This window comes from Dermacentor silvarum, chromosome 6 (assembly GCF_013339745.2).
Source record: "Dermacentor silvarum isolate Dsil-2018 chromosome 6, BIME_Dsil_1.4, whole genome shotgun sequence".
Lineage (NCBI taxonomy): Eukaryota > Metazoa > Arthropoda > Arachnida > Ixodida > Ixodidae > Dermacentor > Dermacentor silvarum.
The window spans coordinates 32,912,713-33,056,891 of NC_051159.1; the positions used below are offsets into that span (position 1 = coordinate 32,912,713).

Below are 144,179 nucleotides of genomic sequence, written 5' to 3' on the forward strand. Positions count from 1 at the left end.
TCATGCGATACCGACATTTAAAAAAATATCCGAGGACACCTATGCACTTCTTATGAGTTGTGAGTGCGAAAGCATTAGTGTCCAATTGAACGGCGCTGAGGGGTCCTTCGAGTTTTGCACCACGAGTAATGTACGAACCATAGCCGAGCCAACAAGCAGCAGCAGCCTGCGGTACCACCAACGCGGCGATGCCCCCATCGGGCGAACCGTCGCGGTGATGCCCTCTCTCCTCACGCAAAACCTGGCCCCGCTATCGCCGCAGCAGGTTTTCCCTTTCGCCCGCTCTACCAACGCTTCCTAGCTAGCGCAAGGCCTGCGCAGCTTCGATCCATGACGTCATGCTAACTTTCCCGGCAGCCGTATAATCTAATGGGGATGCTCCCGAGTAAGAAAATACTCGGCTATGATTTTGACGTAACTGCTTTCGTCACGCCGGGCTTGACAGTGGAAATTTCGGTCCAAATAGCATGACGTCATTAATCAGAGTGCAGAGGCCCGGTATCTAGAAAGCGTCGACTCTGCTGCGTCGAGGAGCGCTCGTGCCGAGAGCGATAGCAAGGGTGACGTGGCGTCGCGGAGGTGCCCTCTCCCCTCACTCAACATTTGGCGCGCTAGCACGGCGGGGCAGGTGTTCCCTTTCGCCCGCTTTGCTCCTTCGAGGCCCAGCTCGTGACGTGGCGTCGCGGCCAGTTAGAACTGCGTCGAGGCGCGCTCATGACGGGGTGTCGCAGCTTCGCTGCCACAGACGACAGACGCCAGTTTTTTCACTCAATGGTCGATTTGACGCTTTTACATGAAAAATACTTGGGTGTTTTTAAAGCAACTCCAGCTGATGTAAGCCAGGGTCAAAGTTCGAGGAGTGAACTTTCCAGAGGGGGGGGGGGGAGGGGGGGGTAGGGTTGTCAAGTTTGCGAAGAGTGGCGTAGAGAGCTGTCCTTTTTGCACTGAAACGAGAACATTCGCGAGGGCGAGCGATTGCCTCTTTGCACCAACAGGCTTCACATTCGGGACTTCCGGCCATTCCGGTTCGGACGGCATTTTCTATGATTGCTCAAAGCCATAGACGACCTATGTGAGTTGAGCCATGCCGTAGTAAGCCATGCGGAAGGCGTATTGTTAGGCGAGGAACCAGGAAACAAAGGCGTTGGACAGCCTAAATAATTTCTTGCAATCAGCAGTAAATTGTCCCAACATCTGGCCTGCGAGACTCGTAACCACTGCGAGCGGGCTCTCTCAACTGACTAGTGCACGAAATTATTTTATCGGCAAGTGTTCTGGGAATGAACGTGCCACCGGTTCCCAGAGAGGGCAAAACGTCAGTCGACCGCAGGAAGAATTCATCTTCGTCAAAACTTCGACGACACGTGCGACGACGTGTTAACGAACCCTCAATATTCATCCAAACAACGAACAAATTTGTGTCAGCTGGCGAAGCTCTAAAATAACAGAAGAATTGAGAAATAAACAGAGAGAGAAAAAAAAAAGAAGGCGTCTCGTCGGCGTGAAGGCACGCTGTGACAAGCGCGGCCCGTAACACCGGAGAAGGAACTCGACAGGGGAGCTGGCTCGGGAACCGAAGAGTCGCAAGGTGTCAAGGCCGTTTCGGAACGCGGGGACAGTCTGCCGGACGTCGCTCGCTTCGAGCGTTGACATCTGGTGTTCGGCAGCTCCGTATGGCGCTGAAAGGAGCTGGAGCGGTGTGCTGTGTGCCGGATACGTCTCACATGCAGGCGAATTTGCTCTCTTTCGAAGGATTGCGCGTCGACCGTAGTTCTTTAACGCTATTGTTCGGAAACCTTTATTTGAATAATATTCCATTGATCGAATTTCTGCACTTCCGTAAGCGTGCTCATTAGTAAGCAATTAAGTCCAATGATTTCAAATCAGAAAACAGGAAACGTTCTATTTTAATTTACGGTTGCCTTGTCCGCGACGCCAAGATATCAAGTTCTGTCGGACACAATCTAAGGTCCAATGCCTCGGTAAAGAGACTTGTTGATTGTATGATTGATTGACTGATTGACTGATTGATTGATTCATTGACCAATCGATTAATGAATTTTCTTGACGCAAGGGCCAGTTCTGGCCAAAGAGCACCAAACACATAGCGCACTAAGTTGGCTATGGTTGATCGTAAGGATGTTACACTCGGTAAAGAGGCCTAAAATAAGACACTGTTTAAATGTGGACAATATTTATGTACTAAAAATATGACGATGACAATTGTGGTGCGCTTTGATCATACAATATATGTCGCGAAGTGGTCATAAGAGAATAAACGTAAGAATAAGCAAGTAGCACGTTATGCCTCACCCGGGCCCCTGAGCACAAGGGCCAGGAAGTGCGTGCTCTAAGTGCTGCTATCGCAGCAGCAACCTCTGTTAACTTCAGGCCGTGCTACGGATCACTTGGGTGTATAACATGCAGTACACGAACATCATTTAAGAAAGCTAAGAAAAATTTACTTTCAAAGAGAAAGTTCTTGACGTCCTCTTGAAGTATTGTGTTCCTTTGCTTATTAATAGTCATGCTTGCTAGCTGCGCTTAAAACGCCCGTTTGCACGAGGCTTAATTATCCCTCCATCGGCTCGAAGTGTAGCGCGCACGGGAAGGCGCAGCCTAATTTTGCTCGCGATCTCAACCGATTATTCACGAGTAAATCATTAATCGATTAATGCGAAGGATAATCTATCACTTGTTCAGTAAACTCTCGGTTAGTCCTACACTGACTAAAGGCTTACGCTAAGCATGCGGTTACTGAAGGTTGCTGGGAAGATACCTTCGTCCAGCAAGTGGCCGTAACAGTTGGTTATGATTATGAGGATCGATATTCTTACGCGATCTGACCATGTCCACAGTGAGAGCTGTGATGTGTGATTCGAGCACATTTGGGAGTATCTGTCGCGGGTACCCTTACGTTTCACATACACAAAAAAAAAAAGAATCTGCAGATAACTCCTGCTGTCACCGTCCCTGATTCCATTCCGGGTCTTCGACTCGTACGAGTCAACACGCCGTCGTCGTTGACCTTGTTGACGACGGGCCACGCCATGCCCACCATCACTGTACTGTAAAGTGCGGTCATTGTCGCTGCAGGCATTATCGTCGTTTCGGTTAACCCCGTCGTCACTGCTTTCGTCCTTCGACCAGCTGTTGCTTTTTTGTTGCGACCTAAACCTACGCTTTGAGCGGCTTGCTGCAAGTACTTGCTTTGCTGTATTTTTTCATAGAGCTCTACAAGATTTCCACTCCGAAACACGGTGCTCAAATATTGAGTTCTCAAGAGTGCGCCATGCCACTTGTTTTTTTTTGTTTTTTTTCCTGTGTGACCAGCCAGGTTTATTTCCATGGGAACAAAGCTGCGGGTAATAAAAAGATATAGATCTACGTAGCAATTGCCTCTACACAAGAATTGAGTCGGCCCGACCTGCAAAAGGAAGCATGTTTTTTCGTTAACAAAACGCAAAAAATATACACAACATACTGGGGGAGGGGGAGGGCTAGAAAATGTTTTCTTGTAGGAACATATTTACATTTCAAGTATGCTCGGGGGACCAGTGTATGTTGCATTTGCGCCTGCGTATTTATAGAAAAACGACGCGATTTTTTTTTTACCCTGAATATAAATTATCAACCTTGCTTGCTTCATCTCAGGCTTAACAGGCAGCAAGGCAAGGCTTTCAGCAAGCTTCCCAGAGAAAACTCATGTCAGGCAGTATAACTCATAAGGAGCAAAAAAAAAAAAAAAGAAACAGAAATAGTAACGACAGGAACACGCAGTCATCAGTATAAAACAGGAATCGAGGCCAACGGTTTCCTTCTCCATGTCAGTGAAGAGGCCGGACGGGAAGAAAAAAAGAAAAATCAGAGAAAAAAGAGGAGAGCTCGGTTAGAAAGCCGGCCCATTCGTGTATTACATACTACGCATATCGTGCGACACTGCACCACATTGACTCGCTACCAGTATGCACTCCAGAAACGTTCTTGCTTCCCCGACTGTGCCGCTTCGGGTGGCGGGGCCGGGACACACAGTTACAGGCACTGCTGTCCTGCAAACACAAAAGCAAGCAAAAGAAAATGAAGGGGCAATAAGAAAAAAAAAAAGAAAGAACGTGAAGGGGGAGCCTGGTTTCTTCTATTCGCGTCGTCCCCGCCGACAGACACTTTGACCCAGTTCTCCCTTTATGACCCGCAAAAGGCGCGCTGAGGTGTTCTTTTCGCCACGTGCCGGACAGGCACACGCAGTCTCGGCGACGCGGGGTTATCAATCAGCGCGGTACGCCCCCAGACATTGACAGAGAGACGCGTTTGATTTCCCAAGATGATGATGGTCGGACGGGCACATGGGCCACTGCCGCATCTAATCAGCCGTTCCCGGGCCCTAGGCTAAATTGCTCGGAAGGAGCAGAAGAAGCCTTTCTGCGATGACGGATGGCCCGGCCGGATTGCATTCGTCATAGTATGTCACGCGAACAGCCGTTTATTTCCCACTGTATCCCCTCTGATTCGTCTTCATTACTCGGGCTAGGAAAGAAACAAGGCCTAAGAATAACTTGAACGCCGCATCACGCGAAAAACAGCTTCCTTCGCCGGGGAGGTGATGGTATAGGCGCGGTATGCGACGAGTCCAATAGCGGTCGTTTTTCTAAGCTGGATGGCACAGGGTCAACGCCGTAGTCAGAATCGTATTTCCTGCCTGAGCCTTCAACTTGGCCGACGGGAAAGAGGAACTGGGCCTATTACGTAGGGTGGACAAGTTAATGGTTTGGTCACGTGCCCAATTCAATTGGCCACCTCACAGCCGTGGCGCCTGCGGAACGAGTGATGCAAACACTTTGAGGTTACGACGAGTGATGTCCGTGTCACCTTGATAGAAATGTGTCTTCATTCTGTTGGTGTTAACTTTTGCCGAACGCTCCGATACGAAGCCGTTGGAAGGAAGAATACTTGGATATGTAATGCTACAGAAGGCTTCTGAAATAGCAGGTCATCGATCGGATAATTGCTCGGCATTGACTCCGTATAAAATCGCCTTGGTTCTGTTGTACATCCGTCGAATATATTATATTTTGTGCTTCTCTCAAATGGAACACCTTTAGTAGTCGCGATGTACACTGCGATATCAAAGTTTGAGCAAGCGCGAAAAGATGTTGTCAAATAATTCAGTTACCATGAGCTGCGGCTTGTAGTGGACAAATGAAACGCGAACATTAAATTACAAAGTAGAACACATTTCGCAAGTAATAATTCGAGAGCCCGACCTCGAACAGATACTTTTGTCGTTGACAAGCATGGTAGTGCAGGCCTAAAACTAGGAGCGCAAGCCGAAATCAGAACACGGAAACAACAGAATGAGTTCTATAGTTAGCCCTAACGTGTTCACGCTTCAATTGTCTATGGTATAACCCATGCCATAGTCGTGCTGTGACATTCCTCAAACGGCCTTAATTTCTCGGGAATGGACCAGTAGGTGTGCGCGCAAGCCTGTTGTCATCAAGAGGAATTGAAAAAGAGCAAAAACAATGCAGATTGCGAAGCATTCTGCAAGATGAAATGACGCCTTCCTGGCGCGAGGGTCCATCAATCCAACCAGGCTCTTTGCAGATATACTCCAAAAAGCAAGAGGACAGAGACCAAGCGAATACTCAATAGCAAATAAATGACTGCACAGGCAGCATACACAAAAGGAGAGAACATTAACGCGATGCAGGGAAGGGGGGAGGGGAAGGAGAGGGGAGGCCATCTGAGGGGGGGGGGGGGGGGATGTCATTCGCGAGGCGCCAAGTACGGCGTAGCGAAACACCCCCGACGCTCTCTCGCATCCGCATGCGAAGAGCACGTGCAATTTGCCGGTGAGTGAGTCCCCGTGGCGTTGCCGCTGACAGCCGAGCAGGAATGCGCACGTATCCGACGAAAGCCCGACGGAGTTGAGGAGTGAGGGGGTAGTGGGAAAGAAAGAGAGAATGGCAACAAATACACAGAGCAATGGTGAGCGGTGAACACGCGCGTCAGTTCGCATTAAAAAAAAAAAAGCGTCGAAAAGGACGAAGACGAAAGAACGAAATAGTTGGCATTGCCGAGAAGCTGCAGGCGCGGTGTCGAAGAAGAGACAGCGGCGACGACTTCGCAGTGAAGCACCAGTGCGGGAGGCGGTTGCTGCTGCAGAGAGAGAACGGGTCTCCCCGGCTTCGGGATGATAGTATTCACTGCGTTGTTCACGAGCTTGTTGGCTCTGTTTCTCCTCGCAGCCGCAACAGCAGTGCCCGTGAGCGCGCGCGCGTGTGGTTGTTTTTTTCAATGTGGCCAAAGCAGCAGTCCACAACACGTAGAGAGGGGCGGGGGGGGGGGGGGGGCGAGGGAATGGAAAGAGTGGAGAGGCCAAGAGAGGCGCGACGGACCGGCGAACGAAGCACGAAAAAAAAAATAACGCATATATAATAAAGACCCACGGGAGAGAGACTGAGAGGAGAGAGGAGGCAGGTGAGGAGAGGATCTCCCGGAGAACTCACCGAGCCGGCCGCATCTCGACAGAGTCAAAATGCTCGCCGCACACCTCTGGCGCTGTGCCGTGCCGTGCCGGCGGTCGTAGTAGTCTCGTAACGGGACCCACGCACGCACTGAGACGATCTTTCGGCCAGCACGGTGTGTCTGTGTGTGTTTGCGCGCGCGCTCCGGTGTCTACGCCGGTCGTAACACGCGCGACCCGTCGGCCACTTACGGGGTAGACTCACTTTCGGTTTCGTCCTGTGCTAACATATAACAGGGGACCGACCGACCAAGTGTGGACAGCGTCTGTGTCGCTAGTCTTCCCATCCAGTTCAAAGCCATCCCGAGCTCCCGATCTTCCCCGAGAAACCTCTTGCGATGCAACTGCGGCCGGCATCGCGCGACCTGACCTGCAGACACGAAGTGCCGCAGTTCGTGGTTGTCACCGTTGCCGTCGTCTGAATTCGTCGAGGGTCCTCGTTTTCCTGTTTTTTTTTTTCTTTTTCGGTGCGTCCGCGCGCTCACCGGGCGTGTGTGTGCGCGCCAGCGCCGGTTATTTGGATTGTCACGACGACGACGCGGTCGCCGATCGTCAGATGACGCCTGAAGGACAGCGCTGCCGCGATGCTACGAGCCCGGGCCCCGAGCGCAGTGGATACGAGCCCCCGCGTCGACCGACGGCCAGGAAACCCAAGGTGAGTGAGTTGCGATACAGGGACTAACTTGGGGAGGACGATGTAGGCATTCCAGCAAAATGCGGAATCACCGTCTGTAGATTTGATTCGCAGCCCAATTATATGCTTGGAAAGAGCGCTAAAGAAGTTCGTGACTCTGTTTAGACTTTTGTGTGCCGGTGAATGATATTTGCCTCTTTTTTTTTACAAAAGTTCGTCAATTTTATTAGAGTCAAAGGGTATGAGCTGAGAAAGTGCGCCTAAGCTTCACAACTTTACGTGAACTGATTTTTGTTTTGCTGCCGGCAGACTGTGTCAGCCCTTCTTTAACAAGCGTATATTTGTTGCAATGGTCAATTTGTATGGAACAGTTTGCGCCAGTGAAAGATGACATCGTGCCGTCAGGTTCGACAGTTCACTGTCGATACAATAAGAATAAAGCAGCGAAATATTTGCAAGCATGAAGAGGCGCTTTTGCGTGCATGTCAGAATGCCCCTTTCTTGTCATGTTTGTGCTTTATTAGCGAGTACAGTAGGTATAATTTGCCTTCAATAATGACCGAAACTATAACTTGAGATTAGAGTCCTCTTTCGAGCTCTCTTATTGAGCGCTGCTTTTCACACTCAGTTGTATTCACGTTGGAAACATTATTCTGAAACTTCCTAATTTGTGGCAATCAGCTAGTTAGCTAAGACAGTGAGAGCTCGCCATCAGAGCACCATGTTTACATTCCGGATATTTCGACCAATACTAAATAAAGACTTATTTAATCAGAAGAGGCTAATAAAGATTTTGCAACTCTTGATACTGAACATACGGTGGCGCAAGGAATGCACAGCCGCGGAAGATTATATCGTTTGATCACAGCTGTCTCTCCAATGCCACTTACTTTCCATTTTACGGAGAAATAGACATAAAAAGTTTAGCAAATAAAGGTACTTATAGTAACATGAGATCACGTGCAAGGAGGTACGGTAAGGCCCTCTCCCTTTCCTGCAGTAATACGTGTCATCACCAGCGCCGTATTAGTTAATCAGAAATAGCATTGTATTAGGGCTCGATGATCAAGGCTTTATGATACTGTCGTCAACTGACTCAGTAGTTCATGTGATATCTATCACTCATAAATACAAATGTTATCTGCTGCCAACGCTTACTTAAAGGCGCGGATGATCTTGTATACGTGGCTGGATTAGAACGCCTCAGGTGTCCACCGTCATCCAATAATAATATTTCACCCCGTCCAAGTTACCTTCTAACCGTAGCAGTATAGTAGTAGCAGTAGTAGTAGTTAGCCTCTCGTGCCAGTGACACATGCTTAATGCGTGGGGATTGTAAACTTGCTTTGCCCGCGCGATTATTGACGCCATTCTTCTTTCTGTTCTCTCACGTTACCGACTGAAATATATAAAGCGCGCAACCCACGAAATTCCGAAAGTTGAGTTTGTTCAAAAAGGGCTGAAACGTTCCACCAGGTAATGCGTCCGCGGCACGCTACTTTCTTTTTTTCCGGCCCGCGTATTTGAAAGGCCGAACAGCGCGCGTCGAACAGTAGGAACGACCTCAGTGACGGCACGTGAGAATCGCTCCTGCGAAGAAGAAAAAAGAAGAACAGAAACAGCAATGAGGTGTGCCTTGCTGTCAAGTGGCGATGAAGCGCGGCAAAACAAATAAGCAGTCCACCGACCGACGCCGTCCGCGCATCGCGCGGGGCCCGAAACCAGTGGAAACACGGAGGAGGAGGAGAGGACGACCAGGGAAGAAGAAACGACAAGGTGAGCGCGCGCGAGAAGTGGTCCCCTCGGTCCGGAAGAACGACGACGCCGGATTCATTTGCGTTCTCGCCCGCAAGCCCTTCTCGCCCGAGGCGTGTGTGACGCGACACCGCGAAGGGTCGCACGCACACGACCTGCGGAAACGCCCTGCGGCGGCGTTCGGGCGCGCTTCACCCGAGACTTGGTGGCTTCTTCTTCTTCCTGCGAGCAGCGTCGTCGCCGCCGCCCGCGGGCTTCTCTGGCTGGCGGGTGACACGTCCGTGGCCCCCACTTCGTCGTAGACGGCGTGTCGGCTACGGCTGCCCTCTCGCTCGCTCGGGCTCTCTCTAATGACAGGTCCCGCTGCGCGGCCACCGCTTGGCCGTCCCCGCCTCGCGTTGATCGGTGCTCGCGTGGGCTTCGGTTAGAGTGTAACCAAACTCGGCTGTAAAGTGAAGGAAGAAACGCACAGAAGGAGGGCGTGAAGGGGACAATGAGCGAGCTCTTTGTTGGCTGAATGACAACTTCTACGCCCACAACCCAGCGTCTCTTTGGCAAGGGACCAAGCAGTTAGTGTGTGACCGCCACGTAAACTGAAAGGGTGGGGTTAGGTGTGGTGGGCGCAAACTAATGACAGGCTGCATATATACAGCAGGTCCATTCTCATACGCTTTACACGTGACCTCAGGAATTGAATGTTATGGCTGCGCAAAACTGATAAAGCGACGTTTCTGAACATGCTGTCCGCGTATAGGGAGCAACACTCTATCTACGGCCCGAACTTAACGAGTGTTTGGCCATGGAGCATCCAGTGGTATGTTACTTCAAGTAAGTGGATGAAGCGTTACGTTTGTGCTAAGATGTAACAGGCAGCGTACACTAAAAACCACTGATGCGTTTTTAGCACGTCTTCAGAAATGAAACGTTGAAACCGGAAGACTAGCTACACGAGCATGCTGAACCTGTCGTTAGCGAAGCGTGTATCGGATTTCAGAGACTTTGTAACCGGATGATATTGATAGCAATGAGCTTATTGCGATGTTTTACTACATGCGGGAAACAAATTAACTCTTTAAGCTCGGTTTTCAGTTCGCAGTAGCTTATGAAAAATTTTGAAGAACATTCTCATTTCTCAATAGGCTTAAATTTGAACCCCGGTTCTCTTGGTTCCAAAACGAGCTCTCATACACTGCCACACGGGCAAGGTTATTGGAATAAGTTCTTTAAGGCCATCAAGCCTTTTGTTGTCATTACTTTTGAAGATGGTGGCGCAGGTCAAGATTTCATGTCGCTATTAGCCCTGAATATAGTAGGTGCCATCGTCTAGGACGGGAAAGCCGAGAAATCTATATGTGACAGGTAAACTCCCATATTATATAGTTACGAGGAGAAAGCATAAGGCACAAGCGTATCTACAACTATATACATGAGAAGGTTGGGGGTGGATGCGCAGGTCACAGCTGTAGTAGGCAGTCTTGCCACTTTTGCTTCGTCTCTCTCTTGCGTGCATGGTACTGTCCCAATGCTCAGAACCAAAACGCCCGGGGACTAGAGCGCCTTCCCGGTGCTTGTTACAATGATTAGCGAACTAGCTGCACAGTGCAGTTTTAAACGAGACACATCAACGACGTCAGCTGGTAAGCGTGATGAGGATGGAATAACTATAACACGAGCGATTTGGTAATTTACGTCGCTGAATTGTCAGAAGACCTGGTAGGACCCGATTTAAGGTGACAGCAGTTTTTCCGACAGGCCGACGTAGTGACTCGGAGACCACACAAGAACGAAAGCTCCTGGTGAGAACTGAAGGTTCCAATGACGACTGTCGTAGTGATTCTTTTGTGACGCCTGAGACGCTGTAGTTGATCATAGGCGATCTGGCGAGCCGTACGAGTCCGAACAACGGCGTCATGGGCGTACTCCGTCGTGTTTTGCGACACCCGAGGTATTTGTGTGTCAAAAGGCAGAGAGGGATGGCGACCAAACAATATCTAGAAGAAGGAAAAAACCGGTGGTATCATGACGCGAAGAATTGTACGCAAATGTCACGTAGGGCAAAGTGCTGTCCCAGTCGCGATGGCCTGGGGAAACGTATAATGACAACATCTAGCTCTGTAAGAGTGCGATTCAGTCGTTCAGTCAGCCCGTTAGCTTGTGGGTGATGGGTTGCTATGAGTTTGTGTTTCGGTGGAGCAGGAAAAAAGTAGCTCTTCGACAACTTGCGACATGAAGTAGGGACCACGATGTGTCAGCAGCTGCCGTGGTGGAGAGTCACATCCTGAAATACAAAGTCAGCTATATCTGCAGCGCAGCTGGTGGGCAGGACACGTGCATAGCACGTCGCATAGTCCGTCGCAACGGCTTTTCTCTTGTTCCCTTTTGTAGATGTGGGGAAGGGACCAAGAAAGTCCACGATGACACGGAATAAAGGCTCTGTAGGTGGCCAGCACGTAGCGCACATGGTCCCCTTCGCTGCTGGCAGATGTCACAAGCCTCAACGTAACGTCACACAGAGCAGTACAGGCCTGGCCAGAAGGAGCGACGTTGCACTCGGTGTGCAAGAGGGGCCATATAGTGTCCAGCAGTGGGTGCACCATGAAGCTCGGCAAGAACAGCAGATCGAAGGTGACGAGGGACGACTAACAGTAAATGCGGTCCCTCAGGGGGCAAGTTGCGTCGATAAAGAATGTCGTCATGGAGCACAAACTTACTGACAACGGTCGGCGTGGCCAGATTCCAAGCGCTGGATGATGGACCGTAGAGAGTCGTCTGTCAATTCGAAAAAGAGAAGGAGCGCACTTTCCCGCTCATTGCATTGCATGCAAACGATGTGAGCCTATGTTTTATAGCATTAAGATTTTAAGCAGGAGTAATGACAAAACAGCCCGTGAGCTTTTAGAAGCTTTCTATATCAAGAAAAAAGGCGATGCTTGCGTAAGTGACACTTCGGTTACCTTGTATCACGCGGAAAATAATTTTCTGCGCAGCTTCTGTTGATTTGATGTGGGCTTGATTTGCAAACCCCCCTCCCCCCATTTCCTCCCTTCCTTTTTGTGGCACGTGTTAAAGCTGCCTATATATTGCAGCTTCTACACAAATAAAGCCAGTTGATAGTTTGCGCTCTATCCGTTTAGGTCTCTTTTTTTCCTGTGTTTGTCTGGGTCAATGCGCAACGCTTCCCGATCCAGCTATGCACCAACTCGCCCAGCAAGAAGTTCTTTTAAACAGTCGCCTTTTCCCTGCTCGGTAATAATGTCACGAAAGTAACCAGAAGGGATGTAGCGCCATCCTGTTCATTGGTGTCAGGAGGAGCGACGGGCTGACGAGTCGGCGTCCAGATGTAAGCGGCCGGACTTGCACTACGTGTCTCCCTTGCGCTTGCGCGCACGGTTCTGCCCAAGCGCTCTGTAACAATAGTCGTTAACACCATTTACACAACGTTCGACGAAGTGGTGAGAGCGCCTCACAACGAACGACATTTTCTTTCTAACTTTCGCTTTGTGACTACCAGATAAATCATAAGCAAGCTCGGAGCCACTATATATGCCCCGTATGATATCTGTCATGAAGCGATACATGTTTCATGAAGATTAATGGACATTAGAACTAACGCTTCTAACCGCGTAAAACTAAATGGTGCGCGTCTTGTCTCTTTACTTTTTAGCAGGCACTGTTATACTTACTACTGTTACAGCACACGTATGGAGTGTGTATTCATTTCAGTTTTGAGAGTTGTTTATTTGGCTTAACGCCCTAAAGCGTTCGAACACCACGTTTGGTTTCGCGCGGCATGTTTCAGCTCGGAAGCATTTATTCCTGCTTCCTATCGACTTCATATCATAGCACGGACGAAAATTGATGTTACGCAATGAATCAGAGTGCCAGATCGAAAGGAAGCGTATCGGAAAAAGGCTGTTTCTCCAATCACGTATCATCTTCGCCGTCACCGTGGTGCAGTTAAGCGAGATTCTTCAACGTGCTTTTAATTTAGCACCTTCGTTGTGCGCGCCTTGTATAGGTGTTGTCCTCTCGGTGTTTTCTTTGTTCTCTCACCCTCCCATTTCTCCCTCACTAAGGGTAGGGTAGTAGCAAACCCGGTAGTCACATCAGGTTAACCTTCACGACTTTCACTTCATTCATCTCCCTCCCCCCATTGTTAGCGCCTCTTGTAACTGCCTTCGCGGTCCCCTCTTTTGTTTCTTTTCGTTATTTCTGGTCTTCTCGACATGGAGGCGTCTGGTTATAGGTCAAGTTGGACACATTTCTGTAAGTATATAGAAGGCGACCTAAATAATGGCTTACGCGGATTTCAACTACCATGCTGCTTTTTCTTGATACATGTGTGGTGCACCCCAAATACTCACGACCTGCTTCCGTAAACACTCACTATATGAACGTAGCCTCAGCGCTCCCCTACTTTCATTACGAAACGGAACGGCCGTACTCTTTTCGCATTTAATGCTCCGCTCATTGGTGGCATTGGCTCAGTGTAAATGCATTGGTATGCAATTGTACGAATGCATACTTTTGAAAAAGACGCGTCGTGTGAAAAATTAACGCTTATCAAAGGCATTATCTGAAGTTAATCTAGCAAGGCTATCATAAGCTGCGGCATCATCTCAAATACTGAATAAGGTAGGTTCTCCTTAACACGATACTGCTAGAGGGCGAACATAATATCCTAGATGTGTTGTAGTATTTATCGTTTTCCGGAACAAAAACGCACGCAGGCGTACGAAAGCCTCTGTTCGGCGATATTTTTTTTCTGGCACTTATGGCCAGTTCGCCTTTGCAATTGTAATTATCCATCAGTTTATTCCACTGTTTCACAACCATTAACCCTCTTTTTTCTCAGCTTTCGCTTGCAGAGGTCTTCATCCAATATTGTCGTGTGATCTCTGCTCACTCTTATCTCATTTTCTCTCGTCATCACAATCAATCGTCGTTTACTTCTTACCGGCATACCCTTCGCCCCTTACTAGATTTTTTTTCTCGTTCCTTAATATTTGTTGCAACGCCGGTGATTTCGACCATTTCGCCATGTAGCCTTTCCATTATCTGGCTTCCTTCTTACTCGGCGCATTCATATCAACATCCTCATGTCGGTGACAGTCTGTATAATGTGAATGCTAACCATGTTATTTGGTAACGCTTCGGTTTCACGAAGACTTGTCGGTAAAAATACAGTCTCATAATTCTCAGCCTTTCTAGCACGACTGGCATCTTCTCGCTGTCGCAGAGATGATGATGATGAAATAAACTTTAATTTTCGAGACGGTGTTCCCGAGCGTTTGAGCTGTGGATCACTCTAGGTGGGAGAGTCCCTCATTCCAGGAATCCTCTGGCCGCGATAGCATCCCGGGCTCTGGCGACAAGACGTCGTTGTTCGTCCAGGGCCAGGGTGGAGATCTTGGCCTCCCACGTCTCGGCGAGGAGATTCACGTCTTCGGACGTTGTATGTTTGGTAACGGCATCTTCGGGGCGCCACGGGCACTCGAGTAGTAAATGAGCCAGAGTGTCTGGCACGGCGCAGATCGGGCAGTTGTAGGTGTGTAGTGTCGGGTGGATGCGATGCATCCACAGTGTCGCAGAGAACTTCTGTCGCAGAGAACTTAAAAAATTATCTCATTGTTCCATCCTTCCTGCATACCTCTGTTCGCTGGTGCTTCTTTGATGCCCATGTCATATAATGTATGCATGTAAAGCAGAACAAGCACGTGCCTAAATATGTAAAATTGAACACACATGTGAGTAAACAAAGACAAACGAAAGAGAACACCGCAAAGCAGACGTCGTTTTGAAAACGAGGGCAAACGCGTTGATGGAGATAAAAGGTCCGCAGCTATGCACATCGCAAGGTCAAACAATCGCTCAGGAGAGACGTTTAAAACTGCCTCTGTATTATTACATATAGAGTTTCAGGAATAGGGATCATATATAGGGCCCTTCGTAATCGGGTTTTGTATTTTCTGGAATTCGGAGGGTGAAAATCGGGTGGTATTTTTAAAGAATAAAAGCAGGGGTAAATCAGGTTTCTTTCTTTTATAGCAGGAAAACCGGGGAGAAATTGGTGGATTTGTTGTTTAGCAGTCCAAAGTTAGTGATTTTTCTCGTAACCTTAACAAAGGAAGAGAAGGAGGTGGTGAGAAAGGTAGGGAAGTTAAACAGATGTTAGAAACCTTTACAAACAAATAACACCGATAAAAATAGTCATAAGAACAGCGATAAGAGCAGCGTATCAGGCGCGTAATTGTGTAAGCATCATTTTGGTGTCAAAGCTACCATGGAGAGGACAGTCATCGCTACGTTAATTGGCTCCTCAGTGCATTACTGCCGTTTACACGTATGCGACGGGCGGGAAATGTGATGCAATGCGACATTGTCGTATTCTTCTAAACGTACCTACTGAAAAGAGCAACAAGCTTTTGTTCACTTTGGGCTGGCAGGCGCTGAATATATATTTGTCAAATAAGCAAGTTTTCGCTTGTTAGGTAAAAACAAGGCATATACCATGTTCACATAATAATGATATCCAAAATACGATATATTCATGACCACTTTCTCGCAAAGGTGGGCAGCGTTTATTAGTTTTGTAACCCCTGCGTCTATTATTACTCTTCACGAAAGAATAAGTGTTGTATAAAAGCAGAGATGGTTAGCACTCCCCTTAATACGAAATGATAAACTTGAGGGAGAAATCGTGTTTAACACAATTTTTCTATGTTTTGTTCGGGGTGTAAAAATAGGGAAATAGTGAATTTTACCCCAAAACGAAGAACCCTAATCATACATCAAACCAAGAAACAACCGGAATGAAAAGCCCAAGAGCAAAGAGAACACATGAACCTAACTGAATAATGCTGTGAGCACATAAGAACAGTATTTATCTATTCACAGTGTCATCGTAAAAAATGCACACAATTAACGCACATTTACATCTACCTTCTAGTCTAGGTTTTCTGCGTGCGTAGGAATGCGTCACCCTGCCGCCAGAATCAGGAAAGCGACGAATTCGCGTACCCTGTGCATCGAAAGCGTCAGTGCGTGTTAACCTCGCCCGCTTCACCGTAGGTGGTCATCATGGTCGATCGAAGAAAGCTGCTAACAAAGTCAGATTCTTGCACGTGACAGGCATCCCGTCATGCATGTAACCTGAGAGTATAGGCCACAGTGTCGTGCAGGGCTCAACAATGGTGGCATTGTTTAACGGCGCTTATCGTACACACGCATTGACACTTCTGGGAAGTCCGGCGCTCCGCTTACCATACAGCCTATAATGAGCCAACGCTTGCGATACAAAGTAATTGCTGGCGGCGAAGACGCAGCCGGAACGCTAATAGTTTGACACCTTTCCGGGGTCGCTGTTCTGAACAGTGTCATATTCCGCCATGTCGGTGTTTCGGGCCAATCGGAGAGGGAGCAGCCGGCCTTTGAGCCAATGAGGTGTGAGAAGATGGCGAATTAGACAGCATGGAGAGTTAGAGCAGCTTCCAGGATAGCAAGGCCGGGCCGGCTGGAGTCGGACGACAGTCCGATCAGAGAACTGGAATATATCGTGAATAACGTAGACCCCGTAATTATGCCCACGACATTCGAATCGCTAAACGTTATACAATCTGCCTCTACAATAAATATATTTCGGGCACAGAGAGAGAGAACCACTTAGTCGAGAGGTCGGCTTCAGCGTTAGTTTGCTCTGGCCTGCTACTCAACACTGGGGAAGGGGGGGGGGGGGGGATAAAAAGAGCGATGAATGATGATGATAAGATTAGGAGGTGCGTATATACATGTCCATCACGTTGAGACACAGTGTTTACATCAAAGTGCTTGGAACTTTCTACAGGGGGCGCAGAATAACTTTGGTGCACTAAAATGGCAGGCCTTCTGTTTTCATTGGAGATCGCAGCATTTGAACTTTACGCCTGACGGCTAAACCACATTTTTATATTGTAATAATGCCTGTCTGGTTTTCCCTAATAAAGTTCAAAAGTAATGATGAATTTTGCCTGCGCCGCCTGAATCATAGTAAATGCTCCCTAGTAGTTATCTGTCATACCCCTATGATGATCATCATCATTGTGGAGATAAAATAATAAATAAAATATTTGTGCGAATTTCCTTTCCCGGCACCCTTTTTGTCGAGGTCTAGTGCTTACCATTGAACTTCCACTTCGGTACATCTTTCTACTTTACCAACCGCAAGAAAACACGCATTTTGCTATTTTCTCTTCATTAGGCTCTGAATTTGATGTTACGTTTTTTGCTCATTTTGCCTCCAAATATTTTGAAGCTTCGTCAGGTTCTCTTTGAAAATGGAAACCAAACTTAAATATATATATTTTAAATAAAATTCCGCGCACTATATTCTTCTTCTCTTGGCTGTTCAAGGGTTTGGCATTCAAAATATTGAACGCCAACAACTAACTCATCTCACGCTTCAGATATAAGGCGGCGGAAGTATTCCTGTTCTATAGTGTTACACCTCAACAGCAAAGTCCAACCCTGTGCCACAAAGGTGAGAATCGCGACGCTTTCTCGGGGAATCACCGAATCGTGAAACTATACGTGCCCGCGGTGGGTGCGCGCACACACGCACACACTACACACGGCGATGCTATACATGCAGCAGCTATACATGCAGCCGCGCCGACCGGCAGCGTTCACTTTAGCGCGCGCGCAGCCGCTCAGTCACGACCCAGCAGGCAAATGATGGGGAAACCGTGGTCGGATGCAGGAAACGGCCCTCCCGGGGCTCCGTAACGGACCAGAGGGTTTCCCTGACCGCCCAGAGTGAGCACCCCCACACCCCCTCGTCTGTGGAGTGTCTGCCGCTGCCGCATTGCGCGGCTCCCACGACTGCGCACGGATACGGCGAATGAATACACGTGCGACCCCCGCCGGGCTTTACCGCTTGAGTTGCTGGAAAGATTCCACGGGCCGCCGCACGGCGCTGCCGGCAAAACGGTGTCCGATTTCGGGGCCGCTGTACTCGCGGCTCTGAGGTCCTCGTGCCACTCTTTAAAATTTTGTTGAGTTCGTTATAAAGAAAATAAGTGACGAAAGAAAAACAATACTTGTGGTAGAAACCAGCGGCAAGCGTTAGCTTCCCGGTAGGTCTAGCTGGTGGTGTGTGCAATCTGAGGACACTTATCACTTTAGGTCTACTGGTTAAAATGCTATGAGGCGCGAGGGTGCTATGACGCTGCACAGCCTCTGGCCAATCGGCCATTGTTACAAATCAGACTATTGCTCATCACACCAGGAATCTTGCTACCCACGCAAAGAAATCTGCCTTCTCACTTTCTCGCTCAAAGTTCGGGTGATTCGAGCCCCAGTCCTCAGCAAAGTATGCGCAAAGCTGTGAGTCTCATTGAATCTGTTTTTTCGCTGCACTGCATATAGTGGTCTAATGCATGAAATTCTAAGGTTGAAGTCTCCCGAGAAGAACGCGCGAAGTGGCACGCCCCATTGCCTCACAGCACGTGTGTCCAGCTTCATAACCCGCCCCTATACCCTCCCGCAGCTTCAAAGGAACTGTCGTGAATGATTAGACACCGTTACTCGCAAATTACCGTACATTGGCTGAAACCCACTCGCGAGCCAAGATTTTCCTGCAGGCTTGTTTCTAATGACAAACGCGGCAACCTGTGTGCTCTTGAGCGATCTGCATATTAGTTATCACCGTCAGAATCCCAGTGGCATTATTCACAAAGGTCTTCAATCGGAAGAGATTTTTTTTTGGCATCGGGAGGCCCCTTTCGCGCTAATATGTCCGACGACGTTATTGGATAGCACTTTCGCTTACGAACCGCTTTCGTGTAATTACCATTTCGGGAATGCGGGCCAAGATTTGCACATACCAGAGTCCCGCAGCACTCACTTCTCTTGTAAATTACGACAAGTCACTTCCAAGGATTATCGAAGCCGTGGATGAAAGGTTTCAAAGAAAAAGCCGCGCATACTGCGTCTATGTAGATGACATTTGTCCGTGGAGACGCGATAATTTAAGCACAACACGAGGGCATGCATAGCAACAACAACAATAAAGCTGCAGCCACTGTTTTTCTCTCAATTTTCACTACCCGTCAGCTTATAAGTGCCCAGCCGAGCAAAGATTTGAGAGGCGATAAATTTACCGACCTTGTTTCTATTTGAAAGGAGCAAGAGGACCGGGCTGTCGCACTAACGACCGAAGCGGGCGAGCCCTAATCTAGCGTGATTACAGTGATATCGGCAGATTTGGCCATCCAAGAGACCGAGCGCTTGGTTTAACTGTGCAAGTCGTTTCCGTTCTTCCCCGCGGCCGATGGGCTTCCATCTCGATGGCGTTCTTCTCTCGTCGCGGCACCGTTACATCTCAGAAAGAGCGAGAAAGCGGCGCGATGCACGCATGTTGCAAAATAGATGCGACATGAAGTTGTTAAGGGCGGGCTGTCCTGAGCAGCGCGTTGCTTAGTGTAATTGCCTCCACAGCGTTTTTGTTGTTTTTCTTCCACGCCACTGTGATTCGGGGCGCCTTTCAACCATGCAGCCAACCAACCTTCGCGGAATCCACCGCCGACCGCGCGGTTGCAGCGTTCGGGCACCAGCGCAGTCCACCGCCAAGAAAGGCCACGGAGATTGAGTTTGGAAGGGGTAAAAAAAAAGAAAAAAAAGAACACCGAGCAAACAAACGCTCCGCAAAACAGCGCGGAGGGTTGGAATCACTAATGCATGCACGAGCTGCTGGGGCGGAGGGCCATCCGCCAAACCCCTTCCGTACGTTGCAACGCTGGCTCTGATTGCGAGGCGTTATAGCCGGCTCGCGCGTGCACACGGGGCAATTACAAAGCTCGCCCGCTGCGCGGCGCCACCTTTTGAAAGGATGTAGAAGAAGGGTATAAGCGCATAATGAAGAAGCTGCTTTGCAAAGCGTAGAGGTTGGGTTGGCCGTGCCGTGGCCGCACCGTGCGAGCAACGGAACTGCAGAGCAGCGCGCGGAGTCTTTCGGAGGCCTAAGTACAGGATCGAGTTGCGCGCTGGGCAATATATTAGAGACGGCGGGAAGCGCAGTGGAAAGAACCCGTGTCCGGCTGGCGGACAGGAGCGTGGACGCACCGTGTTCATTGCTGGTATGACCCAGAAAGGAACGCACTTGGGGGAGGCCATATTAAAGTGGATAGCCTTGTATAACTTAACTCGGGTGGAGGTATTCAATTTGGATCATGGCTTGTAGTGCACTCCCTGTCTTTCGTCTCTTCTTTCTTTTCTTTTCTTTCTATTTTTTTTTCATTCTTCTTTTTTCGTGGTCACCGCGCAATTTCGCATGCACGGTCACAAACCAAGCTTCATTTGGAACTTTCATGCACTCGCCAAGCTTTTCGCTCAGGCCTGTACAAAAGCGGGTATGTCGTTTGGGAAATTAAATAGAGACATCCGGTATATAATCGGCTCCTTCAAGTATTCTGCGTATAATTTTTTCTGCATACCAATACATAAATAAAATTCTGAGAGGAGGTGCGTAATCACACTTGGGAATAGTTCCGCTTTGCCTGACCTGGACGAGTTTATGTGGAAACGGTTCCTTCTGACACATTCACTTAGATACGGATGAAACTGAAGAGCCTATATACGATCAACAACGGAAAGGGTGGATGTTGAATCAAGGTAGCGCAGAGGTTGAACAGGCAATCGGATGTTTTCACTTTGAAAAGTGACGTTTTCTGTGCGAACCCTTCTGGGCCTTTCCTGACCTTGGTTGCTAGGCGCTGCTGCCTGTCGTCTTGCTGAATAGAATATACTTTTAAAAAATATGAATTACGTGCCCAATGGTGGGATTGAACCTCGGTTACCCAGCACAGCATCCCGATAGTCTAGCCATTAGGCCCCAAGGGTGCGTGCACTTTCTGTGCCAACACACGTGCCAACACCAACGCACGCCAATGGCACGCGCACTATTGTACCAACGTCGCGTGTGTCACACGCGGCGACACGCTGTCACATTGAGTAGCACGGGTGTGTGAGGGCGCAGGCCGCCCGCGCCAGTCATGAATGAGATGTCATCACTGGATGTCATCAACTTGGATGTCAGGCATGCAAGACGCAGGCATGAAATTAGCAACTTTGATATAGCATTTGATTAACCGCTTCACGAAAGCATCGCTACACGTAGATTCCAAGGTGCGCCTTAGATCTGCATAATCTTGTAGAATGTTTTCGAAAACATCCTGCCGTTCGGAACAGATACATCCTTCCTATCTCACTGCCACTCTGCATCTTTCCGTTTGTCGCAACAAGTCCTCGTCTCTCTTTATTTCTCCTTCCATAGCCCTGCCCATCCGCGAAATTACACATCATCACTTTTTTAAACTAAAATTATGCCTGCTGCACATTAAATACACCTTCTCGCTTAACCAGTGTGAGGAATCCCTTGGCCACATTCGTAGAGGCTCAACACAAAAAGCTGCAGACCGTCTCTCGACAAGCGCAATAAAACGGCGTCATGCCGAAGGCACGGCGCTGCCAAACAGGGCATACATGTACCTCGTTTTGGTAATACACATTTCACGCTATCTGATCTTATCGTGATGTCTTCTACACACGGTGCTTCGTCCGACTTATAGGAGTTCGCCCACAAGGGCTAAGCCCATATAAGTAGTTAAATAATTATAGTGTCGGCGCACCTCGTAACGTTAAAAACCACAGCGAAGAAGTAAGCTGACCGATATTTCCTTCGATGGAGGTCAGGTGTATCGCGTCATGCACAAAAATCAACAGTGGCTGACCGGCACACTTTCATGGCGGCCAGCCGCGATGCACTCGTTTTCCGACTACACGGCGAAAACAGCTCACTCCAAACGCGAGAGGGGCCATTACCGCCGCTGTAACGGCTTCTACCACCCAAGGAGAGTGTTTCCGCCGGAGGCGATCGTTCGTGGACTTGACCTGTTTACACTCGCAAAAACCTGTAAACAGGCGTTAAGAAAAAGAAATACACAAACAAGCGCGAATAAGCACACGCACGTAAGCTCGTTTATGGATAGCGAGGAATAAAATGTAAACACAAGCCAGAACATAAAAAAGAAAATAGTGGAAGCCAATTGGTGTGGTTCAACGGCCTTGGAAAAAAAGGTGTGGCGCCACAGCTTTGGCACAACATCGGCGAGCCGCGCTCTTACTCGACGACACTGTGGACAACGAAACAAACCTAAAAGAAACAGTAAGAGGCACCTGTCTAACAAACAGCCAAGCTCCCAAAAAAGACTGGAAAGAAAAAAGGAACGGGTTTAGATGAGGCTCGCCATAGCCGGCGACACAAACAGCAGCGGTGTTTCGGTCCTCTCAACCCATTGACCTCCATTTAAAGGACACTCCCATAATTTCAACGCCCCGGATTTGTATTTTGTTTGATGCAATCCCGCGGATTCGTCGTCGGCGATGATAAAAAAGAAAGAACGGCGCGAGTGTGTGCACTGCAGACGATACAATGTGTCCGGTGCGAGGCGCATAAAATTCTCGAACGAGTTACGGTCATTCATTAAAAAAACTAATATAATAATAAAAAAGCGAGACTGGGAGCAACGAGCCGTATAAGCCAGTAATTGTAGTTCTGCTCTCTGGAAGTCGTTTCGATGCCTTCTGATTTACGGCAGCAAGCACTCGCTGCCCGAATCCGTGTCAGCAATTTTGAGAAGCCCCGCCACTGGAGGAACATTCCGATGAACGACTTTTGAGCTGTGGCGTTGAAGTAGCCGGAATGTTTTTTTTTTTTTTTTTTCAAGCTGGTTCCAACAAGTGCAACAAGTACCTACATGGGTTTCAAGTCTGTAGAGGAGTGGGAATGGCCTCAAAGTGGCGCTTATAGCTTGAAGGAACGTGGTTGTATCGTTGTACTCGCGTGGAACTTTAGGGCTGCGAAGGACGGGGGGAAACGAGAGCATATCAGCAAAGTTTATACATTGTTGTTTGTAACTTGTGGTTCGTAAAATACTACTGCGTTTGGGCCACGTCGACCCTTACCCTAGAATTAAAGAGGGCTGCAATTTATGAGGTCCAAAACACACAGGCAGCACCGTTAATGATAGGATACCGATGACACTGACCTTCCTGTCGATGTATACGGAGTCGGTAGGTTGGCACGTTTGTAGCAATTCAACGAGAAGAAAAACAAGAAAAGTGTTCACACCACTTCATTTTTGTCTCTTTCTAGTTTCGACACAGTGAGCGCAACTACTTTGGAAATTGTGAACAAGAGCCATTGATTGAAATGTATGCCCAAGCGGCGTAATTCTTAAGGTTTTTTGTTCCTAAATGTTCTTGGCACTTACTCACGTACTCAACCTGAAACTGTTTATTGTTACTAAGGCAGCTTCTTAGCTACTGTACCTTGGTGCAATGACATATCGCAGAATGGGCCTAGAAGGCGGCATTCATAGCTCGCATTGTTGCTTGTCGAATGGGATCTATCACTATTCAAGCTATGTGGTGTCATTACTCTCGCCAATCCTTCGCAACAACTGAGAAATTTTCTGATTGGGTCATAACAACTTTAGGGACCCTGCTGTGCGCCCTGCTCACGTAAATGGTTTGCAAGGTCTCTGAGGCAGGCCTCACTCATGGCGGCGGTGTTTGGTCGAGAACACGTGAGATCGCGACTCGCGAGTTGTGAGGGGGGGGGGGGGATGAAACGTGGAAGCGCGCACTGCCTTCTTTATGTTTCGCGTGTTCCCATCAACCGTTGCCGTCAAGGATGCGTAGGAACCGTTCAAGTTCGCGGTAACAGACGGGCGTCATCACCGCAACGCCAAGCCGCCGCCAGTGAAGCCGCTTCCGCCTCACCCTTCGCCGAGATGTGGCTCGCCTCGGGAGCATCGGCAGAGAACGGAGCAGCAGTCTGTGGCATCGCGTGCAGGGATATCTGGCTCGCCGTGAGGCCCAATTCAACGGATAGATTTGAGGTTCGCTTGGTCAATCTTACAACACTGCGGCAAAGGCTACAATAGTTGCATCCATTTTAGTAGTTGCAAGCATTTCAAAGGTGAAAGATTTGTTTGTCCGGTGAAGGTATGGCACGGCGGCTACCAGATTTTCTCGATTTCATGAGCGACCCAACGAATGAAAAAGAAAAAAAGAAAAACTCCAGCCTTTCTAAAGGTGTCATGTATAGCGTGATCTCGACGCACCTGTACGAACTAAAGAATATTGGTTGTTCACTCAAGGTTTCCTTGGGTAACTGCATTTAAGCCAATACCCGTCACTATTGCATCGAGGGAAACTGTGGCTTCCCCTCAAAGTCGTCCTCTGCGCAGACACCGTCCAATCTTGATGTCGGATATATTATTGGTGAATTCAGAGGGCCAATAAGCAGACACCAAAGGGGCCAAACTTCGCAAGCCCCTTCGTCTGGAAGTGCTACTGGGCAATGGATGGCCGCCTTTTATAATATGTCCAGTATCAGCACTGGCTGGAATTCGCACTTGCGAACAATTTACAAGGTTTTTTTTTTTGTGTGTGTCAATACACATTTGTAAATACACTCTCGCGTATGTGTCTGCTCAGCGTGTTGCCCAAGACAAGGATGAGAGAAATAGAAGAGAGGAAAGGAGGGGAAGTTAAGCAGACGCAAGCCCGGTTTGCTGCCCTGCACTGGCGGACGGGGTACAGGGATGAAGAGAGAGAGAGAGAGGAGATAGAGAGAGAGCACAGTTTGGCGCACATTTGGAGGATCACACCGACGCTACAAGCGGTCGCCAAGACCTGTCGGATGCAAGTACTGCAACAACGCTTTCGTGGCTTTCTGTTCCGTCGACGCGTGCGACCATGGTCCAAGGATCATCATTTCCGAAAATGGTGTAGAATTCAGCCGATTCAATGCTGTCAGAAGAGCTTCAAGCTCGACGTCGTACTGGGGACGGAGACATAAGTTGTGTTCAGCCGTTTCTATAGTTCCACAAGCGTCGCACATGGGCGTATCCCCCATTACCAAAGCGGAAAGAGTAGGCTTTGTAAATGCTACCGCGAGCCAGAAAGGCTTTTAATTATCATAAAGTTGTTTGTATTGAAATTTGCTTCCCTGCCACCAGGTGATGGCAGACCAATAAGTATTTAAATTGTCTGTATTCTTGAGCTAATGTCCGGGTTGCTGTCTTTTACAACCTCTTAAATTAAAAGATGAAGATGATGCAAAGGAGCTTATAAAGTGAATGACGGCGTCCTAGCTTCAGGTGATTCAGAGGAAACTGCGTGAGGCTAGCGTGGAATCAAGCAGTCAAGTCGTATACAGAAAGCAGCATCTTTTCTTTTTTTTTTAATGTCTACATAGACATAAGACAATAACAAGAAAGCCCACACTCCGGTTTTGTAATCAAACACTATGAGGCTACGTTCCAAAGCAGACTGCACCAGTTAGTGCGAGCAAAGAAGCGTCTAAAGACCAGTAAAGGCAAAGCGGGGGTTGCTGTCAGAGACCTGGGGCCGAGCTTACAACGCTGTTCAATCGCGAGTACCCTTTGTCATTACTGGCCGCCTTCGATCGCTAGTAATATATCCAGGAACACGACTGGCTGTCCTCAGCTCTCAGGAGTATTTCAAGCATACCAAAATTTATTTTTGTGGATGCGGACCCAGCTTTTCTGACACTGACTCATTCGCCCTCTTCGGCGAGTTAGTCATCTTCGAAGGTTCTTTGGGGCAGTCAGCCGCTCCAGTTGCTCGAGCACTCCTTTCCCACCGGTTTTCGAGCGGAGCGATATATGCGATTCGATTATGCATTCCTTTCGCGCATGGAAAGGCACCGCGCATGTAAAATGGGGGAAAAAAATAAATAACGACCTGCGGACGTGCCCGCGTGCGGCGACTCGTCCAGGTGACTTGTGACTGGTGCTGACGGGACGGCGCGCCGCTATACTACATGACGCGATCTTCCGCCGAAACAGGCCCGTTCGGTGCTGAGGAAGTGGCCTCTCGAGTTGATGCATGGAGGCGCTTTATTATAATCGAGCAAAAAGGGTTACGGCCACGGTCGTCAAACAAATCAGAGGCCGAATTCACAAAGCTTTCCGTTCGCAAGTTCGCTTTGCGATTGGATGGCCGCCTTCTATAGTGGGCGTATCCCTCAATTCAATGCGGAAAGAGTAGGGGCGCTATAACGTAAAATGATTCCAAACTGTTTTGATTCCAATTTCTGCAATCAGCCTCCACGATTGGTCAAAACATTTTTGGGCCGCTCCCAACTTCGCCTGTCGGTCACGCGACGTCACGAAAACCGCAATAGCTCCCCATCTGATATAACGTGTACACACTGATTATGCATGATTAAACAGCACAAAAGAAAAATAATCATTCCTGATTCGATGTCTTTTCACCAGTAGCTCTCTGCTATTGTTCCAATCTTTTCTGGCTACGCCCACTTCGCCTGTCTGTCACGCGACGTCACAAAACCGCGAAAACTCACCACGTCAAAGTGACGTGTACGCGAAAAAAAATGCATTAATATGCCGAACAAAACTGAAAATTTTTCTGAATAGCCACACACTGCGCCGTTCCGAAAGGAATAAAAAATGGCTGCCCGCCGATCGCTCAGGCCCTCGCTGCTCGCACCTGCCGGTGATCATGTATTTATTTGCGCATGATAAACCTTTCTGCGTGGCAGTAAAGCGTTATCGAACCCCTTCGGCATGCATACTGACATCGCTCTGTCAACTCTTCCTTGTTGAGGATCCGTTTTAGCGGCATTCTTATCCTTCCGTTTCACGCCGCCGCGATTTTCGATCAGCGACCGCTAGCTAAGTAAGGCAAAGCGGACCAATCGGAGAAGCCGGCACCACCCTCTTCATGCGGTTATCTATTTTCACTGTGCTGGCTCGGCTCCATCGAAACCCTCTCCACTAGAGCGTGCTCCTCGCCTGCTGTCAGCCAATTAGATAAGAAAAACCGCTGAGTGTAGACAATGTTATTGGTTTTGAAAGCGAACAAAGGTGACATCCTATAAACGAGGAGAGTGTTTGATTGGGTTGTTCAGACAACGCTGCGGGTCACCGCCCGATGCTTGCGTTGGTGGTTACGTAAATTTGACGTAAAGAGTTTGGAATCAAAACGGTTTGGAATCATTTTACGTTATAGCGCCCTAGGCCTTTGTAAGCATGCTTTGCGAAAATTTTCTTTTAGAAGCACATCTAGCATAAGAGTTTTTTTTTTTTAATACGGGCCCAGTTGCGTCGCAAAGAAGTATTCGCGCGTAAATTTCAAGCTGATGCAAGTATTGATATAGTTTCAGCTCTTACGAGACACAGAGTATAGGACTGACAGATTCCTGATTGACTTCAGACCAGCTCGTCGTGCATCATGACATAATCTTGGCGCGGCCGCTCGTTGAAAACGCATCGTTGAAAAGCCGGGATCTTGGAAGGCCCACTGCCTCTGTATACATTTGAAAGCGGTGCGCCGGCGACACTTGGCGTGTTTATATTTTTGCTTAATGATCGATACGAAAGTGCAGATTTTTCGAGATGACGTCGTGTCGCATAATGCCCGAACGTGGCGGTTGTCCAGGAGGTGTTAATAAGATTCGGAAGAGCGTGAGATGGACATAATTAGAACCGGCACTGAGAAAGAACGACTCAACATAGCAAATATCAACAATAAAGGGAAGTCTGGCAGGGCTATAGGTATTATGAGATTTCGTGTAGGGTAGCAAACCTAGACTTGCGTTTGGTTGACCTGGGGACATTTCCTTCCTTATTTTCCTCTTTCAAGTGCATCCTGTCTATATCTTCTAGTTTACTGCATACGTTTAACAACCAAGTGCTTTTTGTGTGTGTGTGTGCATTAGACTTCAGCAGACAATCAGATGCTTCACGGCAGGTGATGTTTCCCTTACGTGAAAGCAAATACCACACACCACAACATCATACAAGTTACATGTTACACCTTGTGCACTGGCACAGGACAGATGTTATGCATAGAAAAAAAACCACACAGCATAATTAAGCTGCGTACAGTGAACCTATATAGCGAAAATGACAGGAAATCACTTGTGGATACCAGAGATGGCAAGGAACTGAACGTCGTCTATGCCACCCGCTACCCGTGGTTCTGGATTTTCAAGATCAGAGGCTGCAAATTGTTTAAGATAACAGCGATCTTTGCGTCATTACTGTAGCCGATCTTTCCTACTTTCTCCTGCGGTTTTCCCACTTTTTATTGATAAAGATGATGACATTTCATTGAAAATTAATCAAGGGCGTCACCTGGAAAGTTTGCATAAGCTTTCTGCTCTAAAACGACCCGAATGCCGTCCGATAATTTCACATCAATGATGTCACCCTGACGTATCAGTGCTGCGGTTCAGGCATAAAATAAAAAAATGGAAGCTCATTAATTTATCCTGTATAGCAATAATATTTTTTTTCTTCATAAGTAATAAACCGAGAGTGTTGAAAGAATACCTTGTTCAATATTGACTTACTGCTTTTTTAGTTCTCTGTAGGTCTTTCATAGCATGATCCTGGAAAAAAAAATGAAACAAGAACATGCTCGCTACAAAGTCCAAAAAACGTTTAAGCAGCTTTACGGTGGAATAATGTAAGGATTCATTTGGGCCGATTATATTCCTTTTTTATCTTCCACCAGTCACGGCAGGCCGATCCTGGTGATGAAAGCGGGCAGTGCGCCGTTCGAATCCCTTTCAAACCGCGATGACGAGCCACATTGGAATCGAATCGTTGCAATATATATATACACTAAAAATCAAATACATTGGTTTTACGGGCCAACAGCACTACCTGGATATGAGGCACGCCTTAGTGCGGTACTGAGGTTTCTTTAACGCACACGTAAACCTGAGCGCATAAGCGTTTTTGCTTGTCATCCCTGTCGAAACGCGGCCGTCCGCGGCCGGGTTCGCACCCACTACCTCGAATTCCGCAGTTCGACACCGTGCGTGGAGCTACCGTAGCCATGATTTGTATTCTCGGGAGGGTGAAAATATTGCAGTGGGCATATATTTAGCGTGACTGTGATTTGCCAGACCGAAAATATGGTAGATCTAAAAAAAAAGAGATATACCCGAGGAGGAACAGAGACGTGGGAAAGATATCCTCGTGCGCCGGCGCTGTTGGCATCTCAGTCGATCCGCTGCGACCCGTGACGCATCGCCGGCATGGCCGAGAAATCTACGCAACCGGCACTTATTGCGAGAAAAATTGTGCCTGCTGCCTTCTTGCGTCCTATGTCATTCTTGCGGTGAATCGCACTAAGTATTTCTCACGCTGATTTAGGGTTCGTCGACCATACACAATGGTTGTGTTCGCGAAAAAAAAAAAAAAAAACACTCGAGAACGGCCCGCGCAACCGTTCCTGCCATCTTGATTGTTACTGTTATTATTATTATTATTATTATTATTATTATTATTATTATTATTATTATTATTATTATTATTATTATTATTATTATTATTATTATTATTATTAAGTCTAATAATAACATTTATTATCTATTTTCCTGTGTTATTTACTGATTTAAACGCATTTATCCATTCTTTCCATGAATGAACCACTCTCTCAGGCGGATTTTTGAGACTAATGAAGCAGTCAATTGCACTAAAAATACTTCGTGGTCATCGACATGCGTCCACTGCTCTTCGTAAAATTGAAAAGTTTTGTACCTTCAATATATTAGGTCTACACATTCAATGCAGCCAGTCATTCAGTAGGTACTGCAATAAAACACAAGTATTTGAGTAATTGTCGCAAAGCCGCCGCGGTGGCTCAGTCAGCTAAGGCGTTGCACGGCTGTGCACGAGATCGCGAGAACGAATCCCGGCCGCGGCGGCCGCATTTCGATGGAGGCGAAATGCAAATACGCCCGTGTGCTTGCGTTGTAGTACACGTTAAAGAACCCCAGGTGGTCGAAATTAATCCGGAGCCCTCCACAACGGCGTGCCTCATAATCAGAACTGGTTTTTGCACGTAAAACCCCAGAAAGAAAGAATAAGAAGAAACAAATCAGTGCCTCAAAAATTATCACAAACAATGCTTCGATTATTGTTATTATTATTTGATTTAAAAGCATGTATACATTTGACAGGAAAAGGGAAGCGAGGGGCAGGCTGGCAACTGCCACCAGAAGGGGCACAACGCCTGCCTACTTTTCAGAAAGGAGGGGATAGAAACATAGAAATGGAAGAGAAGGAAGAAGGGGAGAAAAGAGGAAAGAAAGAACACGATGACAAATCTCAAAGAATAAAGCAGAACACACAGTGCAGGTCACACAGTCGGGTCAGTCACTCCAGGTCATGCTACAAAAAAAAATGTTAAATATAAGAAACAGTCTCTAAAAGTTACAAACGTGAACCTAAGTTCGTTACTTCTCGAAAAGTGGGGAGAGCGCGATGAGTCTGATCGCGTCGAGAAGCACAACCACTGGGGTACAAACATTCGTCTAGTGTCGGACACCGCAGGCCAAGGAGATGATAGTCCCTCACCAGTGACATGCGCTGAGCACTGAAAGCGGGACACTCCAATGTCAGGTGCTGAAGTGTCTCGCAGGAACCGCAAGATGTACACGACGGACTGGCCACACGTCCTTGTCTCTATAAACGTTCGCACACGGTCACACAGCCTTAGCTTGAGTGGTTGGGCTCTAACGTGACGAGGCAAGCCTCGACCGCGAACACAGAGCGGGAACTCCTGGACAGGGTAAATTCATCAACTTATAGTACCGAATTGACGTCGCCATGAATTCAATTTATGATTTAAAACGATCTAGCCGATGTAGCATAGCAAAGAAGGACTGAGCAGTATATGGTATAAGGTTTATTAACGTGCGGCAGCATATTGTACAGCAAAGCAGAATGGCATCGCACTTGACAGTATTGCTCATTGCATGATGCGGCGTGATTTGGCATGGCGTAGTGCCATAAAATGAAGCCGCAACACAGTGTGTCCAGAGGGAAATGAAAATATTAACTGAACGCAAGACTAAGCGGTAAGAAAGAAGGGTATTGACAGGCGCCTTCAAAAGGTGTTGCTGTATATACGGCTGCGTGCAACGGCTGCGAAGTTGTGCAATTAAGACAGCTCCAGGTTAAGGCTCCGTAAGCTGCGTCTCACGCTACTGATGCCATAAGGCTTGTAAATCTGGTATTGCTTATAAAGGTACGACGCGTATGAAAGTCGTATGGCTGCCGTAGAGCTCATAAGGAATACGGTGATCGAACTAGTGAGCCTACGTTGTATATATGCGAATGACCGGTCTCCGACCTAAGATTGCGAACATCGTGAGTGTCGCAAGAATTGCATCAATAATTACGACAATAACCCATTTCATGACAATAACACATTCTGTGCATGCGTGTACTAATACGGATCTACGCGCGGATGGTGCAGACAAGCGGCATATATGCCTTTGGAGACTAGTTCCTGCGCAGGGAACAAAACGACGACTGAGGCAGTGTATGACGAGCGCACGTAGAAAAAAAAAAGAAGCGCATTGCACAACGCGCAACGTAAAGACGACAACGGTCTCTCATTCATGAGACATTCGCGCACTTTGGCGCCGCCCACGTCGGTCGGTCGCACTCAAAGAACACCGGAGAGCGTACTAACCCTGCAGTGCTTTCGGGAACTGCCGTTCCAGCTGCCCCCTGCAATGGCAGATGGAAAGCAAGCGCGGCTGTAAGTGCCACACTAACATTGTTTGATGCACCAGCGCCGCCATTGTTGCAGCTATACGGCCGCGTCTTTAGCTCTGCGTCAGTCGGCAGTCAGAAACAACGGCTGGCGCAGATCTACACCGGCGCCCTTTCCACTCCTCCCCCTTCCCTCCAGCCAACGCACCAGTTTCTTTCAAGATAAACGCAAAGGCAAGGTACCGGAGTGAATGGCCAGCTTGAAAATCTAGTGATGGCTGGATCTTCAAACAAAGCGAGTAGAGAAAGGAGAAAAAAAAATTTCTAGCTGCAGCAGGCTAATCTGAGTAACCGCGGCTGGGAAGCACGATTGGCTAAACATGGAAAACGTCTCCGCCTAATAAATACGCATTACAATAGCAAAATCAGCCCCTCTGCCTACTTTTTGGGACATGTGTACGGTGATCGCAGAAGAGATAAAAGCTTTGTTTTCCGTCAGTTAAAAAAAGACCGCCTTGCATCTCATGACTTGGGCTCAACGACAAAGGCTGGGAGCATTCGGGTTCAGTGGCACGGTGAAAGAGTCACGGCTATTGTTTCCTTGCGGTGAACAAAGTTTGCCGCCTTGTTTTCTGTACCTAGCGCGCCTAAAAACTTACTTTCTCGTTTCGAAACATCCAGGAGAAGTTATGGCTGAAAAATGAGGCGGATGTCCTAACGGCATGCCTTTGTTTAATTGCCAGATCGGCTGAATGTCACTATAAATGGTAGAGCGCCTAAAGAGAAAGAGAACACAAAAAATATCTCAGCAGAATAAGTTTGTACATAAGCGCCAGTGAAACAATAAACGGTAAAGAAATACGAAGAGCCTGATGAATGCGCCGAGATAAAAGTGAGACGGTTGGGACAAAGTTTGTTTCCTGCGGGCACACAATTGGCGGCAAGGAGTAATTTTTTTTGCCAGCAGATAAGGAACCACTCGGGCACTCCAGAATTGGCGGCGAAAGTCAATGGCAAACGACTGCATCTTGCTCTATTCGCAGCGAGCCGCAAGCAAAAGTACACACGACAGGACATCGCGGAAGAAAAAGTGCCGCGGTCACAGATGCCGAGGACATGTTCTGGTCACCCGTAGGCCTCTCAATCACCATAATAATGGCATTCGCTTGCGCTTTCACAAACCCCCGCAGCCTCAGCGACGACCGAGACCGTGCGCGCAGCACACACTGCGAGGGTCCGGCTGCTGTTCCTCTTGGCGACCGATCCGTGATGCGACGCGCGGTCACTGAACTTGAGAGAGACACTCACGCACCGTTCGAGTGTGTGTTTGTCTGCGCGTGTCGTGCGCGGTGTGCTGGCGTTCGGGGACACTCTCTTCTTACCCACCATGCCGACTACGCGCGCGAATGCGTGTCCGACATGCTGCTGCGCGCACGGCGTTGAGAAAGCAACTGGAGCACCCATCGGGAGGGCGCGCGCGACTGTCGCTGCAAAAGCCGGGACCACCCCTTCTTGCTCGTGCTACGCAGAGACGATGGTCCATTGTCCATGACGAACGGGTTGAATGCGAGCCAGTGTGTTACCCGAGAGTCCATCTGTGCATTGCTGCCTTCTCTCCCCCCCCCCCCCCCCCGCACCCAACTCTCCTCCCTGTGGGACTCCCCCAAGGACGCTTACTCATGCACTTTCTTGGTTCGTTCCCAGTGGGGCATTGGCCTCGGAACGCGATTACCTACCTGCCCTTGCAGGACGCAAACGCCCTTCTGAGATGGCGGATGTCTGAAGGCTATTATGCGATGCGCACTCGCCGTCGCTGCGTACGTTTTTCGTTGTTTTCTTCCGGTGATCGTTTTCTGTTTCTGGCCAGGGCGGCCACTGGTGATTTGTGCAGTACGCACTTGTAGCGCGGATTCATGACCATGTATTTTTAGGCTGTGTATTCATAAGAAGAAATAATGCTATCTAACAATGGCATATTTAACTCGCCCATATTTAAGCTCCATCAATTAGCAGCAATGCGACGCGCTTAATATGAAACCGACTGTTGCAGGATTGCTGTTATCTGACGATCAAATTTCTGTGCACTTGGGTGTCAAAAAAGAGTTAGTTTTCTGACCTTCATTTTTTTTATAAAGGGCAGTTAGCATTGAGATTTGTCTACATATCCTAACAGAAATGGCGCCACAAACATTTACCGATTTGTGGTGCTCGCTGCATTTAATGGCTTTATTACTTCTGCGCTTACAGTTCCTGATGCATTTTCTGTCCGCGTTTTATTCGCCCCCTTCCCGTCTTTTTTCTTTTTGTCCTTAAACTAAAGATGCAAACGTTCTTCGAACCAGAGCCTCGAGTCTCGTTTGCTAAAGCAGAAAACTCTGTTAGCCATTCTTCAGCAGTGTCTATAGCTTCCTCGTTGCAATGCCCCGATGCTCTGATGCGGCATCGAAGCGTTCACCCGAGTGTCAGTCAAAGCGGAAGTGGTGCGTCTCCCTCGGGCGTGCAGATTAAGCCAGGCAGGCCATAGACACACCCCATCCCTTCTGTGTACTCACGCACATACTTAGGCAATACTAAACGTCCGTGTAAATGCGGGCGAGGCCGCGCGCACGCACGCACACACGGACACAAAAGCGTTGCCGCGTCGCATCGAAGTGATCATTCGACCCAGTTCCAGGTGTGTGTGCTCGCGTGTCCAAAGTCTTTCTTTTCGCGCCTCAAAAAAAAAAAAAAAAAAAAGAAACGTGGCGCGTTCTGGCTCCGGCGAGCGGTCGAGACTGCGATGACCCATATGCAGCGGCACTGTGAATCCGAGAGGGGCACCCTCCGACACTGGCTCCGCTTCTCACGTGGCGACGGAAGTCGGACGACCGCCGGTGCAGTAGGCCACGGTCTCTCTGCCGCCACGATGTTTATACACGGGCCGGAGCACTTTATCAGGCGGGCACCGCGGTACTGCCCACTGCCCCGGCGAGGAAACATGTCGCTCACTCCCGCGGGTTTTCGACCGAGCGTGTATTACGCATGCAGGCACGCGTCTAGCTCGTGCGTCGTCGTCGACGAGGAGGGACTGCCCGTGATGAATGTCGGGGGCGTCGCTGGTCGGCGCGGGATGACAGGCCGTTCGTTAAACAGAGGGCGCCCGCATAATTAATTAGCGAACGCCGGCCGCCCCGCCCTGCGATGCCCGGGCTTTTCGTGTCAAGACGAGAGCTCGCGGAGTTTCTCTCGGGCACGATCGCCGCGTCTCCAGCATCCTGTGCCCGGTATATTTGGAGGTTCGTAAGAAAGCACGTTACAGTCACATCAACCAACATTGCGCAGAAATGTAAACAGTTTGTCAGAATGCTGTCCACCGCCATTTTTGCCATCTAGAAGATGTAGACGGTGAGACACATTGCATAGGATGCTTTATTATATGCCTGATGTAAAGGAAGCAAAGCACCGACCTTGTAGGAAGCTTCACAAGAACCTTGACCGTCACGTCGCGGTGGTTGAGTGGCTGCCTAGGCGTTCTGATGCTGAGCACGAGGTCATATGTTCGATTCTCGGCAACAGCGGGCGCATTGCGATGGGGACGGAATTCAAAATGGCTCGTGTGCGTAGATCCACGTGCCCGTTAAAGAACTACAGGAAGTCGAATTTGGAGCGCGTCTCTCATAGCCCTCTCCTGAAACTTCGGGACGACAAACCTCGAAAGCTTTAGTGTAGACATGTATCTTGAAGAAGATGAATACAAATGTATTTCTTGGAACATGTCACGGCTTTGTGCCAAGAAGTGAAACCGCTAACTTTGTGAGTTGCGTAACTGACTAATAAGCTACAGGGCCCGTATTCACGAAAAATGTTAAGCTAGAACTGTTCGTATGAGTTGATCTGAGCCAATCATGAAGTTTGACATGTCATTAGTGAAAGCGGCCGGCCAATAACAAGCAGCACTCAGGAACGAAAGTATTTGTGAATTTGACTGAGGGATCAAGAGTTTCGGGAACAAATGTTGTACACAAGCAGCGTTCAGAACCGCACTATGGGCCGAATTCAATAATCGTTTTTTAAATGCACTCTGCCATTCGCCGGATGCCTTTGTTAATGATTTATTTAGCAACAGGATTGGCTCACATTTTCTCTTAGGAACAATTATAGTGTAAGAACAATTTGTGAATACAGGCCTTTGAGTGTAGCACAGTCGTTCAAAGTGATCCATGCTGAAACTGCGAAAGTTAGAATAAACAAGCAGTTCGGTTGACTGATTATGTATTTGCAGTGCATTGAAGAAAAAAAAAGTAATCATCATGGGATATGAGAAGAGGGCGGGGTCATTAGCACCGCAAGTACATCGCGATCTCGAGGGCGCCTGAAATCTGTTTCAAACAAAGATGAAAGCAAATATTTATATTATGGCATGGAAGGTATAGAGAATATCAATCTGGCTTACAACACTACAGGCGGGAGAATACATGCAGTGAAGAAGAAAAATGTGCTTTTATTTGATCCAGGTAAGTTCACAAAGAAATGAGGCAGTGAAAGCAGGAAAAAATCAGTAGCCCATCCCCTGTAGAAGAGATGGGGGTATATAAGCGAAGCTTGTCGTGTCTTTCTTCGGTGTTCCTCCGAACGAATTGCACTGACGAGTACCACGTTGTGCTCAAACCTCAACCGGTCACACGCACTGCAGCTGGCTCCGAAGTTCCGGTTGAGAAACTCGCGTTGAAACCTGGCCGTCGCACCGGGGAAGCTGACGCTAGCGTTACCGAGGCGTGCAACACCGTTGTCGGGTTCCTGGAGGGCTACACGACGCTGACGTTTGGCCTCAACATCGCGTTCCCGCAACTCGGGGTCGGCGGCTCTTGACTGGCGTTTGGCCTCAACATCGCCCTCCATAAATTCGGGGTCCGCGGCTCTTGGCTGGCTTTTCGCCTGGGCTTCGGAGGCCCTCACGCTAGAATCGGCACGTCGATGACGAGCGCTTTCTCGAGCGCGTTCATTCTGGATGGATTTCCATGAAATTTCTTCAAAATTAAATCTGTGTGTTACGTAAGACAATGAATGTTTCATGCCCCCTTCAGCAATGGCTCATACCCCCGTAAACGCGGCCGCCCCATTACGACGACAGAAGAGAAGTGACAGTCTACGCTGGAATGATTGGCGGCAACGCAGCCAGCTGTGGAAGCAGACGAGGACGACGAACGCGGGAGCAGTGGCACGAGCGCGTCCAGAGCACGTGCCACCTGTGCAGCTCTGAGAGCAGCTGCTTTTTTTAGCGTTACATCGCCGGCGCAAATTAGCATATACAAGCTTTGCTTGAAAAATAAGGCACCAGCTCTGTTATCGTAATGCATGAAAGATGAGTTTCTAAAAGCAGACAGATAACAGGAAACCGCGCTACTTCTCGCTAGGAAGCCCCCCCACCCCCACTAAAAAAAGGAAGAAAGAAAAGAAAGCGGCAGAGGGGGAAAAAAAAGCTTCCGGTGTGTTTATTTCTTTATTATTTATTAATTTTATTTTGTTTATTTTTATTATTTACTTTTTATTTATTTGTTTATTTAGAAATTACTGCAAGCCTTACAGGGGCCCTCACAAGTACAGAAAAACTAGAAAATGCATATGCATGTGAAAAGCGGAACAAAAATAACACAGAATAAATATAATACAGTGATTGTGGAAAAAAGGAAACAACGATTTCAGAAACAATGCGCCAAAACAACATAAAAGAGAAAGAAACAACAACATTTTTCAAATGTCGTATGTTCAGCTATTAACACGTTCAATGCTTCCAGAGTTAGTAAGAAGCGATATGGGCAAGTTATTCCTTTCGATTATTGTGCGAGGAAACAAGGACCAGTTAAAGGTGTTGGTTCCGGCAAAATACGGAATTGATGATTGAGGAAGCCGGCGCCTTGTCAATCTCCCTCTTAGTGGTTGAATGTATTACTGCGGATTAATCTGAAGCTGATATATGGACCTAATCCTTTGAAATTTCCTTCGCAATTTTAATATTTGTACGGTATTAACCTTCATTACGTTAGTGTAAGAGTAAGATGGATGGTCTTTAGAAGATATATTGCGTACAGCTTTTCGTGAAATATTTCCAATGCATACATGTTTTGTTTCGTGTACGGGTTCCAAACAATTGCCAAACAAGTGTAGGCCTTATAATACAGCTGTAAGCCTACAGTTTGGATCCGGAAGTGCCATTTTTCGTTTATGCCCGAGCAGACCAAGTTTTTTTTTTCAAGCTGAAGCACATGCAGGAGACATATGCCTGTTCCAGGAAAGATCATGATCATGCCTTATGATAACCCCCAAGTACCTATATTCCTTGACCTAGGATAAGGCTTGCGATGCCAGATCATAAATAAAGGGTAATGTGTGTTTTTTCTTTAGTTTTTATTTAATTGTTCTCATAGAAACTGCTTTATTAGTGGTAAACTCCATGTTTCGCTCCCGGCACCAGGAATGATTGCTCTGAAGGGTAGAAGCTAAGAGAACTTGATCTTCGTGGCAAATTATTTCGTTAAATAAAGCACAATCATCAGCAAACAAACTTATTGAATCGGGTCATTGTTTTCTTCTACGGTTTCATTAATACACGTTAAAAATGACGAAGGACCAAGCACCCTACCTTTAGGAACACCGGAAGTAACTGGCACTTCATCAGAAGGGCAATCATTTATGTGCGAATTGTGTGCGAATAGTTACGAATGCAAAGATCCAGCTAAATGAGAATGGCGAAATATTTATGATTATGATTTCAATCTTCTCAATTAATTTAGAGTGACAAACGAGATCAAATTCTTTTCTGTAATCCACGAACATAACATCAATCTCGCCAGGTTCATCAATAATGCTAGCAGAGCTGTGTATGACTGAAGCGAACGGAGTGTTAGTGGAAAAACTCTTCTTAAATTCGTTCGATACTGGTATGAGCAGGTTATTGTCACTTTAAATTTTGTTTATCTGGTTAGCTATAATATGTTATTTGAGCTTCCTTCTGCAGTCGCATGTTTTGCCTGAGATGACCGCCAGAGACATAATAGCATCTCACCTCGGTATACCAGTCACCTCAGCAAATTCGAGCTTGTTGGCGGGGCTAGTGCTTCACAACATCAATTAATTACTCGACAGCTCTAGGCTGTAGAGCACAACTGTGAACTGTCCGCCCAACACTTTGTTTCAGTCGGGGCTCGCATGGTGTCTTCACAAAATTATCATAATGCGATTCCTGCTTTTTCTTTCTTCTAATTACGTGAACTTAAAGGGGAAATTGGCGCCTTTGAATTGACTCAGGCTAGTCCTCGTCGCTGTGGAAGAAAGGTATTAATGCATAAATAGCACAAAAAGAACACTGAATACCGTTTTCGAACAAGATAACACATATGCAAATTACTGCACTGGATAGAAAGAAAAGTACAGAAGAAAAGGTGTGATTTCTTCCAATGAGCATTAGCTAAAACTTGAACCATATAAAGCTGATTACTATGCCCTTATGTGCAAGGATGATACATGATTTCTGCATGTCTTTAAAGATAGTTTCTTGCAATGTCGTAACATGCTCTCCGATACTTCTACACTTCAACTACCACACACGTAGGTGGTCTTGGCGTAGTACCATGTGACGACAAACAACTTTTCGCAGCTTACGTGAGTAATACTTGAATTTACGTTATCCAGCGAAACTACCCATAACATAGCATGAACGTTTGGCAGTCATTTTTAGAGCACAACAATTTAAATCACGCCTTACGGACGCCACTTCACAGTGGCTACCAATCACCATTCGCTCTTCTGACCGCTACATATTAACGTTAAATCTGTTTTACTCAATCCTTGGGCACATTGTCTTAAGGAATACAAATTCGCTGTTTAGGAAAGTTGAAGTCAGTCCAACGTGAACAAAAGTACCGGAACCTGGCAAGGAGTCCTAGTCTCCTCTTGTGTGATTTTTGTCAATATTGCGTTTAACGCTACCAAAAAGTAACCTAACAAAAAATCAAGTCAGTACTTCTTCAATGAAGAGCAACATGACCCTCAATTATAAGAGAGCTCGCTCGACATCATGCCCCCATTTTAGATCACAGGAACCAGCACGTATACGGTCGCGTACGACACATGCACATCTCGGCCAGAAGCGAAGCACGGCCAAGGCTGCGCAAGTGACGCCCTCGCTGCCAGGAACGCAGTGCGTCTTTTACGACCCTTTGTTCCCCGCGGCCCGCCAGCGCAAAAGCGGGTCGATCGGCGGCGTCCGATTGGGTTTGATTCATTACCCCGATGCCGGCGCCAGCTGACACGCATCAAATCTTCGCCGGGACAGCCACGCTGGCCGTGAAAAGGATGGCCCCGCCGCTGACCTTGGGGGACCGCACACAGCGGCGTCGGCGGCGACCGACCGATCGGCGGGCCCTTGGCCGCGAGCCGGCCGTCGCCTCTGACACAACGCGATGCCGAGTCGCGTCATGTATAGTGTAATACTAGCTGACTCTGGGGCCGCGCGCCTGGCACGGCCAGACCTTTTGAAGACAGAGGAATCGAACCTGTCCGGCGTGTGATGATGCCGAGGAGGCATCACGCGCAGCGCAGAAGAAGCAATCACGTGCCGCGGGGACCCTGTCTCGTTCTGATGTTGTTCTTCATTCTGTTGACGCCTGTCTCGGATGCTATTCGAAGCCACTGGCTGGTTGGGGACTGCGGTGGTTGTATTGAAGAAACAACCTCCCTCCCTTTGTTTGCCTTTTTTATTTATATGCCATGGCTCGCATTCGGTCATCTGCAAGCAATTGGTTTCTTTACTGTTTTGTATCGCTTGTTTTTAAACAGTTGAAGGAGGGGCCGGCGATAGCCTGCTTGCGCCCAAGAGATACAGTAGAGAGATTTAGCGTGTCTGGAATTTCGGCAAGCACAGGTGATTTGGGTGTATTGGCGGGTGCGTGGAGGCGTAAACGTGAGATGATTATGATGGTGATGGTTTATTGACATCCACTTTGAAACGGCGCGGCGGCAAATAGTCACCTAGGCTGCTTTAGCTAATCAAGTAATCTATACATGCATGCCAATCCAGCCTTTTGCCTACATTTTCCTAATTTTTTGCCTCTTAAAAGCTGTAAATCGGCCTTGTGCAGTTACCTAAGCCGGTAACGGATCCAGACCTCTTAATCTCTGCCCTGCATTTTCCCAAGATTGCTCTCAATCTCTCTTGCTTGTCTTCATTGATCACTGGTGTAATGCTTCCATCCGCTTTGAATCCCTGCGCTTATCGAATGTGGGCGTTACCTATGGGTCTCGATGGGTTAATACCTTTGCATTCCATTGTGATGTGCTGAGTTGTCTCCAAATTTTTGCTGCAGCAGACACATGCCTTATCTTGTTGCTCCGGTATTTTTTTTTTTTTTTACCTTGGGAAACTAGTTTGGGCCTCAAATAGCAAGACACTGCCCTCTGTGTTATTCTACACATTTTCCTTTTGTAATTTTTATATTGTAAATACTTATGTTTTTTTTCCATCCTTTGCATCCAATTTACTCTCTCTGTTTTTTCTCACCTTCTTTTTGAGAATGATGATGATGATTTATCGGAATCCCCGTTGAAACAATGATTTAATATTGGCATCCCCTTTGAGACGACTAGGTGACAAATAGTCACCTAGCCAACTTGAGTTGCTCAGGTATGCTATGCATGCTTTTCGTTCTAGCATTGTTGCATACATCTCTTCAATCATTTTTTCTCGGCCTCAAACCTTCTCTTTTTGTTTATACTGTTATCCTATGCCTGTAACGGATCCGGTTGTATCAATCTCTTCCCTGCTTTTTTTACCACCAATACTCTAAATGTCTCTTGCTTATCTCGACAGCTGACCGGTTGACGCTTCCGTACATTTTAAATCCAAGCACTTCTGGAAGGTGTACGTTAACTATGGGTCTGACTGGATGAATCTCTTCGCATTCTATTAGGATGTTCTGAGTAGTGTTCGTATTTTTGCTGCGGCATGCACATGCCTCATCTTGTTGTGAATAATTGCTCTTGTATGCCTTTGTCCTCAGGCAACCAGCTGGAGCCTGAAATAGCAAGGCACTGCCCTTTGTGGTATCGTACAGATTTTCCCTTCTAATTTCTTTCTTCTAATCATGTAAAACTCCGTGGTCCTTTCTGTTTCCATTCTGTCTCTGTTTCTCTGACTTGCGTTCTGATTACTCCTATAGTTGTCTATTTACACTTTCACTTACCCCGTACCTGGTTGCCAACTTTCTTGTCCTCTTCCTCTATTCTGTATGTACGCTTTTCAGGTACAGATGCTTGTGCACTTTAGCCACCCATTTATTTGCGCGTGATCGGTCACACTGCCCACTAGTGTGACCGAGCACGTCAAATCAGATCGCACTGGTCTAAAATCACGGACGGAAGCACATAAGAAACAGAGGCTATTGGAAAGCTCGTTTCATAAATCAATAAACGCTGTTTTCAGGTTCACGCTCCTTGAATGGTATTGAACTGAATTGAACTTATTTATGGAGTTCAGCTTCGAACATTTCAAGAAAGTTCCTATACATTAGAGAGTATAGCTTTACATCAGAGTACTTCCAAAGTACATATACTAAATTGAAAACAATTTATATAAGAAAGCAGAAGTCGACTTATGTTCGAGTTTGCAGCATAGTGCAACGAAGAATTGTTTGAAACGGTAATGAGAATAGCAAAATAATAAATAGCTTCAAACGAGTAATTCCACAGAGAAGGGAATCAAAACCATACCTATAACAGCGCAGTAAAGTTTCCACTGCAGTATACTACACCCGCAAAATATACAGGATGATCATTTTTAAGTTTAATGGCATTTTTGAAAATTGCCTGAGGCAGATAGCACAATTTTTGTCCTTGAGCTGGATAATTCAAACAGAAGGACATTACTACCACGAGATATCGAAACACATGTTCAGCTAATTACCAAAATGCCCTAATTTATGTCTTAATTAAATACTTTCCATTTAAATACAGTCCAATTTACGAATTGTAGCCGGTCAGCTTGCAACACGTGTAATTGAAATGAATTTCCAGAATGACACCAGTTTTGAAATATTATTTCCCAAAGTGTGAACGTGACTGGCCGCCGCGTTCATGCAGTTTCAAACTTCGTCGCGCTTTCGGTCACGGGGCGTTTATGTCTGGCATGATAGCGGAACCACCTTTTCTACGATCACGGCGTGCTCGGTTTCAACATTGCCTCGATTGATCCATTTACTTTTATGCTTCAATGCATAAAAGAGCATGTTTGATAAAAAAGTAACTGGAACAACAGTGAATCTTTACGGCAAGTTTGATGGCACATATCTCCAAAGTGGCGTCATTCTGGAAATTAATTCCAAGTGGATACGCCTTGCAAACTCACAGGCTACAATTCGTAAATTGCAATATCTGCCATAAAGTAATTAATTCGAACTATTAGTTGATTTTTGTTAATTAGTTGAATATGTGTTTCGTTTCTCTGAATAATCCAGCTCACGGACTAGAATTGTGTTATCTGCAGCATTTTATATATGAAAATTACATAAAGCTTAAAATTATCACCTTGCTTATAGGTTTGCTTAAAATAGTATATACATTTTTTTATATAAAAAGGTGATGAGCATAGCAAAAGTGCCATTTGTTCAAAGGAGTTCGTAGCATGTCGCGAATAACGCAGGTTCTTGAAGACAAAAAAAAAATGAAATTCGCTTTTTTTTATTTGACGCTTGGGAGCTGTTGTTCATATGGCACAATTTAGAGGCTGTCACATTTGAATGCACCCCTATTTTTATTTTATAAGCGTCGAAATTGAGACTTTCTTCATCAAATTTGAGTGCTTTATCCAGGCAATACCGAAACTGCGCAGGCCTTTCTGCTACGTCAGACGGAAACACCCCGTGACGAAGTGCGGGACGAAGTTTGAACGTGGTAATATCGCGACATATAGTGATACCGCAGGCCACGGCAGGTGCTTGGCAGGGAAAACGCGTGACTGACCGCCGCGTTCGGTTTCAAACTTCGCCGCGCTTTCGGTCACGGTGCGTTTATGTCTGGCATGATAGCGGAACCGCCTTTTCAGCGATCACGGCGTGCTCGGTTTCAACATTGCCTGTATTGATCGTTGAAATTCGAGGATGAATTTCCTAAATTCGATTCAACATAAAGATTTTATTTTTTTAAAAATTGGGGTGAATTAAGTGTGACTGCTTCCAAATTTCCCATTTAAGCATCTGCTGCCAAGGTTCTAATACAAAAATCATTACAATGTTTTGTTTTGTTTTTGTTTGTTTCGTGAATTCGTCTCCTGAAACTTACGTTAGAGTGGCAAAGTATGTCCTTCTCGACGAGGGACTTATCTGCGAGAGCGCCATGTTTGCTAGGCTCATCGATTTTTTTAGTAAAGATCTGTATAGTCTAAAAAAAGAACCTGCAGTATAATAAAGTAGGCAGTTTATTGCCTAAAAACGGGTAATTTTTCCAGTGCTCGAACATCATATTCTTCTCCAAAAACATTAAGTTTCACCAACAGCCATAACCATTGGACAAATAAAGTTTATTCCTCCACTTGTTACTTTCAAAACTTTGTCTCAAAAGAAGTGTTGTGTTCTATTTTATTCGCGATTCAATTTTCCGGCTACAGAAGCGTTTGTTCGCGCAGGCCACTCATTTTCGTAAAGCCCTTCTGTGTCTTACACAGTAAAGAGGGGCGTTTCGAATTGTTCTGTGTATAAACGTGGTTATGATATGCCATGTGGAGTAACTTTCAACAGAAAATCTGTGAAGTTGAGCTTTTTCTTCAGATTTTCCTAATGTGAATGCATTAAACGCGGCTGGTTGCTGCTAGGTTTGTGAGTAGATGACTGCAAGCAGAAAGACGTGAATACGAACTGTGGTCCGGCGTCGCCACCCCATAGTGACACAAAAAAGTGCAAGATTTGATCCTTCACCATATCCCGCTCTCAGTGAAATATATTTCGAAGTGATAACTTTCTACGCACCTGGGTTTTTGTCGAATCCTTTAACTGAGTTATGTCGCAAATATTAGACGAAGTTTCGCTCAGCGGAAGCGGTGTAAACGAGTGCGAGATATACCAAAACTACGTTCATTTATTGATTTCGCTAAATAAGAGGGAGTTCGACAGACGGTTTTTAGAGAGAAAATCAAGAGACCACTTCTGGACGCTGATTATCACTGCAGCGTCCACTGATAATGCACCTAATGCAGTTTTCTTTTAAAAAAGTTATAAGCAGGAACTATAGCCCTTCGATCATTCGCCTATCATGGGAGCTGCACATTTATTATAAATTTATAATATTACCCGACATTTATGGCCTTCCATAAACACCGTAGAGTGCACAATACAACACATTTAATGTACGAGTAAATGTAAACAGATATACGCTACATGTTACGCAATATAATACCTTTAACGTAAATGTGCCTCTAGGGTTCTGTCATGATTTTACTCAGCTCACGAAAACATTTACTTACTTTACCTTTCTTTTTATTGTATTTCTGTAGTACACACGTAAGCGAACATGCCAGCGAATTATTTTTGTCCCACAAAGAGCTTAGTTACTAATAACTAATGCTGGCTCAGATTCAGGATGCACAGGAAACGTGAAACGTGATTATGCCTCCTCAATTGGGGCAATAAAATGCCTTAGCACCAGCAACAAATATCCGGACATCCTTCTGCGCCGCAGGCCGAGACGCATCAGCCAGAAAAACATTGTCGAGGGAAAGGAGGAATTAGAAAATCAATAACACAGATTTTGCTGCGACCATCTTCTGGCAGGCTATGCACCGTATATTGCATATTTCTGATGAAGTTGTCAGTGTGTCTGCATGCGTGCGTGACTCGCTAGCAAGGCTTCGTCTACGTTTGTTTCACCTCAGCATTAGAACACTTGTGGCAAAGCCTGCTTGAGTTCTTCACTACGTTTTAAGCATAGTATCATATACCTGCTACATATTGGAAGCTATTTATCTGTTATGACCTCGAGCAAGACCAGGGCACGCGTGAGTATTTCGATAACTAGACAAACCGTAAGCACTTAAATAATATCCCGTGCAACTTCTTTATATCCGGTAGCTGGACCTCTATGCTTTAGGAAGGGCTTGCTTGTTACATGCCTTTCGACGCAGAGTGCTTAGCCCGTTCCTGACAATGAACGCTGATGATGACTGTGGCGTCCAGTAGTGATGTATCCTACATAGTTTCTAAAAAGAAAAAAGTTACTGGCGGGAAATCTGGAGCAACCATCATTCGCCTATCATGAAAATTATGAGTAGCACATGTATTTCCCCGATATCCGTGCTGTGGGCTTCAGACGTCCTTGTGGAAATATTTACTGTTATTTATATCTCAAATTGACCAAGCAATCACAGTTTTCTACACATAGCGAGGCAATCAGTCTTTGTGCGCGGGCAGTTATTGCGAATTTCTGAAATTATAACTTAACATTTCGTTGAAAACGTTCACCGTACAAAATCACAAATCCGTTAAAAGCCAGAAGTACGAAGTATAGCCCAATCCATGTACTAGCCATCACATGCACACATGCACACATGCAGCTTCCGTAGACACTATAACGCGACAACTACTTCTAGTACTTTTTTAGATAATTCGATGGTATAGCCAGCTGTGAGACAGAGCGATGGAAAATAATACGCACCTGCTAACGTGCGCAGGGCGAGAATAATGAAAACTACTTCGTTCTCATTTTATCTTACTCCGCTAATGTCAGCATTACGTAAACCTCGACGGAAGCGTGGGCGGGACCCACGACGTTTTTTGAACAGCCTTTTATCAAACGCTCGCCTCGCTTGCGAGCCCCTTTTGTTTGTTTTTAAGAGCGAATAACATTGCATACCGTGACCGGTCTTCCTTATCTAACCGAGTGACCAGAAGTGAGGAGCGCGCACTTGTGGAGAGCGTCTCGAGCCAGCGGAGCGAAATCCGCAGTGTGATCAAATAACGATTGTTGTCACGTGATGACAACCAGAAAGAATACTGACTGACAAAGAAGCCATGTTTTTGAGTTCCATCTGCACGTCTCTTGAGCAAAGCAGTATGCGAATTAAGCCGGGCAGCAGGCCGCAGAAAGTCAGCGAAACTTGCATCACATGCGACTATCGAATTTCTGGCGCTAAACTTCACTACTGCACTGTAAATGTGGAAGGAACATAGCGTATGCACCACATAGGAAGCACTCTTCGGTAATTGGGGAATACAAACAATCGATGTCACAATGGGTTAATTTTTCACTGTGTGTTCGCAAAGGCTGCAGCTTAGATAAATTTAACAATATGTCAATGAAATACGAGCGTGCGCAAACCCCCTACAACTTCCCTGGGACCTCTAAATTGCTGATGGCGCGCTGTGCCAGCGCCGCTGCCACCAATGGCGGTTTCTGGGCATCCTAATAAAAACCAATGGCGAACAAAACAAAAGCAATACATTCAATGTACGTCCGTGGTGACGTATGCGAAAATATGAAGGGGGAGAGAGATATACCCGCAAGCCGCTCTTTCCCACCGCATGCGAGCGTGGTTAGTTCGGACATTCATCAGAGGCGCGGCCAGCGAGCACGTCATGAGGGTTCCTGCTTTCCTATGCTTAATTTATTTCCGGCGAGGATAAAAACAAATACATGTGTGCTCGTGCCAATAGAAAACACACTCCGTGGTGCCTTCATCCGTGTAGCATCATGCATATATAAATGGAGAAATTAAAGATGTCCAATTTCTCAGCCAAAGATGCGCGCCATTCAAAGTTGTACCTTTCGATTTTCGTTTACTCACTTTTGTGATGTCAGTTGACTCGAAGCAAGGTGAAAATACCGAAAATACACCAATCACTTTCTACTCAGAACGTTAATTCATACATATGAAGCAAACATAGGCTACCAGAACGTCCAAACTAACACTAAATTTTTCTAATCAGTGTTCTATTTTCTGAAAGAAGCAGCTGTGTGATCAGTGGAAACTGCCGCTCAGAGCTGTTCAAGCTCTCTTTCTTCTGAGAGCTCCTACAAGCGTTCGCAGTGCGAACTTTGGCACAAAGGAGTTACTTATATGTACATGAACGTCGCAGTAGTGGTACACGAAAACTAAGTTAACAATTGCGTTTGCGCACAATTTCGTTGTCACTGCATGCTCCTCAAACTCAAGAAAATAGATCAATCGTGCATTTTTTAACTTCTTTTTTGCCTTGGCAATATACTTGACCAAAGCAAATTGTGAACAAGAAGTGTAGCCTAATTAACAAGAACTCAAGTCCATCACTGCAAGTATTTCATCGGCTGCGCAAGGGCTAGTGACCATCGTGAGGAATGGTTGTATGTCACTCAGGCTTGCACATAAATTTAACGCCCCTACAACACTGTTGTACTCATGCAATTCGAGTGCCTGCGGAGAAAATTCACAACGGACTTGTGCTTACCTACTGTCGTTGGAAACTTAAAATAAAATTTGGCGCAACTGGAAAATTCTGCTGTACGAACACCACAGTGTTATACATACGATGCCTCTAATTGGCATGCCTATTCATCTAATTCTCGGCTGGTTCGCTTTCATGCCTCTCCCGTTTCTTGACGCATATCAAGCTTCTCTGTCTTAGCTTCACCGTCTTCATACTTAGCACGAAAACCGAAACAGGTCACCCGATTATTCAAAATAATTTATGCGAGTATAGATTGATCGGATTGATCGATACCACGAGCTGACTTACGATATCGGTGAACAAGCGGCGAGGTTGGGCGTCTATAGATAAGGCCGACGGACGCACGCCGTGAGCCACTTGCCACGGTGCGCCTTATTTAAAATTCACGAAGACGTATTCTTTTCGGTCTATTCAACTTTATTAAAAAAAAAAAAAACTAGAGTTGCCCAGGAGAACCACGTCATTTTAAATTCATCCCACTCAATCTTAGGATGCCCGGCAACTGCTAAGGGCGCGCATTTTGAGCGAAGCTTTGTAGGCTCACCAGTTTCGGCGGTGGTGGTGGTGGTGGCGGTGTCACGCTGAAAAGTGGGCCGATCCTGGCAAAAGTCCAGAAAAGGTCCAAGCTCATTAGCACATACCAGGGACGAAAAATAAAAAGAGAAGGAGAGGAAGAAAGAGAGAAAGATAGATAAAGAGAGAAAGAGAGAGAAAAACGAAGACAAAGAAATAAAATCACCCCGAAGGTCAGAGAAACATAGAAAGAGAGAAAGAGAGAGCGAAAGGAAGAGAAAGAAAGGAAATCACCACGAACGTCACAGAAACAAAGAGAGAAAGAGAGAAAAAGGAAGAAAGAGATATAGAAAGAAAGAGAGAGAGAAAGGAAGAGAAAGAGAGAGAAATAGAGAGAGAGAAAGAAAATCACCACGAAGGTCAGATACAAACACGACAAACTTTGCTTACCCCCATTTTCTCGACAGCGGAATGGCTGGTGATCTTTTTTTCTTGAAACCCAAACTTGCGCTCGCCTTCCTGTAGTTAGAAATACGATCGTCTTTCTTTTATTATGGAGTGTTTTCTTTTCACACATCTCCCCCCTCGTCCCCCGCCGTTTCACTTACTTTCACCCTGAAAAATCACTGTCTGGGACACCCACTGTATGAAGTATGTTTATTAGCAGAAAATAGAGCTGGGCATTAAATAAACGTTCTAACCCGATTATTCAAAATCATTTATATGGGTATCGGTCTATCGGATTTTTGAATTTACGCGGAAACAAGAGCATCCAAGCCATCCACCCTCGGGCCTTTGTCGAAGCAAAATAGCAGATTTGTGAATTATTTTCATGGACATAAACTCTGCGGCAGTTTTGGCTAGGCTTTTTTATCTCAAACGATAAGCTAACAAACCTATATTACGAACGAACTCGTTCGTATATATATAGTGACAGAAAGTTGACTAAAATGGTCAATAAATACCCTAAAGAAGTACCGCCGTAAAGTTGGGCCTTTTGTAATGCCAAGACACATGGAATGCATGTAAATGTGAAGGCTACATGCCTCTTAAGTAACGCTGTTTTGGCTTCTCTGGTTCTTATAGCTATAGTCGGCGACAACCTAAGAATCCAGTACTCCCGCGAGAGCACAGTGAACCTCCTCCTTTCGCCTCTGAAAGAGAGTTGAGTCAGCTGGAGTCCCCTCAAAGCTAAGTAATTTTGCTCTGTTGATGTAAATGCTAACTCAAGTAGAAAATAAAATCTCGTTGTTTAATGCCAAATTATTACCTTTAGATTAGCATGATAGTAGTATCTCCCACAAAATTTGCCAAGGACCTTCAGGCTTTATTTCAAAGCCAGTTGACACAAGGATTGATCTGTGTGATGACATCAGCCATCTTAAACACGTGAAAGCGCATGACATCAGGGAAGTGAGCGAGCCAAATTGGTTGGTGCATTTATACAAAATTGTTCTTGAGTTGGACAGCCCTCGTATTCTTGGCTTGTCACCGACTATAAGGCATAAAAGATATTTATTTAATGCATGTAGTATGTATGTACTCGTGATCTATGTGTTAGCCCGTATCCGCATGCACGTGAATTTTTTTCTATATACACATGTCACGCGCTCACTGTATAATTAAGTAAATTACCTCTGCCACATCGTCACTTCTACGTAACCTTCATGTACTTGTATTTATGTGCAACTGTACGTTCAATTGTTGGTCTAAGTAGTAATGTTAGTGATATCGTGTGGACTCTGTAGCACTACGTTGCTTCCAGGTAAATCAGGAGGACGTAAAAAACACCCTTCGCGCGACCTACGGGATTCAAGCAACCACGGCCGGCCCATCTTTAGTCACGCCATCTTACTTGCTCAGCAAGAAGCCAGTTGAGCTGGCACGCCAAGAAAGACGTAGAGACATTCGCTTTATTATAGAAACTATGAGCTTGCAGCCGCGCAAATCTGACGATATTAAGTACCGCTTCATGATTCGCTGCATAATTCGCAGAGGAAACAGCAGGCAACTGGCAAATCTGCAAAGGCATTAAAGAAGGGGTGACATAGGTGTGCTAACAGTTTCTGAAAAGCGTCACTCTGGCGAATCTGGAAGATGTTAACTGTAGCGTGAATGCATGTTTTGAGAATTGAGATCTCGAAAGTGGTACAGGGTATGAATGATTTCATGACTTCACTACGGCTTAGCTTCAATTTAACAATTGCAATATGGGACCTAAGTTGACCGAATATATATTACTGAACTATCTTAATTAGCTACCTCAACATTACTATTCGTGTGCCTTGTCAGGTAATACGTGAGAGCGGACCAAATTGCAAGTTATGCATGCTTCCCGTGAACATCAGAAATTTTTTTTCGAACTAAAAAGAAAGAAGACGAAAGAATGTGCCGTAACAACACGGGACCAATGTTGAAGTCAAGCGATTCATGCCTGATTTAAACCAAGGAGGATTAGTCTAAGCCTGCTGAGATGTCGAGTTGTGTGTCAACGGCAAAAGTATGATGGCAACGATACCTTTCCGACGACGGAAGTCACGACTGATGGCATAGAGACGGCGTGATGACGGATTTACGTTGACAAGAATGGCGAAGAGGTTGCCGCTGTCTATGCTGACGGCACGGTGGAGCCTAGCAAGTGCTGAGGGTCACCGTCTTTGTTCACTGTGACGTCACTCCTCGGGCCATGGAAGCGCTCACGCGGCGCTGTGGCCGAGGGAAGAAAAGAGAGAAGAGCCACCACTTAGAAAAAGAATATATGGCAGGCACTATAATTATTGAATCTAGCGATGTAAATTTTGTGCGACAGTGTGACAGTATCTGAATGCCATCCCGCGATCCACACATTCCAACTTTAGAACACGGATGGAATAGTCACTGCTGTTCGATTCGGATTTAATTAGAAAATTCACTTCTTCAAAATGTCGAAAATTTGTTTCCTTCGAATATAAAAAGGTTTCAACACTTATGGAGTCTCGAGGGACAGACAATAATGGAAGTGATGGGTGTTCTCAATGACTGTGCTGCAACACCCCTAGTTCTTGAGCATTCGCACAATGACGATAACTATTTCCATACAGTTCCAAGTCGTTCAATAATAATGGCTCACTTTTAGGCAGCATGTATATTAGTTTGTTGTCTAGAGTGATAATTTGCCGAAACTCGACATATTCGCATTGGTTTAAAACAACGCACCGCGTGGGCGTAACGCCATGTAAACCCGTGACCACAAAAAAAGTAAACGGACCACAGGCTAGTATTTCTCCCGTAATTCAGATGCACAAACTGAAACTGATGAGTGCACTGGAACGTTGGCTATGCCAAGTTTCAGTCCTCAATTTCAATTTACATTCATAGACGGTAAAGAAAATCGGCTTTATCGCGAAATACCTGGCCACTAAATTTTTGCTCAGGGAGTACACTTGGTGACGTGTTGTTACCTCGATTCATTATTGCCACATTCGCGAGGCTCCAGATGGCCGAAAGCAGATGTTTCTCTTTTACAAGCTCAATCGTCCCGACGTCCATTTAAGAACGGTGCTATATATGCATGTGCCAAATACTCTACCGGGTGTTTGCTTCTTTTTTTAGAAGATCCTAAATAAAAAAAAATGCCTGGGACAGATAGCTCGATTCTAACCCTTGATCTAGATTACTCGATGAGGCGGCCATTACTTGTACGAGAGATCAAAATGCCGAAATAAATAATTAACGTAATTACCCTAACTAACTGCTATTTATATATTTTATGGCACATATTTAAATCTACGAATTATAGCCGGTGAGTTCGCAAGGCGTATCATCCACTTGGGAAGAATTCTCTGGACTGCAACAGTTTCGAGACAATAAGTTTCAAAGTGTCCGACGAGATGCATTGGTGTTCCAGTTACTTTCTTCCTTCAAGGCATAAAACAGCGTTTTCTTAAAAGCAGTGACTGGGAACGCCAACGCATTTCGTCGGGCACATTGAAAATTAATTTCTCGAAACTGGTGCAGTCCTGAGAATTTGTTCCAAGTGAATATGCCTTGCTAACTCCCCAGCTATAATTGCTAGTTGAAATATGGGCCGTAAAGTAATCAATTAAAAAGTTTATAAGCGTAATTATGTTAATTATTTATTGAAACATTTTGATTTCTCGTAGAACTAATGGTTAGCTCGGTAAGAGTTACTCGGTAAGAGTTACCGAGTAATTTCGATCAAGTGTGAGAATTGTGCTATCTGCCACAGGCAATTTTAAATTTTTTTCTGACCTTCTAAAAAATACCCTAGTGAAATAAAACGAACACTCACCAATGGAAATACATGTATTAGAAAATTATTTTCCAATACATGTATTTCCATTGGCGAGTGTTCGTTTTTTTTTTTTTTTTCACTATGCTCATTCCTCGCCAAATGGGTTTCCGTCCAACTCTGGATTATAAAAAATACCCTGCATAAAACTTTCTCTGAAAAAGAAATACCTTCACTCACAAGCACTTCATCTTGAATATTTGTTGCACCAACGTTCTTTCATGTCTCGAAATCGTCAGGCACGCGTTACTCTATTTTCTTGCGAATAAAAGGCATTACCACTTTCCAACGGTTTGCATGAGACCGTTTTGGTTCGACGCACGTTCTACTGCTGTAAATCGCTGGGTAAGCACCAATTTATCATCGTAATAATAAATATATTATTTAAGAAAAAATAAAGGCCGCAGAAAAACCTGTCAACATAATTACATTGCGGCTTTGTACATCCTCTTGTTTCGTTATATGTTTAGCGCTCCAGCCAGTTCAGTACTAGAAAAGCAAAGTTCCTCAATTCTCTTCTCTTGGTTTCGCATACATAGGGCGTTCTTGTAGAACGAAATATATTCAAAATGGTGATATAAGCAAAGTTTGCCGCCTGCTTTCTTTACGCGATAGCACTAATTCTTATCAGTCGACGAATCTCGCCCGTGAAATGTACCCGCTATCCATGGCGGGAGCAAAAAGGAAGAAGAGCCCCGTTAGGCTGAGTAGAATAAGATGCAGGGACCAGCTGTGTTACGGTGGAAGTAATCAATTTTAATTATCTTGCGAAGGTCAGTACTGCAGCAGAAGACTAAACAACTTTGCCTCCTTTGACCACTAGTTTTGTCCACCCTTCTACTAGGCATTCTAGACATTTTATAACCACTGCAAACCGGTAGATAGGCAGTCGGCGGTACACAGTAATATGTCGATACGCTTGACAAAGTTTGTTGTATTGAAACCAACCCTGGAAAATTCAACGAATTTATCATATACTTTCCTCGTACATCACTTTTTTTTTTCTTATTTGACCATATTCGTAGAAAATTGAGGTGGGCGAATATTCGAAGTTTCGAGTACTAATCGAAAAGTGCAAACCAACTATTCGTATTTGCATTCCCAAATCAACTATTAGCGATTTTTGAATTTTAGAAACTAAGAAAATATTTCGTATAAGCCAACTGCAAAGTCTGGTCACTGTTCTCTGTCAAAAAAAGTATCCCAAATCATCGGAAGTTAAACAACAATAGTTTTCGAAGCAATAGAGAAATAAAATGGGTAATGCAAGATTTGTTATTGGTTTCACAACGGAAACGTAGACGACACACTGTCATTTTAGCTTATATATACAGCCGAGCGTCTCTACAGCGAAGGCCTCTACAACAAAATGACCTGAATAACGAATGAATAATTTTGTTCCTGTTCTATTGTGAGCTGTGCGGTGCGCGCCCTTTACAACGACGTGCGATAAAGAACGAATAATTTCGGAGACTCCAAACACTTCGTTATCGACTGTAGACTATCATTTAGATTTTAGGAGTCTAGTCATGAAGCAGTTTTGTCACTCACGCTACAATTATTTTTTTTTCCTTGGAACGGACCCGCTTACATGCGCTTGCGGCACACAAGTCCTACATCAGCTTCTTTTCCCCCCACAACTCAGTCTGGTATTTTTTCGGCAGCCATTTACTTTACGTTCTTGGAAAGTTAGTCATACAGCAGGAACATTGTTTTGGAAAGCTTATTTGCAACCAGGCTGCTGAGGTGTTACGATGCTATTCGTGCAGTTATTTAATGACAATTAGGGATCTCGTGTTTAAACTTGATTCTGTGTCCTTTACTGTTAGCTGTCCTTTTTGTACTTGTCAGTACAGGTGGGGCAGCTAATTATACCGAAATTAATGTTCCTGTTGTAGCTATATGCGTCTGCGTTCGACTGTTTCATATTTGATTCGATACCTACTTTTCGCATTCAATTCGTATTCGAAAAATTTAACATTCGCCCACCCCTAGTAGAAACTTCCTGATGTAAAAGCGAAAGATCCCGAGTGTCATGCAACAGGCTGAGGTCTGACATTCAGCCACACAGTTTTCGTTTTCACAATTTCTTCGTGCTTTGTTGAACACGTTCGGCTTGTATCGTGCCGGTTCATTTAAAGCTGCTGAATTATCATAATTATACTTCCCTAATGCCACTTCTTGCACTCGCATCACATAGTAGCAAAATACCGCATTTTGCTGCAACGCCACTAAAACATATCATGCACGAAAACATTGCAGCGACACCAAGTTTCTCGAGAATGACATCCAACGTCTTTCATGGTTTGCTCAAAGCGCTGGGCAGCAACTAAATTGAAATGTCTGTGGCCAATGAAGCGGACGACCGAAAACGCTGCAAGCGCGGGACACGAACTCTATATTACAGTGCAGACAAGGTAGCCGAAGGCCACACAGTTCATCGTCAAAAAAGACCAACAAGTGATTCCGAGCGCGCCACGACAACGGAACTGCATTGACGAGAAACCAACGCTGTGTACGTGGGTGTACCAGCGACAGAGTTATAACAAGGAGTGTCTAAGTCATCGGGTTGGTACTTGAATGTCCCGGGTGAGTTGCAAATCGTGTCCTCAATTTACCTCAATTTCTCCATTAATAAAACTTTGCTCCCGATAATACTGACGCATTAGACGTTCTCGAGCATAAAACTGTCAATCTAGCTTGACTTAATATTTGCCTTTAGTGTCGCTTTAAAGGGACCCTGAAGAGGAATGCTGTCAGTTCGGCCTGATATAATATTTTTTTCCGAAAACTCTTCTTGCGTCAATATTGTGGCGATCTGGTTGATTATTACAAGAGAGCGCGACGTTCGAAGTTCAATTTCTTTTTTTTTTTAATTTCGCGCCGAAGCATCAGCACCGCCACGTCGGTGTGACGTCACAGATTTCAATAGATTTCGTCGTATTAGAGGAGGAGGAGGAGATAAAGTGAGAAGGCAGGGATGTTAACCAGAAATGAGTCTGGCTGGCTATCCTACTCTGGGGGACGGGAAAGAGGGAATAGAAAGATGAGATAGAGCAATTCTAGACTCGTCAATGTTCTTGATACTTGCTCAGTGCAGTTTTTGACTTGTTTAGAATACAAGGAAGTACGTCGTTGCCGATTAACAAATACCTAGACCCGAGGAGACACATTCAAAATCCATGACGTCATGATGACGTCAATGCGATCTGGCGCCGGAACTTCAAAGATGCATCGCCAGCCTCCTTTCGTTTTTGCGTCTTCATTCGGAGAGCCAGGCGTGTCTTCAATGTTTCCTGGCTCTCCGACGACGATGCCAATCCGAAGTCACAATTTACCGGCATTCCCACCATACCACAGCGCAGCAGCGCCAGATTTCCTCTTGGTAATATAGTGAGAAACTCTATGCTTCCCGACAACTGCAGCTTATGTAACCGCGATGTTTACTGGAAAACGTCGGCGGCGAACGCTATGCACGAAGGCGAGCTTTCCGGTAGAAACGCGGCCTCTTGTGTGGGCCGTTCTTCTGTTGTTGCTCGCACTTTTAATATTTCCGTCTGAAAGAATTTAACATAAAAGGGACGCGATGTCGGTGTTTTGTTTCACGACATCATACCTAGAAGAAAAAAAAATGGCCGCATATCTGCTTGCTTCACTGCAAATGACGTCGAAAGACGATAGTCTTCTGCCGCCCCTGATACGTAACACCCTCTCTTTTCCCCCATCCCACCCCTCACGCTCTTTCCCTCACCTCTCACTCCTCCCATGATGGATGCAATGGAGGTTTTGCTGAATTCAATTCAAATTTCCCGCGTTCGCCCTGCTCTCGCGATATCTGTTGGGACCTTTTATTATACTGTTGGCTTAAAGCCGGCTACAGAGCCGCGGCTTCAGTCGGCTTGTTTTTAACGGGTAGTGTCTTTTCGACACTATTTCTAACGAGTTCATTTTTCATTCACTAACGTAAAAATCTGTCGAATGTGTAAATAGGCCTCAGGTTTTCTTTGCAAGAAACTTAGTAAAGCTTGTTTTCTCTTGCACAAATGCCGAAACATACTAGACATTACGAATAATTTATTTCGGTATATTTAATAGCCATTTAAATTACTGTTTAGTTACCTGGGGTCACACATACCACAAATACCTAGAACCTAGTTATTATACTCCAGAAAAGAGTCCAATACGCTTTATTACAAATTCAGATTATACTGAACATATACGCTACCAATCTTCCGAAGCCTAAACATCATGCCGTTCACCACTATAATTGATTATAGAACTGCACTAATGGCCCAAGATAGTATAAGCACCCACTATCCAGTCTGTTCATGACATTTTTTATGTTCACGCTGCGAAAGCCGTAACGAAGTAAAAGGCAATTTACCTTACTCAGCAAACAAAAAAAGTTTATGGTACGAGAAAACTTGCAGCTAACGGAGTCACCGTGTGGAATAACCTCCCACTAGAAATAAAACAGAGTACAAATTCTCCTTAGCATTGAAAATACATTTTCTAAGTAATATATAGCCACTTAATAAATTACCTGCTAACCCCCCCCCCCCCCCCACCCCCAGAAAAATTTTTTTCAGCACGAGTAACCATTTTCAATTGAGTACCATGTATACTTGTGTTGTACGTTATTGTATTTGTGTATACACTCTCTTACATTGTGTTATGCTCCTTATATACGTGAAACTGTTGATTGTACCCTTTTAACGATATGTATGCGAATGTTGTGAAATTTACTTGTATAAATGCAGGAAACGTTTTAAATTGTATTGCAGCGTGATAATCGTTTATAATTAGTTTTTAAAAGTATTTTATAGTTAGTAAAATACGTATGTTTGTATCATTAGTGTGTTATGTGACATGCTCTTTTTCATAATTATACTTGAATGAATCCCAACTAGCCTCTGGCTAGGGATTCAGATGCATTAATGCAACTTCATTTTTGTAAATTGTTTTATGTCAATACAATTCAATTCAATTCAATTTTCGCTGTATATTGTTGACGTGTATGACCCTGTGCCACCAGTGCTAGTAGCTTGGTTGGTTTTGTCCGGGCGGTTGAATCGAGTGAAAGACAAAGTTTTTCGTGTTTAATAGCCCAAGAAAAGACCGTCTTCTTTAATAACAACGGTGGTTTCAATGGTACCAATGGTATAAAAGATGTCCGAACACTGTGCGACATTATTAAATAATCTAAAGAACACGAAAAAAGGAAAACAGTCTGGCTCTTTTATTTCTTCTATTTCCACTAAAAGGTGCACTTGAAGGAAGAACCTCTCAGTTGGTGTGTTATTTATCTGGCGTCTTTTTTATGCACTCGTGAAATACGTTTACAAAAGCTGCACAGGTACCTTGAGCAGCGGCCATGACTTTCCGATACATTGCGTATACGAAACGCTTACTTACCGGCTCCGTGATAGGTCGATCTCGTCGGCAATAGCTGTGGTCGAGTAATTGTTGTGGAAATACAGGGCACGTACCTAGCCATAGGAGGCTATGACCTAGCGTACATTGTATTATACTGTCGTTGGATTTCAATCGTCAATGCAGCAATAAACGTTTACTAAGTACACATAGGCATTGAACTGTTGCTGTATTTTAACTGTCCACTTGCCACATCCTCTTAGTTGGCGTCACATGTAAAGAGGTAAAGAAAAGAAAATGGCATTGTCACCCGAAGTGCAAGGCATTGTTATCGTCCTCCTGAGACAATGTTCCAACTATTCACGGTTGCGACACATACGCAAAGGCCGTTTTAGCAGTGCGTCTTACAGTCCGCTCCGCTCAGGCTGGTTTATCCCAAGAATTTGTGCACAGCCACTCCGCGGAACGCTCGCGGTAACACTAACGCGCGGTCGTGTTGCGCTAATACCGAAAGCGTGACGTAGAACCCTGCCCACGCTCCGCTACGAGACCTACTGAGCGGAATGTGAGGATGGGTTCACTTGGTTTCTTTGCAGTTTTACAGCAAAGTTGAGAGTGTGTCGCTGGGGGACGCGCTTGTTAAAGAAGCGAAATCAACGCAGTCCATGCAGCCACCGGCGCGCTTGAAATGCGAGCGGAGCGTAAGAGAAGGAGCCGAACCTTTATTCAACGCTCCACTAAAACTGTCTACAGTTTGGCAGATGTTAGGCTGCACCTGACAGCTACGAGGGGTCTCACGATGCTTACGTGATTAGGAACGCAGCCAGTGGTGCTGAAGTTGTTGCATGTCAGTGGTGTACGTGATGAGGACAACGGGAAACGGCCTGCATTAGTATCCAGTGAAATTTTAGATGATGTTTGCTTGACGTTTATACTGTGCGTTTCGCACAGACTGGTGCATGCCGACAGCAGCTCAGTGTGAATGACATTCCGCTTACAGTATATGCCTGCGTACAACGCTCATGCCAGGAATGGAAAGCAGAGCGCTGATGCCTCGCTCCGCTACTTAATTCCTGCAAACTTCCCTGGCCTATAACACCGTAAGCCGAACCATAAGCCTAAAGTTTTCGAGGGGCTCATCAGTGCTCCTGATAAGTTGCCAAATTTCGTTATTATAGACACAACCTTTTCAACAATGGACTTATCCGTGCAGAAGAACACTAGATCTTCTGCGTAAGCTAACACTTTTACCTCATTACACAGTATAAGTCACGGGTGCAACTCAACTGAATTGCGCTTAAGTATAGTGGCTCCACGTAAACGGCGAAGACTAGTGAGGACATCGGTCACCCCAGTTTTACTGAAGAGCAAATAGAAACGAGTTCGGAGAGGTGGGTATTATTAACTATGCGAGTAGAACTAGGTGTGTAGCAATGCCCAACGCCTTTAGGCACAACAGAGCCAAAATCTGCGTGTTCTGAAAGACAAAATAAATACGAATGACTGACGCGATCAAAAGTTTTAGAAAGGTGTACCCGGAGCATTGCAAGCTGCTCGGCGGAACCATAACAATATTGAAGAAGCGTACGGGCGATGTGTATTTTCGTTTGAATCGTTCGGCCCCTAATTACAGTCTGCTGAGAACGAATGAGAATTGCAATCACAAAACTTTACAATACATTTTATAATCAATGTTTAACAATGTCATTGGTCTGTAGCTTTCAACAGAATGTAGTTATTCCTTGTCAGAACTTTTTCGGGTTAAAACTGTGTGACTTTTGCGGAAAGACAGCGGAAGGGCGTCCACCTCTAAACGAGTAATGAAATTATCGAATAATAAGTGGCTGATTATTCCTTTTAAAATATGGTGATATTCGATGCAAAGTCCATCAGAGTCGGGTATATTAAGAGTACCATACATGAATGCACACTCAACATCCTGCAAAGGTTTTACAAGAGACAAAACTCTCTAAGACTTCCGCATCGTTACAGTCAGGAGGGACACTACACAACACATTCTAGTAACTTTCAATCTGTGAAATTATCTCTGCGTATTTGTTACAATATTACCGTTGGAGTACATTTCCGAGATGGCTTTAGAAATAGCGTGACGTGGCTCATCAAGTAAAGCTTGACGTGTTAGCTGTTCAGAGTGCCGAGCGCACCTCCTGTTTTGAGATCAAGCGCGCGCGCCTCTGTAGCGCACTGCATCATAATTTTGTAACTAACATATAATATTTTCTATGTCATTGATGTAAGTGCCTGGCATTTCGCATTCCATCTCATAAAGCCTATGCGGGCTCTTGAGAACATCTTGCTTAAAGAGTTCCCAAGCAGCAAATAAAAGCAAGTATGTAGAAAAAGTTGTTCGGGTGATGCACACGCGAATAATAAATTCCTGATCATTTAGGAGCTCTGAGCTGAGCTTCCAGAGGGGTACTGTGGTGGGAAATTACATTTGTCACCAATATTTGCGATAACCCTACAACGGTTAGAGAACATAAGTGGTACGGTAATACAGGACAGTCCTCGGAAGAGGAGTAATGAAGAGACATAAATCTGATCAAAGCAGGCGAATGAGTGACCTTGAATTCGTATACAAGATCCCTGTCCCGACTTTCCCATGTCAATCTGCCCTGCATTTTTCTATTGCGCAAGAGAAAACTTCGCCACTCCTGCCCCGCTGAACGTTAATCCCACTGTGGTCACTCGGATAACATACGGCTAGATACAGTTTCAAATAGAAGAAGTCGTTTAACAGTATCTTTAAATGCATAGAGGTTGGCTATTCGCCATGGGACACCCTACAACACAAAATCGCGGCATATATATCGACCTTCAGTATCCACGTGATAACCAAATGCTGAACATGGTAGTTTTTTTTTTTTCCTTTTTCAGAAACAGGAATCAGCCCGCTGATAAACAAAGAGCGTGTGAAACGCATGCGTTATAATCCGACAGAAAAGGTCGCAAGGACCTTTCAGCCTTTTCATTACTTCGTTTCCTGCACGGCGACAAAGTCGAGACGCTTTCTAGATAAAACCGGCGAAGTTGTGCCTATTTCTGCAAGGACACGAGGCCCCGTACGTTCAAGGTTTGCGAAGACTAGTTGCTGGGACAACGCCATGAGGACCAATCGCCTAACAACGGTGCTAAGCTATTAGAGCAAGGTTCGGTGCTCCACGTAGACTATGAGAGCAGTACCATCTGTGCATGTACTTCGGAGGCCATAACGAGGAATGCTGTACTGGGCATGGAATACCTTAAGTGTATTGCATAGAAATTGCTCTTGACAAGATGGCGGTGTGTTTGTGAGCATTTCAGTGTCGTGCTGCACAACGGAAAGAGCGACATGCGACTGCTTCGCACAAAACGAAGAAAAATAAGCAAGATGAACCAAGATTATCCGAATCAAATCTATTGAAATTGAAAAATGTTCAACCGCCACTACGCGCACACGCACTACAAAAAAAGAGAAGTGAAGTCTCAGAATGCTGAAGCCTGCATGTACTTGTACGTAGTTCGATTTTCACAACATGCATTATTACTATGTCATGCAGAAAGGAGCTCGCGTGTATCACAAAGAAGAATAGGTCAGAACTTATCTATTCTCCACTCTACTTTTTCTGTACTATCACAAATCCCAATTATCTTTCAAATGTTATAATATTACGTTTTATTAATTCTTGCATTAAATTATAAGTTGTTATACAACCGCAACCTTCCACCTTAAAGAACCACCCTAGCCGCTGGAGTCTCTTCCATTTTCACGTAGTGGGTGGACGCAGCTAGTTGAGAAAGAAGCAGGCAACCAAAACAAAACAAAACAAAGAAAAACACGAATCAAATGCTGGTCTTCACTGTGTGAGAATGCTGCAGCCGCAGTAAATCAGTTCGGGGCCAAAGGGATCGCTGAAGTTTTTCGTCATGACATGAGAGTGAAGAAAGCGACATCTCTATTTCCCAAAATCTTATCAGTCACCCTAGTTAAAATTAAGAGTCTATGGCGAAGCTCTTGAACTTCCAAACAACAGGATAAGAAGACTCATTTGCCCTGGCTGACTTGCTTTGGCTGATAATCAGTTTAATCCCTGACGCAGACTACATCATGTGCCCGTAGAGATGATAGACACGGATCACTTTACGACCTTTGTTCTTATTTAATTGCTTGCCGTATCCCGCGGTCCAGAACGCTTTTTTGCAGTAGGCTTGCAGTAATGTGCGACTTATGAAAATACTTGAACCTTTTAGCTCCAAGCAATTTTTGAGCGTGTCCATTATTCTCGTTATAGTAAAAAAAAAAATTCTTTTACCGCTGTTTTCAGCTTACTGGCTGCAACATAGGCGTATCTACCGGGGGGGGGGGGGGGGGGGGCAAGGGGGCACTTGCTCCCCCCCCCGCTTTTAGAAGGGGGGGGCAATGTATCCCCCCCCCCACACACACACACTTTTGGAAAGCGGGCACTTTTGGCCTGCACGCTGGAGAGTCCAGAAAACCACAGCAGAAGCTAAATTTTCTTTCTAAATAGAGTGGCCACGCATGTAATGTTATTTGCTGCGTATACCCTGCTTGGGCAGCGAGGACGTGTCTTTTGTGCCTCCTCGGGACACTCTGTAGAGGACGACGCGCGGGATTCACCATATACGCTCGCGTTGCAGAGAAGGCCTACTGCTGGGCAGTTCCCGCCTTAACAAATGTCAGCTTGCGCTACTTGCATCATGCCTAGCTTTTGGGGCCGATAAATCTGTATTTGAAAACACAATAAGCTTGCCATATTTAGCCTGCTGGCGAGGGGTAGGTCCGTATGAACAATTATAATCAGCCACGCTCAACGACTGATATGCCTTACACGAAATCGTTGGGTTGTCAAATGCTGGAACTATTTAATCTCTGTCCAGAAATAGCCTACCCATCGCTGCAGTCTCAGTATCTTATCACCATCAAAAATATAATCAAACCTCTTACAGGTATAACTGTAGAATTTCACTGTGTGATCACGACTTATTGTAGACATGTTCGTGAAAATTACCTTGGTCGAAGGTCATTTCAATACCAATAGAACACTGACTGTAATTTTTTCTAAAGGCTTGTGTCACTTCTCACCTTGTCGATTTCATTTTGAGTCTGTTTCCAAAATAAGAGCTGCACTATTACTTGTTTCCCGACAGCAGCAAAACAGCAGATGTTTCATATTGTGAACAAATTAGGGCCACTTTTTGGTGGCGTGTATCGAAATTTTGCACTGTGTATGTGCACCCGAAAACAGTCACTGAATAGCTCTCCCACTTTTTATGCATTGTACACGGCATTGAGTTGTTTTCCCCCGGTATTCTAGGTAAACTATGCGGAGTACTATGCGGAGTTAATTATTCGAAGTACGGAGAAATGTTCTGAGTGACGAGCGTTAAATGTTTATTCTTTGTAGGTTCTTTAAATTATGGGATTTTACGTGCCAAAGCCAATTCTGACTATAAGGCACGCCGTAGTGGAGGACTCCGGAAATTTGGACCACCTGGGGTTCTTTAACGTGCACCTAAATCTATGTACACGGGTGTTTTCGCATTTCACCCCCATCGACATGCGGCCGCCGTGGCCGGGATTCGATCCCGCGACCTCGTGCTCAGCAGCCCAACACCATAGCCACTGAGCAACCACGGCGCGTGTGTAGGTTCTTTACAGCCGTTGTAGAAAGTTACTAATTGAAGCGTTCCAGGGTGTCATACCGTTGCTAATTGAAATTCCCAGACTCCTAAAGCAACAGCATGAGAAACGGTCATAATTCTGTCAGGATAGAGAATTTTAAGCGCCGTGCGTTGCGAAACTTTCACTTTCCTGCTTTAAAGCAAGTGATGCAGGTAATTACTAAACCCTTGTTTTCCCATGCGTTTTCGTGCGTCATACAAGATTCTTAGTTTGTTTCTCCACCGTCCTCTGTGAGCTAAAGAAGTATGTTGTCTACATCTGCCGATAATTAGGGTGATAGTATGGGTAATATGTAGGCAATGTTCCAAATATGTGGGTTAAATGTGCATTTTCCAGTAGAATGCGTATGCAAGTGGTCCATTGCGTTATTAGTCTGTTTTACGAGTGGTGTAAAACTAAGACGGCTGTGTTGGCATAATGACAACTACAACTGAGATCACATTTGGCGAATATAAGTGGAACAAAACGCCAAGTTTATGTGCGATTGTAAATGCTTCTTGATCAAATACAGATTAAAAAAATTTAAACGATGTGTTCGAAAGTATCATGCTGCTGCTAGGTTTCCCAATGCCCGAAAAGAACTCTGCGTTTCACATATTTTATACATTGAAGGAATAGACAGGTTTTAAGTGCAATTCATTGCGTATTTTAACGTTTATGGCTTATTTAGAAGCCTTACCAATAATTATTGCACCCTCATATTTTATTTCTTTTTACATTGTCTGGCGTGATATACTAGGTTCGCCTGGCGTCCTCACCGAACTGAAGGCGGCAGCTTCATTATGTTTGGTGACTGTAAGGACAAGTTAATAGGCGATGTGTAGGTGAAGTTCAGAGTAGATGGGTAATTGGGGCTTTCACAATAAATTACGTATAAGCACTCTAGAGTGTTATGAGCGTGTCTCACTAGCGGGGAAGAATTGAGCCGACTGCCCTGGCCATCAAGACCAAATTTAGTGAAGATTGGTGGTATGTTATGGAAACTCTCTGTGCGATGTTAAATGCGGTTGGATCAAACACAACCTTTGTAAAACACTTCTTATTCAAGTGTTAGAGCGCGTGATATGACAGCTATCAGCTATGCTTCCCACTGTCCCGACATAGCTGAGCGTTACAACAGGTTTACATTTTGTGGAAAGAGGAGGAGGGCATGCCAACTGCAAGGTGCGACAAAATTGCTACATTCCTGGTCCAGTTAGAAGCGTTGGAAATAATTATTGAGCCGTCTTCTTTCTGTTCCTATTTTCAGGCGTCATATTGCGTTCAGACTTGGTTTCAGCGATGTCCTCAGTGAACCAAATAAGACATTTTGTTTATACTTAGCGAAAATAAAGGACGCGTACGTTATTGACAATAAGGAGGTAAACATTAAAGACAGGGGTCTATGTACGACATTTGCAGTAAATTAAGCATGCAAGCGATCCGGTGCTTTATGAAGGTGTTCTGTGCACAAAGAATTTGTCCCATTGCTCTCGAAGAACTGTGAACTCAACCGATATAAAATCAAACGGAAATTGAATAAAGAAGACGGGGGGAGGCAGAAATGGAAGGAGGGAGGACACCATGGTAAATTTTATGGCGAAGTAACATGTGTGTTGATGAATTACTGGCTTTTTAAAAATTCCCAACAAGAAGTGTTCCAAAGCATTACAAGTGGACGAAAGTTTCAAACGGAAAAGTCATGTACGGGCAACTTTTTAATGTATGCGATGTTTTTACGAGAAATTGAAAGTTTTATCGCAACTTTTTGAAAGAAACATCATCGGTGGAAAACGGGTTAAAATTCTCGAAGGTCGCACACATCTGCTGTCTTTTTATTTTATTTTTATTTTTTGTTCTAGTGGATATTGCAAGCAGTATATGTTGATTGTACTTCGTTGCGTAGAACCTTGACAATAATATTACCTGAACTAGAGATACACTTATGATGTAGATTTTAAAATCAAGTACAATTCTTTGTTTATTAGTAAAATTGGCTGTAACAGATGTGCATTTTTTATCTGCACTGTACTGCGGCTATATATACTTGGTGGAATCTGAGACCTCTGTTAGACACTCATTGCCTTTTGTCGCTGCATTATCTTGAAATTTTATATAGTTGCAAGAAATAAATGCAAATTCAAATACTCTTTTTGAGCCGCCATGGTTCATCATGTGTGATTGATAAATAGGTCGATGGCTGTTAAATATAAAAATAACTGATAGATGCATTTCTAGGCTCTTTCGCTTACTGTAATAGTAATTCGCAATATACAGACACACACACACACACACACACACACACACACACACACACATATATATATATATATATATATATATAGAGAGAGAGAGAGAGAGAGAGAGAGAGGTAAAAAGGTCAGATTTCTTGTGGTTTGCCCCCCCCCCCCCCCCCCACTCGAGAAATGGTTGGTACGCCACTGAGCTGTCATCTTCCTGTCTATCTTACATGCCCTTTCGACTGTCCTGGCTTGGTATGCCAAAGAAAGCAGGAATCACATTATCGAGAGCGCGTTAATTATTTCAGTCGAGCAGGATTTCGCCAGTGGTATCGGGAGGGTCGAAGATCTCGGTTACGCGGCGTCTCGATCTGTCTTCGAAGTAGTAAATTTAGTCGGTGGCCTTTCTTTAATGACTAATTTCTTATTTTATCTTGCCGATTTCCTCTGTGTGCATTAGCATCATTTCCGAGGTTTTGTTAAGGTCAGGTAAATACGAAATAGTTGAATTTTCCAGTGCTTTCTGTTGTGCAGAAACGTTTTCAATTAAAAGTCTGTAGAGGTGATCAAACGTTGTTCGATAGCTGCTTAATTCATTATAGAAGGGTCCAGGAATACATTATAGATACTCAGCAATTAAAAGCAGAAGTGTATGCAAGCGTCATCAAGCATAACGGCAGAGTTATGCTTGATGTAAAACACGTAAAACCCCAGAAAGAAGAAGAAGAACGGCAGAGTTCTACCTTGTTCGTAAACTTACCGTTTACAAATCACTGGGTTATCCGTCCCGCGCACGGTAGTAGGATAGTTGATAGTGACATCTTGTCATGTTTTGTATAAGTACAGTACGTTTTCAACATTTTTGTGTATAATGTGAGTATCTTAGTCGAAGGAGAATCACAAAATGACCGCTTTACACCAGCATTACAGTAGCTTATGGTAGGTCACTGGCAGTAGTAGCCTTGTGGGCTCTCTCGTTAAACTCTGCGTCACAAAATGTCTATACCAGCGTTTTCGCTAGCGACACCTATCCGGAAACATGGTATTCCGGAAACAGTACTACGTTTACGGACAGCGCTAAAATGTTCTCTACTACACTTCGGCTGTCTCTGCGAAAATGAATACTGCGAAAGCGTATTTTCTACGAATCTATGAAAAGATGAGAAGACGGTTCATTGGTGGATTCAACATGGCCCCGCCCTGCCGTCTGAAGAAACGTTGGCTGATGTGGCCCGTGAAAGAATCAACTGCCGTTCACCCGTATACTGTCGCTCTCTCCAGAATCCACGCCACTGCAAACGCGTAGAAGTTGCGCATTATTTATAAACTGACTTGTCCACCAATCCTTGTCCACCAGGAATCGCTTAAAATCCGTCTGCCAAACAGATAATCTTTCCATGTCATGGCAAAGGAATAAAAACTACAGTGACCCCAGTGAAATATCGTAAAAAATCCCACAACCGGGCACCTGCGTTTCTCCGAGGAATAATGTCGGTGCTGGTGTGGAGCTCCTGCTTCTTTTTTCCTTTCCCTCGATGTTCTCTACCCGAGGCATCTGCGGCATTCCTCATATTACCTCAATTTCTCGCTGCTTTAGAAACTTCCCTCTTTCACTGCACGTTTTATGCAACCATGACTCTGGCTTGTGGTCTTGCCTGCCTCTATCTTAACATTACACACCCTCTTCCTGCCGAGTATCATGAGGAGTGACCGTTGTTGTTGTTGTTGACCGCGTTCAGTTAGAACATCATCCGAGAAGCAAGGACAGGATGCTTAACCTTCCTATCCCTTTGAATGATTCGGACGAAAGCGGCAAATTTAATAAACCTCCTATTGTCTAATGCCAAGCAGGCGATTCCTTTTGTGCGTTTTCTTGTTCAACAAGAAAGTTCAAACTTCCCAGAACAAGGACACTGTTGTTCTCCACTGCACCGTCAAGGAGCCGATGAGTGTTCTTTTCTCATAGGCTAGGTATATTCGATTGCCATGCTTCCTCCTCAAGGTACCTGTATTGCTTTTCTCAAAATACTTCTTGAGCTCATAAGAAAAATCGCATATTTTTAACAAAGGAATAACAGGAGATCCTACTTCGTGATTCACTTTTATGCAAGAAATAAAAAGAGCAACACAATTTTTTTCATATTTATTAGACTATATAACAATGTTGGAATGTGTTCGGACAACGTGTTTAATTTTAATATCGGCACCATGGCACCGTATGATTGTTATGATGCCGCCCCCAGAGGCACCGGCAACAGTCACCAACGCCGCGCGCGTTCGGTGCGAACGCGGGCAAAACGCCGACGGCGTCGACAACAGTTCTGTGCGTTGCTGGTGCTGCTGCATGTCCAAGTTTATACAGCTGATAAAACTACTATCCTTACTCCGTATAGCTCTCTACTAATTGGCTATTGCAATTGATGCTTCGCCTTTCGGGTGAAACTGCGACAATTTTCTCTCATAATAATCAAATAGTTGTAGAATCATCAACTTCCCTAACCGCAACAGAGCGCACTTTCGCTACCGAGATAGCAATTGTAAAGCTGCTTCCTTGTGCGATGCGTGTCTAGGGTCGATAATTTGGCTGAATCGCGCTATACTAATCTTCTCGACTCATAACCCGCTGCTTCTACCGTACGCCGAGCACAACCGAAAATAGCGGAAATGCAGCCGAAAGCGTTTCGTATGAGCAGTTCTTTCTTTATGACTCTGCAGAAAAAAAAATTGGTTGATCCCTCTTTCATAGGAATCAGTAGAACACGAAAGTGAGGCGTGTCTTCACAGAAGCTGTTGCATGTTTATTGTACGCTGAATAATTAAGCTGCAAGTAGCCATCAACGGCACCCTACCACTGCACAGGGATCCTCGACACAAGCTAAAGTTGTCGAACGACTCGCTACCGGGAAACATCCCCCGGAGACACTGCATTGCGGGCGTCGGAGCACTGCGCCAATCCGCCATAAACCACTGGCGTTCGCAAACCGTACAAGCGAAACCGAACGAGTTGTTCGTAAATCGCTTCGTGAACTCACGGTCCGCTGCGGACGAAAGCCGCACGATTTGCGGGTCGGCGACCGTGTAGCTTAGCGCGCAGGCGTCCTGTTGGCGAGTGGCGTCCGGCTGCCGAGTCGCATCGTCGCACGTATACGGCTATTTTGGTCCGGCTCCACATTGTCTTAGTCAGCCAGTTGAGTTGCGACGCGCTCAACTTCAGGAATGAGAGTGGCAGAGTTGGCAGCGTGCGCCGCGAACGCGCGAGGGCGTTCTGCTTCATGCTGGCGTAGGGAGCCTACATGCTTCCTACACTAGCGTCTCTCTCGCCAGACCAAAGCGTCGGTGCCTTTCTGTTCCGCTCAGCGCAGCAGTTTTTTTAGGTGGTGCCACCGCAAGCGAAGCAGTAGGTGGCGTGTAAGTATTGCTGATGCATGTTGAAGCTGCACTCCGTAGGCGACGAGGAGTCACAGGCTAACCCGACGCGAAAGACAAACCTTGTGCGAAAACTACATCGTTACCTTTGCAGAATCCCGCGTTGGAGCCTCAGCTGCACTGAGACTGCCGAAGCGCTCAATGTCGGCGCTCATTAGTGTCATGATGCAATACTCAGTTTCGCCGCTCCCAGATGGCGGCACCATCCGGGTCAAGTATTCATATTTTACGCGTTCGCCTCGCACGTCCCATCTATTACAGGAAGTAGATCGTGGACCCCGGCATAAAGCACTTTCGTGTTAAGAGACCCGGAACGCTCGCCTTCGTGCATAGTGTTCGCCGCCAGCGTTTCCCGGTAAACATTACGGCTACATAACCTAGAGTTGCCGGGAAGCGTGAGAAGCAGTCAGGGATCTTTGAATGCTATCGCGTTCTACTCTTAAAGGTGAAACTTAAGCGTCTCCCAATTTTCTGTACAACCATACAGGAGCTCGAAGCGCGTTGGCGCCGTCGCTGTTCGCGCCATGGTGTTTTCCAGCTAGAGACGACGCATGCATCCGTCGTGGAGGGTAAGGGGGGTTATCCAGAGGAAGAGGAGGAAGAATTTATTTGAGGCCAGCACTAAGGCCCAGTAAAGAAGACGAGCGCTTGCTCCGCTAAGGCCCGCTGATGAACCGCCGAGTCCGAGTGAAATGAAACCAAGCGCTGCAGGAAGGAGGGCGAGGATAAGGGAAATGAGAAGAGGTAATGGCAGTGTTACATGAGTAGAGGATGTGTTCTGTATCTGCCCTTATCTCCCGACAGTTGGGGCAGTGAGCTGTGCTACGCCATAGAGACGTGCAGTGAGTTTGACAGCAAAAAAACGACGAAGCGAAGTGGCCACACCGTGAACGCTCCGCTCAGTCGGCTAGGTGGTGGTTCCAAATCAGCGTGCATCCTTCCGCTGCTGGCATGACCATTTAGTGCAGGCATTCCATAAGCCCAGCCGCGTTCCCGCTGAGCTGCTCCGTGTGTGTGCACTGCTATGAGCGCAACAGATAGTAAACATCGAACAAACGTTACTCAAAATTTCACTGGTACCGTAACACCGACGGTTTCTCGTCGGTTTCATCTCATTCGCCATCGAGATGCGATGTCTGCAACGACACTGGCTGGGCTCCTGATCAGGGCAGCGTCATGAGATGCCTGGTAGCTGGCATTCGCGCTGTTTCTACTCGCAAAGAGTAGCTCGCATGGTGCGTCGCGGCAAAATGTCACAGCCACGTGTAGTTAGAACAACGTCTGAGGCGTTAAATCTTGCTATCGCTGTGAATGCTGCGGGTGAAACTTCGAAATTGTTTACCTTTACCCTGAAGAAGTTTAATGGCGCTGCAGGCAGCTGCCACGTGCAGTATCCCCTGGTGCGCTTGCTTCCTTGAGTAGTTAGCTACCTCTGTCCTGCACTGAAAACGGTGACTTGCATTTACATATTTTTTTGTGAATGCGCGCTGCGATCCCTTACAGAGATGAAAAAATTGTGTTATATTTGCATATCACGTGAACGTAATGATCACAGCTGCGGTGCATCTATAATGTGAACATTTTTAAGCTGCCTTGAGTTGCATTTAATGGTAATTAAATAACATGACGCACACGTCAACCTTCAGGACAAACTTGTCGCAACAATAACATAACGTGTTTTACAGAGCTTGCTCAAAGAGTGGCAGCCATGTATTGTTATGCCCTGTGCACTGCAATTTTATATGTGTGCTTCTATGTATTATCCCTTGTGTACGTACTTTTACATATGTGCTTTTATGTATTATACAGACATAGGCTGTCCACACAGATTGTCGACGAAGGTCTATGTTACACCCATCAGGAAACAGAGTGTCTCTGATTTTACGAGATGTCTTTCACTTGTCATGTAACCCATGTCACATTAATAGATAGATACCTAGCGTAAGCATCGTAAATTATGCGGTGACTTTCTGCCTGTTTCTGCGTTAATCATACCATTGTAACCCCTTCTACCCTCTTTAAAGCTGCGACAATACAGGGTATTCTGAGAGAATGAATGAATGAATGAATGAATGAATGAATGAATGAATGAATGAATGAATGAATGAATGAATGAATGAATGAATGAATGAATGAATAAATAAATAAATAAATATAGCTTTCATCGCACGTCATTCGTGTGGCCCTGCAGTTTGACTGATGTTTCCGTTGTGCCCTCATTACAGAATCAGTGATTTGTTTTAGTAAAATTTAGATCAGCTATTGCACGACAATGCCGCCCGTAAACGGGGTCTATTTAAAGTTAAGCAAGTGAATAATAGCGGGTAGCTTTTTTTTTATTGTCGAAATTTTGACATAGCCTGGTTGACATAAATAAAAATCTGCCTGCCGGTTTCCGCCAAGTATATCGAAGTGCAACTGGACCGTAAACTGAAAACCAGAAAAAAAAACTAAAAAAGAAAACGTTTGCCTGAACCGGGACTTAAACGACGCGTTACGATTTTATTTTTATTTTTAACTCCGAAGCAAAGCTGAAAAAAAAATAACGGCTTTCGGTTGTCCTTGACCACCCTTCTCTGTAGCTTCTCATCCATGCATTTCCTGGCCCTGTGGCTCAACTAGACTACCTCATTTGTAAAAGCGCCGCGAATCAAAACTCCGGGACGTAACGAGTCAAGTGTGAAACTAGACGCCCGCAAGAATTCCAGAATCCGTCTAGAATTGGCTTGCGTCACTGACACAAAGGGCGTAAGCTATTTAAATGTATTTACATTAGTGCGCGTCGTACTTCTCTATGCACACACCTCTTGTCACCACTCTCCTCGACGACCATCATACATGCCTGGGCTACTCGTCGCTGATTCAATGACTCGCCGAGTCGACTCGTCGCTGAGTCGACATTAAACAGAACATCGCATTTAGTGAGAAAGCACGCATTGAACCTCTTCACTGGAGCATCGCTTCAAATGGATTCAAACGACTCCATTTTAGTTGCAATATCTTTTTTTTTCTTGTCTCTACTGGTGTCTTGAAGAACAACATGCACACCTTTTTAAAGCGAAGCTTTCTATGGTTCACTGATTCGTCCGATAGCGACTAAAATGCACTGCAGGAAAGTCAACTTACACAATAGAACAACGGCGCACCACATACGTATCGTAGAACACGACAGTTTACATTCGCAGTTGTACCGATGAGAACAATGGGAACTGCAACGCCACGCTACCAAGTGGAACTGTATATATCTGCATTGCATTACGCGCGTCACGCAATGCATTCCCGGCCGTCAACATGGGGAGGCCGCGGGTGCAGCGCATGACAGAAGAGGCTGCCGTACGCGAACGTAAGCGCGAGCGCGATCGTGCCCGTAAGGCCGATCCCGTGTATCGGCAACGGTAGAGCCTCTGACCTTCTTCCACAGAGATCGCAAGGCAATACTGTGCAAGTGTAGAGTCATCCGTGAAAGTGTGAGTGTGTGCGTGTAATCAACGGCTACATGATCTAAAATAAAGTCTATGCAGCTTAACGAAATGTGTCTTCACTTAAATTCAACGTTCAAACAATACAATCCTAAACAAGCAATCAAATCATATAGGCATCGCATCGGGTCGCTCAGCATTTCTTGGGTTCGTTGCGTGGTCGTTGGCTTTGGACTGATTCAGTTTGCATGGGAGAAAGCTTCGCGTTCAATGATCTTTCTTTAAGAAAGGGGCTTTGATTTTGTTTATTATTATTATTATTCTTTTCGTGTAGCTCCATTGCGTGGAAAATAAGTGGATGCTGTTTTCGAGGAAATATTCTTCGGCAATGCTAACGAGCATGAACTGGCTCGAACCGGTCTGACCCGTTATTTTATCGTTCCGGAGTTTCATCGGAACTGAACGGTTTCCACTGAACGGGAACGAAAACTGCAACGAAGAAAAGTTTCCCTTCGACACTCTGCATTCCGCCGGTCCAGCAAAAGTCGAATTACGGCAAGCACCAAACAAATGCCGTTTTTTTTTTTTTTTTTTTGCTTCGAATTTGTGATCAGCATAGGGGGACCTATATTAATCATCGCAAGGCATTACAAACGAACAAGCACGTGCACCTACGTGATTGCGTTTGTTGAAGTGTTGCTTTCGTCGTATTTATATCATGCTCTAATTGCTTTCTTTTTTTGCTTTCTTTTTCTGCTGCAGGGTGTTCGATGGCGATTAGCAGAAACGAGCGGCGCCACTCCTATTCTTCCAGTCCTAGTATTCACATTTTCAGTCATTTCACTCGCCAAAGGTACGTACGCTCCATCCAATTACCACTCGGATCACATCGGCTCATACTGAAGCTTGTATGTCATTTATCCCACCATTAAAGCGTTCGCTTATAAACGGGCAGATGACCTGCTAAGTTCAGAGAATTCAGTTCTACACTCCCGATAAATAAAACACTATAAAACGCGAAAACTTGACATTAAAATAAATATACGTACTCAAGATTTCTATTTATACTTCGGAATTCTTCTATTTATATTCCTCGAAAGATTTGAGACATGTACGAGAGTACATGTCTCAAATCTTTTGCAATATGGTTCGTTGGTTCGCTCACAAGCAGCAGAAACACAAAATTCCGATTATGATAAATGAAAGTTCAGTCATCCATGGTGGTCTCGGCCAGGTTTATATGAAACAGTCCGAACAGCCAATATCATCCCCACCGAGTTGTGCTGTCTTAATTGCTTTCTAGGCGCTCCTGTGCTCTTATGTTCAGACAGGTGAACCGGTTCGCGACGAAAATTGCCGTGGGGGCTCACTGGCGCCTGGCTGGGTGCTACAAAGAAGTTTTTGCTTTTTAGTCAGTGTTTTGCTTTCAAACAGTAACGAACATCAAAACGCAAGTAATACGTATGATCATGACCGGACCTCCGTCGAAGATCAAAAATGCTCATTTGGCGATGTGAAGGAATTGGCCATTTGGAAAACCACCGTGTCTGGAGCAAGCGTGATAAGTGATTGAATCGCTGCTTTTAAATAACAGTGAATAACAGATTAACAGTGAAGGGCTGCGGCTGCGACCTCTCTTTCGAGTCTCAAATAAGAATGACACGTAACACATAATGACATGCATCCATACTTCTTGGAGACGGGACGTAACGAGTCATGTGTGAAACTACACGCTCGCAAGAAATAACACAGAAAGTAATTATAGTACAACCATTGACATCGTTTCGTCATACTTCCTGTATGGGCAGTGTTGTTGTTATTACACCTATTTATACAGTGATATCCACGGTTAAAGGGAACACTCAAATGTGCGGCCCTCACTTGGCTGGCGTCCTAGCTGCAAGTGGCTGCGGAAGCAATTGTCAGTGCACTGCACAGGCGTGTCGAAAGAAGTGAGAGCTACCAACTGCAAGTTATATGCTCCAAATCTAGGCAATTGTACTCTTGGGAGAGAGGAAAATCCGGACATGCTCTGCACTCAAGTGTTCCCTATAGCAGTGGACCCCTCTGTACGCCTAGACAAGTTGATATATCGCATGTTTCTTTTGCTATAATTGACCATGTGTTTATGCCGAGTGGCTCTCCGCGGGCACGGTGTCAAAACTTTTACAAAGCCAAGCTAACTTCGGGCTGCACTGTGGCGTTCGCAGGTCTGAAGATCAGCCCAAAGTCATGCGAGAACGCCATCAGCGAACGGGGTACGTGCATGTTCGTGTGGGAGTGCATCAAACTGGACGGAAAGCACCTGGGTACGTGCACGGACGGCTTCCTATACGGTTCCTGCTGCCAGTACGATGACAGCGAGAACAGCGTCGCGGGGGGCCTGGCGCCCGAGCCGCCTACTTCGTCCACGACGACGTCCACAGCACCACCACCATCGTCACCGCCGCAGCCGCAGAAGCAGCGCCCCAAGCCGCCGCCGCCGCACGCCAAACCGCCACCAGGCAAGCCCGGCGCGACCACGAGCTTATACAGCATCTCTGTTCCCGGCTATCCGCAGAGAAATTTTACGCTTATCTATCTGACGCCCACTTCGCCCACGCCTACCACGACCAAGAGGCCCTCGACGACCAGGAGAACGTACAGGCCTTCGGCTAGGCCGAGCACGACGTCCCCGTCGTCTACGCGGAGACCGGTGATGACGAGCACGACGACACAAGCGCCCAGCAGCACTCCGACGGTGGCCAGCGTAGTGGTCACGGCGACCCGGTGGCCGCCGACGTTCCGGCCTCCTGGCATCACCACCTTCTGGTCGCTGTTCAGGCCGCGGCCGACCCTGGTGCCCATCATCACGTTTCGACCGAGCCGCCGGCCGCCGACAAGGCCTCCGACGACCACTCGGAGGACTACGACGAAAACGAGCACGACGACTACGACGACGACCAAGAGACCAGGCCGGCCTCCGGGTCCGCAGCGGCCGCAGCGGCCGCAACACGGCACGCACGGCCGGCCGACGACGACGACTCGCAGGCCACCCGCTACGCCAGCGGCGCACACTGGCAGCGCGTCGACGCCTGTGGGTTCCAAGAGACCGGTGCCACCGAGCCAGCTGCTGAACAAGAGGCCCAAAGGTTAGCAGGCGAGCGGCTACTCATTGCGCTGACATGCTGCCTTTTTGACTACTACAATAACTGTGATACTCACAGTGGTACGCTCAACAAATGACAGCACTAGATCTTTGAAGAGAGAGAAAGCTCTTTATTGAAATACATATAATTATGTCTTCGTATAAGTAGGCGCCTACATGCTACTCGGCATTGGGAAGGGGACAGAAAAGGCCCTAATAAAAGGGCAAAAATGGTGAGGCAACTGCGATGGATGTTGGAGCTTGTCGTGCTATAGCTGGACAATTAAGATTATGTCTTCAAGGAACAAAAATAAATTTTAAAGATTGCGATCTACGCACTTAAACACAGCAGCCCACACGCTGGTCAGGGTGACATCACCAAAAATGTTTCCATAGAATATCCTTGGTAGAAATTGACGGTACGTGGAAACAACGGTACCAAGAAAGAGAAGTATTGGGGATGATTCGTGCAATATAAGGCGCTGTGACTAGAGGATGTCCTTATTTCAGCGATAAAAGACGAAGCCCCATTCCACGCAATAAAAACCTGGTTTCTAGTTTTGTTTTTGCTTTTCTCATCAATGACCTCGGCTGAAGCAGCATTCATTGATCATGAGTAATCGTTTATTTCACCGACTACTCTTTCGACACTGCGGAATTTCTTATTACAGGTGGCGGGCAAAAGATGAAGATGGACTGTAGTATAACCAAGGTGTTAAAATAGTGTTACTCTCTTTCAAGTGCTTCACTCCTTCGCAACCTTTTATAGCTCTTATAAGGCCAAAAAAGACAGAGATACATTCCTTATTAAATGTGGAGAAGTTTCCCTGGCCTTCACCAACGATGCCCATTCGGATAATAATGGTGATGCATAAAATACTGCACTCGCAAGCAATACACACGCACAATAAATACGGATACGCTAGTAAGTTTGGCTATGTAGGCGTGGCTGACAAAGGCTGCCGTATCAAGCACTGGATAGATCCCCCATATCTGCTCGCATAAATCTTGCAATGAGTAAAAAATCGCAGTTTCAGTAGAGCAACTGCGATGCAAAACAAATGCACGTTTGTGAAAGCGTGTTCCAGCACGCGTAAGAGAGACGCATTCGGCAGAGTTTTCATTTCCTAAAAGTTCGCTCTTAGCCTCTAAAACTCTCAACCTCATGTTGAGCTCTCTATATACATTTAATGAACAAGCAATAATAGAATAATCGCATCTAATTTGTGTTTTTATTGCATTTAGTAAGCGTATGCCGTGAATAACCTTGAAAAAAAAAGTACTGTAAGCCAAGCATTGCAGAATTACCTCTTTTTGAATTTGCACAGCGGTAATCTAGCTCCCGTAATTTAACACAGTGTGGGTCGCCCCAGTTAGCATTTCCCGCAAAGAGGTTACGAGGGGAAGGCGAACTGTGACACAAAATATTGCAAAGCTGAGGCCCAAGTTCAACAAATCTTTCCTTCGTAAAACAAGAATTATATTGATTAATGTTTCTCTACCAAGAATTATTGTCCTTCTCTGATACCCATTTGTCAACACATTTTTTATGGACAACTCAGTTTTTACTACCGTTTCACTATGCATGAAAGTGGCGCTTTTTTTCTTCAAATTCAAAAAAAAAAAATTATGGGGTTTTACGTGCCAAAACCAGTACTGATTATGAGGCACGCCGTAGTGGGGGACTCCGGAAATTTGGACCACCTGGGGTTCTTTAACGTGCACCTAAATCTAAGTACACGGGTGTTTTCGCATTTCGCCCCCATCGAGATGCGGCCGCCGTGGCCGGGATTCGATCCCGCGACCTCGTGCTCAGCAGCCCAACACCATAGCCACTGAGCAACTGCGGCGGGTAATTCTTCAAATTCAGATTTTTGTTTCAGAGTCGACCTACGATATCGTGGTGCAAATAACATTTCATTTAATAATACCATTTTCGGACATTTTATAAAGTAATTTGAAATTTTCTTATGCGAGCATCTTTTGTGAATAATTTATCAAGACTACTGTAATCTGGCTATTTTAAATTAAAGTTAATGAAAAATAAAACAAAGAAATTATTGTCTGAGTTTGAAAGTGAAAGCACAATTAGGCAAGTGTTTGAACAATGCAACAAACACTGGATCTCTAGCAGAGACTACCATGCCACTTTGCTTATGGCCGTTTGGTGAAACCCGAGTGACCTCCGCGTGTATAAAAATAGTCTTTGGCCAATTATAGTTTTGGAATGCATTTCTTGAGACCACGTAGAAATACCAATTTTTTAAAAATATGTTGGATAGGGTCGAGCTTCCGGCGGTTCTGTTTGACGCAGAATGACCCTTTGCTCAAAAGCGGTGATGAGAACTTTACTTCAGCGCTAATTGAAAAAAAATATATGTTACACTGGTTATACTGGTCTACGTGGTCGCTCGTCACAAAACAGCACAAAACACAAAACAGCAAGCTTTGAGATTGAATTAGCAAGTTGATGGTATTACCTGACGAGTCCCTTGTGAGCCTATTCTTACACAAGATAGTTCCAATAGTTCTGCAACTGCCATAGATTTTTTTTTTTCAGGTACAACCTGTGTACAACCGACCGCCTGCGTGCATGCGTAGACGCTCGCTAGAATCTGGCCTTGTGGAAATGATGAATATACTCTCAGCCTATTAGAATCCCTTTAACATGTTCAAGCATGTTTAGATTGATTAGCCGCAATTCTCACAGACATTAGACAGTAGTGGTTTCAGCTTAGGTTGACATTGCGCGACTAAGTGGCTCTCATGAGGCGTGCCTTACTCCAAGCCAGGCTACTGCTATATAGCTCTGTCTATATGCGTGGTCATTGAAGTGACCATACAACTTTTTAAAGTTTTGTGTCACAGGAAAGCTTCCTTACTAGAGAACAGCAGCACTCAACTGATCTCAATGGTCAGCGCGGTTTTCCTACAGACGCACTTTGTTTATTTTCAATTCTAATCGCTTACCCATTACGAATGACAAAGCTGTAGGCTTACACTAGAATACAAAATAACACGATGCAATATCCTACAATGGCGTGTTAGTTTTATTACCGGCTTAACACACAAAAATCACTTTGTTCAACAGCCACAGAACCGATTGCTTGTTGGCTGACACTGCAATTAATGAAACATCACTTGCGATAAAGGAGCTGATTGACAAATTGTACACTATTTACACCTTCGGAAGACACTGCTATTTTTCGAGAAGGCGAAGTATGTCAGAACGGAAAGAATATAATGATGCCAGCATTTCAAAACCTAATACACAGACGCAGAGCACAGCCACAAGAATTGCTTCGTTCATACAGGCATGTGCCACTACATGATTTGCTCAACTATTACTTACCGGTTTTAAATTTCATGCAGGTCATCGCTATAAACGTAGGATACGTCAAGAGCATCGTGATTTCTCCTTTTCCTCACCAAAGTCTGGCGAAACTGGCACGAAGTGTTATCCGACAGTTTATTTAGAATACTTATAATAATACCTTCAAGAATACACCAGTAAAAGTTACAAAGCAACAAAGTGAAGTAACGAATCGACTTTCAGTACTTCCGTTTATTGGGCTGTGCTGCTTCTATGCTGCCTGTAAGCTCCGAATTGTGTCCTCTTACAGGAGCAATTTATTTCTCGGAAATCTTGAATCCATTTTAGGTGTCGTACCATCATCAAGGACTCACAATGCCATGACACTTAATTTTAAATTGAAAATTCTTAACTAAATTATTTAACCTATTGTCAAAGAGACATTCAAGCAACGTTTTAATATGTCATGTAAATGATCACCAATATATATATTATGTCCCCTGTTAAACATGTTTATCTTCCAATGATTCCCAATTATTCCTGTCTTATTATGGTAACTCCATCTTATGCCAGTGAATTTCCTAATCTCACCACACCCCTTAAGACTCTGCCGCCCTCAACTGTACTTATCTTTCCTTGCCACCCGTTCCGTTACTTGCATTGCCCAACGGTTATTTCGTCTACGCATGGCCTGCCAGTCTCCATTCTTCTTGCTCATTTAGTGGTCAGTAGCTACGCGCTGTAGCTCTTGCAACCATACTGTCTGTCTTTCTGCCTCTTTACCGTCAGCCTACCATTTTCCACTCCATCCCTAGTTGCGTGGACCTTAGTTTCTTTTTTTATTTTTTCTTTGTTGTCCTAAAGGTACGTGACTACAATTCTGGCCTTAAAGTTGGCAAGAAAGTGTACGGTGTGCACTGAAATGTATCTCTGGTCATGACTGGCTGCCTTTCATCATAGGAAAACGTAATGGGATCTGCTCGGATTATATAAGTAGAGCCTATCTGTAAAGTGGCTTCGCAGGCAACGACCATTGCATTCTCGTAATAGGAAAAAAAAAAGAGAGAAACATCAGCTAAGAAAATAACTCGGAAGTAAACTATAAAACGACCATAGGCTATAAAACAATCAACAACGCTCTATTTCAGCGGGGAACGCATTACGGTGGCGGTTTCTTCTGAAGAAGCAGCGCTCCCGTTACGCTTTTCCAAGCGTAAAGCACTTAGATGCGGCATAAACCGTAAGCATGTAAGGGCGAGTTTGAAGCTCGCAGCTGCGTGTACGGAGCGTTCCGAAAGCAGGCTATGAGGAAAAAGACAATTGCTGAGGGGCCGGTACGAGTAGATTTATGGGAGCGAGGTGTAATACAGCCGAGCTAATGGGAGCAATCTGGGTATCCCACAAATGAATCCCACGCGACCACCGCCACGCCACAAGGTTTTGCGTATTATGCGTCCATGACGTTTTCTTAGTAGTGCTGAGTGGCGCTTAAAAAAATAAAAAAATTAGAAAAGCCCAAAAAGAAACAGGAAAAGAAACAACGCTACGTTTCTGCCACAGCCGTATCAGGACACGTTCCTAGTGCTTCATTTTAGTTGGTTTGTTTCGATTTTTTTAAGCAACAGCTTCAAGGCTTTTTGTCGACATTTCTGAGTTTCTCAATAAATAATGTCTGCAGAATAATTTATTTAGTTATTTATTGATTTAAATTATTTATTTATTTATTTATTTGTTTAATTATTATTAATTAATTAATTAATTAATTAATTAATTAATTAATTTATTTATTTATTTATTTATTTATTGTAACCTTAGGGCCATGCAATGTTAAACAGAGACGGTCCTATAATAAAATACACAAATAAAAAATAGTACAAAACAATATAAGCGTCTGTGCTACCGTTTTACCAGCATGTTATCTTATATCACAGAAACTTCCGGTGCACTTAGGTAGAACAACGCTATAGCATACTAAACTCACTTTCCTGTTTACAAAATACGGAGTTGCGACTAAACGAAACTTTCGGTTCAGGATGAAACCATTCATTTCGCTTTGTCACATCTCCACATTTTGTACTCAAGACGGCCACCTCCTTCTGATATGGCGTCGTTCGACGTAAGCCCAGTTGTGTACTTACAGGCTACACATACCCCGAGTACCCAGCGTAAAGCAAATGAAAGAAAATAAAAGGTGGCTGTCTACAAGCTTGTTTTCAGAAGCGCCCTTTAGCGAAAACTCCGGATTACATTTGATCATGCACCTGTGTTTGTTGACGTGCACCCAGGTCGCAGTGCGAGCATTTTTAGGGTGCATTCACACTTGCGACTAGACGACGTATCGCGACCGATTGCGACTGGCGACCGGAAAGCTACTCAAGACGAACGATGTTCACACTGACAAATGCGACCGACAAGTCGCTAAACCGAAATGTCTCGCGATATGCCTGCCGTGCACATCTTCTTGCAATGTCATCGCCGCGTAAAATAAGCGTCAGCGTATACGGACGTCCTGTTCCTTCGCATCTGATTGGTTCAGCTGTTCTGCGACGGTGGTCGCGCGACTGAAAAATTGAGCAGTGAGCGACTGGAACGAAACGGTCACCTTTTGTGGAAAGCGACCATTTGCGACTACGTGCGACTGATTGCTTTGCGACTAACTTGGTGGCGCGACCTCGCTTATTCGCAAGTGTGAATGGGCCCTTAGATTTCCTTTTGTTAAAATTATGCTGCCACGACCGGGAGTGCTCCGCAAAACGCCATCGTGCTGAGCCAACACCACCTAGATAGCACGACGCCTGTTCACTGCGATCCATGACGTCCTGCTGCCTGGCCCAAAATTTACATTGCCAAGTCAGGCGTTACGAAAGTGGCGACGTCGAAATCACCGCTGCTTACTCGGGAGCATCCACATTAGATTCTATGGCCATCGGGCCAGGTAACATGACGTCATGGATCGGAGTGAACAGGCGTTGTGCTTTTATAGGTGGCGTTGGCTGAGCAGATCGCCATATAGCCATGAGTCGCAATCGGGAAGCCGCAAAATAACGCGCTAAACATTTTGACATCCTTATGGGTGCATAACTGGTGCTTGGTTTTCTCCATCGGTTACACTTTCACCGCTGAATTCTTGATGGGCAAATATGAAGTGTGCTTTTATTGAAAACCTTTTTCCCGACAAGTAAATCAGATGACAGACGACAAGAAAGCTGCATTAAATAAACTTTGATAGCTATGGCTGGGAAACTCTCCCGAGAGAGATAGTTCCACGCACACCTAGTAGGCGAAAATTATTAAAAAGGTTTGAAATACGTATTCTCTCACTGCAGGTGTAGTTTGAGCGCGCTTTCTAGTGCAAGGCAATTTTGTACGTCAATAAGGGTAAAGCATCATAGCTTTACCCTTATTATTCATTCCATTCAATCTCGCCCCTGCAAACGGCGGACCGTTCATACTACAGGACCGCTATATTGTAGCGATGCTTTTCGCTCGATTCCATGCCCTTCTTAGCATCCACCGTTCATGGTCGGCTGATCCCACTGACAACGCGGGTAGAGTGTCGCTTTTACCACTGACGAAGCGCGAAAAGCTCGCTAAGGAATGGCATTGAAAAGACACTGCTACAGAATCGAGGCCCTGCTCTGTCTCGCGGGGGAATTTCAGGATGGTCCAAACATTCCCCTCCTAATTATTCAATGTCCTCGAGGGAACACAATGTCACTCGCGCTTGTGTGCGAATTTTCGTATCTTATATTCGGAACTACACAGAGAGAGATAAAAAGAATTGCCCTCATACGCAGTCACGTAACTCGAGGAAGCGGGGATTAAGCGTAATAGGTTTTCGCACATTTAGGTGGCTGCATTTCCGGCTTACCTGGCATTGCGTGCTTTTTTATCAGGCAACTAGTGCTATACTGATGAACTGTAAATTTTGTTTTCTGCTTCTCGAACCTTTTCAATGTGGTCTGGCATGTCTTAGAGTCAAATCGAGCCTGTATCTGCAACCTTCGCCAAAGATGTAGTCCTATCATTACTTCAGCGTAAGTGGCCTCTGCTTTGAGGCTCAAGGATCGGTGATTTTCACACTGCTGCCTCTGGTCAGAGTAATGCTGACGCGTTTCCAACATCAGAAAAACATTTCCCGCAGAACCCATCTCACGAAGAATTCTGTGTGTTTATTCCCTTCTGTGTAGACCACTTCTTCAATTTTCTGTTACCGGCAACTTCTTCACTTCTCCGGAGGTCAACGCTCTTCGCTCAATACACGTTCTGGTCTCATTATGTTTTCTTCACTTCTTTGTCCACACTCGGCTGCATTTGATGCCGATTTTTTCACTTCTGTGTAGCTGGCTTTTTTCAATTTTCCTATTGTCGACTTCTTCACTTCCTTGCCTCTTCTGAATTAGTCTTTCTTTTATGTGTCCCAAGGGCCGAATCATAACCTAAAAGCCTGATGCGGCAGAAGCTACGCCTCGGCGGGCCTTCAACGTTCGGTACAGCTCGCCAATGAGCGTTGAGGATTAGGCGAGCAGATAAATCAGTGCCGGAACAGCTGGTCGCTGGTAACCAACCGGCTATAGCACTTTCCCCATGGCGCCATAAAATAGGCAGTGGACTCCGTCTTCGCGTTGTGAAAGCATGGTGCAGAGATCGTGTCTCAAAAAAGTCAGCTTTGTAGATCCGTATTCGTGACATCTCTGCGTGCGTTTCTCTCTCAAGCGGGGAAGCGCCAAGAAACTCCTAATCCTGGTATACATGAAACACCCCGCCTGCTTCAGAAGCTGCCATCGGCTGCCTCACTTTCTCTTGCACCGTGAGTAGCCTATAAAATGATCGAAGGAGGCATTCACCGGGTTTACGCTTTTATTAGCGGTGATAACGGGTCATAGCGACGATAGGTGGCAAGGTGCTTCGGACGACGAAACGAGCTTCAGAGCAGCGATGCTGGGTATCGTAAGGGTGTATATACGGCACTTTGAAATACCGTGCCGCGGGCACTTAAAATACGGGAGAGGGTACTGCACGTTTTTCACTGACATTCTATCGCTTGCATCCGGATTTTGATTAATGCCTTTTTTTCCCGTGGCCGTTTCGTTCACATTATGCGCTCCGCAACTTTTCTTTCGTTGCGTATCGGCGTTGTTTCGCGTCCTCCTCTCCAATCGTACGAGGAAGGGGAAAGAGTGGAGGCAGACAGAACTGGTTTCGATAGATCATATAAAAGAGACAAAGCGATATAAAGGGACAGACCGACAGACAGACACGGACAGAAAGACAGACAGACAGCGCCGTCAGCTGGCGCTCAGTTAGCGAAAAGGGCGAAAGGACCTGCAGTGACGAATACTTATTTCATCATATCAATAGGCGCGACACGTAAGACACGCACATGAAGAGTGACAAGAGACTTGTATGGGCGTAATAGTGGCTTTGTCGCAAAACAGTACTGTAATGCGGAGAAGCATACACAGTGTATAGTGGTGAAGAAAAGTGGGAACTTTATAATCATAAATCGTTGCGTTGCGGAGAGGTTGGCATCATGGATGAAGCCCATTTCTCCTCAGAACTGCGCAAGGACTAAACGTTCTACAGGGTGACCACCCTGGAGTATCTAGCTTCTCCTCAGGACAGGAAGGCGCTGTGGGAAGTACATTTCGCAGCACTTTCACCGGTAACTGAGGGCTCCGTAGAACTGCGACCGAGCGTGAAGCTTCTGTTCTCTTCACTGGTTGGCTGTCGAGACCTTTAGCTGTAGACGCGCTGCACGTAGTTGATAAAATGGCGTGTAAGTTACCTATAGTGGACATGTCAAACAGTCTCTCAAGCGGTTTCAATAAATTGGAAACAAGCGAGGCATCCTTGAATAATTTAAATTATCCGGCACTAGAGGGACAATAGAACCGCATTGGACTTCCGCTTCAGGTGATAATTGTGATACAGATGGGTGACTCTTTTCTTATATCCTCGACCATTCGGATATGGATGTTAGCGAACAAGGTAACACATGTATTGTACGCACTAGCTTCAAGTGAATGGAGATCACACGAAAGAAACTTTTCAAGTAGTATAAAAAGGCTCAAGAAAGCACATGGGAACGATGCAACAAAGATATTTAACACAGCAATAAATGGGGCTACTTGGTTCATTTTGATTTCTTTTAAGAGCGCGCTGATTTAATAGCACTACACGAAGATCCAAGATGAAAACCTGTTGTCCTGACAACTTTTGTTTCCGTCTTGTTTTTTCGTGTAGTGCTTTTCAATCAGCGAGTTCTTAAACGAAATCAAAGATATTCAACCCGCTATGTAAAACCTTTATCTGGTGAGTTTAAACTGTCCAATAGGCGCAGTGTATGTCATTCCAGTATATACCTTCTTGCGGTATTACGCAATTAAAATCTCGACATTTAAAAAATTCTGCGGTTGAATAATTTCTACGACGCCTAAATAACAATTCCGTGATAGCTATACTCAGCAGTCTGACTTCCTTTTATATGTCAGTGAACTTCATTTAGGTTGCTCTAGAGGTTGCTTTATAAGTGCCGTTCTGACTTTTACAATTATTGAAACAGGAAAATTGGAGTCGGGTCTTAGCGAAAGGTACCTTTTATAGAACTAACCGGGCCGTGACACATAAAATTACATCTAATATACCGAGATCGACGTATGAACTAAACTATTTTTTTCTAGAACTAAGACACCTTCAGCTTCATGACATGTTTCTGCTTTTCCTTTGGGTATCAATATCATCGGCTCATAGATTGGCTTGTCATTATGACGCAACAATCTACTCTTTACGGTGCTTGCTCTTGTGAAAGACTGGAAAAAAAGAACACAAAGCGCATATTCTGAATTGTGGGCGGAAAACATCGCATGTATGTGGGATGAGTCTGTATGTGGGACTGTCTCAGGGATCTGGCCATAATGTTTAGATTATACTACCTTCGGGATTGGGGCACATTTTGACGTATGATGACGTGTTTATTATTCTAAATAATCTCTATAGGGTCTTACATGCAAAAAGAAAGCAATGATCCTATTATGACGCACACTAGAGTGGGAGAGAGAAAGCCAGTAGCATAATGTCTATGGTATCGGAATTCCGTGCTAAAGGTCGTCTGTTCCAATCCAGCCATCGGACAATTTTGTATATATAAGTATATACACTTATGCGTTACCGCTTGAAATGTGCTCATTTTCGGTGCGTTTATGCTGTCACGTTTTATTTGAAGGCGTAGTAGTCGCAACGTATACTGCGTTACATTCAATTATAGCATGATCACTGATGTTTTGAATGAATCTAAAGCAGTGAAAATCAACACCGCGGTACTCACAGACCGCTGGTGTTGAAAAGAGCACAGGCAACCCTGTCTCAGCGCCAAAAGACGACAATCAAATGTATAATGCACTGTATCTGTCTTTTGAACGTCGCTATTGGAAATGACAAATTAACTTCAGCGTACTAGAAGTTACAGCTTGAGTGACATTAGGAAGAACAAACATTAGGAAGAAATCGGAAGCAACATGTTTTTGTAACTTGTTCGGGCCGTAACTAGCGTATGTAATGCGGTCCTGCACAAGGGGTTGAGGGCGAGAGACCGCATTTTCATAAGTTCTGACTGCTTGCTAGGATGATCTCGTTTTGCTCCCGCAACGATGCCCGCATATTCTCGTTTCGTTCTCGCCCCATTCTCATCTTGAGCGCCCGGATAACGGCTCAGGATTTTGGCTCAAGGTCTCTACAAGGTCGCCGATAACGGGAGCTAAAACATTTCATGCTTAAGATATCAAGATTTGCTGTCGTCAATACTAGACGTAATGATGCCCATGCTATGCAGGAAAGCAGTAGCTTTGCACATGTGAAAAACGGATATGTTCCTATTGTACAGGGATCATTTGTTTTTACTCACTTGCAGAAGTCACTTTGTTTTTACTACATTCTTTAGGCTCGCAGCGCAACGACGACCAGGTCAGGGAGCAGCAGAAGCCTCTTCATACTTGATTATTGTGTTCGATCTGCTTTTCTGTGCAAGCAAGGTGGTCTAGTCTGCGTTCAACTAGCGCTGAAGCTCCCACATTCTTTGTTCAGTTCCTTTACAGTGTTGTAAAGTAATGTGCAGTGCTACGCAATACTTTACCCTAATCAATAAGGTCACTTGCACAGGTGGCGTTCAATAAGTAAGAGATTATACAGCTAGCCAAGCTTCGGTCGAAGGTCGGTCTGAGGTTGACTGCGTGTTCTTATGTGAGTGAAAACCTCACCTGACTGGAAGGATTGCTTGTTATACTTTGTACATGCGCTGTCGAAGGGTTGATCGATAAAAGCAACCCACCAGTGGGAAAAATTGTTTGCACTTGACACCAGTCGAATACAATTATTAAAACAAAAGGCACTCAAGAGCATCTGCCGTTGTTTGATGGTTAAAACAGCCTAAACGTCGCATCGGAAAAATAGGCAACCCGAAGGAGCTTCCGTGTCTTCACTGCTGCTGTTACTTAAAAGTTATGTTGACTTGTCTACCAAAGCGCAAATCTTGCGTCTTTTTATTGAAGAAGTGCTAGAAGCACTGCAGGCTGTTTTGAACGATAACTCCTGTCAAGGCTTTGTTTTTCCAGATTCCCCATCTTGCAAACAATGGCAAATCTGATAAAGAGTGAAATTTCCGATGTCATTTCAGACGGTGCGTGACGTTGCTAGCAGAATAATTCGAATGATAATATTCACAACGCGTAGAAGAACTGTCGATCAATTTATCCATTTCTATAGGCGCGGCAACGAAGGAGTTAAATAAATAAATATTCATGGTCCGATCCCTGAGATAATTAATGCATTCTATCCTAATTTTGACCTAATCGTCAGCAATTCACGGCAGTTAATAATTTTTCATCTCCTCTTTCACACGTTACTTCAGGTGTACCACAAGGTAGCGTTCTTGGTCCGTTACTATTTCTAATATACATTAATGACTTACCGAATAACCTTTCCTCTCAAGTGCGCATTTTCGCGGACGACTGCATTCTTTATCGTCCCATTAAGGGTGCCGATGATCATACAATCCTCCAAAAAGATCTTGAACTTATTTCACTTTGGTGTAACACTTGGCTAATGAAGCTTAACGTTTCTAAATGTAAAATTATTTCTTTTAGCCGCAAGCATGCGAACTCTACTTTTTCGTATCACATAGATAACATCACTATTTTGCATGATACTCAATATAAATATCTTGGTGTTAACCTAACTTCGACTCTTTCGTGGTCAACGCACATTGAATACATATGCGCTAATTCCTCGAGATCATTAGGGTACATACGCCGTAAGTTACATAATTCTACTAAAGATATTCGTAAACTAGCTTACCTAACATTTGTCCGCCCTCAGCTTGAATACGCTGCATCCGTCTGGTCTCCCCATCAAAAATATTTGATCGAAAAACTCGAATCTATTCAGAACAGGGCAGCGCGTTTTATCTCACGTTGTTACGACTATACTAAAAGCATTACACAAATTAAACTCGACCTCTCACTACAGCCCTTGCATGATCGTCGTGATATAGCCCTGCCATCCTTATTTCATAAATACGTCCATAGCACAGCGCCATCAGTTCTGCCTCTTGAAACTCCTCATTACAGGTCACAGCGGTTGTACAATCGGTTCAATTTCATGCGCATCTACGGAAAGACTAATTCATTTAACTACTCCGCTCTTCCAAGAGCCATTCGTCTTTGGAACGAACTTCCTAACATCATAGTTTATGAAAGTGACCAAGAAAATTTCCGGCTTCTTCTAACAACGCATCTTTCAAACAACTCTACATAACCTGATATATAATTCTTTGTCATTGCCTTTCCCGTTATTAATGTGCAACCACGCCTTCATACTGTTCTGTTATAGCCTAATTACGTCGCGCCTGCTCTGTAATTCTGTTGACTATGTTTTACTGTGTGATATTTTATTGTTAAATGAGCTGTCGCGTCCAAAGCATTCGGTTTGTTTCCTAGGTCATATTGTAGCACTGTATTAGTATATCAGCACATTTCTCACCCTATATGTTTTGCATATGTATTCACATATGTATTAACTATTGTATAAGTAATAATTCTTTATTGTACTCTCCCCCCTTACACAATGCCTCTAGGGGCCTGTAAGGTATCTTTAAATAAAAAAAATAAAATATAAATGTGGGCCGATAAGTGCCCCTGTGGCGGAGTGGCCTCCGCCACAGGGGCACATTTTTAGACTACATTTTTAAAAAAAGACTGCCTTATGTGCACCACAGGGGCACATTTTTGGGCACCTAAAATGTGCCCTAATATGGGCACCTAGAATGTGCCCCACAGGGGCACATTTTACGCCTACATTTTTATACTGCCTTATATCCGGGATTGGCCCACGAAAGCGGCTCGAAACTTGCACCCTATGGAAAAGCGGGGGTACCTCGCCAGGAAATAATTTTTTTTAAGAAACCTACCTTCTCCCTCATTGTTTACTGCTACAGTTTATTCGTATTCTACTTTTCGAATGCCGCATTAAGGGGTGGAATAATCTGTGCCTCAATGTTGCGCCTTAATCTGTGCCTAAAAATGTGTTAATTAGAAGCCTTAACGTAGCTTACTGCTATGGCTAATCATCACCCCCGTAGCTACCGTGTTCTATACATGTTGCATTGCCGCGTAACGATCAGACAGGGCTAATCCGTCTCCCAATTGGTAGCTGGCAATACGACAACCGTAAAGGGTCAAGTGTTAGTTCGTTTACGCCTTGCTCTTCAGATTGTTATAAGCTGGTTGAAACCAACCGATCTATCAAGCCAACTTCACCCTTACGAAGCAGGCGTAAATTTTCGGCGAGCATTAGCCTGTCCGCAAAGGTAATAGTCCTTTGAGGATTGCAATGAAGGGAAACGTAGCTTACCATGTACTGACATTTTCTTTTCTACACGTGGAACAGGCGAGTGTGGGATTCCGTCCATCGTGCCGCAAACCAAGGTCGTTGGAGGAAAGAGCGCGGCATTCGGAGCATGGCCATGGCAGGTACGTAAACGCTGCCCTGTGAGGCAAGTTTGAGATGTTGAAAAGAGATACACAATTTTTAAAGAGGGAAATGAGCAAGTGTCATCGAATGCGGAATGATTGAAGCGTAGAGTGCATGCGCCGCTCTCCTGACGCGCGATTATGGCTTGCATATCCTCTGTGACCAGTCACTGTCAAGCCCATAAAATTATGAGCTCCGGTGTGTAGAGGTGATTTATCTTTGACATGGTATGTGACCTATGATATATGACACGTGTGTGTGATTAAGCACGCCACAATAAAGGAAGCGAACGCGCCCCCTGTCTCGCCAGTTAGGCTTGCAGCCTTTTGACCTGAGCGAAAGGTCATAATTAAAATAAGTCAAACCTGGTTATAGCGAAGCTGAGGGGTAGCCAGAATTACTTCGTTATGGCCATTACTTCGTTACGTCATTAGTGCATGTACTGCAATATGAATCTCTATAAGGAGTACATGGAGAATATAATTTACTTCGTTGCATCCATTATTCGTTACATCTTATTTCGTTATAACGTGGCTTGGCTACATTTATATCACCTGGGAACCACAGTAGAATACTGTTACCAAATAGGCAATCATTAGCGAGACTTCTCAAAAAGATTGAAAAACACGTATGGAAATTTCCTTGCGTATGTAGAAATAACTCATTTATCCTGAACCGACAGTTAGGGAATTTCCTTAATAGCTTAATAACTATTGGTAATAGTTATTCGGGTAGCGCAAATTGCGGATACTGACTAGAAAAGAAAATATCACTTGATGCAACCAAGAGAGTCATTTTGCTAACTAGACCGGTGTAGCATTGACCTATTGACCTTACGAAACGCGAACCTATGTCAGTGCTAGGGCACGGCAGACCACATGCCAAGTAAACATTAGTTGGTGACTTATTGCAACCTTTTCTTTCCCACAGAGCACAAGACAAGTTTTCCGACTAATCAAACCGCTTCACGCTAAGCTCTCGGCTCGTTCGCTATAATGTGACGTCGCTGCGGTATGCCACTATGAGAACAGGGTATAAATATGTAAACATTATAGAGGCAGCGTATACAAATGCATATTCTCGTGGTAACTTGGCGTTGTTCGGAACAGTTGATTCATTTGCTAATTTAGTGTCATGAAGAAAAATTTATGATCAAGATGCTTCCGATAGCTCGTCAGCTAGCCTGCATCTGTTGCCATGACAGGGCCTGCGTGTGGACGGCGTGCTCAGAAATTTTTGTTGAATGGCTTACTGAGCAGATGAGCTGTTGGACCATGAGATTGTACTTCTCCGCTCTCCAATAATATCGGATTCAAGTGCTTATAGCTTCTTACACGTATAGAGCATTGTGACGATATAGCCCGTACTCCATGAGAGGAGTAAATTATCCAAATATATGGCGGCAGAGCCATAATATACGTTCCAAAGCTATCGCATACGTAACACCATGCCCCCAAAACGGCTGTTGGAAAAAAGAGAGCTTTAATAACAGTGCTGCACCCGTGAGGGTATTACTTAATTTCATAAACTACAACATAAGCAGACCTGCGAACTTTAGCACTCACTGATGAAACGAAAATGAAGTGTCAAACAACGCACGCTGTCACTGAATATCTGCGTTTGGTGTAACCACAGGAACATCTTCGACATCCTTCGCACCGTAAAACGCATTGCCTTTGTCTGTGTCTACCCTTTAGAAACGCGTATGCTGGGTGACCCATTCGGTGTTTTGTGTTAAGTGACACGCCTGCATGACCGTTAGGTTAGTTGACTTGGAAAGCATATGTAGCGCCAGCGGACAAGGAGAGAAGGGAGAAGATACCAAAATGCGCTAACTTCAACAACATTATTTCCAGGAAACATCCTACTTAACCCATGCATCGGCTCATGTTTCGCACCTATACTAAGTGACATTTCTCTAGCCCACCATAACAAAAACCTGTCGCGTACTTTGTCGGAGCACAGGGTGGTTAAAGTTGTCAGGTACGTTGATGACTATCTAGTCATTTTCGAACCATCACACACATTCTACAGCTAGATAAGCTCTTCAAAGTTTTTTTCTGCCTGTCTTAGCCCACTCACTCTCGCGGTTGAAGAGCCGACTGATAACGTGCTGCGTTTCTTAGATATTCAGCTCGAGTTCACGGAATGGCACACGTGTTGGGAGCATAAACCCAGGGCTAATAGGCCCCTGTTACCTTATCAGTCCACGTCACTCGAAGCTCCTCAAGAGGAGCATTGCCATCTTGTTTTTTGGTGATGCATTTAAGAAATCCTGCCAGCATAAGATCTATACGAGTTTTATGGATCAGTCGGGAAGGTTATCAGCAGCAAGGTTTCGGAGTCAGTGCAGGTTTCTGTCTTAGAGTGGCTGATTAAATGTTGCCGTTCAGACAGTAAACCTCGGGGCGCGGCAAACCAAGAGACGGAAAACAAGAGGAAGCTAGCGGTAGTGCCCTACCTGCATGGAAGGGCACATAGCCTTAAGAAAATGACTAGCCGTGTGGACACAAGAGTGGTCTTTTCAGCGCCAGAAAAACTCGCGAAAATATGTCCACTGATGGACCCGTACCGTAAGTGAGCTGTCGGATGCTTTAAGAATCATCGTAACGCTCCTGTGGGTTGCGTAGAAGCTGTGGTGTATGAGCTTCCGCTGTCCTGGGGGAAAAATACATCGGACAAACAGAAAGGTTTATTAATGACCGGCTACGAGAACATAGTTTGAACGTGAGGAATAACCATTGCGGTCATTTGTCTGCTCATTGTCAGGAATGTGGCTGCGCACCGGAGTATGAATCCTGCTGTGTTCTTGCAAAGAACAAAGATAAAAATCTACGAGAGATTATTGAGGCTCAGTCATATCTGTCGGAATAGTTAAACGGGTGTTAGTGCCCCTTCGGTTAACTTGTTAGAATAAGGAGGCAGCCTTTTCAGATGGCTAAATTTGGATGATGTGGCGCTTTTGTGCTTGATTTAAATAGATGGTTGTTTACGGGAAATAAAGTTGCTGAAGTTAGCGCATTGTGGTGTCGTCTCCCTCCTGTCCTTGTCCGCTGGTGCTAGATATACTTTCCAAGTCAGTTTATACCAACACGCCCAACAAATGGCAACGTAAGGTTAGGCTGGCTTACCGCCTTACTAGAAAGCTAGGCGTGCAGTGTGGATCAACACGTTCCTATGCCGGATCGGAGATTTTATAAATAACCTTGCTTAACAGGTACTGATAGGCTAGTTTATAATTCGTGCTTTGGTTAAGCGGCGCACTTGAAAAAACACAGTTCACGCGAACTTGAATGATCAGGTTCGAACATTCACCACAAACAGGCGCTGATGGAGCGTATGTGTATGTCCTCATCATTTAAGTTTTTTTTTTTAAGTGCACTGCTTCACCAAATTATAAATAGCCGTCAATCAATCAGTTAACTTGGTAAAGATTTAATAAAACTTAATAGGCATATCCTTGTTATATGGCCGCCGGCTTCCTGTGGTATACGTAAATGTCGATTAAGAAGTGAAGTGTATGGACTGTTGATTCGCTAGCTATGTTTGGCCGCCAATACTGCTACCCAGGAAAGCGTTTTCTCCCAAACTATTCATGCGCAGATATGTCGTAAAGCTGCAGCTGAAAAACCGCCACCAATTGATGGTCATGGTACACTGATAGTTCTAGTACGCTGCTTACGCGAGCTTCTGTGATATATCTCAATCTCGTTGCCTAGTCAGTGCTTCTCATGGCCAATTACAAAGCTCAAACAGGAGCACAATTTTTATCGGAATCCTAAGAATATCGCTCGACTGTTTAACCGAAGAAAAAAAAAACACAACTTTCCTTATTATTTCTTTTTCCCCGACTGCAGGTTTCTGTACGAAGGACGTCTTTCTTTGGATTTTCAAGCACTCATCGATGTGGAGGCGCCATCCTGAACAAGTACTGGATCGCCACGGCTGGGCATTGCGTGGATGAGTACGGTGACCTTTCTCAACCTCTCTTATGTGAACGGATCTCTATTACACGGTTCCGTAGTCGGATGTCACGTGCTTTCCTACAGTCACGAGCAACAAGTTAACGAGATTTGAGAGCACAGGCCTTGCTCTTGCGCAGTCTCCTGCTATCAGCTTCTTTGCCCCACAAAAGGCCACAGTCGGAAAAAATTATCGATTCAATTGCTGGGCCGTCCATACAACATATTTTACCTCACAATCACCTTATCCCGATAATTCTTCAAGAGAAAGAAATGCGGAAGTCATGAGAGAAACGCTGCGGTTTAACCAGGCTCACTCTGATTGGCAAGGATGCACAGGGAAAGGGGGAAAGGAGAGGAAAGGTTGAAATGCAGGAGGGGAGTTCACAGTATGCACGGACAGTTCGTCACAAGGGGTCATATAGGTTCGGTGCACCTAAAAAAAAAATCCGCAGCAATGCATTTGTGGTATTTCACATCCCTGACGCACGAGGCCAATGTTCCAGGATCTTCTCTTCTGTAAAATGTATGTCATTTAAGTGCCGTAAAGCTTTCCAGAGGGCAAGCCTGTCTTCTTCGTATGATAGGCAGTCAGAAAATTGTTTTGAAGTTTCTTCTACGTTACATGGGTTGCAATGGGCACTGTCTGCCACTTGGGAATTAGGAACGAAAAATTAGGAAGAAAATAAGCGTGGTCTTCCCGAAAAGTGATGCAAAACTTCCACATTTCTTTTTTTCGGTTCAGGCTGTAACAGTTAAGATGTGTTGGATTAACAAAGTCCTGCACATGGCTGGATACAGCGTGACAAGTATCTGAAAAAAATATGACGGAAATTGTGAGGTGCAGTATGGTTATGAGCTTACAACACTGTACTCATGTATTGTCATATCACTCCGCAACTCAACAAACACAGCGGCTGCACGCAGTTCTTTCTCCTTTCGACAAGTTTGTAATTTGCTCAGCATTATGAAAACAAGGGGTAGGCACAACGATAGAGAACTCTGGTGCAGAATTTGCAGCTTAACGCATGTAAGGACTTGAGCAAGGACGATGCGGCACTACTGCCTGATCACGTGGAAAATATATCTCGCGTCATGCGCTGACAAAAGTTAAATGCTGCCTTCATTTAGCGATTCTATGCAGCCTGCTTATTTCCAGTGCTCTTAAACACGTTTGTAACAAAGAAACCGCCTACGGCGGACAGAATAATTCCGCCTCTTCAGTTTCATCCCTTAAGGGTGTAGACATTTGCCCGACAGCGCACGATGTCAGACAGCTTTTTATTCGCTGAATAATTGCTCAACCGTCAAGTATCTCTACTGCGGAACTTCAGCAGGTCTTTCATCAAGTCATTCAGTAAATAACCAGAGCTGACCCGTCATTCAGTAAATAACCACTAGCTTCTCCATATTCGTATTCAAAAGTGTCTAAGAAGTGCATAGGAGTTTCAGCTGTTATTTCCCTGCACAAGTTCGGAGGCACGTGCCCTGTGGTTGTAAACAGAACATAATACTAATTTACTTCGTGGCAGAATTCGCGAGCTTAGGTCTCGTAAGTGGTGCTAGTCTCGTCCGTTCCCATCTGAATGACCACTCCAGGAGGACTGGCCGCGTTCAGTTGGTCTTTCGGAGAATGTAACCTACAGCACATATTTTATTCGGTTAATTATTTCTTATTCACCACTGCTATAATGCCTAAAACCGTGTATTAAAACGCAACACAAAGTGAAATAAAACTAGGACAGGAAGCACGTCTTAACACACTATTATATGTGTGAACCAACACACTGTGTTGGTTCACAACTCGCCCAATAACAAGTAGCGATTAATTATCGACTCTCTAATTTAGTAATCCAGGCCATGAGGCAGCATTGCGCTATCCTCCATGGGTAGTTTCTTACAAAAGCCGCCGAGCAGAAACAAAAAAGAAAACTATAGCGAACAAAGTTGGTCTCATGAAGCAAGAGTGACAGACACTGTTTTATCTCGAGCGTCAACGTCGTGAAACTATTTAAATTAGGGAGAGTTAGCAAAGCGCGGTGCTCGATCCGCTATATAGTGGTGCGGTCGCCTGACTCACCATCTGAGTATGCGCAACTTGACCCGGCATGCGCGCTCCTCTATACAGCTCACTGCAGTAGCGGACTGCATCGCTCTATGATAAAGTGGCGCCGCAAGGGATACGCAGGCCATCTTACGGTTTTCTCACGCACACTTTGCGCTCGCTGCTTTTTTTATGATTATTCTTTTTTACCGGGATGCAAAGCCGCGCGCGTGCGATAAATTAAACGTCTCCAGAGTCGGAGGGCACGGCAGAAACTCGTCATGTCGTGGCCAGTGACGTCATTTCACGCACCCATGCCGTGTCCCGCAATCACCGCGGAGACCAACGACCTGCCGCAGGAGGGGCCCGGATTACATCCATTACGCATTATCGCAGTATCCGCTTCGACCGTTCTCGTTTTTCTCTCCACTAGTCGCGCCGCGTTGGTTGACACCAACGCGTCGGACGAGCCGATTTGAATCGCCCTCTCACGAGCTTCCGTCTCGTTCGGGCGCCGATAGCAGCTCCACCGCGCGCACGTTACGGCCACTAAGCGATGCTACCGACGAGGCCGAACGTGACGGGAACGAAACAAACCGGTTTACCTTTCTTCCTTTCCGCCTCGAGCGGAGTTCTCTCGGCCGCCACCAGATAGCGGCACCATTCAAGAAGCGGCAGTGATTTGCAAGACGAGCCACCCGAATGCTGCGAGTAAAATAAAACTTACTTCTGCGAGTACTTGCGCCGAGGCAGAGGAGAAAGTAAGCACTGACCAAAAAAAATGAAAACGCATTTATCATACAAGCTGCATGTACTTTGAAGCGTATCGCGGGTGCGTCGATTCGTGGAAGTCGTCTTCTCCGAACCCTCCCGAAGCCATGCAAAGAAGCGCTCAGAAAAGGCGTGGCGCACCTCGTGCGCGAGGTAGCGCAGGCGTCGAGAGACGCGCACACACGCACACGCACAGATACACACACACAAGCACACACGTGCGTGTGCACACTGAAGCCACAGTTCCGGTTCCGATTTTAGCCGCGTGCAGTTTGAACGAACTCATCTTAGTTTAATTTCGGCATTATTGCGCTAATTGGCCTAATTATTGCACCGTATGTAGCTCTAGGCCAACATGGGGATTTTTTTTTCTCGTTCGAAGCTTCATTCGGACGCCATTTTGAGGCCTGGAATTGCCTTATTTTGACGAAAGTGGTCAGAAAGTGGCAGCCCGATACCCAGATCCCAGGAACCCCAAATGGACGTGAAGTCGCCAAAGAAGAACTTGTGTTCGAAACTAATACTTCGCAGTTATCATAGAACAACTCTTTCTTGAGTTGGGCTTCTGCAGTTTGACAGATTAGATAAATTACGCTAGCATAGGGGCTGTAACTGTAAGCATAGATTCAGTGAGAGGATTGGCGGGCCTGAACAAGCGCCAATCGCTCGACTGTTACATAAATATTAGGTGAACAGGATACGGATGCAAGGCAGTTTGGTGTCCATCTTGAATTCAAAGCAGCGCCTACGAGCACGAGACAACCGAATGACTAAATTCTACCTCTTTGTCATGTGCGAGCTTGTGCCCGAAAAATATTTACGCATTCTGCTTTCGTTAAAATCGATGACAGTTTGGGAACAAGTGAAAGAATGTGCGTCTGGCTTAAGGATTCCAGGTGGGCTGGAATATATATTAGTAAACCAGAGTAAGAAAACAAATAGCGGTTGCTCAACATTCTAACCTGCTGAACTATCTGAAGCAGGTTACGTCAACAGGTTCCTTTCATAATTGCGTCCTTGACCAATTTACCGAACCTAACCATATGGATTGTATAGACTACAGTATCCGCTATCCGCTGTTTTTCAACCTCCGGTTGATAGGTGCGCTTTTTTTTTACGTTTACAAAGCTGGAAATACTTCTTGAATTACATGGCTAGCAAATGCACCGCTCTAATTTCAACCCAGCAGTACTCGTCAGGCAACTCTGTGTTTTAGTGGTGGTACTTAGGGACTGCATTTCGATACAGAAATTTCTGGGTAACCGTGCATCCCCCACTCTTGTCTCTTCTAGCTGCAATCCCCGAGCAATAAAGTCAGTAAATTGATAAGGTGGAATCTTGGGCGAGTTGGTGATTTAATATCGGCATGTCTGCACACCACAAAAGACGAGGACTGAAGGAAGAACACCTATGTTGTCTTCTCAGTGATCAGGTATGTCTGCTCAGCGCCTGTGTTGTGCTCAGCGCCCTCACCTCAGCGTATGGAGTGCGATAATTGCCCTAATAGGCGGCATTCTATTAACGCAGATGCAGAAACACATAGGTTATATACCTATATATACGGCTACTTTAGGGCATCCTTGAAAATGCCGGAGCTGGCCTGAATAATTACCAACTGCTGCCGCATCTACACATTTCTCGCGTCGACCATGTGCATGTTGGTGCGTAAAACGCCGGACATCAATTTTATTCTGGCTGACGTGTGGCTGACCATATATTGAAACGGGCGCTGGGTGCTAACGCCATGCTCGACCCAGCAGCCTGGTCACCTGTCAGCATGGTAGGACAGGTAGGCAGCCGAGGACAAGTCCGCTGTGGGTTCCGCCTTGTGAAATACCCTGCACCTCCACCAAAAATGAAACGGCCAGAGATATAAGGTTAAATGGGACCGTGTTTACTCTACAGACGATATGGCCGGTACAACCAGTATGGCAGAACGTTAGGTTAGCCCCACTACGTCGTCTCTTTCGTCTTGTTGGTAATCGTCTTCTTTGTCGCTCTCGTGACACCGTGACAATAGGCTCAAAATCTCCAAGTTGCTTTAAGTTTTGTCCTATTTTTTTATGGTGAAAGGGAAATTTACATATACACTCAGAGGCTACTCTTTCACAGTCTATGCACGCATAACACCGAGGTTTTTTTTTCTAGAGGACCTCAGCTCCATCCTCAAAGTGGAAAACTCCCATTAATAATGCACAGAAATTGAGTCACGTCACGCTCGTTAAAAGGTCCTGAAAGACTGGCTTCACCCTCATGCCAAATCGGCCTATAAGAGGTCACGTGAGCGCTACTATAATATCTGAAGGTAACAGACTTCATCGCCCGGCTATAGAGATATGCCACTTTGCTCTGCATACGTCATGAGTCTAAACACTTGTGTCATATTTGTCTCTTTTTCACTCCCCTTACCACTTGTACGGTAGCCAACTGGACAAATTCTAGTTAGACTTCATGTCTTTTTTTTCTCTCTCTTTCTCTAAGTCATCCACAGTAAATCATATCATTTTTAGGCTCGCGCGATGTGCTTACTAGAGTAGAATCTTAGTAACGAAAACGAAACTGAGCGGTCAATCTCAGTGGCATTGCCACACGCACCACTGTTCCCGCCTTTCCTTTTCGGTTTTTTCGCCAGTTCTCGCCATTCTCGCCAAGGCAGCTTTTGCTGGTTAGTGTTGCTTTACCGTGGTCGTGGCTATAGCTGTGGTTTTATTGCGTCGGCCATTTCGGTGAGCTGCGAGATTGCTTAGCGTATCAAAGGCGTCACAGAAACGCCAGCAGAACGCACTCACGCCGGTGACGAAGATCAAAGTTATCGATGACTTCGCAAGTGGTTGGTTCACTAAAACGGGGGTTCATTTTTTACGTTATGTCTCTTCTTTTTTTTTTTTTTTTTGAGGGGGAATTATAATTTCTGCTGCTAGCTCTAGTCGGTGGCTACGTGCAAGTATAAACGTTGTAAGAAGAATCATTGCAATCAGATGTGCTGCACCTACTATCTGCTGTCGGTAATAAAGTATTTGCTCCTTTCACAAAAACATCTAGTGTACCCTTGAGCTCAATCACTCGGTAAATATATCTACTAATAAACAGAACTCTCATTCCCGGCCTCTTGAGGCCTCGTTTAGAGTCCGCTGTAATTTTTTTTCAAGCTCACCAAGTTTTAATGCAACCAGCATTTGCCCTAGCAGGCCTTGACTGCGGACGATTTTATTTTCACGTTACGCCATCCTGGCGTAACCTCACGTACGCCATCCTCACGTACGCTATCCTGGCGTAATGAGCCATCCTGGCGCCGCCAGCATGGCTCATTATGCGCACAAATGAAACATTGAATATGTCGGTATACAACCCTTTTCACGTACAAATCGACCATATAGTATACAATGAACTGGTCGTTATTGTGACAAAGTGCCCATGTGAACGGCCCATGTAGGCATGCTGGCTACATTGTCAGTAACTAGAACACGCCGCCTGGTGCTTCTCGCAGCCTGCTGCTGAGCCAGATCCGGATCCGTGTGGGCGAATACGACTTCTCGAGCGTGCTCGAGCCATACCCGTACGCCGAACGCAGCGCGAAGAAGAAGGTGGTGCACCCTAAGTACAACTTCTTCACCTACGAGAACGACCTGGCGCTGGTCAAGGTGGACGAGCCCTTCGAGTTCATGCCTCACATCGCGCCCATCTGCCTGCCACCTGACGACGAGTCCGGTGACCTGATTGGCCGAAACGCCACCGTAACGGGATGGGGACGCCTGAGCGAAGGTACGTGGCACGGGATCGACGGTATAGTGGTAAGATTTTATTCGTTTGCACATAGTTTCGGCAGAGAGCCCACCAGAGAGCTCCTGTGGCTTCTGAAGTCAATGGCAAGGATTACTGACCACCTGAGAAGCAGGAGTGAACATTCTATGTTTAACGTAATACTTCAGCGGAAACCCGCCAGGTGGAGAGAAGTAACCCAATCGTAGGAATTGGGTGGATGTATCATTTTCCATTTAGTGAACATTCTAGTTTGTCCGCTTTTTAAGCACACCTGAGCTGCGTACTCTCTCTTCCTTGTTCAGGGTAGCCAGCCGGGCTGAGTCGTGGCTTTGCCTCCGTGTTTCTCCTTCGTCTCTTCAAATATACTTGGCCTTTTCGTGTCAGAACTTCTACAGAAGAAGTTCTTTTTAACACACCCAGTGTAAGCGCGCAACAATCGCGAGTAGAATGAAAGGGTTGCGTTGCATGCGTCCCTACACTGTTTCCATCATACCTCTGGCGAAAACGCCAGCTTCGCGACAGAGTATAGGACCCCGTCCTGTTCCTTCCGACCACACTTGTACCATGGCCCGGTTGGCGCGTTTAAGAGAGGGCGTTTGTGGAAGAAAAAAATACGGTATTAACGTGGATGCGAGCTCCAAATATCAGTCTGGGTTGGCACTGGCAATTTCGCGTGCTGATATAATTTAATATTTACTAATAAATAAATATTTATGTAGGTGCTCTTGTAATCTTACATGCAGTAGTGCCAGTGCGTGACAGCGTCCTTTTTTTCGTGCCAAATGAAATGGGGTACCCAGAAGCGTGTTCATTCGAGCCTCTATACATCTAATCAGTCTAATGTGAACCTGCCTTTTAAAGAATTAGTCTAGCTAATCATCAGCCATATAGTAACCACATAATCATCAGCCACACAATAAATGATATAAAGAACTGGTGCTTAAGCAAGATTATACAGAAAACTAAAGCACGCACTCATACTCATCGGGGCCAGTATTCGTGAAAAAAACTTCTTAGAGACGGAATGGTTCATCAGAGCAGGTCCCTCCGTATCGTGATGTTCCACTTATATCGAGAAAAAAAGTAGCTAGCCAATGGGAAATATCCCACATATGAATGAAAACGTTTGTTTATCCAGGCCCAGTAGCTATTTGCCCTTCGTAATGTCATACGTAAAAATATGCATAACAACATTTTCAGTATTCGTGTCCCTTTGGTATGGTTACCCGTCGTTTTCATATAGTTCACGTCACTCTGCAACAGAAAATCGGATAAATGCACTCATTTATATACTTACAGTATGTTTCTTTGTACTGGTTCAGTGACAGATATGTTGCCTTGAAGAAACATTTGTGACAATAATTTCACTCGTGGTCTGGAAAATCTAGCACAACACCTTTCTCGACGAATGCCACGGAATCTACCTAGATGAAAAAGAAATATTCACGACGTCGTAACGTTATAATCAGGTTTAATTCGTCTTTTTTTCACACTGTACCAAAATCAACAGTGCGCAAGATAGTAAATATTACTTAAAAGGCATCACTCGTGGTCTGGAAAATCTAGCACAACACCTTTCTCGACGAATGCCACGGAATCTACCTAGATGAAAAAGAAATATTCACGACGTCGTAACGTTATAATCAGGTTTAATTCGTCTTTTTTTCACACTGTACCAAAATCAGTAGTGCGCAAGATAGTAAATATTACTTAAAAGGCAATGACATGCTCGTCAATCTATTCTCAATTTACACTGCAACTCAATGTATAGGGGTCAATATCGTTACACCACCCGAGAAAAGAAAAAGAAATTCTAGGCACTCAGCACACGTACTGACCAGAAATCAATTTTAAATAACGCCAGAGAATCAATTACAAAGTGTTTATCACTTTATCATGTTTTACAGGCTTTCTTTCAGGCTTGAAAAAAAACTTTTATTCGCCCGTATTGAGCAACAGAAAGCTGGATCAACAATTGTTCAGGATGGTCAACAATTTTCTCAGTGAAAGAGTTGCTCTGAATATATTATTTCAGAACTTAAGTATTATGAATAATTATTATGTAATTAGGTGAAATACAAGAAATACTCCAACTTGCTACAAGTCATGCAAACTATGCAAACAACCAGGTTCTGTCCAGCTGGGCAATTTCGACACAAGTTACGTGGCACACGTGGTATATCGCCACGTAAAGCTGATGCCACGCGCGGTCGGTCGGAGCACCGGGACGCAGCAGCTGCATGCATAAGTTGCACAGCTATTGTGTTCAGATGTGCACGCCAACAGGTCTGGCAGGAAAATCTAAAAGTGTGCGAAAGCGATACACACCCGGGCCTCGAACACTTTCAAGCCACATTTTGCGACTTTTCGTGCACAGGTCCCTTTCTTTGCCTTGTTAAGTCGAAACAATAAACTGTGCCGACCAGCGTCAAAAGGATCGAATTCTTGACACTGCAGCAATACGATTCGAGCAGAGAGCTATTCGAGTAGGGATAGTAGTTTTATCGGCTGCATAAACTTGGACACATTCGCTTACTAACTAAATTAACGAGCGTGGTGTCAGCGCACACAAGCAAACATGAATAGATCACACTGAATGACCGCAGACAACGACTGTCAAAACGCTGGCAGCAAGCGCAGCCGCCGCCACGGGCGAAGGTTCGTGCGGTCAATGGAAACTGAACGGCGAATGCACAGCGCATACAAAGGTCAGAGTCATGTGGAGATAAGAGACGGTGCGGGCGACCGCCACAGCCGGGCAAAGTACAAGCGTTGTGTTGGCAGAGTAGAAGCTGCCCCCCCCCCCTCCCTCCCTCCCGCGCTGCCTTCCCGCTTTCTTTCTTTCGCGTGGGAGATTGAGTGGCCAGTTCCCCTTGCGCCCAGTTGCAAGATACGCATTTCGTGCCGCAGCACAGCGTCGCCCCGCCTCCCTCCCTCCTATACGCCCACGGCCTTTATCGCTACGGTCGCGTTTGCTTTCCGCCGTGCGTTCGCTCTCTGTGATAGCGCGCGTCCCCCGCGCGGTTTCAATCGCGCAGACGGCGCGCGGCGACGATTTTATCGCCCTTGGACTTTATACGGAACCTCGCGGCGACGGTGATGACGACGGCGACGCTGACGGCAGAAATCCCGTGGAAGTGTTCATATAATTGCCATCGCAATAAGTGTTTTCCGAGTGTGAGAGAAGCCCACGAATACACGCAAAGGGCCTCGAGCTGCCAGTCCGGCGGCAATTTTGCGTTTATTCGCGGCCTTCTTTCACGCTCAGAAAACACCTTTATGTAGCACGTATTGAGCAACAGAAAGCTGTATCGGGAGTTTTTCATATTGCTCTACAATTTTCATCTAATTATAATATTTGATATGTTGAATAATTAATTAGGACTACTTATGTAATTAGGCGGAATGCGACAAATGATCTGAGTATCTCCAAGTGACGGAAAAAAGATCACCTTGGTTCTGTCCAACTACGTGGCATTTGCATGTTCTTGAATCTTGGTGCATGATAGTTGGGACACCCTTTATAGAGTCGATATTATACAAAACAATTTCGAAGTGGTTGTGAACGTAAGTTCCTCCACTGCTCTAAAGAAATGCGCGACTCTTACGCAATGCCACCAACTCACACTGAACTAACTACAGGTGAAGCTGCAGTTTGTCTTCTCGACGAAGCCATGCCAGTTCGATGAAAACTTCATGCATAAACCATCATTCTTATAGTGGTCGAACGACAGCAGTGAGTTAATGACTTCGGCAAGAAAAAGTTACTGACGCATCCTCATGTTCTGCTTCTCAGTAACCGAGCTTGAGTTGCGTTCCATGTGCCGCTGCCGGCAGGGACGTTTATGATCCGGTATAGTGACTGCGTGCAGCTTTTAAGAATATACATGCCATGAACAGAGCGGACTACAAACGTTCGGCTCAAACTATCTGTTATAATTGTCATAGTAGTTATGTGAACACTCCCGGCGAATTTTGGCCATCGGCGTCGGCGTCATTGTGATGTTCCGTATATATTTGTTTGGACAACCTCTTATCCGCGATGTGGCAGCAGTGCGTTCATGACGCTAGAAAACATCCGGTCATGCATTTTCGACAGTCAAGTTAGCGAGAGAAGAAGTACCTTGTCTTATAGTATACAGCGAGCACATGTTCCTGGTGTGTTCAGATATAATACATATGTACGTCCTCGCGTCCAACATACACAGCTCGGGTTCACAAAATGTGGTTATGGCTCCGAAATTTTAAGCAGACTCAACTCCAGCTGTCATCTACGTGATGCAAAGCACTCACGGTTTGGTAGAGAATGGTTATTATGAATCATATAACTGTTCTGCAGCGAACGGTTAATGCTTTTGCGACGTGTTGCGAACTGATCCGGATTACAGCGCCTGGTGCTTGTTGTAATATTCAGAGAGCAAAATTGGCGTCAGAGAGGTTCATTAAAGAGCGGAGCACATCCAGTGCCACATATACAGCTGTATCGCACCCAGTGGCGTGCACCTAGTGACCCAATGGGCACATGCCCATGTTTTCACGTGACAGAGGTTCATTGCAGAATGGTTAGGCTCGGTGGTACATACGTACAGGAGATTCCCCCATTCACATCGGCCCATACGCAGTGGCCTAAGTTAGCGTCAAAGGGGTCCAATGAAGAGCAGCACATACACAGTGCCTTTCGCGATCATCCCACGGAAACTGGGTTGAACTTGCGAAGAATACATGGCATTGCTGATCACAACCGTTGAACTGTGGCAGCATCATAATGGCGGGGGTTTTCAATGCACTACATCTTTCGTAAACTTTTTTGGGTGTTCAAGCTAAATATGCCGTTTTTCTTAAAACATATTTTAAAGAATGGCAAAACGGTGAACTGGGCTAGTTGTTACATTGTAAAACGGATAAAAACGGTAAAACGCCACATTGTAAACGAAGAAAACACTAGAGCCTTCGACTGGACACTGCAGACGCATCTGCAGGATTGGTAGGGAAGTCAGATTATTGCAAGGATGGCTGCTTTTACTCTGCACAAGGTCAGACGAGGGCTGGGTCAATTAGCATTAACTGAGCCCCATCGTTTAGCAGCACAAGCAACAGAAGTGCTTTGGAATTAGGTGCACCGAACTTTACCTAAGAAGGCAAAGAACCATTCGAAGCCGCCCTGAGACCTACTTAGACGGCATGTCTCTTCCAATTTGCTATAACGAATTCCTTAGAAAGGGTCCGAAGTATACAGCTTAGCCCCACGGGTTGCTGGTAGCCAGTTCTTATCTACAACGCGAAATATTTCTGGCTGGGTACCTTCTGAGGAAAAGGCCAGGTACCTCGCTGAAGGGGTGGTGTGTCTCATGCGATGCCATTCCGAGCTGCGGACCGGTAACAAGGATGTCCTGCGGCCGCTCGTCAGTCATTTCGTGGGCGAAGAACTGACCCTGCTACAGGCTGACAAAGAAGGAGGTTTTTGTTGCGCTACCGAAAGGCGCCTTCAACGAGAAGAGATTGGTTGCGATTGGCAAAAATTTCAAGAAGTTGTATGTGAAACCTACCAAGGCAAAGGCAATGGTCATCCAGCTTCTAAAGCGTCCATACCTTCAGTGGCTCAAAAAAAAAAACTGAAGGCATGCAAAGGCGACATACTGCGTATTTTCTTCTCTGCAAAGACACAGGAACCTGCGTGCCCGTTACGAGCCATAGTCACGAAGGGCGGCTCATGTCAGAAATTGGTTGGCCGAGCTTTCCTGTCCAAGCTAGGCCCCATTGCAATCAGCGACCCTTTCGCAGTCAGGAGCTCAACCCACGTAGTTGACGTCCTCAAAGAAGGGCTTCTCGGTGTGAAAGTATTTCGGGATGTGTTTTCAGTGGACATCGAAGAGTTATATTACTCCATTATATGAGCTGCTCCCTGTGAACGGGACTTCCTAGAGGACAGTGGTGTGACGGCGTCGCAAGTGTTGTCCCCTTCTTACGTGGGTAGTTTTCTGGAACTTTTAGGGCCACTATACCTGAAGTCTACGTTTGTTGACTTTCGCGGTGACGTGTATGTGCAGAAGTACGGAATCTGTATAGGCACCTGTATGGCTCCTGCATTGACGAACTTTTTTCTAGGCAAATTTTGACCGCGTACTGTTAAAATAGTTTGGACCAGAACCGTGCGGTCAAGATCTTTAGATACATGGATGGCTTCTTGGTACTCGTAGCACAGTCGTCTGATCTTAGTGTACAATCAGTGGCCACAAATGTTCTGAAGTGTTTCAGTGGATGTGCTAGGTAACTTAGTTACACTCGTGAATCGTCGCAGAATAATTGTATTAAATTCCTAGACCTAGAATTAACTTTCAACACAGACAGTCACGTGGGCTGTGTTCTCTGCGTTCTAAGAATATATAGCATTCAGCTCACTAGGTGCCATACAGCTCATGCCAGTCCATACTAACAAAGAGGAGTATAGCCACGCTCTGTTTCAAGAATGCGCGGCAGAGGAGCTGTTTTCACGCAATCCAGTCGAGTGTGGAGACAATGGCAAGAATACTAATGTCACCTGGCTTTCCAGACCACCTAACGAAATCGGTCGCCGAGACCCTGGTAGAACCACTGAAGTTGTCAAGCAGGGAAATACCAAATAGAAACGAAAGCACCTTCTCTGGCGACAAAGAGAGAATTGTAGTTATGCCTTATGTGCACAACTTGTTGCACAACATTAAGTAGCGATTAGAAATGGAATGTGCATGGTGTTCTCGGCTCCGCGAAAGTTAAGTGGACTGTGCAGCAGCATCAACCGGCGAGCGCAAAGAGGAGCCGCGTGTGGTACAAATCATGCTCTCATACTTGTGCTTTGCGCCACACTGCTCTACCACATTCATTTATCGTGTGGAAAAGCAGACATCGGCCAAACTGGCTGGTGTACCAAAGACCGCATTAGAGAACACAAGGTTTCCTTCCCACAAGGCCTCAGAACACAGTGCGAGTGCACACCTGTGTTCGGACACAACTTTCTTAGGCTGGGGGAAAACGATCAATGAAAGAGAGATTCTGGATCCATTACACATAACTAGGAAAAAGGTAACTTGCGTTAATGACAAGCCTCTGTGCCTCACTGATAAAGAGATTAATTTCCTTACTGTCACTGGTGATTTTAGATAAATAAAAAAAATTGCCCTCTTGTGCGATGGCAGTTTTGCGCATGCACCACGTGGCCTGCCGACAGGTAAATTTTCGTCATTCAAGTGTCAGTCCTTCGGTTGTAAGTTCCAGCTAGTCCCGTCGTCTTTTTAATCTAGTCTCTCGTATGTGTCCCCTGGTTTTTTATCCGTTTTATATTTTGAGAGTTTACAAGGAACACGAAAATAGTTTATCAAAACTTTTTTTCTGTTTCTACTTATACTAAATAATGATCTAGTGGACTGGGTCGCCGCTGGTAAGAATGTACGAGAGTTTATTCTAGTATAATCGAAGCTTTCTTTGTCTGGTCTGAAGTTTTTGACTTTTTTTGTTAAACTATGTTATATTCACTCGAATCTACCGCGTGTACGTGACATCATGCATTTGTTTTGTCATCATGATCACATTTTACGACCATCCGCCTCTTGTGCCTTGAACTTTTTCCATTTTCCTCTTCCATCGGCGTGCAGTAACAAGCCAGAAGCGTGTATTTCAGGCTGACCTCTCGTCCTTTCCAAAATTAAAGCGTGTGCAACTCCTGCTCCTTAGAAGAAATCATTCTTTGTGTCGTCGCACCGGTGGAAAGAGGAACCGAAAGGAGAATGCATGGGAATGGAGAGCGGAAACAATGTATATGTATACACAGTGCCGAATCCCCCGTAGAAGTGTGTAGGTAAAACCCCACAGCAGCTGAGACAGCGAAACATATACAGTATAATTGCGCGACGGACGTGCCGCAAATTTCGCCATTCTCTTCATTATGACCGGTCATTTTGGCTGGAAGTCTAAGCTCGCTCTTAGCGGTAATTTTGTTTTATTTTAGTTGCTATTATACTCCAGACGCGTTCGCGCCGCCGCCGCCGCCACCATGTTGTCGCCGTGTCGACGGCACATTCGCGGGTCGACTGTGGACGGCTAGAAGCCGGGTCTTTAGAGGCGCGAGCGACGTGCAAGGTCTTAGGCTGCAAAAACGAACAAGTGAGATGGATGCGACCCTCGGGCTTCACTGAATCGGTTTCTTTTTATGCTGTGCAAATCTTTTGACAAAGAAGTTTAGCTGTACATGTAAAACACTTGGACGCTCTAAGCAAACACCTGAAGGCTGTACTCAACGGAATTAAACCACAAGAAGGAATGACGTAGAACTTATTGAACGTTATGGTTCATTAACGAATACGCCTGTCAAAACTCAGTAAACTTTGGCGATCTTTCTGTGCCCTTTTGCTTACCCTTAGTTTTCCTTGCGCCAGAACCACAATTCAAACATGAACTAACTAGGCCGACATCGCATTCGGCTAGAAAACTTCCATGTAATTGGTTTCCACGGTGATTGAACGACCGTAACGACAGATTTCCCTATGGTATGGTGGGTCTCTACTATTTTGAAGATGTTCCGACTTCTTTTCCTCTGTTTCTTTTTCTGTTTTGGGGCACTGTTCGACAGGCAACGCAGTCGTCCCACCGATATATCTCAGCGCCCCGCCGCGGAAAAGCCGCCTTGTGGGTAGAATGTAGACACCCAACCCACTTCGGTTTCCCATTCTCGTTATGTTAATCCCCCGGAATCCATCCCCGACGCCCACTGGCTGCCTCACTGCCTTCCGAAAGAGAAATAGTGAGAGAATCTAAGGGAAAAGTTCTCCAGGTATGGCGCTTGTCACGCGGCTCGTTGACGTCCCCGCGGCTTCCTTGGTGTCAAACAATTTCTTCCTACTGTACCGTGAAAAAAACAACTGCGGTAGCCATCAGTTATAACCGTGTCTCCAAAGCGGTATGCGTGACGAAACGTGCGCACCATTTGCCACTCTCAGTCGGTTTGGTCTTTGAAGATACAAATCCAGTCGTTTTACATTGTCTGCAGGCTGCAGTCACCGTCTTTCGCACTGTTCGGCGTGCTGTATAGGGATGCGACCACTTGACCTCGGTGCCTTCGACTGACTTTCTACGCCTTGAGCGCCCCTCGTTTTTTTTTCGATTTTTTTTTTCTTTGATCCGCTCAAAGGCTCGGGATTGTACCGCTTAGAGGCCCGCCGCAAATTGACAATCGTCGGTAATAAGTGTCGTCGTCACGGCTTTTGTTGAAACGCGTGCTTCGTTCAGCCTTCCCCTCCGACTGTTGTTATTCGGAGCGGGTACTCGCGCCGTGTTTGGTGGCGTTGCACTCACAGGCACGGAATGTAAGCCGTTGCCGCGGGTTTGATGGAGGACGACAACGAACCTTTGGACGTTGCTATGTTGCCGCCACGCGTTTATGCCTATAGTACTGTTAAGCGGGGTTTACCGGTGTCCAATTTAGAAGGGACATATCGTGCGAAGGGTTGCCTAGGAAGTATTGCTGTCTATTCACCAGAGCCGTGTGGTACGAATGAAAAAGGCGGCGACCATAAAGTATGAAGCAGCACGAGAAAGATCAGACCAAACGTTGTTAAGTGTCGAACTACGCGCACCGCAAACATAAAACGAGCTGAGACAGACTCCGCTCATTGGGCTGTGAGCCACACAGCTTAGCATTGTCACCACTTCCAAGCTTCGAAAAAACGGTAAGCGGCAGACGCAGATTGCAATAACCCAATTAACATGTACATTAAACAGTTTCAGCTAAGAGATTGCCATCCACTCCACTCATGCTTGCTTAATCTTACAGGCGCCGCACACTCTCTACGTAAGCAGCAGCGATACTTCGCGCGAGCATAGCGCCTACCATAGACCCGCTACCAAGCGAAGTTAGCGAAACATGACGACGAGTCCAATTGGACCATCTATTTTCGAAGCCGAGTTGACTGCACGCCGTTCATTTGTTTGCAATAATCGCTTGCCGAATAAGTAAAATCATTGTGATTCTGTGGAGAGCCCGCGGGTGTGAAGCTGGCATGTGTGAAACTGTAACTGTAAGAGCCGCTATGCTAAAACATAATATTCTGGTGCATTCCTTTCTTTTCTATAATGGTTCGGCGGCATGAAGATGAACTTTCGTACACGTTAAAAAAAAAGAAAAGCTTCTCGAAACCCTTATGTTAGAAATCAAACAGCGTTCCATGCCATTCGAAGATAATAAATGCAACACCACTTGTTTCATGACCCGTTTCTTGGAAACGCCGAAGGACTTCGGCTATACAGTGCAGCAAGAGCTGCATTGTTATACAGTGTTCACCGAAGTTCAAAGGCGTACAGAGAGAGCAGCTCCCCCGTCGGTCTATATGCAGAAACCTCGATATATACAAATGCAGAAACATAGCCAACAATGCTCTGCTTGAAACCGACTTCTTTTCTCCTGAAACGCCTACGTCTGTGAGGAGACGTGTATTTTTCTTTCTGTGTCTCTGCACAATAGCCGCGCTCGATCTTCATGAAGTGACGTGACATGATGAGGACAGCAATGAATAACACAAAATGGACTGGCTCTCCGCAAGCAAAGCATGGAACTTTTCACACTGAATTACACTCCGTGCCGCTTCCAGAGAAGTTGGTTTTGTGCCCTGGCTGATTTTGAGTTGTGCAGCCCTGTCCTATATATAACCATTGAGCGTCATCACTCAGAAGCGCCGTGCGAGACATGTGAACAGGATGACGCACACGCTGAAACAGAACAATCCGCAAGTCCGCAGCTTCTCAGGCATCCCTTCCATGATGCCACGCCGGCTGTCCAAGTCCCCCGACGTAACGCCATGAAATTACTCTGCTAAATATAAAGATTCGGAAGTTCATTGCGCATCACTTAAGTACATTGGGAGAAACCGGGACGGCTCCCTTCTGAATGCCCGCGCTGTCCTTGCGGGAACGCCATATCGTCCATTTTAGTAAGTGGAGCACCTCACCGCTGAAATGCCGCAACGAGAGATTCGCGCGCTCTTGCCAGCCAAGGATACTTCGAAAGAATAGTGTTTAACCTCCCCCGTGTGTCTTACTTAGTAAAAACTTTCGCACCTTTAAGGATGCTGTTTGTCGCGCAGCTAACACCCTTACTCTTAATTAGCAACGAATAATCATTGTTAGTGACGAACAAATATTTCTGTTTTGGCGACTTTCTGGGGCGAGTAAGCATGATGATAGCTGCAACGGAAGACACTGAAACTGCATGTAATAACTGTCAAATTCTCGCGTGAGATATTTAATGTGTGCCACGTGGTCCGAATTAGTACACAGCTTTCAAATCTGACTTCTATCACCGCAGGCGTCGTTTGCGCTTGCATCTGTGTACAATAAATGTTTTACAGCTTTAAATCTGTGTGTCAGCCGGGCGACAAACCAGAAGGTTTAAGGTTATTTGTTTTTTACTGTGTACACAGGTCACACACAAAGACGACACGATGGTGATTTCTCACTATCACGTATGATGGCGGATGTTTTTGATTCCTCTCGTCTGAAATTGCATTGCTAATAAACTAGACATTATCAGAAAAGAACTGCGAATGCGGCAACGCAGATAAGGATGTCGATCATCTCGATTTATAGTGCCGAAAGTACTTTAAACCAAGAAGCCAGCTGTTCACATTACTAAGGCTTAATCAGAAAGCCGTGAGCATAAATAACCTGTTAGGCTTGTTGCTAACAGCTATTCTTGAACTTGCGCTCGCTGTTATGAAAAGCGTTTAGAGCAAGATAATGATATGGACCAATACGATATAGTAGAGTAACGTATTATTCTGGTGAAAGCAACATGTATGACGTATAATATTTCCATTTTGAAGCATTCATATGCGTGAATTGTGCTCTCTTTTGGCACCTATTAGTTTAAACATCTCCAGTGTTTGTGAGACTTTATTGAGTGTTTCATTCTCTCTTGTAACATTTCGTACTCGATTTGTTTTCATTGTATTACATCGTGCATTTCTCTTGCTTTTGTGGTGCTCTGTGTGATATATTTAAGTTTCACATATGAAAAAGAGTAGCTGGCATTATCTCTTGAGGCCATCTTATTTTATCACGTCAATGAACAACGCTTTAAGTAACCCCAGTGTATGCTGAGAAATGGCTATAACCGGCGCTGGCTTCGAAGCATGAGGCAGGACTCCTGGCAGGCGAGTTCTAATCATCGTGCAGAGTGATGTCTTGATTCTTTCGTGTATGCCGCACATTGGATATAACCAATGCACGGTTTTATATATGCAACACAATTTGCTGTCATAACGATTACAGGGCAACAATTGTTTGACTATGTGGCATCATTCATGGTATCTCACCTTATCGTAATTTGATTTCACATTGATTTTCAGATCGATGACCTCTACTTATAGATTTGTGGGTCCGTGCTTTGCTGTGCGTACAGAGCCTTCCGCTTTGCTCTCGCAGGTGGAGTACTGCCGTCCGTGCTACAAGAGGTCAAGGTGCCCATTGTGAGCAACGAAAAGTGCAAGAACATGTTCCTGGCAGCTGGAAGGCACGAATACATACCCAACATCTTCATGTGCGCTGGCTTCGAGGAAGGCGGCAGGGACTCTTGCCAGGCGAGTGTTCATCGTCGCGCAGAGCGACATCTTGATTCTTTAGTGTGTGCCGCGCATTTTCAGCCCGACCCAAAGCACAACAAGTCTTACAAGAGGTGAAAAAAGTGTTAGCGCTGGTTCTCAGGCTTACATGAGCTCATTATGTGGACTTTCGTCACGTGTAATTGAAAGAGGTCGCTTAATAATTAGGTCACACATATCTTTCGACGTGGCCGGATGTGAAAGTGCGAGTAATTTACGAATAAGGTATCAATGCAGAAAATTCGGACCCATGTTGGTACGTATTATAGACGTATTGTATTACATATCAAAAATTGTAATTCAGCGAGAGGATAACACGAAAAATACATGGCGCAGTAATTCTACCCTTGCCCAGTTGTGTTCATTGAGCGTAATATTGGCCATTGGCCATTTTTAATGCTGGGTTACGTACCATATGTACGGTTCGCTGAATGATACTTTATGTGCAGCCATTCTAGAATTCCAATAACGCTAGTATGGGCAGCCGGAACGCCACAGTGACATCTTTCGACGCACAGACAAGTTTATTAAAAAAACACACGTTCTTTTTTATTCAAAATGTATGGATCATTGTATAATGTGAAGGAAACTAAAATAAATACAGCCAGCTCTGCGTCGTGCAGAAACTACAAGGAGATCTTTGAGGACTTACGGTAATGCGCGATAGAAAGCGTAAGCCGATGACTGTGTGATGACTGTATGATGGCATAGCCGATGACTGTGTGATTTACAGAGAGATAACTAGCCCTAACGATGTTATAACACTGCAATCTGACCTTAATAAACTAACGGAATGGTGCTGCAAATGGCAGATGCAAATTAACACAGAAGAGACCGATCACCTGAACTTCGCTTCCGTACCAAAGTCTCAAACAAATACTTGCATATTAAACAATAGCATAGTAAACTCGGTTACTTCGGTTAAATACCTCGGTGTCTACATAAATTCTAGCTTAACATGGACTGACCATATAGAATATATCACAACTATAAAGCACAAAGTAAACTTGGCTTTCTGAAGCGACGCTTGTATCTGGCCGACAGGGACACCAGGCTTCAAGCATACACTTTCCTCGTGCGTCCCTCCCTAGAATATGCATCAGTCATTTGGCATCCCTACCAGATCAACCTTACCTATCTACTCGAAGCCGTCCAGAATAAAGCAGCGCGATTCATCATGTCATCCTACTCCCGATTTCAAAGCGTTTCATCTTTGAAGCAAACACTAGACATGCCGCCACTCGCAATGCGCAGAAAATTCGCCAGATTATGCTTTTTTCACACACTGTATCACAGCAACACATCATTTGCCCGGTCACACATTTTACCGCCAACTCATACTTCACATCGCATCGATCATGCCTATAAAGTTAACCCTATCTTCGCCCGGACGGAAAAGTACAAGAATTCGCCGTTAACCTTATCAATAAAAGAATGGAATGAGTTACCCTCCAGAATTTCCACGATAACACAGTCTTCTTTATTTCATTCAGCATTACTAACGTATTTACAATCCTAGCCCTTTTAGTAACATTTTTCTCTCCCAGAGCACTCATTCGCTTTCTCTCTTTTGTTCTTGCTTCGTTGAGTGTGAATTTTGTAAGAATATTTACTTTGTTCATATGTTTCACGACTTGCTGTACCCCAAAGTGCTGTATTTACCACCTGCGATGCTTCTTCATTACAATTCATTTTTCTGAATAATTTTGGGGCTAAATAATTGTGAAACCATCTACGCGTGGTTGTAAACAGTACAGGAGGATGCAGGTAATCCTCAGCAACAATATAAAAATAACTGGAATACCACAGGCAGACCACACAGGAAGACGCTACCTTACTTCCTTACAGCATACGTTAATGGTGGCAGACCACCCTGCTGTGATTTAATTTTGTAATTCATTTACATATACATGACAAGCTTCCAGTAATTCGCGTGAAAGAGTGCTGATGAGAAAGGAGAAAATATTAAAGAACGTTATTGTCTCCTCTACAAAAGTATGCGAAATTTTCGTGCCCGGTGTGCTCTCTACAGTTGAAAATAGTGTTTTGTCTAGGCCAATGACTTGAAGTAAACGCGTCCACTTCTAGAAACCTTCGAAAATGGCAGAACCATGACGCTTGTTCACAGATACTAAATTTAACAAACACTTCCCATCCCGCGCACAATGCTGAATGAAAAACCTTGCTTCATAATTCTTGAAATTTACTGTGCGTAGTCCATTATGATTACGGGGCCCCTAGGAACTTCGCAAGGCAGCTTCAACGCTGATGTCAACTTTTTCCATTGTGGTCAAGTTCACTTGCATGTTTCCAATGAAGAGATTGCAAACGGCTTCCATCGCTTAACAAGGCGCATATGGAGATGTGCGTCGGTGTCCTATAACTTCACAATGATTCATATTATTCTCGGTGAAGATAACATTAAACATCATATGAGCAGGCACACAACGCTTCCCGAAATCAAAATCAAGCTAAAACATCACGTCGACACCCCTCAAGTTTTATTTGCATCTTTGTTTGAGTCATAGTTATCTACAAAAAAAAGAGACAGTTAGCGATGTCGTCGAGAGGACTCGATATTGAAAGGCTGCTAAGTGCGCTAGTGATGGCACAGAAATAGGCTACATGTGGCACGCCACATTTATTTTGTATATGTAAATGTAGCTACAACTGGTCGGCAGATAAGATATCGTCATCTTGTGTCAATCCGTTTGCTCAGACGATTGAACCGCACTGGCATAATAAGTCTCTTTGTTCTGTACAGGATGAAGTAGCACTATTTACTAGGCGTGCAATTCGCATCTCATATTTAGAAAGCCACCTGCATCTATGCCATGCTGCACAGAATCAATGTTATCAAATAGCACTCTGGATACGTTATCTCAACTTCAGTTGTCTTGCCAAATATGTCTTACAAGTTACTGATGACACTGATTACTTGAGAAACATTTGGTGCTGGTGCGACCATGGGACGCTGTTAGGGGGTTGATACAGCACGAAACTTACAAGCAGCTCATGAACTTGTCTAAACACTCTTCTTTCTCGCTACGATTAGGTTTTTTGTCTTTGTATGCTAACTCTCGCGAATCGAACTTATCAGCAAACATTTCTCCTGTGGCAATGGTTAGTGAAGTAGTAAGCCTAAAATTCCAGCCGTTTGACTACTTCCAGAACATCACAGAGAATAATTGTGGGAGTTATCCCAAATCGCATGCACATATAATTGTTGTGTGAAGATGTCATCTAGATATAGCGACACTCAGCGACGCTCAGTGTGGTTATTTATTCATTAAAGCTGGAAACTGCACGACAAGGACAGTTATGAGTGCAAAAGACTTCGATGCTCCAAAAGAAAAAAAACATTGCGACGTAAGTACACAACGCATTTTAGCCTCAAAGAAGAATAGAACGAAGCAGTCCCAAATCATAAAGAAGCAAATATTTGTGCGATATCCTTGATTCCGAGTGAAATCACTGCAGCGTCAGAGGTACCTTTAGTAATTGTATAGCATTAAACTCTGATATAATGAACGACCTTCTGCTACTCGTGACTACATTGTCCTCTTCCGGTCGGTTTTCAGGGAGACTCCGGAGGTCCACTCCAGATACAAGCCAAGGATGGTCGATGGTTTCTGGCAGGCATCATATCGTGGGGTATTGGATGCGCCGAGCCCAACCTGCCTGGCGTCTGCACCCGGATATCGCGGTTCAAGGACTGGATCATCAAGAGCACCACTTGACCCAGCCCAACACGCAGTCGTGGTCATCTCGCAGTCTCACTGCATCACCCATCGCCTTCCACGTGGAAGCGACTGCTTTGTCGCGCACCGTGGGACAAGGTCTGACATCATCCCCGATCTGCAGCGCGTTGAATGGACAAGTTTACGTTGTGCAGAGACACGCGCTCTTCTAGTTTGTTCCACGTCACCCAAGAGGCGTTGTTGACCAGACCGTCCTATACAAGTCAGAACGCAATGCACCGCGTGCCTTGTTTTTTGTGTCGTTACATTACGCAGATCACTTGCGATGACTTTAGTGAATGGCTCTGTGAAGTGTGTGGCAGCGTGTGCGATGCTGCGGAGAAAAACTGCTTCGCTTTTGTATTAATTTTGCAAAACACACTTGTCCATGTGCTGTGACATGCAGAGCTATTCCACGATGACGCTCCAAGCCTCACCCATGCTGTCGGATACGCACAAAGCTGTAAGTAATACGCTCGCGAATTGTCTTGTAAAGTTAAGCAACAAACAGCATAAGTACTGAACCTAATATAATAAAGCAAGTATGCCGCACAGAATTCAAGAATGACTCCATACGGTGAGCTTGTTAAGAAGAAGTGAGAAGTGCAGACGTAGGAGGTAAGAAAAGAACAATAGGGTGATTGTCATCGGATTAAATTTTACCAGCCGGGGTTCTTTAACTTGCACCCCGAGGCACAGAATACACGAGCATTCTGAATGCTATCCAAACACCCGCGCATTCAAACCACCATCTTGCGCTCAAGAAGCAGAATGCCACAACCACTGGGCTACACTATTGGTTTGAACTACAAGCAATTCTAATGACTGCTTTTATGCACGTCAAGCTCCCCACATCTGACAAATGTTGTGGATCTAAATGGATATACACGTTTAGGCTAGCTGGAAAGTCAGTCATACGAGAAATCTCACTAAGACAAGAATGTATGTTAAATTACTCTTTCTTAGCAAAAAAAGAAAAAAAAACGCCGCCAGGGCAACAAGCAAAAAACACCGCTGCATGTGACTGCAGCACCACGGCGACTTGACAAATGCTAGCCCAAATAATTTAAGCAAAGTTGATTCACTCTACCCGGAAGCAAATACTACGACTTAATATTTTCATGTGCAAGTGTGAAGTATACGGGGTTTGTCAGGAACAATGCATAAGCCTTTTCATAGCCTAAAATAAGCTTCTGAGACCCTGCACTCTCCAAGTCCCGTGAGCCGGGGAGGCACGCAAAATAGTCCAAAGCTGCGGGCGACCAAAAAAAAAATTGGAGGACGCTTAAGCTTCGCCTTTATCGTGTAGAATGGGATAGCGTTATCGGGACACGTTCACATCGCATCGTTCGCATACGGCAAGTAGGCTTCATTCACTGCAAATCTGAACGTGGGAAAGCCAGCTTATTAAGACTAAGCTTACACCGATCCCCTTAAAGTCGGCTTCACTTTTAAACTGAATTGCATTGCTGAAAGACGTTATTCCAGGGGCAATATAAGTAGTCAGACAGACAGACAGACAATGAACTTTATTAAAGGTCCTGAGGAGCACCACCGCCCTTCAGGGCGGCAGCGCAGTGGGCCACTCCCACGTGGGGATGGGGAGGCCGAGCCTCACCGCCGCGTCGTGGGCCCTCTGGACGGCCCTTAGCTGGTGCAGTAGATCGGGGCTCCCTAGCTCGGAGCTCCACTCTTCCTCGGTGATGCGTTGAGGGCCACGTAATGAAGGACACCGCCAGAGTATGTGCTCTAAATTGCTACGTTCGCCACAATCGGGGCATTCCGGTTCAAAAGTGTCCGTGTAAGAGCTGAGAGTGGATAGACTAGGATAAGAACTGCTATGCAACATTCGGAGCGTTGCTGCCTGTGGCCTGGAGAGTCTTATATTATAATGTGAATGCCCTAGCACCTTTTCTTATATTTTATTAATTGTTTGCTATTGCCCCGTCGCGCGCAGGTCTGGCAGATATGCTGGAAAAGGAGTTTGTGTTTGAGTTTCCTCGTAGCGGAATGAGGTTTTCTCGTACATTCAAATTACAATCCGACGCCGATTGGTAAGCAATCCGACGGCGAATCCGACGCCGAATGGTAAAGTCGTACTTTACCATTTTTCTGACGGATTTCACTGTGAGAAATTCTATTTTTGTTCACCAAAACCTTGCACCACGGGGAGTGCCTGCGCGGTCGATGTGGTTGGATGATTTTCTCCACCACCCGCGATCACACGCCGGTTGCCGACGCCGGATTTTCTGCGACACGGGACCCTAAACGCTATCTCATTAAAAACGTAAATAAATTTCTGAAGCTTTATAGCTCCCGTGATACTAAGGGAACAACGTAGCTTGCAAGAGGACCAGTTTGAAGCGAGGTGCTCGTTAAAATTTCGTCTTATCAACGGATTGCGACTGAGATGACACTCTATTCAGCATAACTTAAATGCGTGAATGTTCTATATTACTGTCCGCACACAAACAACGCACCAATGCACAAGAGCACACACAAAAAAATGTCGCAGTTTCACCCGAAAGGTGAAGCATCAATTGCGATAGCAAATTAGTAGAGAGCTATATGGAGTTAGGATATTAGTTTTATCAGCTGTATAAACTTGGACTTGTAGCAGCACCAGCAACGCGCAGAATTGTTGTCGACGCCATCGGTGTTTTGCCGGCGTTCGCGTCCCTCGCGCGCTTTCACTCGCACATACAGCATACGGCGCACGGCGACGATTTCGTCGCCGTTGGACTTTACACGGAACCTCACGGCAACGGCGACGACGACATCAACGGCAGAAATCCGCTTGGAGTGTCCATATAATTGCTATCGCAATAAAACCAACACTAACAAGAACAAGCGGCCATTCTAATGTTTTTTACCAGACAATACAGCGTACGCAAGAAAAAATGTAACTTGGTTTCACGGTCATACTTTCTTTAGCAGTAATCTAAAATCCTAACTGTCATTTCAGAATATTTCCTCAGTGCCTCAGGTAAGTCCAAATAATTTTGTTTTAGTTCACAGGGCTCCTCAGCTTTCATGAAGGCCTCTGGACACTTAGATTAAGTTTTTTCCGCAGGCCTAACTCTCTCAGGATGTAAATTCTTCTATGCAAGCCCCTTTTCAGGGACTTCTTGGAGGACTTTGCGGTATGGTATTGTTGGGTGAAATTACCTGCTCGGGCCATTCTATAAGCATTCTCTTCCAAAATAGGTTACACACAGAAGTTGACCTAGGCAGTTTCCAGACCACCCTTTAGCTGGGATCACGCTGCATGAACATGTCCGCACTGAGGTCCTGCGGGCTAGGCTTGATTAGCGCGCAGCGACCTCCTCCTGCTGTAAGCTCTAGAGCTGCTCGTCGAAGATGAGTTGGGCCACAACGTGAAATAGGGATGCAGGCACATTTATTTACCCAGAAGTTACCTCGAGAAGCAGCAATTGAAGTGGGAGGTTAAGCACCCAGGCAACCAGTAGGAAAGCTAGCTCCCCCAAGTAACCAATTACCGAATAGAGAAACGACAAAGCATGAAAGTGTCCAACTCAGAAGGTCAGATATACTTCATTGAACCGTCCAAGCTGATAAAAAAGAAGAATGTTAGCGATAATCGAAATTAAGAAGCTGGAAAAATTGAAGCAGTAAAAAATTGCCTCAGGAGGAAATCAGTGACAAGAAAACTTGCTGTAGGGCAGGGCAAGATGCATGCGGTGAAAGATAAGCAGGGTAATGTCATCAGCAATTTCGATGACATAGTAAAATCAGCAGAAAATTTACATACTGACCCTGTACAATACCTAGAGCAACCACGCAACCTTCCTAGGAAATAGTGATGAACAGAATACACAGGCTCATTCTACAACTAGGGATGATGTTAGAAGGGCCTTGCAAGACATAATTCAGGGAAAAGCGGCAGGAAAAGCTGGAATAAAAGTCGATATACACGAAATGCCTCACGACTTCAAGTGTACCAGACAGCTAGAAAAATGCCAACATGATACCAATCCATACAAAAGGAAACGTTGAAAAACTGAAGAATAATCGGCCCATTGGCTTGCTTTCATTATTCGATAAAATATTCAGCAAGATAATTTCCAATAGAATCAGGGTAATATTTGACTTCAGTCACCCAAGAGGCTCGGGAATAGGCTCAGAAATCAGCCTGGCTTGCTTGAGGAAGGGATATTCTACAATGGGTCACATCCATGTCATCAATCAGGTAATTGAGAAACCTGTGGAGTACAATCAACCTCGCTGTATGGCTTTCATACATTATGAAAGGTATTTTATTCTGTAGAGAAACCAACAGTCGTGGAGGCATTGCGTAATCAAAGAGAATATGAGGCATACGTAGATATCTTGGGAAATATCTACAAAGATTCCACAGCTACCTGGATTCTCCACAAGATAAGTACAACATTAACTGTCGAGAAAGGGGTCCGGCAAGGAGACGCAGTCTCTCCAATGCCATTCGCTGCATGCTTAGAAGTAGTATTCAAGCTATTAGACTGGGAAGATTTAGGAATGAGGATCAACAGCGAATATCTAATCTTCGGTTTGCACATGACATTGTCCTGCTCAGCAGCACTGGGTATGCATCGTAACAAACGATTGAGGACCTTAGCCGAGAAAGTGTAACAGTATGATTGAAGTTTAATATGCAGAAGTCAAAGATAATGTTCCATATCCTGACAACGGAACAAAAATTGAGAACCCTTCCACTACTGTGAAGATGAAAGCCAGCGAAACTATTACTATGGTGGGTCTGCTGTAGTGAATATTGCCCCCAAGATGAGAATGGGCGTATGTCGTTGGGCATCACCCAACCGAACATGTCTGTCATGAACGTTTCGACGTCTTTCGTAGGCGTTGCAGGGGGAACGTACACAGTCCCAATCACCGTACCACCAGAGCGTTTTATTAAAGACGGCTACGTCAATCGCGGCGCGCACACTATCGCTAACGCGCTCACGTGGTCGCCAGGGTGACCTAGGCCACGTAATAGAAAAGCAAACGTAACATCTGGCGAAAATCGCGGTATAATGCACACTTATTTTGAAAAGTTTGAAAAGTTTGAAAACGCCGCTAACCCGGCGTTTTCATATCACTCCACGAGGCGGCGCGGCGTGTCTGAAATTGTTGTACACTACACTTCCGGTTTTCTGCGGACGCAATCTCCTGGAACCTAGTCAATAACAGCTTCGCTGTAAAATTCATGATCGCCACTCAGCCTCTAGAGTCTGTGTAGGAGTACGTTTATCTAAGTTAATTACTCGCAGGGGATTCTGATCACTAGAAGGAAATTTGCAGAAGAATAAGGATGGGTTGGAGTGCATAGGTCAGGCAGTACCAAATCCTGACTGAAAATATGCCACTGTAGATGGAAATAAAAATGTACAATCATTGCGTTCAAGTGGTGCTAACATATGGGGCAGAAACTTGGAGGTTGACAAAAAAAAGCTTGAAAACAAGTGAAGGACCGCACAAAGAGTGATGGAACGAAAATGTTGGGCGTAACTTAAGGAAACAGGAAGCGGGCGCTGTGGATCGGCAAGCAAACGGCCATAACTGATATTCTAGCTGACATTTAGAGGAAAAAAATTAACCAGGCCATGTAATGCGTGTGGCAGATAACAGGTGGAACATTGGAGTTACAGAATAGGTACCAAGGGAAGGGAAGCGCAGTCGAGTATGGCCGAAAATTATGTGAAGTGATGAAATTAGGAAATTTGCAGGCACAAGTTGGAAACTGCTAGCGCAAAACCGGGATAATAGAGATCGCTGGAAGAGGTCTTCATTCTGCAGTGGACGTAAATATTGGCTGCTGCTTATGATGATGACAACCTCGAGGGCCATGAAATTACCGGATCAAGCATCCCCCTTCCTGTACCACAGCACCAAAGCCAAACCCCAGAAGGAGGGAGCATGCGACACCAGGAACCATATAGCCATTTTTTGTAGGTCAATTTCATTCCAAGTGCTGACCGCTATTTGTGCGGTGGGGCGAGGCCGAGTAAAGGTGATGGCCGGGCGATTCTATTGCTGACGTAGTGTGTGCACTGGCTCATCAACCTCCTCACAAAAGCAACAAGTGTTAGGTTAGCTTTGTTGATTCCGGCCGCTTCGGCGCCTCCTCCTGTACGCGAAGTCCGACGTCAGTGCGGCACCCCAAAACGAGCTTCTGCGAAAATCGCCTCTTCTTTATGGTCATGCCATGAGGGATGATCACAGCAAACGAGTGAAAGCACGTGCTTGGAGACGAGGGCAGATTTTGCTGGCTAAATATGTAATCTAGGGTCGTCAGCGATAGAGGATCACAGAGCATCCGTGGGTTCTGGTAGTGTGACGGGTTGCTTTGGCAGTAGGTCGGTGGTCTCGTTTTCAAATATAACAGCATGGCCAAAGAACAACTGAATGGTAAATTTGTGAGAAAGAAGTCTCTGATGATGATGATGTGCTTTGAGAACATGGTTGGAACCACTGGAGTGGTTGTACGCACAGTTAATGAATTCCGAAAAAGAAGCGCGAAAAGGTAAAACCGTGAATAAAATAGTAGTGTCTAATTGACAAGCTAAGGCTATATGTCATGTTTATTATTAATTACTTGATCAGATTTCTTCGTCTTCTTCGTCGCCCAATCAGGTGATGCGCTTATCCGGGGCGCATTACATCATCCGTGGCTTTTGCCTATGACCCTCGTTGGCTAATATGGTAGTACGTTTCTCACAGCACTGGATTCAATGTTTCTTCCATGTCATCCATAATGAATTGGCTTGAGAATGCCTTGCAGCCTCACAGTTTCTGCCACAACGTATGAGCTATCATTGGAAACTTGGAACCGTGAAGTCCTTTTCACAGAGGAAAGTACTTTCAGGGTTAAATCTCCGGGATCTTCGTGTGGTGTCTTGGTTCAATGTTCCTTTTCTTTGATAACTTGCATTTCTCTCTCTGTTCGTCTGTTTTGGGACGCTCGACGACACTGATTCCCTCTGCGATTCTTAGAAGATCGTTTATTGGTAGCCAACAAATGATGGCTTCAATCAAAACCAGAGGTAGAAGAATTGTGCTGTCTGACAAAGGCTTCTAGCTCCTTCTTAAAGCCTCCCTGAAAATTTGGTTGTAAGGATAAAACATTTCTTAGTATCCCCAATAAGCGGAGCAGCCATGGAATTTCCTTTTGGATGATATGAAGTGGCGAACCATAGGCTTATTCCTTTGTCTTCGGAACATTTTTTAAGCTTTTACTAGAAAAAGGGGGCCCTTAAACATCTCCCTGTTTGGAAACAGCGGGACGCAACCGCGAGTGCCCCTCCCACCTGCCGAACTTCCGAAGCGGGCGCTGGTTGGCAAAAAACGTTCATGGGACTTCTCTGTGCATAAGAGCGCTCCTTGTATATAAACTCCCGCAATCATAACTCCGGTACATTTCTAGTTTTGGAAGTGACATCATTTGCGAACTACGCATAGAAAGTATAATCGTTCCAATTTTACGGGCACAAGAACGTAGCGTTGTTGCTGAGTGGAAGGTTTCCTAAGTCAGCATGCAGTGATTTCGTAAGAATGTGCCTCATCCGTAAATCAAACAGCCACAAAAATGTATGACCCTTCTAAAGCGAACATTTTATCACAGAAGATTCACATGTTCACGGTGCCAAAATGATACTTCGTTTATAAATGACTGGTCTTCGGACAAAAATTTTTATTGCATTGTCGTGAAGGTGCTAATTTGCGTCCCGCTTGCACTGTACTGGTAAACGATATACAATATGAACTTCTACAACTGTCAGCCGGTGGTTCAGTGTAGCCGTACCCAGTGGCGGCGCCTAAGTTCATATGAGGCAGGAATACCAAAATACTTGTTATCCTGGTTTAGGAGCAGGGTAAGTTACCGCAGGTGGTCAAAATTAATCCGGAGCCTTTCCTTACAGTGTGCTTTCCGCTACCTTTCCTATCCCTAAGCTGTTGTGCAGCTTAGGTATGTTAAATACCATAACTGAATTTTCATTATTAGTCATGGTCATGCAAGTCAAAGCAAAAGCGTACATAAACACACAATCCGTTGCGCGGTAACTTCGCTGTGCCTAATGCCTTCGGAGTATCTGCTGCCTCCCTTTGCTGCTCTCAACTTTATAAGACCCATCTTTTCCATGTTTATGTGCATCATCACAGCATAAAGTTCACAACAAAGAAAAATACATCACACATCACAACAAAGAAAAAAAGAAACTTCCATTTCACTTAGGACCCCTAAGGTCTGTGTTGAAACACGATAACTTCAGTGGTTTGCCTTTTGTGCATTCCCCGTGGAAAACACACACACACTCACACACACTAACACACTCACGCACACACAGTCACACACACACACACACTCACTCACAGTCACACACACACACTCACACACCCTCACACACCCTCACACACCCTCACACACACACACACACACACAATGTGGTTCATTTCAAAGATGAGCCGATATCGCCGCTGTTTTTTGCCGCATATTTTACCACACCACGAAAATTGCGCGCACTTCCATGGAAAAGTCGATATTGGTCATTTTTCCGACACACAATACTGCTAATCGGGCTGACAAGGCATCGTGGAGGATCACGTAAAAGAATGTCGCAGTTTCGCCCGAAAGGCAGAGCATCTATTGCGATAGCAAATTAGTAGAGAGCTATTCGGAGTAGGGACAGTGGTTTTATCGGCTGCATAAACTTGGACACATTCGCTTACTAACTGAATTAACAATCATGGTGTCAGCGCGCACAAGTAAACATGAATAGATCACATTTAACGACCGCAGACAACGACTGTCAAAACGCTGGCAGCAAGCGCAGCCGCCGCAGCGGGCGAAGGTTCGTGCGGTCTATCGCTTCAACGGAAACTGAGCGGCGAATGCACAGCGCATACAAAGGTCAGAGCCGTGTGGAGATAAGAGATGGTGCGTGCGACCGCCACCGCCGGGCAATGTGCAGAGAAGTTGTTGGCAGAGGAGAAGCTGCCCCCCCTCCCTCCTACGCTACCTTCCCGCTTTCTTGCTTTCGCGTGGGAGATTGAGTGGCCAGTTCCCCTTGCGCCCGGTTCCAAGATAAGCATTTGGTGAAGCAGCACAGCGTCGCCCCGCCTCCCTCCCTCCCTCCCATACCCCCACGATCTTTCGCGCGACGGTCGCGCTTGCTTTCCGCCGTGCGTTCGCTCTCCGTGATAGCACGCGTCCCCCGCGCGCTTTCACTCGCGTATACGGCGCGCGGCGACGATTTCATCGCCCTGGGACTTTATACGGAACCTCACGGCGACAGCGACGGCGACGCCGACGGAAGAAATCCGGTTGAAGCGTCTATATAATTGCTATCGCAATAAAAAATAAAAGAAAGAAAACACGCATTCACGTGGCGCCCACAAGCACTGCGCGACCTCACTACGCAGAAAGCCGGCGGCGGCTGTGTTTTGCCAACCAGGGTCACTGCACGTGCGCCTGTGACGTAACGCAGTGACGTGACGTCGCCGGCGCGGAGTGGCGTACCCCAGGAGAGGTCTCTTGCCTGAGCACAATCACGTTGGTGTCTTAAGCACGCAGTGATTCATGAGCGAAATTATAGCGTTACGTTCTCACTCTTAACTCGATATGTGCAAGCTAGACAATTCACAATGGCAATAAGGCAATTCACAATGCCGATGCGCCGACCTGACGTACCATTCAACGCGGTCGTCACCATCCAGTTTACAAGATCGGTCAACCACGTCAGGCCGTGAAGTTTTTCTAGCGACCCACATCGGGTTCAAAATCTTCGACTGCGCAAAATGTATTGTTATAGCCGTAGGCAGAAGTTAGCCATTTATAGGCAAGTGTTGCCTACAAGCAACACAGCAGGAAAAAAATGTCTTGCTACGTTTGTGTATTTAGTACGAAACCTTCAGCTAAATGATTTCAGCTAACACTTAATAAAGGCAGCAAGCGTCATTTGTTGGTTTAGGGCAGATACAAAGAACGAGGAAGGGAAAGTTTGGCACAAGACTTTTTTTTTTCAGGGCACGGTCAGCGGAGCCAGACTGATACAAAATCTCCAGCTGTAATGGTGTCACAGACAAGATGTAAAAAAAGGCGAAAGCTTGTACTAGGCCGCGCAAAGATCAAGACACAGCGAAGCTGCCCGATTGATTGCGTCTCTTGGTTGTAGCTATAGGTTTTCTTTCTTTCTCTCTTTCTTTCTATCTCTGTTTCTTTCTATCTCTCTTTCTTTCGCTTTATTTATCTCTTTCGTTCTCTGTTTCGTTTTCTCTCTCTCGCTCACGACATCACGGCTCACTACCAGCTGGGACGCAGGCAGTTCCCGGCTCCTCACCCGAAGCTCGGCAGACCCCAGGCCTCGGTGTTGAGAATGCTGCAGACGGGCTCATTTCCGTCTCGATCTAGGCTGAGCCACTACGCTCCGGGTGTGGATCCCCGCTGCCCCGACTGCGGCGAGGAAAGGTCCACCTTTAATCACATGCTGTGGCAATGTTCAGCATTGCACCACTCGCCTTTTAACAGGCAAGAAGACTGGGAAGAAGCAGTCAAGAGCGACGACCTTCATGTCCAGCTTCGGGCTGTCCAAAGGGCCTGCGAAAGGGCTGAAGATCACGGTCTTCCGCCCCCGGTGCAGGTGCGGCCCGCGACTACGACAAAGTAGTCCCTTAGGACAAAATAAAGTTTCTTGTCTGTCTGTCTGTCTGTCTGTCTGTCTGTCTGTCTGTCTGTCTGTCTGTCTGTCTGTCTGTCTGTCTGTCTGTCTGTCTGTCTGTCTGTCTGTCTGTCTGTCTGTCTGTCTGTCTGTCTGTCTGTCTGTCTGTCTGTCTGTCTGTCTGTCTGTCTGTCTGTCTGTCTGTCTGTCTGTCTGTCTGTCTGTCTGTCTGTCTGTCTGTCTGTCTGTCTGTCTGTCTGTCTGTCTGTCTGTCTGTCCTGTCTGTCTGTCTGTCTGTCTGTCTGTCTGTCTGTCTGTCTGTCTGTCTGTCTGTCTGTCTGTCTGTCTGTCTGTCTGTCTGTCTGTCTGTCTGTCTGTCTGTCTGTCTGTCTGTCTGTCTGTCTGTCTCCTTCTTTGTCTATCTCTCTCTCTCCTTCTTTCACTTTCTTTCTCTCTATCTCGCTCTCATTTTCTCTTTCTCTCTCCCAAAAGAAGTTGTGTTACAATCGTCAGTACCATGCAAGCATATGGTTCCCATAAATGCACGGTCTGCAAGCGTGGGTGTAGAGCGCAGTGGTTATCACGGTCGCCTTCGGACCGTGGGTACCCGGGTTCGAATCCTGCCTTGCCAAGAACGTTCATTTTGTTTTATTAATTTCTCTCGGGCGGCGAGTCTGCGCGCCACGCGCAGGCTCGCCGGCGGGCGAATGCTGCTAACCACCCGCCGAGAAAACTCAAGACATCGAACGCAAGCGACAACGGTGGACTGCGGGCATACCGTCAGTGACGTCGTTTCTCCTTCGTAGCCGAACGTGTGTGTGACCTCATAATTGGGAAAGACTTTAATGTACCGTCGGGATTAGCCCAGTGATAAACACCGGGCCGCACGTTTCAGCTTCGCTGGTTAACCTTCTTCACGAAGTGGAAGCGCCGACGACTTTTTACAGCGAAAGCTGTATATGGCTAGGCGAAACGAAAAACCGTTCGTCCCATGTTTCGCTAAACGTCTCCATTGGCTGCGCCGTCAGTTACGTCGTTCTCTACGTTGCACCCAAGCGCGCGCCATTGGCAGCGCCGTTAGTGACTAGTGCCTAGTGCCTAGTGTTTAGATTTACAGCACATGTTTATCGCTAGTTAAGGTAATAGTACTGTCGAGGTTATACGCAACAAACTACAATCAACATAAAAGCCCTTAGGTTAAATATAGCAATATAATTTTGTATTTTCGAATATGATTAGGCGATTAAACCTCAATTTCTTGATATATATTTTTAAATTCCTAATACCTTACAGGCCCATTGAAAGGCATTGAGTAAGGGGGGAAAGAGTTTTAACAGAACAAAAAAAAAAATCTAGCATCATAAAGGTAACAAAACAAAGATTACAAAAACTACAGTGCAGCATCATTTTACAGTATTATCAAACAGCGTATTCGAGCTATCACGAAAAGTTTCGTGGTTTGACACGGATGCGATGTGGTCCGGAAGATTGTGGTCCGAAAGTGCGATAGCGCAAGGCAGTGATGGTCAGTTAAATGCCTTCATTTGACCATATATGCGCATGAAACTGAGCATGCTGTGAAGGCGTTGTGACGTTCGCACAGGTGCCTGAATTGGAAGGATGGTGAAATTTACTGATATAAATGTACCCGTGAAAAAGTCAGAAAAAGCGATCATGCAGCTAGTTTCTAATGCTGAAGTTAAATGTCTGTTTTTATTCGGGTAATGCTACAAAGACGGTCGTACTTACGCGAGAGGAATCTAGCTGCTCTATTCTAAACAGCTTCCAACATGTTGATAAGGTTCTCCTGATATGTTGACCATGTGGATGAAGCAAATTCTAGTTGTGGAGGAACATAGGTTAGATATGCTAACTTCCGTGCATTAGAAGGTGCGTTACGCAAGTTCTACGCAGATAACCGAGGCACTTAGGCGCTTTAGAAGACACGGTTGCTACATGTATAGCCCAGGAAAGGTCCGGTGTAATTTGGACGCCAAGAAATTTGTAACATAATCATATGATGTCTAAATGCGATTGTTAAATTCCTGCCGTCGGTGGTGTCTCCAGCACTTCACTGCACCTTGTTATTATTGCACATTTGGACTGTATATGTATACGTCGCATGGTTTTCATCGAAATAAACAGTTGTGAGTGTACCGTCAATCTTTCTGTCTACTCTTTCTTTTGATTGGCATTTCTTTTTCTTAGTTTTTTTGCGATAGAAATCATGTTTACCGTAAACACCAACTTGCCCGAGAAGAACTTATCTTGCAGAAATGGAACTCTGACCACTATTTTCTCTTCCAATAATGAACCAATTTCAGCAAAAGTAACGAAAATAGAGTTCTGAAAAAATACGCTACCCGCCGTGGTGACGTAGTGGCTTTTGTTGGTTGCGCTGCTAAGCCCGAGGGCGCGGTATCAAATCCCGGCCTCAGCGGCCTCATTTCGATGGGGACGAACTGGAAGAACGCCCGTGACCTGTACAGTGGGTGCTCGTTAAAGAACCACAGGTGATCAAAATTATTGCGGAGTCCCCCAATACGACATGCCTCACAATCAAATATTTGTTTTGGCACGTAAAAGCCCAGATTATTTTACAGTGAAGCTGTACATCGCTAGGTTCCGGAGGATCGCGTCCGTGGACAAAACGAGGCGTAGAACAACAATTTTCTGCGTCGGAAACTCGCGTCTTGTTCACTTGGTATATACCAAAATTGGCATGAAAGGGTACGAATGTATGACTGAGATGACTGATAGGTCATGACATCAATAACACCACATGCTCGTCAGTTACTTCACAATTAACGATAATAAAATCACATGTGGCGCATACCCGCATTGGATATGAGGGTATGCGGAATTGGATATGAGGAATCACGTGTGGCTCATACAGGGGCCACACATTTCGGCTTCGCCGGTTTATAAGCTGTACGGGGTGCATGGACGGTGAATTTTTAGATGCGAAGCATCTTATGGTCGGGGCTATGTACCGACGTGGGTGCGGCCCGCGACGGCTACAGGGACTCCCTGAAAAGGGAGGTAAGTACCCTAAAGCGGTTCCTTAGGACCAGCAATAAAGTTCTTTGTCTGTCTGTCTGTCACTCCCTCCCTGCCTCCATCCATCCATCCATCCATCCGCCGTGCGGCTTCCACACCCCTACTGCGCATGCGCATCCTCCTCCCCCTCCTCTCCTTGTCTCATCTCCTCTCCTCTCCGACACTCCTGTCCTCTCCGGATTGCGCAACGAACGGCAACACCTGCGGCTCCGCGCGCGATAATGCGAAGCAGCTTAGGTTAGATGCGCGATGGTAGGCGCTGCATACTCCGCTGGGGGGCGCCACTATAGCTCGCGGTATAATGACGCACGCGCGCGCTCCGCTCCTCTCATTCTCCTCCCGCAACGCACTGTAAATATAACGGTAGCTACGTACCTCTACCTAACGCAAACGATGAACTGAAAACTAATGGGAACTTGAGTCGGACCCCATGCCTGCTTCGCATACTACTCCGGGTTCCCCTACGGGAAGATGGTGTAATTTTTTTCTAAGTTACGTTATGAGTCTAAATTTATTTAGTGTTTTCCTTTAATGGCGCTTTAGGCTATATTTTTAATTTTTACCGACCTCCGTAAGTTAGCCGCTTAATACGTGTATAGCGCTAACTGAAATGTGTTCCCTGTGTTTATTTATTCATTTAGTTAGGTGCACGATCTTCCGGGATTACGTATGTAAACGGTTTAGTGGGGGAGAGCCTACACTGCTGCACCACTACTTGAGATAATTTTTATCGCAAAAAAAAACAGGAAAAGGAAAAGCCAATCAAAAGAAATAGTAGACAGACACACGCTATATGTTGTGTATACCTTGAAACTTTAAGAGAAAACTGCCTTGAAATCATAGGGAAGTCAATGACCTACAATTGCACAGTCGTCAGACATCAAGCATTTTAGCATAGTGCTCGGGCTGTTTACGTAGTTGCGCGCCAAACGTCTATACGGCAACGCTATATACGCACGCCCTTGATAAAACATTTAGTAGAGCGTTCCGCATGGTGAACGGAAGGCCAATGCCAAATGAGGTGGCGCCCGTCTGGTATTAACCCATTTCGCGGAAAAGTTTGTTCTAGAGAAACGAGACGGCGCTTTCGGCGGCGCGCCGCACATGGCCTCAGTGGCAGCGCACGCTTACGAAACCATTACCGCTTCTACCATGCTTCTGTGCGATCAGCTGTCGGGAATGCAACAGAGTTTTCGCTAACGCACTGTTATCCGATAATACTGGATTGAATCATGTGGTCTGAAGACGTGCGCAGTAGCTGGCTGCAAAAAACAGTGACTGGCATGTTAAGGAATAGAATGAATCTGTGTGGCGAAGTTCCCGGACCGCTGCTGAAACTGTCCGAACGTGTTACCGGTACTTCATGATGTACGGTTTTCCTCTAGGATACAGAAATTTGCTCATCCGCCAGACTTGTATCGCTAACCTTCAAAGAAAGGGCTTCATCCCCTAAACGTCGGCAATAGTGAGTACCACTCGTTAAACAATAACAAAGGGATTAGCGCCGCTTCCTGTCATAGTAAGTTTTGCGCACGTTATCTATACGCATCTGTCCCAAATGGCATGAAAACTTACGCCCACTCTATCGCCGACGTATCAAGAATAAGTGAATGGGTGCACACTTGAATATATGCGCACTGTATACGCACAATAAATGACGAACTACACCGATGGCGCACGAATGGTCGAAGCTGAATGTTTTGTGACGGTCCATAAGAGTAAGCAAGTTACTAGCTGTAATATATATTTGCTACCAGGTATTACAATCTACAAAACAGCTACGTTTCAAGGTTTTGCGCAGCAAGAACAAATCTATCGGAACTGAGCACACCCGCGAGCGATTAGGCAGAAAATAATATGGTAGTGGCACCGATGAACTTTACTGAATCAGAAACGTGACAAGCCGCTGCTTCAAAATATTTCCAAAATAAAGAACGAAGAGCAAAACACACTAATCCTGATTCAATTCATGAGCGGAAAGTTTGAATAGCTTGGAATAGATATTTAGCCCCGCTTTTATAACAAGCATCATATACACTGCTCGCGCCTTTTGAACATAAGGTTAATCAGCTCCGAAAGCACTTTTGCATTTACTCCGAAGCTGGGGCCAAAGCTTCGTGTCGTCCACTCAGTCAACGTCTACGATATCTTCCGAAACAGCGGTTTTCTGAGCCGCACCGGCGTCATAGAATCCATTGTAAACACGGAGGCAACTGAGGCAGTTGATGCAAGCAGTGGGCGCGCCACCACGTGATCATGCATGGCAGCGCCCACAGGATCGCCGCGAAAATGGTCAACATAAAAAAAAAATGAAAGCACTTTCACGGCAACAGCCGCGTATTTTGTAAGGCAGGCAATGTCATAACAGACCGCTGATGTCGATAATGATGACAAAACAATCACCAATCATCTCTAAGAGAGACAAGACTGTATTTTGCTGCCGCGACGAAGAGCAAACAAAAAGTTAGAGTTAGGATCGAAGCGGGCAGGCTCGGCGCCGCCATGTTGTTAGAGCCACGCTAACCAAGAAAAACCCGCAAAGCTAAGCCGAAACGTTAGCGCGTGTATAAGCACAAATCACGAGTCCTCCATAGTGTTTCGCGCATGCGCATTATGGGCCCAATATATTACAGCAAAAGTAAAGATTTTGCTGACGCTATATTAAAATGGGTCCTCAAATTGACAGTCCTCAATTTCGCACCGCAATTCTCATTGCGGTGTGAAATTGAGGACCGTCAGTTAGGGGGAAGGAAAAGATAACGATAAATGAAAGGCATGGCATGTCAGTGTGGTTAATCAGGACTGAACCCGGTTGGTTGTCATCTTCTGGGGAAAAGGGAAAAGCGGAAGAGGGAAAGATTAGGGCAAAAGATAAAGAAGAAGTATTGTAATGATTGCGAAATGTAGAGAGGTCAGCCGGAAAATGGAGAATCTGGCATGATACTATACGTAAGGTAAGGGGAAGAGGGGAAGAAAGAGGGTCACAATGGGGGATGATAATGGGAGGAACGACGTGAAAGGACACATTGCATAAATGTTATCACAAGCGTGTGTCCAGGCCCGTGTCGCCTAAGTGTGAAAATGCACGCATTGCCTCTATCGTCTGCCAACTCTGTGGCCATGCGCCTAGCAAGAGGTCCTCCGACAGTGGTCTATTGTATAAATGCCTCAAGGTAGCTGCCAGTGTCAGTCTTTCTCGCGCATACTCAGGGCACACCACGAGCACATGGTCTATAGTCTCTACAACGCCACACACTGAACAATACGGGGAGTCTGTCCGTCCAATGATGGGCATGTATTTGCTCGTGAAAGCGACGCCTAATCGCAGTCTGTGTATCAGGCATGTATGAGGGCGTGGAATTCCACGCAGAACGGGATTTTGCATATCGGGATCCAGCCTTTTTAAGGCGGACGTGACGAGCGTCTGGCTGGGCCCAGTATGTTCTCGTCGCACTCCTCATTAATTTCGACAGGAGGCATGTGATGTCCGGTCTAGGGAATGGCACTACAGTTCGTAGGCCCTTGCAGAGGGCGCGCCTTGCTTCAGCATCGGCCATCTCATTACCATTGAGCCCACAGTGTCCCGGGATCTGTTGGAACAATATACGGTGGTGCTTTTCTTGAGCGCATCAAAGTAGCTCCGTGATCTGCAGTGCCAGAACCTGATATGTGGTGTGGCGCAGGAAGCATACCAAAATTTGCAGCGCGGGTTTTGAGTCCGTGAAAATGCACCAATCTTGAGGTCTTTGCCCGCAGATGTCGCGAATCGCTTCCCGATTATCTTTTTTCCCAAGCAGATGACTCGAGGTTTCATCATAATTCTACATCAACCACTGCAGAGCTTGGGGAAAAAGATAAAGTCCACTTTTGATGTAGACGTATTGACAGTTCTCAGTTCTCTATTACAAACTCTTGTTCAGTCCGGTTACTCTCTGAAATAGCAGCATCACCTTTGTGGTCTTTGCAGCTTTGATATGCGAGCACATGGTCCCATGATCTTGTTCAATGAGAAAAGTCTTCCGTCTAGCTGGTTCAGAGCTGTGCAGAGGTCAAGTCTTTCATTTTCAAAGGACAGGCAGTACCACAGATGTTCTATAGGCTCCTCGACACCGCAGGCATTGCACTCGGCGTTATCGGTCATCACAATAAAAAATTCGTATGCATTGGTGAATGCAACGCCCAGGGGCAAGCCACCCGGTACCGTTTCCTCGCTTAAGAGAAAATCGTGTAACAGGCGCAGTTGCCAGTCGGTTGTGGTAACTAAAGCGTCGGGCAAGTTGCTCTACTCCAGGTCGGCACCTTTGCGGAAGCAATAGATATGAATATACAACCTTGTATTTTGGTGTGATATGGTGACCTTATCAAGATTATTTAAGACGTAAAAATGTCATGTGGAGGCATGGCTATACGTGACCGGAGGTGTTCATTGTGAGGATAAATCTTATGAAGCAGATTGGAGAGCATACGACGAGTAGCTATGAGGAAATGCTGGGGGTGAGTTTCACAATAATTTCACCAGTAGATTGAGGATAATTAGATAATGTGAAGCAAACTGAACTATTCTGCACGTATTACGTGGGCGGAGTCTCATATTAAAGAGGCATATTCAATAATGCGTCGTACATAAGTAATATATGATTGTTTTTTCAGTGACCCTAATGTAAAAGAAGCGTTATGCTTTAAACACCCAAGCGTTGGATGACCTATTTCTTGAGGCTATATATAGATCGACATGTGTTTCCCTCGATAGGTAGTATTTATAGTTATTAACGGAATCAAGTTTGACTGTTCTGCTACACGTGAGTAGAGGAAATATTATGAATGGAATAACCTCCGTTTTGAATTATCACATAGAATTATGGAAAGTTCACGCTCAGATTCCACAGTACAACAGTTTGGAATTTAATTCCTACAAACATATAAGATTACCTCTCGTTTGCATTCCTTTAAGCTATATTTAAAATTAACATTTTAGAACTGCCTTTTCATTTATCTTTTTGTTCTTTTTCGGGACGCGTGTCTTGTGGTATTTGTAGTAACTTTATTTTAACTATTCACGATTTATACAATGTATAAATTGTTTCACTCTTGCTTTATTATATTGATCTTAAGCAAATACTTTCGTATTGTATCGTTATTACGTTCATAAGTTATATAAAATTGCTAATGTTGCATTTATGCCTCGTTAGCCTCCGTTAGCTTATCTAATTAAATATTTTTTGTGAGCACAGTTCTGCATTTTATAATTTTTTCTTGTGACTTGATTCAGTGATCACAAACCCGGTCTTTCAAAACTTCACCATTCGGCGGAGACGAAATCGAAGAAATGGGCCCGGTAGACAAGCATCAAGATGGGCTATAGAAAAAAAAAGCGTTAAGCGCGCAAGTAATGCCTGAAATCAAAGCAAGACAATTTGCCGTTGAATAGCAAGAATTCTTAACGTGCCGAATTTCCACCATGCAACTGCTGAACGTATGATACGTTTCAAGGCATATATTGGGACCCATGAATAAATATTACGAAACGTGCACCCATGCTCGGTGTAGGAGACTTACACAAAGCCAACGAAGCTGTGCTGCAATCTGTGCGTCATTTTGAGAGATAGACACGGGCTCTCGTAACGGGTCGCTGGCCCCACCGCGTGCTTGTACGTTTCGCGCGGTTTATCCAACTGCACTGAAAAAAAAACAAAAAAAAAAAAAAAACATGCCCACCTACTGCTGCGCGCCGCAACACCAGCAATGTGTTCGCGTGGACAGTTGTGTCCACAAGGTAAATGATGAGTGCCCAACATTCAAATATGCGGTGTTCAATTCGCCGACTTCACTTGTGAACAGATAGGAATCAGTGCGAATCAGAGGCGCACCGTATAGACACTGTCTTGCAGCTGCAGGTGTTGCGCACTAATTGTAACAATTCAACGCAGCAGCATCTTTGATACACAAGTCACTCGTTATGCTTAAAAGGATCTGCACACCACACAAATGGATAGCTATCAGTTTTTAACATTCATGAGCTGCAGCGCTGTAGTAAGCACTGTGTCATTCGCCTGTAGAGGTGTAGCCATAAATTCGGCAGCGACGCATAAGATTGCTTACGTGTGGGAATGTGAAAGCATTATGATCCCTTTGGTGAAATGTGTTTTTCCGCGCGTTCCGTGTCCGCGCAAGCTCTCGCCTGCGTTCTAACGGCGCCTCGATAAGACTAAATAAAATGGCGCAAAGCGTCGCAACGCGCTCGCTTGCCCGTCAGAAGTTCATAACTCGAAGGACCGCTCAGTGGCGTTCAATGAGACATTAATGCAAAAAGCATTAATGTCCCAAACGAGTAGTGGGACACGTATTGATGGGAGATTAATGCAAAAAGCATTATTGCCCCATTTTATACGTTCAGTTTATACACTCCTGACGTGGCGCCACCTCCTCCCCATTGGCTGCACGGTCACGTTCTCAATGACGCATGCGCTAGGCTCCACCTTTAGGGCGACGTGACGTGTGCAATGGCGCACGCACTAGGCCCACCTTTAGTCTACCAGAACCGTGTAGTCGCACTACAGTCGGGGAAGCGCCCCGACGCTAGTGCAGGTTCGATTCCCACGCAGACCGAAATTTACCCAATTTTCTTATCAAAGCCATGAACTACCCTAGCATTTTTGAAGTGCTTTTACTCTTTGCGACGTGGGCGACTCTTGGTACTATCGCTCGGTCACGGTGCCGATGACACCGGATTTTAGCATAATGGGGCATATAATGCTTTCGCATTAAAACTGTTGCGTTTCTTAAGCAAATGACGAAATGCCGGGCACTGGTGGCAGCGACAAGCTGGCCCGACCGCAGCTTGTTGAGTGGTGTCACAGGACTAGAAAGTGGGCAAGATTATCCCAGTTCCAAACAAAGGTCATCACGTAACAGCTAACGATTCATTAACGAGTGCGCGCTCAAAATTAATGAAACACGTCATTTATTTACACATAACAAATTTTATAATCTCTGTTGACTTCTCACCCACAGCAACATTACTTTCAAGAAGGTTTATACTGTGAGACCCAGCTTGCATTATTTATTCATGACATCAGCTCAAGCATTGATCACAATATTCCCATACACAAACCCTGTTCCTAGACTTCGAGAAATCCTTTGACAAGGTGCCGCGCAAATGGCTATTCCTTAAGCTCTCACACCTAAATCTTAACTCCTTTGTGTTCGACTGGCTGTGTGACTTCCTCACATCCAGGAAACAGTTTGTCTATACTAATGGTCATACTTCCTCATTAGCACCTGTTCTATCCGAAGTTCCTCGAGGCACAGTCCTCGGACCATTACTTTATCTAATCTTCATCAATGACCTATGACTAACATCTCCTCCTTTATTCGCCTTTTCGCAGACAATTGTGTCCTTTACCGTCCTATCAGCTTCCATGAAAACATTTACCTTCAAAACAGTTTACTAACGGTTCAAAACAGGTGTAGAACCTGGTTAACGTCTTTAATTGTCAGGAAAATTCGCAGACCTTCCACCGCCGAGCTTCCTACCAAACACATTGGCACGTCGTTTTTGGCTCCGAATTATCTTCAGTGTCATCGTATAAGCACCTGGGTATCACAGTGACTCGTGATCTCAGCGGGTCTCATCATATAGCAAGTATAGCAAACGAAGCTAACCGTGTTCTTGGCTAAGTCCCAATGTAACCTTAGGTTTACCCCTCCTTACGTAAAATTGCTTACTTACCAAACGTTTGTTCGTCCCAAGATGCAACACGCATGCACAGTTTGGGACCCGAATCAAATTTACCTACAAAAAGCTCTTGAGTCCATCCAAAACCGCGCTATTAGATTTGTTTTCCCAGGTTATTCGCAATATTCTAGCGTTACTGAACTAAAACTTAGAGCTAATCCCCCCAGTCTTGAGTCACGCAGAAAAATAGCGCACCTGTCCTTATCCTATAAGTTCTATCGCTCGTCTCTTGCTCGCTCGATTATCATACCTGCTCATCGCCTTTCGCGCCGCAGCAGTAATTCTAAGGCTGTATACCCACCGCCTGCGCGCACTACTGCGCATCTCAATTCATTTTACATTCGAACAGCGAACGACTGGAATCATATGCCCACCGACGCTGCGCACCATTCGATCTTAGCCACTTCAAGTCATTCACCCCCCCCCCCCCCCCCCCCCCCCCGAAGACCTTGCACAAATGTAACAACCCACCTCGCATGCACAACCCCGCACCAGGGGCATTTGAGGTATCAATAAATAATAAATCGATAAATAATAATAATGGCCGAAGACTCCAGTGTTTGTGATGCCACGTTGGCACTGGGCTCGATGTCCACTCGGGATCGCTACACCTGTACATAGGATATCGCACCATGCAGTGGGTTTCTGGGTTTGCATCCCTCTTTTTCGTGTGCTCTGATGGAATCTGCAGTGACGTAATAAAAATAGACTTTGTGTATATTACGTGCCATACCGAAAATCTGATTGTGCGACACACAGTAATGAGTGTCGCTGGATTAATTTTGATAATTTGGGACTTTTCATCATGCACCTATAGAGCTAAGTTCACCAGAGTTTTTGAAATTTGTACTCGTGAAATGCGGCCACCGCAGCCCGATTCGAACCTGAGACCTCAAGCTTCGCAGCGCAACTCCATAGCCACTGGGCTACCGTAAACGAAGTTGCAGTTGCTCCATTGACTCCACCCACCCGGAACTCGACGCTCTTGTTGCACGTCAATGTCCATTCATTGACAAGGGTTTCTCAAGGGCACGTTACAGGTCCCCGAGCTCACAGGGGTATGTGCCATTTTGCTTGGACCCTTTCTGCACGACCACCTGGATCGGCCCACATGATGATTTGTTTTTGTGAACATCTCGGACATATTTTTTTCCAGATCCTAGCCATAGACAGCTTCGTTATGAAAATTCGAGTCCCTTTGATTCCCTTATTCTTGACGTTGACGCTACATTTGTGTCAGATTACGACAGCAGACTCGATGCGACCTCTATAACAGTGCGTGTGTGGCCCACGAACAATTTCTACCCGAGCTTGCATGCAACGTCATGGAGACGCAAACCCAACGTTGCCTCGTTTGCCCACATGGCTGTTTCCATTACGCAAAAGGTCGCTATATTTGTTCGACGCAGCAGGCAACGCTCCGACACCAAAAGACACGTGGCGTAAAGGATGGCTCACAATTACACAAACACACTGCTGATTGCCACTCTGGCTGCAACTGCCACTCCTATGCCACTTTACGCTTACAAAGAGCAGACATAAGGTTCTGCTACTGTTACAACGCCGCGGTATGGGAGAGAGAGATCCAAATGGAAGAGATCCAAATGTATCCGGCACGCCAGTCCGCTTAGAAAGAAGGGGGAAGGGAAAGGAAAGCGAGGTGGTATGGAGATGATGATGATGATAACAACACAGCTATCAATGTCCCGCATACTGCCGTAGGCCGCAAAGAGCGTCGGAAACAATCGGCAAGCCGGATGCATGGGTTAGCCTAGATGCGTGTCAATAACGCCGCTCGAGGCGGCTCTACTATAACGGAGAGGCTGCTTTCCGCTCCGGGTGCGCCCGAGGTGCCCCCCCCCCCCCCCCTCTTCCGTAATTAGGTCAGTGTCGTCCATTACACTTGGAGGAAACAAATGAGGCGCCCCGACATCCACGTAACCGTCGCGACACGAGGTGGGTCAAAGCCGACCTGACCGATACGAAGTAGTCGGTGCATGTATATATACACGTGACTGTGGGATGGGATCCCCCCCATTGAAATTGCAGCGCCGCGGTGCAGAAGACGTCCGACCAAGACGACAGCGGTGCGGCAACCGTGTCACGGCTGACCTGGCCCGCTCCACGCACGCGCCTCGGGGCAAAACAACCGGTTTTTCAACAATGAATCAGTTATTGCCGTTCCCGCGCGGACCACGGATGAGACACTCGGATGCCGCGGCGCTGTGATCCGGGGCGAAACTTTTGTTTCTCGCTGCTGACCGGATCTGCAGCGCGAAGAATGCGAACGAAATGCGGCGAACGACGCGCCTGCAGCGGCGGGGTGCCTGCGTAGTTAACTACGAGTGTCATTTTGTCCCCCGATACGTGTGTGTGTGTGTGTGTGTGTGTGTGTGTGTGTGTGTGTGTGTGTGTGTGTGTGTGTGTGTGTGTGTGTGTGTGTGTGTGTGTGTGTGTGTGTGTGTGTGTGTGTGTGTGTGTGTGTGTGTGGTGTGTGTGTGTGTGTGTGTGTGTGTGTGTGTGTGTGTGTGTTGTGTGTGTGTGTGTGTGTGTGTGTGTGTGTGTGTGTGTGTGTGTGTGTGTGTGTGTGTGTGTGTGTGTGTGTGTGGTGTGTGTGTGTGTGTGTGTGTGTGTGTGTGTGTGTGTGTGTGTGTGTGTGTGTGTGTGTGTGTGTGTGTGCGTGCGTGCGTGCGTGCGTGCGTGCGTGCGTGCGTGCGTGCGTGCGTGCGTGCGTGCGTGCGTGCGTGCGTGCGTGCGTGCGTGCGTGCGTGCGTGCGTGCGTGCGTGCGTGTATGCAAACGAGGGGGGGAGAGGGTATGGATGCGCGCGTACGAGAACAGCAGCGTTTGTACATGCGTGTGCGTGCGTTTTCAGTCGTGCGTATAGTGATGTGGAGACTTGCGCACGCAGCTGATCTGCTTGAAGTTGCATAATGTAATACAACCCGTCTCCTCGTCGCTATACACGTATAGGTATGCATCGCGATGTCCCTTGCCCATTGCAGAGAAAAGAAATGAGCCACTGCTCAGAGTAAAAAAGCACAAAGACAGAAAACAGAGAAAGATATAGTACGAAGTAAAGTTCTGAAAACGGCACGCCGAATTTTGGCCGCGCCAAACCTTCAGTAAAGATTAGCTTGGAGGCTACATCAACTCTTCTTATCAAATTCCTGTGCAATTAATATAAAAATTAAAAAATAAAATACTGTTTCTTCATATACGTAAGGTTTTTTTTTCAAAATTTTGTAGACAACACGGTGGTAAGTCTTAGATTTGCACGTATGATCTAACAGGTGTAGATTACAGAATGTCTATGTCTGCTTTCGCCTTAAAGGAGCCTAGTTCTAAACAGCTTTTATACGTTTTGAATTTGGTGACGAATATCATTCGACCCGATTCTACCTGCTCACTAATGAAAGCATGTGTAATATAGTCGTGTACTAGGCGCGGTCGAACCGGATTTGCGCGCATGTCAATGGTGATGACTGGACGGCGCGCACTATGTCTTCAGTTATGCTTTCCGCTTTTCGCAATTCATTTGATGCCTATAGTCCATGGTCATTTCATTGTCAAGGCCTGATGCAGAGGGGAAACTTACCTACTGGATTGTCACAATGTTTTAGAATATTAGAATTAACAAAATGTTTGACCTCGCTACTGCAACTTTCTTTATCCCTCATTGCGCCTGCGACTGTAGGAGAGGCTCTTTGCAGGCCGTTCTAGACGGCAGGGGCAGCAGCCACTCACTTGGGAGAACGCGCCTCTTCTCGTTCCTTTCTGCGAGAAGAAATTTACCTTTACTCGGTGATTCGGTCCTAAGAGATCATTTGACATTTGACACGCGCAAATCAAAATAACGCCGGCGAACGGAGACCTCAGGAAAGCATCTGAGGTCACCGTTATCTGAGGATCAGATAGCGGTCGTGGTTGTACTGAGAACAAGGCGATCCGTGGGTTCAAGCTTTGTTGTCTCCGTTGCCCTTTCGGTGTCCTGGAGGCGCCGCCGAGGTATACCAAATATAATGACACGTTGTTTTACTCGCGCTGGCAGCTCGATTCGCGCGACGGGAAAGAATAAGGCAGAGGCTCACTGGCTGCAACGCCCCGCAAAGGTGAGCTCCCCTCGACCACCGCCTGGTTTACCTTGATGCACGCGCGCGTACTGTGTCACTTGTGGCAACGCTTTTTACAAAGTCATGCTGTTTTTTTTTTCTATTGACACGATGTACAGTGTCTCGTGCAACGTTTGCGCTTGCGAGGACATTATAGAATATAGAAATTAAAGGCCAGTTGCAGAAATCATCTGCTGCTGCCCATCCGTTGATGAAGAATGACGTGGTATTTGTGCCCACTGGATGATAGAGCTTCTTTTAAAAAATAGATATCGGGACCATGGTCATTCGCGGAGTATGTCATTAGTGGCCTATTGCGGTTATTAAAGGGAACTGGGCTCGGAGACCTCCTTTCAATGCAAAGGGAACATCGCTGCAGGCGCGCCCGCCTTGTCCACTTTTTCTTTTCTTTGATCCTCTTACACCTCCCCCATGGTAGGGTAGCAAGCAGGTTAAAGCTGGTGAACGTATCTGCCTTCCTTTCCATTTCGCTCTTGCTCTTGGTTGTTTCCTTTTTCTCACAAAAAAGAGCGGTGCAGTCCATGAATGATGAAATGGCTTGCTGACTGAACACAGCGCCACAAAATGCCGCCACCGGAGCAGCTTTTCTGGACAGTACAGTTCGTGCACAAACAACGATAACCCTAGCAGAAGTTTTCGGGAGCAGGTAAACAGAATGCAGTCTCACATATAAGTAAGTATGTTTTGCACAACTTAGCTGAACACAGCATCACTAGAAGTCGTCATTATTGACGTAGTTTACCGGGTGCGTCGTGGTACCTGTGCAACACAGTAACAGCAGAGAGAATACGGTATGTACGTAACTAAAGACGCATACCGTAATATCTGCAGGCATATCCAGGAACTGGAGTTCTCGCGACGACTTCGTGTGACGCTGCGCTCGACCATGAAGCGCTGAAGGCGTTTGGGTGGAACGTGTCCCTCGTCGGGAAAAATACATACAAATATCCTCGCTGCGACTATGTCGCCGGCAGCACGTTTGCCTCATCAGATAAGACCATGCAGACGATCATTGCTATAGAATTCTGCAAACCTTGATCGAGCACCGCAGTGTTCACAAGGCGTCGCCACCAACGCAACGCACTGGATGAGTGGGAATACGCTGGGTTAAAGCTCTCTAATGGTTCTACGTTAGATAGAACTTGCTCAACCATTCGTATACTTCGATACTATTACGGGGGGAGGCGGTTAGAGGTAGAACCGTGCGTCACTGGCATGCGCAGCACAGTGGAAAAAGAAGAAAGCGAGAGCACCAGGTCATGGGCTCCAATGCCACAGGTGAGCGACCGCCGAGGGCGGCCTTCGACGACCGCGACCTTCC

General features: G+C 45.6%; 1 protein-coding gene and 1 non-coding gene across 2 annotated transcripts; both read left to right on the forward strand.

The window, feature by feature from the left end:
- Window positions 1–6,564: 6,564 nt before the first annotated feature.
- On the forward strand, window positions 6,565–117,824 carry LOC119455391 (serine proteinase stubble). The gene is made up of 8 exons (XM_049668735.1): window positions 6,565–7,181; window positions 73,672–73,762; window positions 75,120–76,040; window positions 90,291–90,373; window positions 94,232–94,338; window positions 100,639–100,913; window positions 113,361–113,519; window positions 117,122–117,824. Exons 1-8 carry the CDS (start codon window positions 7,083–7,085, stop codon window positions 117,274–117,276), a joined length of 1,890 nt encoding a protein of 629 aa, XP_049524692.1. The 5' UTR covers window positions 6,565–7,082; the 3' UTR covers window positions 117,277–117,824.
- Window positions 15,548–15,644, forward strand: LOC119457153 (U6atac minor spliceosomal RNA). The gene has a single exon (XR_005193169.1). It is a non-coding gene; the product is annotated as a U6atac minor spliceosomal RNA (small nuclear RNA).
- Window positions 117,825–144,179: the final 26,355 nt, after the last annotated feature.

Coding starts and splice junctions, on each gene's coding strand:
- LOC119455391 (XM_049668735.1), top strand. CDS start 7,083: ATGACGCCTGAAGGACAGCGCTGCCGCGATGCTACGAGCCCGGGCCCC. Junction 76,041..90,290: donor GCTGAACAAGAGGCCCAAAG/GTTAGCAGGCGA, acceptor CACGTGGAACAG/GCGAGTGTGGGATTCCGTCC. Junction 100,914..113,360: donor ATGGGGACGCCTGAGCGAAG/GTACGTGGCACG, acceptor TTGCTCTCGCAG/GTGGAGTACTGCCGTCCGTG.